The sequence below is a fragment of the Mustela putorius genome, unplaced genomic scaffold, assembly GCF_011764305.1.
Source record: "Mustela putorius furo isolate JIRA1106 unplaced genomic scaffold, ASM1176430v1.1 tig00003913_pilon_pilon_pilon, whole genome shotgun sequence".
Lineage (NCBI taxonomy): Eukaryota > Metazoa > Chordata > Mammalia > Carnivora > Mustelidae > Mustela > Mustela putorius.
Window position 1 is genome coordinate 9920501 of NW_025422060.1, and position 116865 is coordinate 10037365.

At 38.0% G+C, this 116865-nt stretch overlaps 4 protein-coding genes, 1 long non-coding RNA gene and 1 pseudogene across 16 annotated transcripts; 4 read left to right on the forward strand and 2 right to left on the reverse strand.

Annotated features, from left to right (window-relative positions):
- Window positions 1-18536: 18536 nt before the first annotated feature.
- LOC101671819 lies at window positions 18537-18895 on the forward strand (annotated as a pseudogene).
- Window positions 18896-24212: 5317 nt separating this feature from the next.
- Window positions 24213-47233, reverse strand: CDNF (cerebral dopamine neurotrophic factor). Its single transcript, XM_004774862.3, has 4 exons — window positions 46995-47233; window positions 32812-32939; window positions 31374-31515; window positions 24213-26163 (listed from the first exon to the last, which is right to left on the reverse strand). Exons 1-4 carry the CDS (start codon window positions 47107-47109, stop codon window positions 25985-25987), a joined length of 564 nt encoding a protein of 187 aa, XP_004774919.1. The 5' UTR covers window positions 47110-47233; the 3' UTR covers window positions 24213-25984.
- A 249-nt stretch (window positions 47234-47482) lies between these two features.
- HSPA14 (heat shock protein family A (Hsp70) member 14) lies at window positions 47483-86891 on the forward strand. 2 transcript variants are annotated; one of them, XR_006603356.1, is made up of 14 exons: window positions 47483-47668; window positions 48978-49058; window positions 49132-49214; window positions 57506-57554; window positions 57690-57795; window positions 58608-58698; window positions 59888-59992; window positions 61045-61206; window positions 62972-63127; window positions 64671-64773; window positions 80554-80766; window positions 81619-81743; window positions 84311-84381; window positions 85230-86891. XR_006603356.1 is itself a non-coding variant. In XM_045069179.1 (14 exons), the coding sequence occupies exons 1-14, from the start codon at window positions 47612-47614 to the stop codon at window positions 85306-85308; spliced, it is 1530 nt and encodes a 509-aa protein (XP_044925114.1). In that variant the 5' UTR covers window positions 47489-47611; the 3' UTR covers window positions 85309-86891. The 2 variants fall into 2 exon arrangements, 1 of the variants encoding a protein (XP_044925114.1); XM_045069179.1 differs by having other exon boundaries at window positions 47489-47668; window positions 81570-81743.
- On the forward strand, window positions 51252-55831 carry LOC106003946 (zinc finger and SCAN domain-containing protein 20). The gene is made up of 2 exons (XM_013047026.2): window positions 51252-51933; window positions 52450-55831. The coding sequence occupies exons 1-2, from the start codon at window positions 51372-51374 to the stop codon at window positions 52971-52973; spliced, it is 1086 nt and encodes a 361-aa protein (XP_012902480.1). The 5' UTR covers window positions 51252-51371; the 3' UTR covers window positions 52974-55831.
- On the reverse strand, window positions 81588-92337 carry LOC123388850. Its single transcript, XR_006603358.1, has 3 exons — window positions 92229-92337; window positions 82609-82762; window positions 81588-81714 (listed from the first exon to the last, which is right to left on the reverse strand). It is a non-coding gene; the product is annotated as an uncharacterized LOC123388850 (long non-coding RNA).
- SUV39H2 (SUV39H2 histone lysine methyltransferase) lies at window positions 91815-116225 on the forward strand. Of its 11 annotated transcripts, XR_006603357.1 has the most exons (7): window positions 92890-92944; window positions 94690-94835; window positions 107861-108532; window positions 110602-110748; window positions 112125-112254; window positions 113042-114386; window positions 115967-116225. XR_006603357.1 is itself a non-coding variant. In XM_004774853.3 (6 exons), exons 1-6 carry the CDS (start codon window positions 92011-92013, stop codon window positions 113146-113148), a joined length of 1233 nt encoding a protein of 410 aa, XP_004774910.1. In that variant the 5' UTR covers window positions 91815-92010; the 3' UTR covers window positions 113149-116225. The 11 variants fall into 11 exon arrangements, 10 of the variants coding, with proteins under 10 accessions (XP_004774910.1, XP_004774916.1, XP_044925116.1 ...); XM_004774853.3 differs by lacking the exon at window positions 92890-92944 and adding an exon at window positions 91815-92041 and having other exon boundaries at window positions 113042-116225; XM_004774859.3 differs by lacking the exon at window positions 92890-92944 and adding an exon at window positions 91815-92041 and having other exon boundaries at window positions 107861-107992; window positions 113042-116225.
- The last annotated feature ends 640 nt before the right edge of the window (window positions 116226-116865 follow it).

The following is a 116865-nucleotide window of genomic DNA, read 5'->3' on the forward strand; positions in this document are numbered from 1 at the left end:
CTACAAATGGCTTAAAGGTGAGAGAGATGAGAAATAAATGGTGTACAGATGAAGTTGGTCTTTTGTCACACTGAAAATATGAGCCTTATCCTGAAGGCTCTAGGGAAGCACTGAATAAATAAGGACAGCTTCAAACATAGTGTCATGAAAACTGAGCCCAGAGAAATGTGAAATGAAGAACAGGCAGCCCTATCATCTAGTCTAATGGTTGTGATGGTTTAAGGTTAAAGTAGACATGTAAGTGCCTAGTCCTGAGAACTGTTTTCCCCAGTCACTTTCCAGTTAACTACTTCTATAAGGGTCACCAAATCCTAGACTACTACTTGAATATTTTTAAATTGCTGTAATAGGATAACTGACTCTCTGCTTGACTTACTTCACTCAGCATAATCTCTTCCAGTCCTGATCAACAGTGTAAGAGGGTTCCCCTTTCTCCACATCTTCTCCAGCACTTGTTTACTGCCTTATTAATTTTGGCCATTCTAACTGGTGTAAGGTGGTATCTCAATTTGGTTTTGATTTGAATCTCCCTGATGGCTAATGAAGATGAACATTTTTTCATGTGTCTGTTAGCCATGTGTATGTCTTCTTTGGAGAAGTGTCTGTTTCTGTCTTCTGCCCATTTTTTGACATGACTATCTGTTTTGTGTGTGTTGAGTTTGAGGAGTTCTTTATAGATCTTGTATATCAGCCCTTTGTCTATACTATCATTTTTGAATGTCTTCTCCCATTCCGTGGGTTGCCTCTTTGTTTTGTTGACTGTTTCCTTTGCTGCGCAGAAGATTTGATCTGGATGAAGTACCAGAAGTTCATTTTCGCTTTTGTTTCCTTTGCCTTTGGAGACATATCTTGTGTGGCTGATGTCGAAGATATTACTGCCTCTAGGATTTTGATAGATTCCTGCCTCACAATGAGGTCTCTTATCCATTTCAAGTAAACCACGAGAGACTCTGGACTCTGGGAAACAAACTGAGGGTTTTGGAGGAGAGGGGGTTGAGGGGTTGGGAGAGCCTGGTGGTGGGTATTGCATGGAGCACTGGGTGTGATGCATAAACAATTAATTATAGAATGTTGAAAAAAAATAAAAATTTAAAAAATTGCTGTAATAGGAGTAATAGTAATAAACAGAAGACTTTGATCTGTGCCAAATAAGGATCCCCATGTGACAAGTAGGAATCAACCATCTGATTTCATTTTCTCACACACACACACACACACACACATTATTCAATGTATCATCCAAACAGTGACAGCGTTTTAAAATCAGATTTCTTGAGTTACAAATTATATACCATAAAATTTGCTAACTTCAAGTATTCATTTTGTTGAGTGATGATAAATGGCACCATAGTCAAGACATAAACTTTTACCAGTGTCCCTAAAACTTCCCTATATCCCTTTTCAGTGAATGTCCTCATCCTGTCCTTCAAGACCGACAACCCTAGATCTTCTCTCTATCACAATAATCTGGACTTTTCTAGAATTTCATATAAACAGAATCATCTAAATATAGTCTTTTGTGTTTGGCCTCTTTTGCCTAGCTTTTAAGATTCATCAATATTGTTAATTTCTGTAGTTTCTTTTAATTGGTGAGTAATATTTCATTGTTTGGAAATACCACCAGTTAATGTTTATTTTTCCACATGGATAACTAACTGTGCTATCATGGTTTTTCATAAAGACTGCTTTTTCTCCATTGAACTATTTCAGTCCTTTGTGGAAAATCTGTTAATTAGGCATGGTTGGGTCTATTTCTGGACCCAGTTCTGTTCCATGGATCTATATGTCTAAATTTATGCCAATACCACACTCTTCTGTTTACAACTTTATAGTAAGTCTTAGAATAAGGTGATTCTAAGTGAATCAGTGACTTGTCCAACTTTGTTCTTTATTTTCAAAATTGTTTTGTCTATTTTAGCTCCTTCACAATTACATATAAATTTATAATCAGTTTGTCCATTTCTACCAAAAAATTCTACTGATTGGAATTGCACTGAATCCCATAGATAGACTTGGGAAATATAGTAGACTAAATAATGACAATGGGCAATGACCCAAAAATGTCATGTCCTGATCTCTGGAACCTGTGAATGTTGGCTTTCATGGCAAAGACTGCATGTGGTTAAGGATCTTGAGATGGAGAGATTATCCTGCATTATCTTAGTGGGCCCTAAAAGTGATCAGGTGTATCTTTATAAGAGGGACACAAGGGGAGACTGTAGACAGAAGAAAAGAAAGGCTATGTGACCAGAGAGGCAGAGATTAGAGTGATGGAACCACAAACCCAGAGATAACAGCAGCAACCAGAACCTGTAAGGAGCAAATAATGATCTTCCCTGGAGCTTCTGGAAGAAGTGTGACCCTGACAACACCTTGCTTTCATCCCCAGGAAATGGATTTCAGGCTTACGGCCTCCAGAACTGTGAGAGAATAAACTTCTCTTGTTTTATGCCACCAAGTTGTTATAGCAGCTATAGAAAACTAATATACAGAAAATTAACATCTTTTTTTAAAGATTTTCTTTTATTTATTTGACAGAGAGAGAGATCACAAATAGGCAGAGAGGCAGGCAGAGAGAGGGGGGGGAAGAAGGCTCCCCGCTGAGCAGAGGGCCCAATGAGGGCCTCGATTCCAGGACCCTGAGATCATGACCTAAGATCATTCACCTAAGCTGAAGGCAGAGGCTTAACCCACTGAGCCACCCAAGGACCCTGGGGGAAAAACAACGTCTCAATAAAATTGAGCTTTCTGATCCATGAGGGTGAAATATTTAAGTCTTCTTTCATTTATTTACGTCTTCTTTCATTTCTTTCAACTTCTTTCATTTCTTTCAATTTAAATTTTCAAAAAAAAATTAAAATAGTTTTACATGCACCAATCTTGCACATATTCTGTTAAATTTATCCCAATATTTCCATGTTTTTTTAGGCTACTGTAAATATTTTTAAAAAAACAACTTGCAAGTGTTTATTTCCAGCCCATAGCAATATCATTTTTGCCTATTAACCTTGTACCTTGTGACCTTGATAAACATATGTATTAGTTCTGATAGATTTTTTTTTTTTGCTGATTCCTTAGAGTTTTATACTTAAATAAGCATGTCATCTGTGAATAAAAAAATTTTATTTCTTTGTATCCAATTGCTATGCCTTTTCCTGCCCCTCACTCCTTATTGATTTGGCCAGGAACTGTAGTATAACATAGTATAACACTAAATGGAAGTGTCAAAATGGATATTCTCGTCCTGTTACTGATCTCAGGGGAGTGTGCATCCAGACCTGTACTATATTGTATCATGTTAGCTGCAAGCTTTCTATTGATGCTTCTATTAGGATGAGAAAGTTCCCTTCTATTCATAGTTTTCTCAGAGTTTTTGTTGTCTGTGTTGAATTTTGTCAAATCTTTTTTTTCCTGCATGTATTGAAATGATCTAATCATCCTTTTCTACTCTATTAATATGGTGGATAATGATTTTTGAATGGGAAATTAACCCTGCATTCCTGGAATAAATCCCAAGTGGTTAAGATGTATTATCCATTTTATAATCTGTTAAATCTGACATGCTAAAATTTTTCCAGGGTTTTTTGTCTCTGTTTATGAAGGCTATGGGCCTATGATCTCTTTTTCTTGTAATGTTTACCAGGCTTTACAAGAAGACTTAAGCTTTTTATAAAGATTTTATAGAGACTTAAGATTTTTGTCTCTTGGCCAATACTCGAATTAAATATTTTTAATAAGAATTAAGTATTTTTAAATTAAATATTTTTTATTTAATTAAATGTTTTTAAAAATATTATGGAGCATCATATACATACAGAAAATGTATATATCTTAAATGTACAGTTTAATCTATTTTTTTAAATTGTAACTAGCATCCAGATCAAAAAAATATTACTGCGGGCACCTGGGTGGCTCAGTGGGTTAAAGCCTCTGCCCAGGGTCCTGGGATCGAGCCCCGAATTAGGCTTTCTGCTCAGCAGAGAGCCCGTTTCCTCCTCTCTCTCTACCTGTTTCTCTGCCTGCTTGTGATCTCTGTCTGTCAAATAAATAAATAAAATCTTTAGGAAAACAAAACAAAAGAAAAAATATTACTAATGTCCCAGAAGATCTCTTTGTGTCCCTTCTTTTTAATACCTCCTCAAAGATAAACACTGTTTTACTTCCAACAGCATAAGAATGCTATTTTTTTTTTAACTTAATGTTAAGTGTAAGTGAATAGTCTGGTTTATTTCACTCAACATTATGCTGTTGGATTCATCCATCTTGTTGTGTGTAACTATAGGTTGATCATTTTCACTAACATGTAATGAGTACCCCATGGTGTCAATATGATAAAATATCTGTTCTACTGGGAATCTGGGTAGCTCCCAGTTTGGGTTTTTACAAATAGTTGTGCTATGAACATTCTAATTCATGTAGACATTTCTGCTGGGCATAGCCAAACATTGCATTATGTTATAAATTGTCACTAATGTAAAAAAAAAATGAGCATAAATGTTAAAGTTAAAAATTTAAAACAACTAAAAAATGAAAGAAAAATTAACCAACTTCCTTTAAATACTAAGTAAATCAAAATGCTACCCATTGTTTCTTTACTACCTCTTTCATAATATAATGATGCCTCCCACCAAACGCTTCTACCTGTGCTGCCCTGTCTCCTCAAACTTATCACTCCATCCATGTTCCCTTCACCCTTCCACTGTCCTCTCCTCTCACCCTCCACTGGCCATTTCCTACCACCATTTAAAAGCTCTCAAGTTGGGGCACTTGGGTGGCTCAGTCAATGAAGAATCTGACTCTTTGCATCAACTCAGGTCCTAATCTCAGGGTTGTGAGTTCAGGCCCTGCACTGGGCTCCATGCTTGGCATGAAGCCTGCTTAAAGAAAAGAAAAGAGAAGAGAAGAGAAAAGAAGAGAAGAAAAGTTCTCAAGATATTCCCAAAGTGAATGAACTCAAAATCTTAACCTAAAAGGGCCTAAATATCTAGTGGGAACCCAGGATTTAAATATACAATTTTTGTGTCTAAAACTCACTCATAGAGTGTTCCATTAGTTTAGTCTTTTTAGATCTTGGTCATCATCTTACATCTTACATCTAGGTTAGAGTAATTTATCTGTGCTCACACATTAACAGACCTAATTTCAGATGTTACCTATTGTGACCAAGAGAAGGGAAAGAATAATCAAGTCAAAGGAAGGCTGGCAACTCCCAGTTTAATTTTCATCCATGATAAGAAACTGTACTAAAAACACAAAAAAATCTTAAACTCTTTAGAGGTTAATGTGAAGAAGCAGCACTGTGTTCTTTGATCCTGAAACACTAAACTATTTTTTTAATATTTTATTTATTTATTTATTTATTTGAAAGAGAGATGAAGAGTGAGTGCTTGAGCAGGCAAGAGAGAGCATGAAAAGAGGGAGGGCAGAGGGAGAAGCAGACTTCCTGCTCAGTGGGAAGAATTAGTTATTTCTAATAAATTTTTATGTTACTGATTATGTATTTAATGTTATACAGTCTCAGAAAATAGATATTGAAAGCTTTTAGATCTGACCACCCTAAGACTAATATAATGTCTAGTCTTTTTATTTGAATATGTTTTCCTATATCATAGACTCTATATCATTTAATAATACTATTTTCTTCACTTTTTTATAGCATATGTATTTCATACTGCCAAGAAGTCTTCATGTCTTATTTCCAGTAGCTATCTCTTCTATGTTGAATGACTACTTTCTGTTTTTCACTAAAATAAACATACTAGGAGAATTTTCATGAATACAGCCTTTTCTCTATATTTTAGATTTTCCTACTAAAAGAAGAGCACAAATAATATAAATATTTTCATGGTTCTTGAAATTGTTAAATCTTCTCCTAAAGGATGAATTTTATTTCTTCTTAATAGTAGACACATTACTCCCTAGCTAAGACAGAAGTAAGCAGAAGGTTGCATGCATACATATAAAAAGAATATTAACAGAACTAAAGGGAGAACAGCACTACAATAATAGTAGGAGACTTTAATATCCCTTTTATATCAATTGATAGATCATCCAGACAGAAAATAATAAGGAAATATTGGCCTTACATGACACATTAGATCAGATGGACTTAACAGGAATATACAAAACATTCCATCCAAAAACAACAGAATACACATACTTCTCAAATGAACATGGGATATTTTCCAGGATAGGTCATGTGTTAGGCTAAGTCTTTATACATTTAAAAGAATTGAAATCATATTAAGCATCTTTTCCAGCATAAATTTATGAAAGTAGAAACTAATTATTTGAAGCAAACTGGAAAGTTAACAAATATGTGGAGATTAAACAATGGGTTGCTGACCAACCAATGGATTAAAGAAGAAATCAAAAAGAGAAAATTTTAAAATACCTTGAGAAAAACGTAAATACATATGTAACATACCACAATTTGTGGGATGCAGCAAAAGTAGTTCTAGGATGGAAGTTCATAGGGATAAATGCCTACCTCAGAAAACAAGAAAAGTCTCAAATAAACAACCTAATGTTAAAGGGATAGAAAATGAAGAGACAGCAAAGTCCAAAGTTAGTAGAAGGAAGGAAATAAAATCAGAATAGAAATAAATGAAATAAGAGACTAAAAGGATGATACAGAAGATCAATGAAACTCAGAGCTGGTTCATTGGAAAAATAAATGAAATTGGTAAGCCTTTAGTTAGACTCACTAAAAAAATAAGACTCATAGAAATAAAATTAGAAATAAAAAATGCAATGTTAACTGATACCATAAAAATACAAAGTATCATAAGAGACAAATAGAAATAATTATATGCCAATAAAATAGACAATGTAGAAGAAATAGATAAATTCCTAGAGACATACAACCTACATAGAATGAATTATGATGAAATAGAAAACCTGAACATATCAATACTAGTAAGGAGATTGAATCTATAATCAAAAACTTTCGGGGTGCCTGGGTGGCTCAGTGGGTTAAGCCTCTGCCTTCAGCTCAGGTCATGATCTCAGGGTCCTGGGATCGAGTCCCTCATTGGGCTCTCTGCTCAGCGGGGAGCCTGCTTCCTCCTCTCTCTCTTCCTGCCTCTCTGCCTACTTGTGATCTCTCTCTGTCAAATAAATAAATAAAATCTTAAAAAAAAAAAAAACTCCCAACAAACAAAAGTCCAAGACCAGACAGCTTCACTGGTGAATTTTACCAAACTTTCAAAGAAAAATTAATACCAATCCTTCTCAATCACTTCCAAAAGAAGAAGGAGAAGGTGAAGGAAGAAGGAAAAAGAAGAAGGAAGAAGAAGAAGTAGAAGAAGAAGAAGAGGAGGAGGAGGAGGAAGAGGAGGAAGAAGAAGAAGGAACTCTTCCAAAATTATTTTATGAGATTAGCATTACCCGGATACCAAAACCAGACAAGAATGCCAGAAGAAATAAATTATAGGCCAATATCCTTGATGAACATAAACTCAAAAATCATTGACAAAATGTTAAGAAACTGAATTCAACAATATATTAAAAGCATCACACAGTATGATCAAGTGGTATTTATCCCAGGGATGCAAGGATGGATGGTTCAAAGATCTGCAAATCACCCAGTGTGATCTATCATACTAACCAAATGAAGGATAAAAATCATATGTACATCTCAATAGATGCAGGAAAAGCATTTAACAAAATTCAACATCCATTTATAATAAAAACTAGACAAATTGAGTGTAGAGGGAATATACCTCATCATAATAAAGGCCATATATGACAAGCCCAGAGCCAAAATCATACTCAGTGGTGGAAGCCGGAAGTATTTCCTTTAAAGACAGGAATTAGACAAGGATACCTTTTCAACATAGTAATAAAAAAAATTAAAGAAGACACAAATAAATAAGAAGACATTCTATGCTCATATATTGGAAAAATAATATTGTTAAAATGTCATACTACCCAAATCAATCTACAGGGTCAGTGCAATCCCTATCTAAATTCCAGTGGCATTTTTCAAAGAAATAGAGCAAATAATTCTAAAATTTGTATGGATACACACACATACACACAATCCAAACACCGAAGTAATTTTGAGAAAGAACAAAGCTGGAGACATAATACTCCCTGATTTCAAACTATATTACAAACCTATAGTAATTAAAACACTATAACATTGGCATTAAAAGACATATAGATCAGTAGAAAGAATAGAGAGACTACAAATAAACCCACACATCTATGGTTAATTAACATACAACAAAGGAGCCAGGAATATGTAGTGGGGAAAGGCTAGTCTTTTCAATAAATAGTGTTGAGAAAACTGAACAGCCACATGCAAAAGAATGAAACTTGACTTGTGTTTTATACCATACACAAAAATTAATTAAAAATGGATTAAATACTTGAAAGTAAGACCTGAGACTCCTAAGAGAACGCATAGGCAGTAAGCTCTTTGGCATAGGTCTTGGCAATTATTTTTTATTCTGACACCAAAAGGAAAAGCAACAAAAGCAAAAACAAATAAATGAACTACATCATACTAAAAAGCTTCACAGCAGAGGAAACTACCAACAAAATGAAAAGGCAGTATACTGAGTTAGAGAATATTTTGCATACCATGTATCTGATAACATACTTATATCCCAAATATATAAAGAATTCATATAATTTCACTTATGTGTGGACTCTTAAAACAAAACAGAAACAGACTCATAAATACAAGAGAAAAAACTGGTGCCTGTCAGAGGAAATGATTGAGGGGGATGGGCAAAATAATTAACAGGCAAAACCCACCAAAATAAATAAATAATAAAATAAAATGGACTAAAAATTACAAGGAATAAAGCCCTAGGAATTAATCCAGCAAAAGCTATGCAAAAAATAATAAAATTAAATTTTAAAAAAGCTGTGCTAGGACACCTGGGTGGCTCTGATGGTTAAGCATCTGCCTTCAGCTCAGGTCATGATCCCAGGGTCCTGGGATTTAGTTCCACTTTGGGCTCCCTGCTTAGTGGGGAGCCTGCTTCTCCCTCTCCCTCTCCTGCTCCCTCTGCTTGTGCTCTTTCACACTCTCGCTCTCTCTCTCAAATAAATAAATAAAACCTGTTTGAAAAGAAGCTGTGCAAAACATTTAGGCAGAATATTAACAAACTATTAAGTGACATAAAAGAAGACCTAAACAAATGGAGAAATGTAATGTTACTATAGAAAAGTCAACAGCAATATGCTAATTCTTCCCATATAATCTATAAATCACTGCAATTCAAGTAGAACTTCCAATTGCTTTTTTCCATGAAACTTAATGAGGAGATCCTTAAGTTCATATAGAATGGAAAAGTACAAAGAAAAGCCATGTAAATATTTTTTAAAGTAACAGTGATAACACTAAGTATATTTTCATATCAGATGTTGTGATTGGACAATAGCAATTATAAAATAGTAGGATTTCACCCATGGAAGAAAATAGAAGCCTAAAAATTGACCCAGACAGTTGTATATCATAAAGGAACATTATAAATTAGTAGAGAAAGAAAAAACTGTCCAGAAAATAATGGAGAAAAGTATAAAAATTAAATCCCTACCTCACATCATCAAAAATTAGGGCTTATTAAGTAATTTTAAGTAAAAAGAAAATTTTAATTCTTTAAGAATAATAGGAGAATATTTGTATGATATTAGATCAGGAACGAATTTTTTTAACATGATAGGAAATGCATAAATCTTTAAGGAAAACATTGCTAAATGTGATTACATTGAGAGGAAAATTTTTCTGTATAGCAAAAGGCTGCACAAAGACAAAAGCAATGCTACAGATCTGGGAAAAAAATACCTGCGATGTATACAACTGACAAATAAATAAATTTTCAATTATGTAAAGAACTCTTCAAATCACTAAGGAAATGAAAAAACAGGAAAAGAGACAAAAGGTAAAATCAAGAAATTCACAGAATAGGACACATAACAGTAAGATATTTAGCTTAGTAGAAAATACAAATTAATAATAATAGTCTATAACACATTCAATCATACTGAAAAAAATTTTCAAGTCCAAAAAAATCTAGTGTTGGTGAATAATGATTTACACAGCTATGGACTTAAATAAAAAGATTTTAGCAACTAGGAGTCCGTGATTAAAACCCCATGGGCATAGAATGGTATCCTGGTCCATATGAGGCAGGAGACTAGCCCTGAGACTAGCTTGAAAAGAGTGTCCTCTATGAGACCCAGAATAATTCCTCTCACAGGCCTACAAAATCAAAAGAGAATCATCACTGCCAAGAATTCTGGGTGAGGATAAAATCCAATCCTGTACCACATTTTGGTTTGGACACAAACCTAAATTTTATATACAAACCTTGTATATTTATTATTAGGGTACAAAACTCCGAGTAAATGCACAAAAACTCCTGTACAAAGGGAAGGAAAAATAAAATAAGATGAAACAGAGAGGGAAGCAAACCATAAGAGACTCTTTACTATAGGAAATAAACTGAGGGTTGCTGGAGGGGAGGTTCGTGGGGAGATGGAGTACTTGGGTGATGGGCATTAAGGAAGGCACTTGATGTAATGAGGTCTAGGTGTTATATGCAACTGATGAATCACTAAATTCTATCCCTGAAACTAATATACTATATGTTAACTAAATTGAATTTAAATAAAAGATTTTTTAGGGAGTACGTACTCCTCGGTACCTGGCTGCCGCTGGACCTTGAGCCCTGGGAGAAGCGAGATTGCTGGAGTGCGATTTCAGAAGAGAAGCATGGTCTACTTATTGATGCCATCAGATATAAAATTAAGAGAAAGAAAGGTTCTACAAGTGAACAGGAAAGAAGATGTATATGTTGAGGCAACTATGGAACTCTTATTTCTTAACTCAAGCAAAAGACCTGTTAGCCATCCCCTGATGGAAACCAGCAAGACCACCCCTCAAGCAATCATGACTACTCTGAGGAAGAGCTCTGGAGGTCCCGATCACCCGGGGCAGTTTGTGCTCAACCCCCAACTCACACCTGCTCCGCAGGTCCCTGGAGTGACTCATGGAGTGCCCAGGACTTACCTTTATCTCATTATAATCCTAAAATCTCTACCCAGGAGGAGCACAAGCCTCATGCAGGTACAGGCATGTTTCCTTAAGATGCTTGCACCACTGATGTCTGCCTCTGTATATGAATGACCAGGCTTCCTGTTCTAAATATCCATCCTACTCCTAAATAAAAGGAACCCATTCACAGGGAATCTTGGCTTTTGAAGTTATTCCTTGTGATCTCCTTACCTGCTACAGATAACCTTTGCTTTGTGTAACAGTCCCACCTACCATAGTTTCTGTGACTCACCAAGGAGCAAACTCATGTTCATTCAGTGACACCAGCAACGTCAGAGAATCATCCCCCCTCCTGGGCCTGGCCTGCTCCTTCAAACCTCTTCTCCTCCCAGAGTTATAAATCTTTTAAATTGTTTTAAATGTAAACAAACAAATAAATAGATAAATAAAAAATAAAAGATTTTTAAAAATCCAGTACACAGATGTTCATAGCAGCATTCTTCATGAGAGACTAAAGATTGTAACAACACAAATGTACTCAGGTCACGAATGGATTAAAAGTGGTATGTCTATAGAGTGGAATATTACAAAAGGAATTAAGTACTTATTCATGTTACAACATAAATATACATTGAAAACATTATGTCAAATGACAGAAGTCATACCAAAGGCCATGTATGGTGTGAATCCATTTGTAGGAAATTTCCAGAATAGACAATCCTTAGAGACAGAGATGAAACTAGTGTTAGCTAGGGTTGGTAGTCAAGGGGAAGGAAAATGACTACTAACGGGTACAGGGTTTCTTTTGGGGGGAAGAAAATGTTTTAAGATGAGGTGGTGGTGATGATAATCTAATTCCATGATATATTAAAGGCACCAAATTGTATAATTTAACAGGTTATATTTGTGAGATGAGTTATATCTCAGTAAGGCCATTATTTAAATATATAGTTTTTACAATTTGAAAACATAATTGATAGATCAAACAACTTAACAGGTAGGTTAGATATAGTTGAGGAAAGAAAGAATGTACTGAAAGACAGAGCTTTGGGAAATTATCCAAAACTCACTACAGAGAAATACAAAGAAATACAGTGTGAAATGTAGGTTATGAGAAGTGGAGACCAGAAAGCAAATTCCAACACAATGTTAAGACTTACAGAATAAAGAACAAAGAGATGTAGAAAAGACATATTTTAAAATGTAATGTTTTTGTGAATTAATTTTTATCAAAATAAAGCCTATGCACAATCTTCACTTGTATAACTCTCCAATGTACATTTTCCTTATCCTTTTGTATTTCTTCAATGACTCGTTGCTTCTAAAGTGATGTGTTTTGCAATTATTGCGTATTTAAAAATACAGTATGTATCACCAGTCTAATTTACATATACAATAAGTACCACCAGCATATACTTATATCGTCACTCAGAAAAGTGAATTATTATCTACTCAATGTGAATGATTTTTTTAGGAACGGTATCTATCTTCTTTTTCAGTTCCATACTAATTGTTTTGGTTCCATTTGTAACCTCTTAACAAGAACTAATTTTGCTTGTTATCAAAAAGTATCAAACACACAATTTCTTGAACTTAGTCCTTCTGTAGATGGTTTCATAAAATTTCACTCTATCAGGAATAGTTCCTGCTACTCTCTTCTCAGGGTTTGCCATGGCGCTTGGGGCTGGCTCCTGTGAGGGTGTGAAGGTAGATCCAAGAATTCGTGTCTTAGAGTTTGCTTACGCAGAGTAAAAGCCAAAGAACCATGAGAGCCTTTTTCACATTCATCCTCTGGATCAGAGGCCTATCCATTTCCTCAGAAATTACCATCAACTGTTACAGGATTCCCAAAATGTGCCATTCCTCCCAGAACTACTCCTTCAACAGATATCGTGAATGCTGTTAATACGAAATGTCATGATTGAGCCCATTCCTCTGAGTGTCAAAAAAGAAAATAAAAAGGAAAAGAAACGAGCTATATCCAGATGCTCGCTAAATGATGAAACCAGCAAACTCCTCAAACATACTGACATGATACTTGGCTCTAGGATCTCCTAGGTCCGTTGTTACCATCCCCCGTGGTATGTTCCTCTCCCTCTTCCCTCACAGAACTTGTATCAACTAACACATGGCAGCGCATCACTGAAACAGCTCAGGGGTTATTTATGTTTTATTATTTTTTTAAGATTTTATTTATTTGAGAGAGAGAGAGAGCAAGCTTGAGAGGGGAAAGATTATTTATGTTTTAATCAGACACTTCCTTTCTGGTGAATAAAATCTTCCAGACAAAAAGGGCTCAGATCTCTAAGGGTAAAATTCCAAACCACTGTAGGAAGTGAGGAACAAAGTTTGGGTGGAATACCTAGCATATATGAATATGTGTATTAAATGACAGAAAAATATTAAGATGGCGGTGCCAGAACAGCACCAGTGAGTCGTTAGCGGAAGTACTCAAAAGTTCCATAGAGCCATCTTGAACTCGGACTAGTATCCTTTCATTGGTTACGTGATAAAATTTCTGAGGGGGGGTGGGGAAGCTAACTTTTACATATTCTTCTTCCTCCCATTTATCCCTAGGCACAAACATAGTGTTATGTAATGTCTGAGGAAATGTTTATAAAATGGCCAGCATATGGTCAGAGGATCAGCCAGATAAGCTGACACCAACATCAAAGGAAGGGCAGGAGGGGTGGGAAGGTTATGAGTCAGTGTGTGCACATCTCCCGGTGAGATGATCCCCCACGTCCTCTGAATCTATTCTAGAGCCACATTTGTTCTCCCAAACACCTCAGCCCAGAGAGCCTGCAAGGGAGTAGCACTTGAATAGAAAATGCTTGCCCTGCTGTTTCCCCCAGAACCTGGACTGCAGCCAGCATCCGCAGTAGAGAAGTCATTATGATGAAAGAGTGAGGGAACCTGTTCCTTGGCCTTCTGCACCTGGGAAGGAAGAAGAACTTCATCTGAGGACGCTGTCACCACCAGGAGGTGCCTAGTGCACTGTCCACAGAGGCACGCACGGACCCAGGCCTGCTTGCCCTCTGCTTTATGGAGTACTGTACTGCTGGGTCCAGTCAGCAAGAGGCTCGGGGGAATTAGGAATTGGTACCTGGAGAGAATCTGGTCCTCATCTCATGTAGGGAGAAAGGAAGGGAAGGGAAGGGAAAAGAAAAGTGAAGGGAAAATGGAAGGGGAAGGAAAACTCCATGTTAGTGACTTAGACATGCCTAGAAGTAAGACTGGGGGGACCCATCCCCAAATGTAAACAGTTGTTAATCTTTGCCTGATGGAATTGTCGGTGATAGCAGTTACTTTATTTTTGCTTACATGAATTTTAAAAAATTTTCTACACTGAATATGTATTATTTTTAGAAGAGGGCAGGAGGTGGAAAATGTTCTCTAAATGTCTCCCACTTCACACACTGGAGAATATTAGCTCAGCTGACCTTTACACAACAATACTCTAAAGTAGGTTAGCACACATCACCATCTTAAGTTCGCAAATAAACTGAAGCCTGAACTTCATCATTCTTTACTGGGCTATACTGATCTCAAGTGAGCTGATGTCATAGGCAAGTCCTTTTTTTTTTTTTTTTTTCTTTTTTTGATGGCTGATACAACCACCCACTCTCCTGCAGCCCTCTAACTCTCTCAACCCCACCCCCTGTGGCCTGCTGAAGGTTGCTGCTCATTCTACGATCACTGGCTACTTGACCAGAGAAGGGGGCACCTTTTATTCTGAGACTCAGGATCTATATCCAGTGACCAAGAAGTAGAAGGGTGGCTTGTTTTCTCCTGTTTATGACCTCGCTTTGAAGACCGGAATCTTAGAGACTAGAAGAGGTTAACTAGTTTGCCCAAGATCACACAGCTAGCAAATGACATAGCTACGATGTAGACCTGACATTCTGACTATGGAGACCTCACACTTAATCACTTGATTATAGCCCCTCAATAAAATAGTCAAGATTCATTCAAAACAATATAGATGTGGAACTCTCCATGGGCATACCACCCGAGCTGGGGGTAATCTCTTTGCTCTTGTGAGTCGGAAGAACTTGAGATAAGAAGACAGCATAAATGGGAGATTGGTCACATGCAAATGAATTAATCACATACATTAAAGATAATGGAAGCCAGTCTTCTCACTGTTGAAGAAGGGAGGTGCAAACATGGAGAAGGCAAGACTCATGTGATATTGGATTGTAATCAGGGGCATTGGCTTGAACACAGGCCATCTAAACTATAGAGAGCTATGGCTACCAATGTAGACAGCATATAACTACCCACTGAGAGGACCCAGCCAGAATTGATGCCACTCTGGTAGCACTGAGCACCTTTAATGCTTAAACCTCAATTTCTAGATAATATTCTCAACTAAAAGGATCTAAAGGCTCCTTGTAGACATAGCTGACTCCAGGGCTAGGGCAGGGAAAGTATCAGATCAGCCTGAATCTCTTACGGCAGAAAAAAGGAAGTTCTCTAAGAATCATGGTAACTGTCAAAAGTCACAGGACCTTGAAAAGGCCCTCACGGGCTAAATCTGTGCCAGCTTGAGCATCGTAGTAAATAATGCTAGTAATGGATTATAACTCATTCAATAAAACAGGAGTCCGTGGATTCAGACCGATATAAATAAATAGGAAGAGGAAACTCTACCTTATGCCAGCAAACATGTGTAGAAGAAATGGTAACATTATGTAATTACTTATCCACCTTGTTAACAGTAACTGGGTCAGGAATAGCTTCTGTGGATGCCACAAATAATGGGTAAAGTTTTAATAAGGAATCAGGTACTAATATAGTTTTGAAGTATCTCCCCACAAAAAACTTATTAACATCTCAATGAATATTTATCAATACTTATTAATATCCCATCACAAAGTACTCATTAATTAACAGTACTGTGGAGAAACCTGACAGACAGCATTTTAACCAAATGAAAAAAGTCAGTCTCACCAGTAAGAGGTTAAATCAACATCATATATCTTCTCAGTGTATATACACTGAGAATATACACTGAGAAGATAATATACACTGAGAAGAGCATGTGGTTATTTCTCAAGATACACTTGAATCTAATTATGACAAAACATGAGACAAATCCAAATGAGGGACATTCTTCAAAGTAACTGACTTAGACACTTCAAAAACATCAAGATCATGAAAGATAAAGACTAGTTTGTTCCAGATTGGAGACAACTGATGAGACATGCTAACTATGTGCAGTGTGAGATTCTGGAAGTATAAACACTGGGATAGTCAGGGAAATTTGAGCAGGGATCTGTAGAGTAGAAGAGTAGTAGAATGTCAATTTCCTGATTTTGATGGGCCTCCTGGGACTATGTAGGGAATGTTCTTGTTTTAAGGAAATGCACACTAAAGCATTTAGAGGTAATGGAACATAATTTCAAATGGTTGAGAAAAAATATGTGTATAGAGAGAGAGATGAAAAATATAGTTGAATATAAATAATTGGTGAATCTGGGGAAGGATATATAAGACTTCTGAGTTCTGCTCTTGAAATTGAAAATTTTCTGTAGGTTTAAATTTATTTCAAAGTAAAAGTTCCCCCAAAAAGTATATGATAAAACTCAATACCAACTTTTAGGTTAGCAAAATAAACAAATAATACACATCTAGAGAGAGAGACAGAACAAGGCATGCTGAGAGACAGACTCAGAGAGATGGGGGAAGGGAGAAAAAGCCATTATCTGAGACAGTTTTTAATATTTATACATAGATAGGGGCTTTGTTGCTGTTTTTAAAAATAGGATCATACTGTACAAATACAACTTTCTTTTTTCACTTAAAAATATAACTTAGAGGGGAGCCTGGGTGGCTCAGTGGATTAAGCCACTGCCTTCGGCTCAGGTCATGATCTCAGGGTCCTGGGATCGAGTCCCGCATCGGGCTCTCTGCTCATCGAGTCCCGCATACTGTGATCTCTGTCTCTGCTCAGGGGCAGGCTCAGTGGGTTAAGCCACTGCCTTCGGCTCAGGTCATGATCTCAGGGTCCTGGGATCGAGTCCCGCATCGGGCTCTCTGCTCAGCAGGGAGCCTGCTTCCTCCTCTCTCTCTCTGCCTCTCTGTCTACTGTGATCTCTGTCAAATAAATAAATAAAATCTTTAAAAATATATATATATATATAACTTAGAAATCTTTACAGATCAGTAAGCTAAATCTACCTCAATCTTTTTAATTACTGCATAGAATTTACTTACATTGCTAGTCCATCATTTTTTTTTTTTAAACAGAGAGCGAGATGGATCACAAGTAGGCAGAGAGGCAGGCAGAGAGAGTAGGGGAAGTAGGCTCCCCGCTGAGCAGAGAGCCCGATGTGGGGCTTGATCCCAGGACCCTGAGATCATGACCTGAGCCAAAGGCAGAGGCTTTAACCCACTGAGCCACCCAGGTGCCCCGTAACCAATTCCCCATCAGAAGATATTTAAGTTGCTACCTAATATCCTCTAAAAACATTTATTTTCAATTTATAGTTTTACTACCAAATCATATGGTTAAAGTCAGCATGTGAACTGCTGCATGTCACAGAGGGGGGAAAAAATCCTCAGACTTGGGTCACACAAATATCCAAAAGTAATGATAAGTTCAAGGCAAGGTTAGTGTCAATGGTAAAATCAATAAGATTCTTCAGCCGGGCCTAAATTTCTCACATGCCCACTGTCTAGTAGTGCAACTGGCAAATTTTCAAGGGTCTCTTCATCTTTTTTTCTATTAGTCTACTTGCTTTTAGAACTCTATTTTATTTTGATTTAGGAGGCCTCTTTGTCAGACTACTTAGGAATAACATTGCAATTTCTACCCTTATCCTACAGCTATAAGCATTTTCCAGAATGCCTGCACATGTGAAATTATTCAGGCACATTGATAATCAGCAAAAACAGAATCAGAGGAAACCATTTTGTCCTCTGTGTTTGTTGCTAAAGAACCCTTCTCCCTTGATGTACTCATTGGGGTGACAGAGTTTCTGGGCACACATCATTATTCTGTAATGAGAATAGGGAAGTGGAAGGGGCATCCATGAAAGAATGTAAACTTCCCAAAGCAAGATGAGGCTGGATCAGAGGTATCTACAGCACCACCACCCTGGCAACATCCCGGGGGGACCTTAAGTACAGTAGAAGCAGAGGTTGGCCTCGAACAAACATTTGAAGACTTGCACAATTCTCTTGCAAAGCTGACCCCCAAAACACTGAGGAATTGCTAGAAATACAAGGTACAATTTCTGTGCAGAAACAGAAAATAAGTTTGTGTGTAGTTATTTTTGTGAGGCTTTAGATTTTGTTCAGTGGGGACAGTGAAGCTAAAAGAAAGGGTATTCTAGGAGTCCTTCCTGCTTTCTTCCATTTCCTAAGAAGTGACGTGGTCACCAAAGACTCAAGATCTGCCTCTTTGAGGAAGATGCAGTCGCAGCTACAGAGGTTCTGTACAGAGTGCTGATCCTGACTCATCACTGTTTGCTCTCACCCAGGAACAAGTCGGTCAGGAAGCCTTGCCACAACCATGGCTTTTAAAGACACTGGGGAGACATCGTGGGACCAGAGGCGGTGTTTCACAGAACTAGAAATATTCTCACCAGCTGCAGTGTAAAATCTTTAAAGAAGGTACATGTTGACTTGATCAGAGGCACAAAGGAAAAGAATCTCAAAGTGAAAGGACCAGTTCGGATGCCTACCAAGACTCTGAAAATCACTACAAGAAAAACTCCTTGAGGTGAAGGTTCTAAGACTTGGGATCATTTTTGGATGAGGCTCCAAAAGCATCTCATCAACTGGCACTGTTCTTGTGAGATTCCTAAATAGATTACTTCCATCAGTATTGTGCCAGGAGTTGAGGCTGAAGTCACCATTGCAGATGCTTAATCAATCTTTTTAATAAATTATCAATTGTTAAAAAAAAAAAAAAAGAACTCAAGATGTTAGGAGTGAATAGTTTATAAAAAGCCATGGCCACAATCACCCTTCCACATAAACCACACATAATAGTCACTTTAAAAATATCAAATTTTCAATTCATCATCATTTTTACAGCCCCCAGGGAGGGGGAGGAATCCATTTGAGTTAACTACAATGATTAATAAAAGCATTTAAGTGTCCTTTGTCTTTTTAAATATGTATTTACTCATGAAGGTCTAGGTTTAAAATTAAGGAACAAGTAGATTTTTAACCAAAGCACATTCATAGATATTCATTGATTTCCCCAAGCACTATATTACCTATTTCCCCCACCCCCAGAAGAGAGTTACATGAATTAGAGTGTTTTATGATAAGCATAGGTTAGATGAAAATAATTGATACTACTATGAAGACAGAAAAAGAAAATCAACCTTATATTTTCTAACAATTGATACAAGTGAGAAGGAACTTTTCAAAACAGAACAATAAAGTATCAGATTATAGTATATTGTGTTTTTTTGTCTGATAGAAAAGGGAAGACAGGAAAATTACAATAGTCAAACTAGTATAAATAAAGCACAATTCAAAAGTGCTTCGTCTGAGACTGTGGAGTTTCAAGAGTTTTAAAGGCATTCCAGAGACATGCTGATGAGTACATGTCTCAAGCATTTCCAGACAACTGGTATATGAGGTTGCAATAAAAAGATGCAGGAACATACTCATCATGCTTTTTGTCATTGGACAAGACAGTTGACCTAAATTCTGCATTTCACATGAAGCAATAGCATTATGGAGATGTGTAGAATTACAGGATGCTCCAGAAATATCGAGTCACCCCACATAAAAAAGCCCATTACCGAGCACAGGTGACCTTCTAGAACACATTATGGTCATGATTTACCAAGTTCTAATCACTTCGGGTTACTGCTATTTGACTATTTATTGCAATGTCTTTAAAACCCCAAACTATGTCATGTGAATGTGCCTACTTCCTAAAGATCATTTTAAAGTCTTGGTCTCCAAATCATAAAACTCACCCCTGAATTTCTCAGCCTAAAATTTACTTCCAGAAATCAAGTGACCTAAATTCATTTCCTGACCTCAGTGGGCAAGTCACTAAATGTTTCCTTTGTCTTACTTCCTCATCAATAAAATGGGCCAGTGATCATCATACCTTCATGTAGAACACGGTGACAGTAAATGAACTCTTGAGAAGAAAATGCCATTCAGCTTCAATTTTTATCTATTGAGGTGTCCACCCTGAGCTGGGCACTCTGTTAGGTATTTTACTTCTATTCTTCCATTTAATGAAATAGTCCAATTAGGTAGACGTTATTAACTACGACCTAAGACAAAAAAGTGAGGGCCAGAAAAGGTGAATTAATTTTCTCAGCACAACTAGCCATAGGCAAACACAGGATTTAAATTTCAATCTAATGTTCTTTCCCTCTTCTTATTTCTACTTCTATCATTGTATAGTCAAGATGCTATTGCAGTAATAAGATTTTCCAGTAGAATGAAGTTTTTAGGAACCACCAATAAACTACTAGAGAAAGCAAAGAAGACTCCAAAGATCATTGGTAAACTTTAGGTCAGACTCTTGAAAACATTCTTCCCGAGGTCAAGGAGCTATGACACTGAACTTTTTGGGGAAAGTTTATATATATATATACACACACACACATATACATACATACACACACACACACACACACACACACACACACATATACACATACAAATGTATATATATACACATATAAATATAATCTGAAAAGGAGAAAACTCCAGACTTTTTTAGGAAAGAAACAAGGAATTATTAATTTAGGATTGAGGAAGAATAGAAGTATGTGAGAAGTAAATATTTGACTAGCAATGGAAGACTCAGAAATGAGGGGGGCACCTGAATTCCTGGGATAGTCATTTTTAGATAGTACCCAGCAGGTGAGCAAATTTGCTGCCTGCTAGAAACTGCACAGCCCAAGATCCCTTGGAATGTATTTATAGCTGCTCCGTCACTAAGGCTCCAACATTTGATCTGTTCTTTCCAAAATAGGTTTTAAAAAATTCAAAAGGAAAAAGGCAAGAGCCCTGTAAACAACGTCTTCTGCAGCCGTTTGTAAACACTGCCACCAGAGAGAACAACAGACAGTTGTTTCTGAAGTCTGAACAGACCTTCAGTCTGATGAGAGAGAAGGCTTGAGGGCGGGGGCTGCCGAAAGAAGAGCAGCTCCTCCTTTCGGCTTCTTGGCTCTCATGACCTGAGGAGAAACCACAGCTGACCCACCTGTTTAGAAGGAAGACAACACGGTGAGCAAATTTCCTCAATGGGTATCTAATGCAGACCCTGTGCCATGCTTCGGAAAGGCGTGTGGCCAAAAGAAAGAAGTGAGGGGCCCGGAGTCCTAATTTTCTGAGACTCTCAGGTGCTTCTCAACCTTTCTAGGAGAACAAGTTCTGTCTATGAGAGACTAGTCTATGGGAGCTAGAGGTTTTATCAAAGAAGACCCAGAGTCTTAATTAATGATTGATAATGCCTAGATTGGAGTCGCCACAGAATTACAGTACCACAGTCTCTCATCCAAGATTCAAAAATGCAAAGTGCTGTGAAAATAAAAGGTTATTTTTTTGTAATTCATCTGATAAGCAAAACCTGATCCAGCTTCTTCTGATGACCAAACCTGACCTGGACTTAAGAGAGAGTGTTAGAAGGTGCTGCCCCAAGCCCTTAGGTGATTATGAAATATTTAGTGTATGCACCATACTGTCTTTCCAAAATCTGAAACATTGTGAATTCCAAGAATACCTACCTCCAGGAGTTTTGGTAGTGGATTGTGGACCTGTGTTATGTATCTTTAGGTGTTCTTTTGTCATTTTCTTCTAAATGCATTTTAAGTCATCTCTCACACAGTATAAGCAACTAGTCCACAGTATTTTAATAAGCAGCTACACATTCCCAGAAAATGCACAGTTTGCCAGACCATGTATGTTAGCTTGCAAGGTCAGCCACCAGACTTTGGAAGAGCCCACAAGGTGAGCTTTCCACACCAAGGAAACTACCACAGCTGGGAAGGAACTGCCAGGATTATATGTAAACTATGACAGCCTCACACACAAAGAAATCACCTGAGAAACTTTAAAAAATACTACCCTAAAATGTATCCACTTCAGTGACGACTAACAACCTTACCTCTATGAATTCTCACATTTAAAGTTTTAATTTATCAGTCTCACACATTATCATTTTCATTTAAATCTGTGTGAGTTTTAGAATCTCGGCACCAGGTATACCTGCACAATCCCAAATTCTGAAAATTTTTATCAGTGAAAAGAAACCCCCAAACAAACAAAAACCTTAATATATACTGCTCATTCCCCCTTTCCACATTATATTTGGTGGAATCATTCTATTTCAAACACACAGTGAAAGAATAGGCACTTGGCAATCATTACTTCTGGATGAGTCTGGAAGGTAGGAACTCAGCTATCTGCTTAGAAAAAACACTTATTAAGAGCTCAAGCCCACAGGTGGAGTCTCTGGGATCACAAAATGCTCTGTTTGTTATTTAAGGATTCAAATATTTTCTTGTCCTATATGCCAAGCTCATTTGTTCCAAATGTAACACTTTTTAGTGGAATGTGGATGACAAATAGCCATACTCAAGACTAGTATGTTATATCTGGTCTCCCATATGTATTTGGGCACCAGATTAAAGCATCGCTTTGACTTTTTTTTTTTTATTAATTAATTTATTTTCAGAAAAGTAGTATTCATTATTTTTTCACCACACCCAGTGCTCCATGCAATCCATACCCTCTACGCTTTGACTTTTTGAAATATAAAATAGATCGGGAATAATGTCTTCCCCAGCTGCTGCTGTTTAAATGAAGGTGTTTGGCCCAGAGTTCTCTCATGTCTGTCAGAATGCCTGAATTGTAAATTTTGTGTGCGTATGGATTTTGGGTAAAAATACAACAAAAATTACATATGTTCGTGTGTGCACACACACACACAATGAGAGAGGAGGCATTTAAAATGAAAATTAAATAAGGGGCATGTGGGTGGCTCAGTTGTTAAGCATCTGCCTTTGGCTCAGGTCATGATCCCAAGGTCCCGGGATTGAGCCCCGTATGGGACTCCCTGCTCAGAAGAGAGCCTGCTTCTCCCTCTCCCACTCCCCCTGCTCTGTTCCCCGCCCCCCTCTGTCAAACAAAATCTTAAAAGAAAAGAAAATAGGAAAACAGTAGTTACTTCTTGTCAAACCAAAAAAAAAAGAAAGACATAATTGCCTACATTTACAAAAGAAGCAAATAATAAGGAGGAAGAAGAGTTATTTAGGGTAAAATAACCAGGAATTATAACTAAGATTCATGGGAATAAGATTCATTGTGTGGCAGATATGACTTGTGGCCACAAACTATTTCTCCATTCTTCCCCAGTAAAAAACATATATAAATAATCCCGGTTTTATCGGCAGCAATGAACTCAACAAAAAGATGTTCTTTCCCAAACTCCCTTGCAGCTAGGTTTGGCATGGGATTAAGTTCTGATCGATAATCTGTAAGCAGAGTGTGGGGGAAGGGTAAGTAGAAGAGAAAGGGGAAAGGCTGCCCTAAAGCAGTGGGCTCTGTTTTCCATGCCTTGTTCCTTCTGCAATAAGGAGCTCCAGAGTCAACTTGGACCATGAGATAAGAATGGAGCAAGTCCCTGATGTAAATAAAGCAAAAAGATGAGAACTCAGTTCCTAATAACTTTGTGGAGCTGTTGTATTTATTCTGGACTGGCTCTCTCTGGACTTCTTTTACATGACAGAAGCAACTCGTCTGTGTTTATTGTTGTTTGTTTTTATTGTTTTTGTTACGGTTACATTCAGCTCTATCAAAAACCTGAGACGGACAATTGGAGAAAATAAATCAACTGCGGGATCCAGGACTCCAAGGCCCTCCCTTGCCACTCCAGGTGTGGAACCTGCAAGAGCCGCACGGGCCTCACTCAGGGGCTTGCTAGAAAAGCAGTCTCAGGCCCCACCCAGGCCTCCTGAATCAAAAGCCAAACTTTAACAAGATTCATGGGTGACCTGTGGGTATGGTTTAAAAAGTTTCAGTGGCGAAGGAAAAAATGAAACAAGATGGGATCGGGAGGGACACAAACCACAAGAGACTCTTAATCTCACGAAACAAACTGAGGGTTGCTGGGGGGTAAGAGGGGGAAGGAGAAGATGGTTGGGTTATGGACATGGGGAAGGGTATGTGCTATGGTGAGTGCTATGAAGTGTGTAAGCCTGATGATTCTCAGACCTGTACCCCGGGGCAAATAATACATTGTATGTTAATAAAAATTATTTTTTAAAAAGTTTCAGTGGCAGTAACAGAGTGAAAGCTCTATGAAAATCCAAACCAAACATCATGGATTTGAATGAACTGCTGGGCAGTGCTCTTATGACCTAGATTTCTATCCTGAGGAAAAACAACAACAACACTGAGAAAATATGACCTGATTTTGAGGTCAGACATCAAACATACTATGTTCAAATGTTAGTTCCTCAACAGGTTCAAAATGCACTAAAAGAAAACAAACACAAAGGTTATAAAAAAATAATAAAAACAATTAAACTAAATATAGACTTCTAAAGATATAATTTGTAATAAACTAGAGTGCTTTACACACAATGATCAAGCTTCTCAAATCCAGAAACAATAACCCTTTCGGTCATTTATTATGCCAAAGCTTTTTTATTCTCATTTTTATGTTACTAACCACCAATTCTCTGATAAGTTCAGTAACATCTCAACTGCCTAACTAAAAATTAATTTACCTCCATAGTGTTTAAATGGGAAAATTGTACTTTCAGTGTATACATTCAATCTGGAAATTTTCTCCTCCACTCCCCAAAAGGACTCCCAATCAGCAAATGTAACTCTCTACATGAACAAGATGTTTTGAATCAATGAAGTTCAGTTAATTTCCAAATAATTTTTCTATAGCAGTATTTTAAATAAAATGTATATTTAAAAAATTACTGGATCTTAACTGTACTGCTGATGAGTTTCACAATCCTATCCAACCCTGTAACCACCACCCCAATCAAGGTACAAGGCATTCCTATCCCCCTAGAAAGTCCCCTTGAGCTGCTCTGCAAGCCTTTCCCACCTCTGCCTCCTCACCAGAGGCAGCCACTTGTGGGGGTGGGGGTTCTCACCCTGATGTGGCCAGAAAATGGAGCCAAGAACGATTCTACAATTTAAGGCAGATAAAATAGCATTAAGAACCGTAGAGCTTTTTCTTGCCTGCAGGTGCTCTTACCATGTTTTAATCTTCAAAAAACGCTTGTCTAATGTGTGGTAGCAAGGAATACAGAACACCTTGAGCTTAGTTCAGTCAACAGTGTGAGTGCTGATACAATTTGCTAAAACACAGGGTCTCCTTAAGTGGATTCTTGATCTGTTTTAAGTAGGTATAAATAGGTTTTAAATAGGTATTCCTTCTTTGGGAAAATCCTAATTTCAAATAGTGCCTCCTGCCCTCCCATATCAGATGCCAAAAAGAGCCAGAACATAGAGTGATTTGCAGTTGAAAGTACAAAGTTTACTTTTTAAAACCTTTGATTATGCCATGTTATTGTTTTGGATTGAAGGTGGGAGTCACGTAGACAAAACATTGTCTCTTTTTTCCTAAACCAATATATTTAATTAAAAATTAGTGCACAGAGAGGGGCCTCTGAGCACTGTCTTCCATCTTTGAATCGACTTACTCCGTCAATTTCTCAGTACTTCACATTTCTCAATTTTAAGGACATGGATAAAGACAATATATGTGATCCTTACAAAAATAATGAGAAAGGCACTGTTAGGTTTGGGTACACTGCAAATGTAAGACACCACTAATAATCAGCAGTTTTCATTGTAAATCCAAGTAATCAATTCTTGGTTGTTTTTTTTCTTAAAGCAAAAATAATAAGACCACATTCAATGCAACTCCCAGTTACTCTTAACCAACAAGTCATTTCCCTGGAGAGTCACTGTGTCTTTCATTAATGGCGCACCAGCATTGGAGGGTCAGAGCTCTGTTTTGGGGTCTGCTGCTGCATACTTGGGTGCCAATTCAGTGATGAGATTCACGTAGTCGGTTTTCTCCGCACAGGCTCTGCACTCCTCTCCCCAGTTGTGCAATATCTGTTTCAGCTCTGCTACTCTCATCTTTGACAGGTCCACTGATGCCAGGTCCAATTTCTTTTCTAAACAACGAAAAGGGAAGGCACCATTTAAAAAAAAAAACAAAGAACAAAAACAAAAACAAAAAACCTGTGAAACACTTAGAAAGGCCAGTGGTGTTTCTTATCTTGGTGCCAACTACCTTGTGTTCCAAAGTGGGGAACAGTTGCAATTTCTATGGAAACCAAGACATACCTAAGAAAAATGTGTTATGTACAAAGCTATTGGGGTCATTAGTGTTCTATTCAATTTGCTTTCCATGGAATTATACTTGCTTCAAAACAGGAGCCTGGGTAGCTTTACAGGATTTTGTGACCACTCCATGGCTTCTCAAGACCGTAATGACTAAAATGACTGCACTGCATCTTAATTGCTGCTCCTAAGATACAGAGAAGAGTATTGATAAATGGCAGTGCCTTGGGATGGCCTTGAGGTGGCCAGCTGAAAGCCCTAGATTGTAATTAACTAGAAAGTAATGGTTCGAGTTCTGTAAGAACACATGTCTGCATTAAAACAGATGGGCATACCTATTACGAGGCCCTATGGAGTTTTTAAATAACAAATGTAAAGACACCAAACACATGAATGAAATTAAGAGCATTCTCATTGGTCCTTAATTGTGTGGGATCTCTGCCTGAACTCACCTGATCCTCTGTCCCTACTGGGATTACAAAATCATCACAGCATTCATTGGTAGTCCTTTGGGATATATCCACTCCTCTAATGCTAGCGCTTTGGTGCCAGCCAATCTGGCTCCTAACCTTCTCGCCAATAACACTTGTTATTAACATCCAACTCCTCTAGAAAGATTACTGTTTCCATTTACTATCTGCAGACAATGTAGAGAACGCAGCTACTTCTCCATCCTTGACCCCAGAAACAGGAAAAACAAACAAAGTTCATCTATAACATACTCATGATTGTAATTTCCCTGTCAGAAAGGGGAAATTCTTTTCATTCCCCCACCGGCAGGACCAGTTGTGTGTTTGAACATGGATACAACATTGAAGTTTGCTTATTTAATAATGAGTAGCAGGCCAGGACTTTTGCAGCTTGATTTCTCTCGAGGAGCCCTTTCCTTTTTTCCCCTGAATGATAGAACACAGCATTTAAAAGTCTCTTAACAGGCGCTGGGGTTGCTCAGTGGTTTAAAGCCTCTGCCTTCAGCTCAGGTCATGATCCTGGAGTCCTAGGATCAAGCCCCACATCAAGCTCTCTGCTCCATGGGGAGCCCGCTTCCTCCTCTCTCTCTCCCTGCTTCTCTGCCTACTTGTAATCTCTGTCAAATAAATAAATAAAATCCTTAAAAAAAAAAAAAGTCTCTTAACAACCATAGCATGGTCATCAAGTGACTTTTTAAAAACTTCCAGTACGTGTGCTCAAATCTAAAAGTTGGATTTTATACTTTTAGGAATAAATGTAACCAAGGAAGTGAACGATCTATATACTGAAAACCACCACACTTTGATGAAATAAACTGAAGAGATCACAAATGGAAAAGCATCCTGTGTTCGTGGACTGGAAGATTAATACTGCTAAAACACCCACCCTACCTGAAGCCATCTACAGCTTTAATGCAATCCCCATCAAAACTCAAATGGCATTTTCACCAAAAAAAAAAAAAAAAAAAAGAAAGAAAGAAAAAATAACCCCAATTTGTATGGAACCACTAAAGACCCTGAATAGAGGGGCGCCTGGGTGGCTCAGTGGGTTAAAGCCTCTGCCTTCAGCTCAGATCATGATCCCAGGGTCCTGGGATTGAGCCCCAAATCGGGCTCTCTGCTCAGCGGGGAACCTACTTCCCCCTCTCTCTCTGCCTGCCTCTCTGCCTACTTGTGATCTCTGTCTGTCAAATAAAGAAATAAAATCTTAAAAAAAAAAAAAAAGAAAGAAAGACCTGAATAGCCAAAGCAATCCTCAGAAAGAACAAAGCTGGAAGCATTGCACTTCCTGATTTCAAACTGTACTACAAAGCTATAATAAAACAGTGTGGTACTGACATAAAAACAGACACATATACTAATGGGGTAGAATCAAAAGCCCAGAACTTAACCCTTGCATATAAGGTCAACTAATATAACAAAGGTACACAGAATATACAATGGGGAAAAAACAGTCTCTTCAATAAGTGGTGTTTGGAAAACTGGATAATCACATGCAGAAAAAATAAAACTGGACCCCTATCTTATATTGCTTAGGAAAATTAACTTGAAATGGATTAAAAGTTAAACATAAAACCTGAAATCATAAAAATTCAAGAAGAAGACAAAGGGAAAGGCTCCTTGACATTGGTCCTGGTAATGATTTTTTGGATATGACACCAAAGCACAACAAAACCAAAAACAAATAAATGGAGCTATATCAAACTAAAAAGTTTCTTCACAACACAGAAGCCATCAACAAAATAAATGGCAAGTTATGGGATGTGAGAAAGTATTTGAAACTTATATATCTAATAGGAGGTTGATATCCAAAATATATAAAGAACTCATACAACCCAAGAGCAAAAATATCTCAAACAATCTGACTAAAAAAAATAGGGAGAGGAACTGAATAGATATCCTCACAAAGAAGACATACAAATGGCCAACCTTGATAAGGTACTCAGCCTCACTAATCATAAGGGAAATGCAAAACAGCCTTACAATGAAGTATCACCTCACATTTCTTAGAATGGCTGTCATCAAAAACTTAAGAGATAACAAGCGTTGGAAACAATTTAGAAAAAAATCACTCTTGCTGGCAGTGTAAGTTATTACAGCCACTATGGAAAAGAGTATCGAAGCTCTTTTAAAAATTAAAAGTAGAACTACCAAATGATCTAGCAGTCCCACTTCTGGGTATATATTGAAAGGAAATGAAAATAGGATATCAAAGAGATACCTGCATTTCCATGTCCACTGCAGCATTATTCACAATAGGCAAGATATGAAAACAACCTAAGTATCTAGCAACAGATGAATGGACAAAGATGTGATGTTTGTGTGTGTGCACACGTGTGTGTGACACACATGTATACACACACAATGGAATGTTATTAAGCTATGAGAAAGGAAATCTTGCCACTTGCAACAAAAAGAATGGACCAAGTGAAATAAGTCAGAGAAAGGTAAATACTGTATGATATCACTTATACATGGAATCTAAAAAAGCCAAACTAATAGAAACAGAGCATAGGATGGTGTTATCAGGGGCTGGTGGATAGAGAAGTTAAGAAGATGTTGGCAAAAGGGTACAAACTTCCAGTTACAAAACAAGTTCTGGGAATTTAATGTATGCTGTGGTAGTTATGGTTAATACTGTATAATATACTTGAATATTCCTATGAGAGTAGATCTTAAATGTTCTCATCACAGAAACGATATGGTAATTATAAAACATGATGGAGGTGTTAACCAACACAATGGTGGTAATATTGCAATAGATAAGTGTATCAAGCCAACATGTCATACACCTTAAACTTACACAATGTTTTATGTCAATTATATCTTAATAAATCTGGAAAAAATAAAAGTTATATTTTAAACCCTTTTTGTTATTTGGACAGTCAGCTACACCCTGTGCTCAGGGGACCCTTTAATTTTTATGGTGATTTCCATCCTTTAAAAAAAAATAGATGTAGCAAAAACGTACTTTCAGGTCAAAAACCAAATGACACCTTCTTAATTGAAAACATAATCCATCTCTACACTTACTTTGTTTGTTAATTTCATGGCTGACTTAGCAAAATACCTTTAAACATAAATGCTTTGATAGCTCAAATTATTAATATCCCACCAGTCGAAGACCCTGTTCGATCTCAACTTTACTGCCAACCATAAGCAGGGAAGGAGAAATTAGAACTATTGGTCTATTCAAGATATATGCTTAAAGGAAAAAAAAAGCCACTTTTTTTGCAAGTTTCAGTAGTGTCTTTGAGTTTTTTCTAGAGAACTTGGAATCTGGCTTTAATTTTAAAACAGGAAAAACTCTGTAACCCAAAAACTGTAAGGAAAACGTTGATCCCAAAATTAAAACTGGTTCATGGCTCCCCAAGGGCCTCTAGTGGCCAGCATTGCCAAAACATTAGTAACTCCACATTTCTTTTCAATAATATCTGAATAATTTTTCTATTATTCAAGGATCCAAGTAGGATCCCTTGTATATAGCAGATGTTATTCCAAATACATCTGTCAAATAAAAGAATCAAGACAGGCTTGTTCCTTTTATGAATATTGTTTATATAAACTCAATGATTCCTGCCTCTTCTTCACTGCTTGGAAGCCAATAAAAACAGATGCTTTCCCCATAATCACTACCTTGGAGATTAGGGCCTGCCCTTGGCAAATTAAGAAATAGATTTGTCTTTGGTATCTTCTGACTTTAAACCTATTTAAAGCCAGCTTTGTTACTATGGTGCATAGGCATATTACACAGCTATGTTGGAAAATAAGACTAAAATAATTCAGAGTTGGGTGCTAATTACTTAAGTAGTTTATAATGCTACAGTGTGTCTGTAACATAAAACAATGACTTAAGCAAAAGAAATGAGTCTTTCCTGGTAAAATCTCAGGTATTAAGGACAGGCTAAGGGAGGGATGCCCCAGGCTTTCCACCCACCTCTTCAGTCTACCCAAAAGACTGGCCCAGATGCAAATCATCTGTACTATATAGGTGAAATTCATAAGGCCAAGGATAATGTTTTAAATAGGACAGCTCCTCACTTTCCTCACTGTTTATTTTAGGCACCCTCGGTAAACTTACTTCATCAAGCAAAACCTGACTTGATGTGAATAACCTATTTTCTAAATTTTAAAACTGGCAGGATGGTAGACAAATCTAGGGGGGAAAGGTATAGTCCATCTTTAAAACTTCAAAGTCCCAGCATCGCCTTTGAATAGATGCAACTTTTGTCTTAATAGGTCACCAAGACCTAAATCACCATGAATAGCTGCTCCCTTTACATTTGGATTTTTTCCTTGACATACATTGTCGACATTGCCTTGGTGATTTAACAGTTTAAATGTGGCTATCTGGGTTGGCAGATTTACCAAATGCTGATTGTGTCAGTATTCATTTCTCTTCCCCCAGAGGAGCTCAGATGGTATGAGGCACCAGTCAGCAGCCCCGGAACCTCCTGGTGAGTGGAGATTTTCTTCCCTTCTCACACCAACATTTTAGAAACAGGGACCTCAGTTTAGAGAATTGACAATGCTCTGGACATATTGGAAAATTACATCTGTCTCCATTATACCATATTTCAATTCACAGATCTGGCTGTCCATCTTCTTGAGCTTCTCGCAAATCTTTGCCACGGGCATGTGCACACTCATCGGGCGAGCGACCTCACTGAGGATCTTCGTGGCTGCGTCCTTCGTTGCACCTAGATAATAGCACTGAAGGAGTACAAAGGGAATTTAGTGTCCTGGGTGATGAAAAAACGTAGTTAGTATAGTTTGGAAAAGTGAGAAAGAGGTTAACCTAATTTTCATGGCCCAGCTATTAAATTTTAACTCCTGCTGACTAAGACACCAGGAAACAAATTGTTCCATCCCCGTGATCATGTTAATTAGAAGCGCCCTACACTTCACAAGATGCTCAAAGACTTTTAAGAGCCAACACTTGCTAAGTGTTTTCTCTGTGCCAGGCACTGCTCTCGGGGCTTTAAAGGTCTTAACTTACTGAACTCTCACAACAGTCCTGTGAAGTAAGTACTGTAATTAGCCCCATTTTACACCCAAGTCAACCGAAGGTCACCAGTTGGTAAGCAGAAGAGATGGAATTTAAAAATCTAGTATTTTGGCTCTAGAGTCCGTGTCCTTCTCCATCATGCTATGCTGTCTTTCCAGCTGCCTAGCTGAGGCAATTTACACTTAAAAATAGGAAACTTCGTGGCACAAATGAATGTTGAGACTTTTACAGTGTGTCAGTGAACAGTCTACAATGCAGATTTAACTGACAAACTGAACATCGAAATTTTAGGCAGAATGAATTGGCCGGCAATTATCTGTAGTGAATTAAAACACTATATTGAGGGGCGCCTGGGTGGCTCAGTGGGTTAAAGCCTCTGCCTTCGGCTCAGGTCATGATCCCAGGGTCCTGGGATCGAGCCCTGCATCGGGGTCTCTGCTTAGCAGGGAGTCTGCTTCCTCTTCCCTCTCTCTCTGCCTGCCTCTCTGCCTACTTGTGATCTCTGTCAAATAAATAAAATCTTCAAAAAAAAAACACAAAACACTATATTGAAAAGTCATCTGTGTAAACCCAGGAAACACTATTATAACACTATTATAAATACTTCATTAGTTATGTAGAAATGACTTGATAAAAATGTTTTGACGGGTTTGACTAATAGTCTTGGTAACAAATAGAGAGTCTACCCACACTTAACCCAGGACAGAAAATGCTCATTAGGAATCTGTGTAACTTTACTTAAAACATGGAATTGCTTGTCTATTCAGAAAACAAAATGAACCCAGATACATTCTTCTTCTTTTTTTTTAATCCAGATACATTCTAAATGAAAATACATCGGACTACATTTCACTGGAAGATCAATTTCTGCTTGCTATCTGCAATGAACATGCTTGAAGCAAGCATTTGAACAGGAGAACATTAAGACAAAGATGAGAAATGAAACTATTAACAAGTTCTTCAAGCATAAGGGAAAAATGAACAGGGAAAATTTACCATACCAAGCGGTTTTCTTTTCCTTTGACATCCAAGCAAAAGCTGACCAATTCCTTTTCTATGGTGTCCAGGGAAAAGTTGACTCCTCTGGCTATCAAGGAATTATAGAATCGGTTCAAGAATTCTTTACAAACTAAAAGGATCAAAGAAATCGTGTAGTTAGGTACAGTATAACCCGGACCACAATGTGTATGCCCCACTCACCAAGTAAAAAAGTTAAATATGATTCAACACATTGTGACACTGAATTCAAATTATAAGTAAGAATGGTTTGGGGTCTATAGCAATTTGCTTAGTGGGTCCTGAATAATATGAATTTATCAAATCAATCAATCAACCTAAAATGAGAATTCTCCTATAAAAGTTAATCTTAAAAGAGAATATACCTTTATATAGGATATGATGCTTGGGACAGCTTTGTTTAAAGCACAGAGAAAAACCTGAATACATATCTTAAATGAAACCCCTTGATAGTCTGCCTATGTCTGTATGTTCTATCATCACAAACTTAAGTGAAACTCCAAATTTGAATAATCATATTCAATTCCAGCATCCAGAGTCAGAAAAGAGGCAGAGGAGCTATGAAGTGGTTCAGGCAATAACCAGAGTCAGCATTTGTTGGGTGCTTACAGGTACTGGCACCATTGTGTTATTAACTCATTCAAGTCTCAGAACAAAGTGATGCTGTAGACGCTTACCATCCCTATTTTACAGATGAGGTAACTGAGTCAAAGAGAGTCCAGTTAACTTTCCTAATAAGTGCTGGAGAGGGAATTAGATCCCTGGCCATCTGACCCTGGCCCTACACACTTATCCCTTAGGTACTTCTGCAGTAGGAGGATCCTGCTTTCCCATGTTGCTTTCCCAGATGGGGCAAGTGTGCGGAAGAAGGAACTGGAGACCAGAAGTTTAAACTGGAACACAGTGGCACTAGTATTAGAGAGAGAATTCTAGAGAAACATACAAGGAAGAGTGGAGAGTGCTCTGGCCCTTGGTTCTATCCCTACTCTTGATTTATGGTATTAACTAAAACCACATAATGCGCTCCCATCCCCAATGTTCAAGTGTCTTATCGGTTTGTCTGGTAAATGAGGCAAGGTCTAGTGATAACCCTAATACACAAACTAGACACCTGCTGTAGTTTAAACTGTGTTCATCTGATTAAAATAGTTTATTTAATAAACATTTATTGGGCACTTCCTATGCATATAACACCTTAGGAGATACTACTAACAGATAAACTTCAGGAAGGAGGCAAGATCCAGAAAGGAGAATCAGGTTGCAAGAAGTAATGTGAGAAGAAAAAATTGCAAGTGGGAGAAAATCTAAATCCAAGATAATTGTGTAAACAATAATAATAAACATGTAGGGGTATAAGCATAAGGTAAAAACCCAAAAACAAGACAATCCTAACATATAAGGTGGGAAATATAGGAGAATTCACTTGAAACTTCCTAAGATCCTTTATCATCCAGAAGAGAGTGGAGAAACATTATTGTTAAGTTATAATAATTTTTAGCCAATTCTCAAGTTAACAATGTAAGGGTAATAACTAAAAAATATGAACAGGTTACTTTCAGATCTGTATTGGTGCTAGGCATGGGGAGGGATTGTTCAAATATTATCAGTCTGCTGGAAGACAGAAAAGTTTTAGAAGAAGAAGAAAAAGAAAAAGAAAGAAAGAAAGAGGGGTGCCTGGGTGGCTCAGTGGGTTAATCTGCTGCCTTCGGCTCAGGTCATGATCCCAGGGTCCTGGGGTCAAGCCCCGCATCGGGCTCTCTGCTCAGCAGGGAGACTGCTTCCTCCTCTCTCTCTGCCTCTCTGCCTGCTTGTCATCTCTCTGTCAAATAAATAAATAAATAATCTTAAAAAAAAAAAAAGAAAGAAAGAAAAAAGCACAATACATTTTTTTAAAAAACACAAAATTGAGTGGGAAAAAGAAACCCAAATATATCATTAATAACAATAAGCATGAATGTATTAAACTTGCAATTATAGAACAGAAATTTTCAGAGAACTATCAAATATTCAATTGTATGCTGTTTATAAGAGTCACATAAAAAGTATGAGACTACAGCAAAAGGCTGAAAAAAACAACAAAACTGAGATTTTAAAAATAAAAAATTATGCCTAGAAAATGCTAACCAAAATCTGCTTAAGTTCTGAAAAACATTTTTGACAATAACAACAGTTGCTACTAACCATAAAATGAACCATTTACCAGAAATACCAAAATAAATGTTGTAAACTAATGCATAGCCAATAGCATAGCTTAATAATATAGAAAATCCTGATAGAATTATAAGAAGAAATCAACAAATTCACAATAACCATAGATGGCTGAACACCCTCACAGCAATTATTTGATCAAATTGACCAAAAGTTAATAAGGACATTAAACATTTGAGCAGTATTCACAAGTTATTACCTGTGGAACCCTTCTCCCCCAAATTAGAGAACCCACATTTTTTTGAAGAAACTATGGAATATTTACATTAATATACCAGGTCATAGGCCAAAAAGCAGTTCTCAACAAGCACCAGAAAACCTGCATTAAGCAGGCCACATTCCCAGAATATAATTAGAAATGAGTAACAAAAATAATATGATTCAACTCAGTGTCTGCCCTCCTTGTGCCTGGAAATTTTTAAAATATACACTTCTATCTAAGAAAAAGTAGTAACAGAAATGTACAGGTTTTAGTACTCAATTCCAGTAAAAATGCTATACATAAAACTTAAGGACTACAGTTAAGCAGTACTTACAAAGAAATTAATCACATTAAGTATGTATTTTTCAAAAGAAAAAATGGAAAATAAATAAGTATTCAACTTAAGCTTTTAAAAGTATAACTATATAAACCAGAAGAATATAGAAACTATCAGATAATAAAATCACATAAAGTAAGTAGAAAAAATAAGGATATATGAAAATAATAGCCAATAAGGAAAGACAATTTCTTCGCAAGGAAAAAAGTGATAAAGAATTTTTTAAGTGATAAATAATATTCAGACAACCAAATAACAAGTAAGAACCCTTGGTAATTAAAAATATGATTGAAAATTAAAGGAGAAAGTGAACAAGATTTACTTAGGGAATTAGGTTGGGGGGTGGGAATCACCAGGAAATGGACCAAAAAACAAAGAGATTGAAAATGATTAATAAAATTTAAGAAATTTGGGAAGACAAATACCTAAGTAATGAGCTTCAAGAAAATAGAATAGGGAATTGTCAAAGAACCAATATAGGGAATATTCTTTTTAGCGGAAGATATAAATATCTGGATTGACAAATCCACAAAATTGGAAAATATCTATATCAAAACACAAAAATCAAGAAACTTTAGAACACCAGTAAAAAAGAAAAGATTCTATAATTCTGCTGAAATCTAAAATAACTCTAACAACAATTATGAAATAGGGTGTCATTAGATTTCCTAACACTGGAAACGATAAGAAAATGGCTTAATGTCATCAAAATTCTAGAGAAAAAATGGTTTTGACCTGGAATTCTATAAGTAGTCAAGCTATTAATTAAAATGCCAAAGTAAATAAAGTTATTTTCAACATTCAAGATCTCAAAATTATATTATCATGTGATGTTTTTCAGGACAGAAGTCTTCACCAAAACAGAGTGAACCAATCAAAGGAATGCCTTGGGTCCCAGGAAACAAAGGCTCAAACACAGCAGAGACCAAGGAAATTCCCAGGAGAGGAGGGAGTTCTAGGACAACAAGCTGGAGAGATGAGTATCCAGGCTAGAGCAGGACCCAGGAATTAGGCCACCAAGCAGAAAATCAAACTAATAGACTACCTGATGTGGTCAGATTGTTCAGAGATGATTTTCAGTTTTGCCAGAAAAAATAAAATAAAAAAAAATAGAAATAAAAAAATATATATGATATAAATTAATGATTAGAACAAAAACTGATCAAAGAAAAATTGAGGCAAGTTTAATTCAAGGGAAGAAAGATGTACATGAAAGATGAAATCTTGGTGCACTAAGTAACTCACCTTTGAATAATATTTACATGGCACAACAATATAAACCTTGAGATTTATTTTTACCTCAAATGGTGATGTAAAGGTATGTTAAATGAGAGAATGGGTGTGCAGGAAACAGATGTGGGTGGGTGTATAGATCTAAAAATTCATTTTCCAAAGATAATAAAAGTGAAAAACTGAAAAAGAGCATTTTAATCAGTTTATTTAGATTAATAAAGATATGTGTCAGATGAAGCAGCTGAACTACTTAGAAGTAGCTGAAGAGTAAAGCACTATCTAGAGAAGAATGGGTAAGAGTCTAACATTTTTCAATATAGGCCCAGGGGAAAAAATTTACAATTTAAATTTATGCATATACATAACTATTTGATAAAAAATATAAGCTATAAAACATTGATTAAAAAAAAAAGAAGGCATACCTAGAGAGAGAATAGAGACTCTAAAATCATAAGAAAACACCATAAGAAAGCTTTATTTCAATAAATTTGAAAACAGCATAGACAACATCACAGAAAAGTTTAACAAAAATAACTTACATAGAAATAAGAACCTGAACAGAGCTAAACCATTTTAAAAAATTGAAGCAGTAATTAAAAATCCACCAGGGAAAAAAAGAAACCCACTACCAGAACTATTTTATATAAACTGTCACAGAGACAAGGATAGCAAAGGAAAAGAAAGAAAGGAAAGAAAAGCTCCCGAACTTTAATGAGATTGGCCAGACCTTGACATCAAAACCAGGCAAGGACAATATGAGACAAAAATTATTGGCCAATTTCACGTTTTGAAAATAAAATGCACATTAAAAAATTATAATCAAAAAAGAATCACATCAGTGACCAAGATGATTTAAAATCAGAAAAGCTGGGTGGCTCAGTGGTTAAGCTGCTGCCTTCGGCTCAGGTCATGATTTCAGGGTCCTGGGATGGAGTCCCGAATCCGTCTCTCTGCTCAGCAGGGAGCCTGCTTCCTCCTCTCTCTCTCTCTGCCTGCCTCTCTGCCTACTTGTGATTTCTCTCTGTCAAATAAATAAATAAAATCTTTAAAAATAAATAAATAAAAATAAAAAATAAAATAAAATCAGAAAAGCTATTAATGCAATTTATCATACGATCATCTCAGTAGATGTATACATATTTAATAAAATCAAATTTCTGTTCATGATTAAAGCAAGCATCCATATGCACACACTTAGCAAACTCAAACTAGAAAAGAACTGCATTGACTTAATAAAGGATATCTAAGAAAGCTCTACAGCAAATGTCTGACATTAGCAGTAAAATGATCCTTTGTCACCACTTATATTCAATACAGAACTGGATGTGTTAGCTAATAAAACAAATGTTTATCAGAAAGGAAAAAGTGTGGCTCAGTAGGTTTAGCCTCCAAATCTTGATTTCGGGTTCAGGTCATGAGATCAAGCCCCACATCAGGCTCCAGGGAGCCTGCTTAAAATTCTCTCCCTCTCCCTTTGCCCTTCCCAACCCCAGCTCACACTCACTCTCTCCATCTCAAAAAAACAAAACAAAACAAAGCAAAACGGGAAGGAAAAAGCAAAATTTTTATCATTTGCAGATTATATGATTGTCTAGGTAGTAAAACATTCTTAATAAGGAGAGCATTATGCAAAATTGCAGACTATCAGATTAATACAAAGAAATAATGAGGAAACTGCAAATTTAAAATAAGAAATCATTTACAGTCATGACAAAAATTCTAGTATAACCAGGAATAAATTTAATGAACTATATCAAGACTTTGGAAGAAGAAATTACAAAACTTGATCAAAAGACCTTAAAGTAGACCTCAGAAATGAAAAGATAAACTATGTTCATGGATGGGAAGTTTTAATATTATGGATAATTATTTTTAAATAAACTTATAGATTTAATGTTACTCCAGGGGCACCTAGATGGCTCAGTTGGTTAAGCTCTGCCATGATCTCAGATCATGATCCTGGGCTCCCTGCTCAGTGGAGAGTCAGCTTCTCCCCTGGCCTCTCCTCCTGCCTTGTGCTCAATCTCTCTCTCTCTCTCAAATAAATAATGTGATTCTAATCAAAATTCAAATAGGACTTTTATAGATTTTATGACCTGATCCAAAAATACATATGAAGAAACAAGAGCAAATGAAAGCCAAGAAATGTTTGAAGAAGAAGGAAAAAAAGAAAAAGGAGTTTGAGGAATAGACATTATCAGATATCAAGATTTGGTTCTGGAGCTATAGCATTGAAAACACTGTGGGAATGGCACAGAATAGACCAGGAGAATTAGTCTAGAAACAAATGCACAAATAGAGTCTAAAAACAAATGCACAAATCTAGAGGAGGTTGGTAAAGGATAGAAGTGATGCTAAAAATCAATGGAGGATAAAAATTTACTAGGCAATAAGTGGTATTAAGACAACTTAACCACAGAAAGAGATAATCTTAGATCTCTATCTAAAACTAATGCAAACATAAATCCCTGGTGAAGATTTATATGGGAAGACCATCACTACTAAATTTTTAGAATAAAACCCAGGAAAGCATCTTCATGATGTCAGGATAGAGAAAAAAGATTTCGTAAAGAAGGTACAAAATAGGGGCGCCTGGGTGGCTCAGTGGGTTAAGCCGCTGCCTTCGGCTCAGGTCATGATCTCAGGGTCCTGGGATCGAGTCCCACATTGGGCTCTCTGCTCAGCAGGGAGCCTGCTTCCCTCTCTCTCTCTCTCTCTGCCTGCCTCTCCATCTACTTGTGATTTCTCTCTGTCAAATAAATAAATAAAATCTTTGAAAAAAAAAAAGAAGGTACAAAATACAGATCATATGTTTGATTACAGCAAAATTAAACACTTTTATAATGCCAAAGAAATCATAAACAAAAGATAAGACAAGCCGTAGACTGGAGGAAGATATTTACAACTTATATAACTGACTAAAGATTAATATCTAGAACACATGAGAAATTGTTGTGGTCATACCCTTCGGTCCAATCATTACCAATGATCATAATCTCTCTATAATTTCAGTTGAAATCCCATTGTTTGACCATCACCTCCTATCTCTCCAGCTCACATCCTCTAACACCCAACGGTCCAAGTTTCTCCCAACCCCACCAGGTTGTACAATCCATTGATTTTCCCACCTTTTAACCAAGCTTCCTTGTCCAGTTTAGATTCCATGTTATACACTATAGTCATTTCTTTGCATAAACTCAACTTTCTTGCATCTTCCTCCCTTGTTGTATGCACCTGGAAAAACCCTAACCCTAATTAAAGCCAACTCCCCACCCAGTTTGTACCTATACTCGCTGAGCACAACTGGAGGAAGTAACACAGTGGGGCTCACTGGTCTCACTTCAAATTCATGGCCATGAATTTCCAGTGAGCTATCAGGGCTGCTTGACAACCCTAGTCCTTTCGCCATACTCCCACTATATCCATCTTCCCAAATGACAATTGCAAAACTGCTCTCTCCTCAAACCTAGTCTAACACCTCCCCCTCATTCTCACTCTCACCTCATGATCCTGCATCCTATTTCTCTGAGGGGAAAAAAGCAACAGGAGAGAATTTTCCCCTGGTCCCGCCACCTTTATCTACCACACCTGTACCTGCATGTTCTTCCTTTCTTCTATGAATGAACTTTGACAACCCTTACACTTGCTAAGGAGAGCCTATCAACTCCCTGCTCCTCCACTTCTACGCTCTCCCTCCTGTCTCATTCCCCATTAGCCTGCAACATGCATGTATTACTTCTCACATCTTAGAAGCAATAGAAAGATCTCTCAAGACCACATTCCTGCCCCTCTCCACCAAATACGACCCCATTTCCCCATTTCTCTTCAAGAAAAAAAAAAAAAACTCAAAGAATTTTTATGCTGTGGTTTCTAATCTCCCTCCTCTTCCTCTCCCTCACTCCCCCACACCTAATTTAAAGCCAGCGAGTTATAAAAGTTTTGTTGTGAAAAACAGAGTCCTTTGCCTCCTCTTGTTACTTGATTATTTGTTTCTTTTGTCTACTTCCTTATTTTGTCCTGCATGATAGTCATTTGAAATGTATTTGTGGAGATTATTTGAAGCCTAAAATAATGATGCCTTATTTCCATAAAGGATTTGTGTCTGTATGTATCAGGCTTAGGAGCTACTAGCCAGGGAATACTTTAAACTAAATTGAGAGCTTGATATTATCTTGGACCCCTGATGTGAAATTTAGCTGCAAATCCAAGTGAGGACATCTTGTGGTTATAGTCGCTCAGAAATGTATTTATTCCTTCCTTCTATTCTGCACAGTGGCAAGGAAATTTTCCTTAGAGACCTCTGTGTGTAGGGATGGGTTAAGTTTATTGCTCATTCAACCATGCTCTCAGGGAGTATTTGGGATTTGGGAATCCCAGATTAACAAAGAAGAGTGTCCTAGTAGACTCCTTACTTAAAACAAGTCTTTGGCTTTGCCTTCCATCTCCCTCACACAGAAGATCATCTTTACTTTGGCCAGTGTCATCTGGGCAAAAATGAGTGTAAATTCAGTTTACCATTCAGGATTGCTCCTTCCCCTTCCAATTTTGGACCAATAAATTTTTCTATCTTGTCAGCTCTATGTTCCTTTATGATGTTTTCATATCTTCTTCAGCAGCATTAGGATTTCTTGATCAGAGGATTGCTATAATCTGACCCACTAAGTTCCCAACATCCTAACCAGATTCTTTGAAAATGAAAGTCAGATTACGCTACTTCATCTGCTCAACAGCCTCCTGTGACTTTCCATATCACTCAGAGTCTAATGCAGTCTCTAGATTGTCCCAAAGTCCCTGATGACTTGACTCTTCACTGCCTCTCATGCTTCAGTCTCTGTCACCTCTCCCACTTAAGCTACATTGCTCTGTCCTCACTGAGGAGCCTAGACTGGATGTGACATATGTATTTTTTGGCTGAATAAAAGAGCTTCTGCATATCTGTAAGAAAACCGCAGTCCAACAGGGAAAAGTTAAGTTGAAAACACATATAATGGATCACCCAGAGATTCTTGCTCTATGACCTAGAGAAATCATTACCCATGTGCTCCAGTTTATGTAACTATGTAAAGTTCTTCCCACTTCTCCAAGAAAGAATAGTTACATAAACTGTATTTCCCTCAGAAAGTAGAATTCTGTAGTGAATTAAAACACTATATTGAGGGGCGCCTGGTGGCTCAGTGGGTTAAGCTGCTGCCTTTGGCTCAGGTCATGATCTCAGGGCCCTGGGATCGAGCCCTGCCTCTGGCTCTTTGCTCATCAGAGAGCCTGCTTCCTCCTCCTCTCTCTCTCTCTGCCTGCCTCTCTGCCTACTTGTGATCTTTGTCTGTCAAATAAATAAAGTATTTTTTAAAAAAGAGCAAAACCAAATGCTGGTAAGAAATATTCTGAAGGAACTAGGCCGTGGAATTACCTGGCTCTTCTTAAAAAAAAAAAAAAAAAAAAAAAAAAAAAAAAAAAAAACTACATCTGTAGTTATCAATGTACATAAGTGCCCTAATATCATGTTGAATGAAAAGGTTGCAAATGAATATGTACAATGTACAATTATATAGAACTAAGATAAAAAAAATACATAGGTTATTTGTGATACACACATTTATAGTAAGAGTTCTTTAAAAATGGAAAAGAAGGGGCAACTGGGTGGCTCAGTGGGTTAAGCCTCTGGCTTCAGCTCAGGTCATGATCTCAGGGTTCTGGGATCAAGCCCTGCATTGGGCTCTCTGCTCAGCAGGGAGCCTGCTTTCCCCTCTCTCTCTGCCTGCCTCTCTGCCTACTAGTGATCTCTTTCTCTCTGTCAATTAAATAAATAAAACCTTTAAAAATGGAAAAGAAGAACACATTAACTTTAGAACAGACTAACAGACTAACTTTCTCCTGGAAAGGGAGAGAAAACAGTGGCTGCAAGTGTGTTATTTTATTTTTTAAAGAGAGAATGGTAGCAAAAATAGCAAAATATTAACAATGAATCTAGATGCTAGGTATAGGTCATATAAAAAATTTTCCTGTTTGAAGTCCTAATTGATGTTAAAAACTCACCACAATATCTTTGACTGTCACAGAAATCCCCGATAAGCTCAAAATATTTGGTAATTGTTAGGTCCGCGATCAAAGGAGCAAGACTGATAGAAAACGAAGGTCAAGCAAAGCTTTATTTGGAACCAAGCATCGAGAATCAAACCAACGGGTCAGGGCCGCCTCTTACAGAGAGGGCGACCACCCCCAGCCTCACAGAATAACTTTTTATAAATTATAGAGCAAAGGCCATGTGGTTGAGCCTGGCCACACACAGGTGGCCAATGAGATTGCAACACACAGAGAAAGCTGCACAGTCATGCTGGGTCACACACGGGTGGTCAATTGAATTATAATTTACTGATAGTAGATATTTGAACTAGCCTATCACCTTGGTCAGAATTGGCGCCCAAAAGGCAGAACCCACACTCCTTGGTAGCTAGGGAGATAGTATGTGCACTCCACTGATTGGATGTCTCCACTTGGCCTGACCCACCCTTGTATCTGGGCTCTGTTCCCTGGGACTGGTCGACCATATTTTACTAGTTTCCCAGACTTGTTTGAAGTAAGTCCAGGTGCAGGGGGTGGAGTGGGTGTCAGTTTAAATTTTATTGCATAAACAGCAAAATGGCTGTTCAAAGGAGATGGAGCCGCTCTGGCTAAATAGGCCCTTACAGTAATGTTAATGAAATTGAATTTAAAAGTTTAAGGTGAAATCACAGATCAATTAAGCAATTATTAGCCAAAGCCCGAAAGGGCAAAATAGTATTTGGGAAATATAAGAATGCCACCTGCAGGAAAAGAGCTACAAGTTTTTCAAAAAGATAATGATAAATGCTTAAAATTAGGTTAGTGGAATAATTAAACTGGCAATGGGCTAGTTCCATCCACACCTTCTAAAACTGCAGTCATTCCCACATTATCTGCTTGATTTTGGAGGAAAAATTTTAAAAAGACACCAATCGTGGTGATACAGGGACTAGGGGAGAATTGCTACGTAAGAATAGAACACAAGTTATAAGGAGTTAGGAGTTAAAGAGTAGCCAGAACTTCTTGAATAATTTGTATACTACTTCATTCTTCTGATTTTTAAAAATATTTTCTTGAATAATTTAGTCCCCAACACTATACTCAGAAAGCAGTATAAGCAGTAATTCAGTGATTAGGCTCTGAAGCCAGACTTTCTGGGCTGCAATGCCAGCTTTACTGATTACTACCTGTATGATTTTGGGTCTTTCACTGTTGAATCATCTGAAAGTCTAACTCTAAAGTTAGACTTAAACACAGGGCTGTGTTTAAGATTTTCTCTTTTTTTCTTCTTCTTTCTCTCTAGTGATTCATTCTTGACAATTTCTTCAATCTTCTTAGTTACTAATTGTTTCATCAGCTGTATCTCATCTGCTGCTAATTCCGTTAATTTCTATTTGTAGTCCTTTAATCTGGTTCTTTTCCAAATATGGTTGGACATTTTTAAGAGGCTTTTGCCCTCTATATTTTCATTCCCTTCCTTTATTTCTTAGAACATAATAAATGTATTTTCTATTCTGTGCCTGGTAATTCCAGTACCTGACGTTTCCACTAGTCTCTGCCACCAGTCTCAACTGGCTGTCACTTATGGTGCCCGGCTTCCCCATGGATGCAAGACTTTTCTGAATGTAACCTTTATTTTTTAGACCTTAACCGTGAGAACTATTTGCAGGCTGGGCTAAAGGTGGATTCCTACAGTAAGATCACCATTTGCTGATGCCTAAAACCCCTTTAAACTAAAATTTCAGTTTGAGATGCTTGGGACAATCCAGGTTGTGTGCATTTGGGCCTCAATGCATATGTGGACTATCTTGTGATCAGGAGTTATCTGGAGACAGTTTTGTTTTCCCTTTCAGTACAAAATTCAAATACTACTATTGCTTTCAGTCTCTAAAGACAGGGATAGAGTTGTGGTTATTTCCAGGTCACGGAGGTCTAGCTCTTTAGGGTTTCAAATTAATTGGGGGAAGACCTCATATTACACTCCTAACTTGGGAAGGTCCTGAGCTTTGTGTTTATTCTTTTTTTTTACCAAAGCCATGAAAATCTAAATTCAGATTGCTTGAGTAACAAGTGCCCTCAAGGCAAAAGCTACCTTCCCTATTCCTTTTACCTGTTTCGGTCCACTATCACCTTGATTTTTGGCCTCTGGTTGTGCCTTACTAACTTACTCTTAAAATTATTTTTAGGAGTGCCTGGGTTGCTCATTGGTTGAGCATGACACTTGATTTTGGCTTAGGTGATGATCTCAGGTGTCCTAAGATGGAGCCCTGAGGCGGGCTCCTCACTCAGGGGAGAGTTTGCTTGTCTCCCTGGGCCCCTCCGCCACCCTCCCAAGCACACGCACCCACACACACTCTCTCAAATAAATAAATAAATCTTTAAAAATATTTTTACATTTTTATTTTATCCAGTGTTTTTAGCTGTTTTCAGCTAGAGGACCAGTCATGTAGTCTTTTAGCGCTCCAAGTTCCATTCTTTCCTAATGCTATTAATAGGAACAGAGTATTAAATACAACAGCCCGTCATTTGTGTTTTTAATAAATATTGATTGAGCAATTAGTAAGTACCAGGCAGTGTTCTAGGCTGTTGAGAAACAAAGTCCATTCCCTCAAGGATTACATGTTAGGAAATAAATAAAAGTATCTTATGGCTGTGAAGAAAAAGAAACATGATAATGGGGGTAGAAAGTGACAAGGTAAATACTATTATTCTAAAAGGAGTGGTCAAGGAAAACCTCTTGGATAAAGTGGTATTTGAGCAGAAACCTTAAGAAAGGGAGAAGACTGTAAGTGGACTACTTGGGGGTAGAACTCTCAAGGCAAAGGGAAGAAATGCAAAGGCTCTAATCCAGGAGTCCAAAAACAGGGTAATGGGAGCAGAGTGAGCAAGAGGAGGGAAGACAGTAAAAAATGAAACACACAATAATTACAATATGCTGTAATAGATCTAGGCAAGATGGCATAAGCTTCACATTAAATGTGAAGCTTATGCCATCTTGATTTAATGAATCGAGGGGCTCTGGCTTTTCTGAACTGTTTTCAGGTAGACACTCCAGAAATTAAATTACTAATGAGTAATCAAATCTATTGCTTATGTCTCACAAGTTCTGCTTTAAATGCATAGATGCAGTTGTAAGATTCTTTAACTTAAGAGGAACAAATATAACTATAGAAAGTTTAAAAATGATATTTTAAAATGATATCAGGTAGATATTTCAAATTTCTGGAGAGAAGTTTAATTATTGCAGGGCTGGTAGAAAACTGGACTCCAATTCTTAACACTTCATCAAGTTATTATACAAACTACACTCATCCAATTATTCAATGTGTACTGTGAATCTACAATTTCCTGTTAAGCAGGGATAGAGTCCCAAGGTCACATAAGGGTGAGAAGGATATACACTTACATAAATTATTTTGGTCTATGAAAAATGGTTGTTACAGCAGTCCAGGAGGAAGGGGCTAGCATAGCCAATTTTCTTCTTTAACCTTGGTAACAGCCCGCTGAAGTAGGTACTATCACGCTGATTTTGTAAGGAAGGGGCATGGGGGCTCAGAGCACAAGGGTTGGTGGAACCTAGCCCCACGTGTTTTGATTTCAAGTGCATAGCTCAGGTTCTGCGAACAGAAAAGGAATCATTCCCGGGTATTCCTCCAAAGGAGTTAATGTACTCCTTTGTAAAGCAACTTTACTCTGTAAGTCCTAACAAACATTACTTTCGTTCTCCGGTTTAAACCACCTCAACTCAATTACAGACAACTTGTTTTATTTTTCTTTTGGGAGTCAAACGAATTTAAATTTGAAAGACCTCGCCTGGGCTGGGAGGGCCAGACTCGCCCATTCACAGTAGCAGCATAGATGGAGCACTAGGGTCCTCCGAAGCTAGTCGCGTCTACACAACATCTAATCCAAATCCAAACTCCCCGGCTTGGATCACAGCCGTTTAATATACAAGACGGCCTCAAGGTGTCACTGGACGCGGACCGAACTTCCCAGGCTTGGGAGAAGGCGGTGGGAAACCAGGGACGGGGGCCTGCATTTCCTGAGTTAAATATTATTTATAGCCAGCGCCGGGAGAAGCCAAAGCCGACAACAGCTGCGCTGCAGCGCGGTGCCACGGCCATGCAAGCGGGTCTCACACCGCTCACCTTCACAGTCGGCCCCTGGCCGTTCCCCGGCCTCCTGGCCCATCGCCGTCCTCGGGTTAGACACCCAAAGTCCGGCACAAAAGGCTACCACCGCGGCTGGGCCCATGCACCACATGATGAGCCAGCCGCTCCAGACGCCTGCCACCCGCGTCCACCAAAACAGCCAACGCAGCTATCGCCCGGGGCTGTTACAGGACGCGGAGGGGCAGACCTAGGGGTTAGCGGGCGGCGGAATCTGCCGGGAGTTGCTGGGCCAAATGACGCAATTCAATCACGAGTTTCCATTGGCTTTCACGTAAGGAACTAGGAGGGGGCGGAACCGAGACGTCCCTTCCAGTCCCTCCCCGACTGGCGCATGCGCAAGATCGCACACGCGCTGCGATTCTGGCAGGGCTGGGGTGGGAGGACGCAGTAAAGCTATTCGCCCGCAGTCGGAAAGGAAAGGCGAAACCTTCACGCTGATTGGTGGCGACGCGGGAGGCCGCGGCGGATGGACCGGACGCAGTGGGCGGGCGGGAACGTGAAGTTTCCGCGGTGCCTGATGGGGCTGTTCCGAGGCCCGAAGCTGTTGCCACAGGGAGACCACTCGTTACTGCTGCCGCCTTCTCTGCCGCCTCATGGCGGCCATCGGAGTTCACCTTGGCTGCACATCAGCCTGCGTGGCCGTCTATAAGGTGAGGCACTGAGGGAGCTGGGCTCCAGCCTGATGGCCCCCCAGTTCTCCGGGTGCGGGGCAGGTCCTTTGGTCTCTTGTGGGGTTGTGAGCAGCGTGTCGCCGGCCTAGGAATGTCTTGCGGAAAGACATTATAGCAGGGAATCTGGAGCTGAAGGACCGGGCGGACCCGGCCTGGTCCTCCGCAGCTCCTCCGAAAAGGCTGCTGCGCCCTGGCAGAGGTCGTGAGGACGCGGGCGCGCGGGGTCCGGGAACGTCCGGGCCGTAGGGGGCCTACAGGGGGGCGGTCCCGGAACGTCAGGGCCTCTGGAGGCCCAGAGGGATCTCGGGGACGTCGTGGGCACTGGAGGCTCGGAGTCGGGCGGGCCCGGGGACGTCAGGGCAGCAGGAGGCCTGGAGGGTCTCGGGGACTTGAGGGCCGCGGGAGGCCGGGAGAGGGGCGGTTCTGGGGACGTCAGGGCCTCAGGAGGCCGGGAGGGGTCTCGAGGACCTCGTGGGCGCTGGACGCCGGAAGAGGGGCGGTCCGGGGAAATGTCTGGGCAGCAGGGGGCCTGGGAGGTCTTGGGGATGTCAGAGCGGCAGGAGGCCCCGGAGGGAGATGGTCCCCGGGGACGGCAGGGCTGCTGCTGGCCGGGAGGTGGACCTGAACATCCCGACCCGGAGGTTTACAAAGGTTTGCCAGGAAGGGACCTGCTTGCTGGTCGAGATCTGGAACAGGAATTGATGATCCCGCGAAGCTCGTGAAGCGAGTTGGTGGTGCATGCTCTACTGACTTGACCTTTCTTCAATGAGGGGGCTTAACAAGGAATTGTAGTCCGCTTCTCATCAGTAGGGAGGTGGGAGGAACAATAATAATGAACTCCCCTGATATTAGTCTTGCATTTAAATGTCAAGTGATTTGGAAGGAAAAACCAAAGGGATTTAGTGTGCTACCTCATCATACGTAGAAAAAGGAAGAAAAATGTATTTGTCAGGAAAGAAAGGAAACTGGAAAGGGTGATATAATAAATCTTATTATTGTATACAGGAAAGTTATGTTTGATCCAATTATTGACTAGAGCAGATTGAAAAAATGAGGCAGTTGTTTGTGAAATGTTGACCTTATATAAAATCTAGGAAATTAATATTGGCAATTAAATCTGCAAGTTTAAAGTATTGATACAGTGATTTTTTTCCTACAGGTATGGCAATGTAAAACTGACACGCATATGTCTGATGAGACTCTTTGTGTGTATGTCCATGTGTCTCTGTCTGTGTGTCTATATCCACCCCCCAAAAAGATCTAATAGAGTTGTGTATTTTTTTTTCAGGATGGCCGGGCTGATGTGGTTGCAAATGATGCAGGTGACAGAGTTACTCCAGCTGTTGTTGCTTACACAGAAAATGAAGAGGTACTATTCCCCTCATGTTTGTATTTGGAAATAAGTAAAATTACATGCATTGTAATATGCTGTTCTTTTTCAGGTTGTTGGATTGGCAGCAAAACAGAGTAGAATAAGAAATATTTCAAATACAGTAATGAAAGTAAAGCAGATCCTTGGCAGAAGGTATGGAATAAAATAATACTTTTCCATATGGAAATAAAATGTGTTCATACATTCTCAGCATAATGTGATATGAAACTAGAAACATCAGTTTGATTTTTTGTTGCTTTTTATGATTGAATCATTTCAGAGATTATCCCAGTAGGCTCTTTCTTTTGATGATTAGTGTTGTGTTTTCTCAGGGATGGGATTCACTCAGATACTTGTTTTTTGCTCAGAGATCTGTTTTTACTGATAAATTCCAACATTTGTATAGTTGGGTAATGTTTCATTTAGAAGTGGTAATTTGGACTTTTCATCTTTTTACACGACAGAGGGAACTTGAAAGATTTTGTGGGAATTTGAAGTCTTTTCTGCACTGTAGCTGACTTTTGCAAAATTTGTTACAATTGGTCGTAATTTATATAGAAACTATTGATTTTCTTTCTCGGGTCCTTTTGTGACACTTTCTGGGGACTAACTTTTCCAGTTGGCTTACAAATTTAATCATTAGAGAAACAGCTTAATTAACATCTTAAGTAAGAATCAGGTTAATCATCTGTTGTATCTTTAATTAAAAGATTAAAGAGGCTTGCTTCTCCAGACTTCTGTCTCCTCAAATTATAGATTACCATAATAATTAGGGGTTTTCATTTTCACTGGAGTAGGAATACTTGATTCAGTGTTTTTAAATTTTCAAAGTGCTTTCACATCTATTATTTAATCCTCTCAAATCCCTAAAAGATTGGTAAGGCAGGTTTTATTCCTCCCCATTTGTAGATGAGAAAATCAAGACACACAGAAGTTATGGAATTGCTTGGTTAGTTAGGGAGGTGAGCTAGATAGGACTGCAGTTCAGGACTTCTAACTCTTAGCCCCAAGTTCATCTTCCCTTTCTGCTTTGTTCATTTGAGAAGTATAAAAGCCCCATGTTGATCTTGGGATTTGGGGGTTATAGATAAATCTAATATTTATTTCTTTTATACATACAGATATTTTTTGTTATCCCTTACCTATATTTAGTTATATTGAACTTGATTTATTTTTCTCCTTAGGGTATTTTGGACAGAATTTAAATTTTTGTGATGATAAATATACTCCCCTCTCCGTTTATGTGTTGACAAAACTGAGTATTGTATGTATTGAAAATAAATCAATTGGTGTCAAAATTTGCAGGTTATAAAATCTCTAAAAAGCTCTAGACGGCTTTGAAGCTATATTCACTAAAAGAAGCCGACAGTATGGATTTTTTTCAATTGAACTTTTTATTTTGAGATCATTGCAAATTTACATACTGTTGTAAGAAATAATACAGAGAGACCCAATGTATTACTGGATTTACCTCTTGGAAAACTAGAGTACAGTATCACAACCACGATACTGATATTGATACAGTCAAAATACAGAATATTTCTGTAGATCTAGTTCCTGGTGGCCCTGTTGGATTTTGCTATTTTAGGGCAGATGATCAGAGTAATGATATGGTTGTGTTCTGCCATACCATGCAAAATCTTTGTATTATCAGGAAGAAATTAAGCTTACTTTTCTGGCCCCAAAAGTTATCTTTTAACAAAGTGCCACGGTGACGGTCAGATGTAATATGTAACCACAACAGGCTGCTGAGGCCAAGGCTGGTAAAGGATGAGTGCTCTTCCAACCTGTTCCACCATGGTCTTGCTGGCACTTCTCTAGAGCGAACTGTCTCTTGGCCCAGGTATTCCCACCTTAGCCTACTTACAAGACAGTGGTGATTTTTACAGATAGACACGTTGTACCAGGTCTCAGCCTCAGAAGCACTCTCTCTTTTGTGGAGGAGTCAGTCCCCTTTTACCAAGGCAGTAATGTCCTTTAGAGCTCTTGGTCCAGTACCTGTCCTGGGCAAACCTTCACAGTTGGGCTTTCTCGGTCTTGGCCTCCTCCCTGTTTGCACCCTACTCACAGGTAGCACCACCTAACTTGCTGCCACAGTTATCCTTACGCCCTCCCTGTAACTCTCATTCCCCTATGGCCTTCCAGCCAGAAATGCGGTCCTTGGACCTGGCTTCTCAACAATTAGCCCTGAGAGGGAAGAATCGGCTGGCTCCTGGAAGTACACTGAGAGCACACAGAGCTTCCCCACACCTTCACCTTCACCTTGCAGCCCAGGAGCTTCCTGCAGCTAGCCTTCCTTCCCGGTCCACTATGGCCAGTTCCAATAGCAGTGCGGGCATCCGGTGGTCCCGGCAGGAGACGCGAACTCTTCTCTCCATACTAGGCGAGGCAGAGTATATCCAGCGCCTCCAGACTGTGCATCATAATGCGGATGTCTATCAGGCTGTGTCTAAGCGAATGCAGCAGGAAGGCTTCCGCCGCACCGAACGTCAGTGCCGCTCCAAGTTTAAAGTTCTGAAGGCGTTGTATTTAAAGGCGTACGTTGCCCATGCCACGAGTGTGGGTGATCCGCCGCACTGTCCGTTTTATGATACGTTGGATCAGCTTCTCCGAAATCAGATAGTGACTGACCCAGACAACTTAATGGAGGATGCTGCTTGGGCCAAGCACTGTGATCAGAACCTAGTGGCCTCTGACCCCCCAGGGGAGGAGGGCACCAGCCTTCTCAGAGCAAAAAGGACTCAGGCAGCAGATCATCAGCCTATCTTGAAAACAGTTAAGGAATCAGATGAGGATTGTCAACTGAGAATCAGTGACCAGATGCGAGAAACCAGTGACCTCGAGGACTCCTGGGATGAATCCTCGGGTGCAGGTAACTCCCAAGCATGTGAAGGATTGGGGTACCAGAGTCACTTGGTTCTAAACCGCAGTATATATTTGGATGGTGTTCTCTTCAACTTTGTCTCCATTTCTGACCCAGGCCCTCTGTTTTTTTAAGCCTTCTTGTAAGGTCAGGGGCTCCAGGTCTTCAAAAGCAATGACCCTAAGTATATAAGGTATTAGATTTTGAAATGTGGAAAAAGTACTCTTTAGAACCAGACTCATTTTGGCATTATTTATAGTGGGTGCATAGGAACGTGAGAATTGAGATTGGGTTGGCTGGCTATGTGGAAAGGGGTTCGAGAAGGCAGCGGGGAGGTTTGGAGGGAAGATAACGGTTGGCAGACGTGTCCAGACCAAGGCATTGAAATTTTCCCAACCCCTTGTGGAAAGAGGCCTTTCCAGGAACTACCACAGTGTTGTAATTGTCTCTCAGCTTCCACTGCTGGCTCCAAGCATTCCCTTCGCAGGAATGTCCTCTTTGCAACATTGTTGCTTTGTTTTTCAGGGTGCTCTCAAGGGACCCCCAGCTACAGCAGTTCCCACCACCTTTTCAGAGGTGCAGTTGCTCCCTGTCAGAGCAGCCCCATGACCAGACTGGGTGTGTCCAGTGAGCCCAGTCCCTGCGCCAGTACCAGCCGGAACACTCCTGGGGTGGCCTCCACACAGCGGCCTCCGGTCGTCTCCTCCAGAGTTCCTTTTGTTTCTGGTGGGGATAGGCCTTTGACCAGTGAGCCCCCTCCAAGGTGGGCGAGGCGAAGAAGGCGGTCAGTGGCCAGGACTATTGCAGCTGAGTTGGCAGAAAACAGGAGGTTGGCACGAGAACTTTCAAAGCGTGAGGAAGAAAAATTGGACAGGCTGATTGCTATTGGTGAGGAGGCCAGTGCTCAGCAAGACACTGCCAACGAGCTCCGCAGGGATGCCGTGATCGCAGTCAGACGCTTGGCAACGGCAGTGGAAGAGGCCACCGGTGCTTTTCAGCTAGGGCTTGAAAAATTGCTTCAGAGGTTAATTTCAAATACCAAAAGTTAGGAGTTGATTGCAAAAGAGTCTCTTTCCTAAAGTGGTAGAAGCCCAGGTCCAACACCTGCCTTTTGATACCTTGGCTCCTTTTACAGGTCCTTCGGGAAAAAGAGCGGATGAACCATTAATACGCAGGGTGGCAGGAAGATCCACGCTAGTTGCTTTCCCCAAGCTTCTCCACTAATTGAAAGACCTCTCGGATGTGTGAGGAGTGGTCTCCTAGGAAACAGATGGAGCCGAGTCCAGAGAGCTAGTTAGCTGTGGCTTTCCCTCTGACGTGAGGCAGTTTCGTTTACCTCTACATCAGTTTCCTCATCTGTAAAATGGGGGCTAGGTAATAACTCCTGACCTGCCTACCTCACAGGGTTGTTGTGAGGATCAAATGGCTAATAGATGTGAAAGAGTTTGAAAGTTTAAAAGCACTACACACTATATACATGTAAGTTATTAATGCATCTGACCTTGGCCGAGGTAAGGCTAGGGTGAGGCACATTAGTTGACAAGATACAGAATTACGGTGTATACCATGACCTCATTGCTTGAATCTTTACTGGTTTAACCTGACTGATTCTTGTAAGATCTTCATTTTTTAAATTCCTCTGTGTAGCTTATTAGGCTAATATAGATATATGTATTTGTACCTTTATCTCTTACGTTTTCACTGCTGTGTTTGTGACATACCTACTAGTAAGCACTCAGTGGTCAAACCATCATTCCCTCCGTTTTACTAGTTCTTAGTGTCTTATCACTATAAGGATATAATTCAGAATGGACAGGGAGCCACAGTTGTGTGTTACAATTCATATTGATAATCTCTAATGAGGTATTGGCTGTTTTATAAAACATTAAATGTAAGTAAATTCTTTGCATTCCATATCCTTTGGATCCCTTTATATGCATAATTACGTGTCTTTAGGTTGGGTATCATTTGAACAACACGTGGAAACAATTTAAATCTGTTTTCCAAATGCTTTTAGCTAATTTTCATTCTTTTCTGTTAGCCTTTTTTCTGTCTCACATGTTACAGAAAGCAAGCCCTGGAAAACTGTCCTTCTAGGGAGCTTTGCAAAATCACTTTTTCTCATACTGTGTAAACAGACGTTCACCTTGTTGATGGCATATGGTGGAAGAGGACAGCTTTGGGAACAATTGATGATGGTGTGGATAAAGACTACCTGCAGAGTTAACTGCTTTTAAGCACAAAGCCCTCAACAGACACATCCCCTTCCCTCCCAAAACATACATACTTCTCTAGGAGATACAAAGGTGTTGAACCATACTCCAGTTTACTTTAGAAGGAATGCAGTTACTGGCCATCATCAAACTAACTTAAAGCGTTTAAGTGGTTTAGTTAGTACTTTAAGGAGATACAAATAGGAGCCTTGGAATTTAAAAAAGCTTTCCTTCAGTCTACAGGCTAAGAATAAATAAATACACAAAACAAGTGTAGGCATGTTTGAAGAGATTTTGTTTTATATTTTGTAGGCTTGGGTGCTTACCTCAAAGCTGGCAATACAGATCCATAGAGAAATAGTCAAAACAATAGTGGGAATATGCCTGGAACCATGAACAGAGGGCAAGCAAGCAAGCTGTTCTGATGAGTGGGAGATGAATGTAGAAGGCGGCTGGTGTGGTAGAACACACTGGACTCCAGTTAGAACTGCGTTCTAACGCTGTTACAGTTTGTTACATCGGGCAGATGACTTGTCCTGTTTGTGCCTCAGTTTCTCTAAAAGGAGAGATTTGTACTAGATGACTTTTCTAGTACCTTCCAGTTCTAAAAAAAATTGTCATAAGTGGCATAACAAAAAAAGGCGAAGTGAAATTTTAATTGCTGTGTTTTCAACTACGGCCACATATTGTGTGTTTGAATTATTGGTAACAATTGTATTTTAAGGAAGCATTCTGTGATCCTAGTATTTATTAATATACTCAGCTTAAATAAGCATCACACATAGGACACAAGGAACATAGGTTCCTTGCTTTAAAGAAGCATATACCAAGGCAGTGAAATGGGTATATATCTATACATGTGCATTTTCTCAAATTATTTTATGCCTTTATATGGAGGGATGTGTGTAATTTATAACTGGATAACACTAATGTAGATATGTAGACTTTCTGGAAAAACAGGGCAGTACTTGAAGGAGAGTTAGGCCTGTACTATATTAATCTATTAATGGTAGCAAGGTACGTAGGCAGGGATTTATTTGAGATAAGAGAAGTGCTAAAGAACAAAAGTGGAGTAAAACTCGGAAGGTAGTATCATGAAAATCTTTTGGGCGAAATAACCTTCAGGTGAAAATAAAACTAAAGTGAAAATTCTTAATGAAATAAACAAAAAAAAGAGGCGAAATATTGTTAAGGGGAGGCCCCATGAGTGAGAACAAGCTCAGAAATCCTGCCTAAGCTCTAAGCTCTAGGCCCAGCCATTCGTATCTGCCCGTCTTTTGGCAGATCAATGTACCATTCTGTGACTCAGGTTCCTCACCCACAGAGGGAGAAACAAATCACCCTCCTACCTACCTCACAGGAATGTCGTGAGGGCCAATTGAACAGATGAATGTAAAAACACTTTCAGACACGGAAGGCGCCGTGTTGTGATGGTAATGGGGAAGAAGACCTTGGGGCACATTAGTGCTGCGTCTACCAGGTCCATGACGGTGCAAGAGACATTTAAGGAAGGACGAGGAAGAGAAAGTGGCGTTGCTTGTAGAGGTGGTGATACAGTGGTGGGATTAACACTCGGCCACCTAAAGACCATGATGTAAATGAGGTACTGTGTATGCCAACTTCCCACCGTCCTTTGTGTTTCTGTTAAGTGATTTAATCCTGGTGTGGACAAATAAAGTTTTCACTTGTATGTACTTGTGGGTCAGTCCGCTACTTTCTGGCGATATCCATGACCATGTGTTGTCACGTCCACGCTCTGCTTTCTTTTTCTTTACCAGCTAATCCCCAGGGTCTCGCCTGTATCTGGTTCTAAGAGCTTTCTGTGCTTCCTGTCCTCACATGAGAAGGACCCTCTTTGCAGGGCAGTTGAGAAGTAATTTTCCATTTCTAGAAGTTCTTTAAATTCCATAATATAGGCGTTCCTGGCAAATTACCTTGTCTAAGATAGCTCACAGATAGTTTGCAGGTAACAGGGTAAATTGTCCTGGTTGACTAAAATTCTCTTCTGAAGAAAACAGCTGTTAAGTGTCATGCTGAAATTACATTGGTGCAAAAAGATTACAATGGGTAGACTTCATCTTTTTTTCTTAAAATAGTTGTCCAGGATATAGTCTAAATACTGGATTATTGGATTTAGAGGAAGGAAGGGAGGGAGGACTGAGGTGAAAAGAATACCAGACTTCGTATTAAAGATCTGGATTCCAGTCCCTTCTGCCATGAATTAACCCTGTGACTTAGGGCAAGCTACTTACCTGTTTTCCTCTCTATCAATTTTTAGGTAATAGAGAAGTATGAGGGATCGTCAAGTGTTGTAGACAGATTTCTGAGCTGCATGAGTCCATCAGAAACCCCTTTTGTCTTCCTCTTGTTTACAGGTTAGGGTCCTCGGGTGTTCAGTAACTGCAGCAGATCATCCCTATTCATTTCCAACTCCTCTTACTAAAACTGATCCCTGGACGGAATAGCTATGCCTTGGAAGAAGGGTTAACTGGAAGGGTTTACTTTCATTTCTAGATGAAATTAAGCAAAGATGAGAGACTCCTATCACTGCTCAAAAGGGCAGAGTACTTAAGTCATTTACCTTCTTACTGGGAGGCAGTTGGTAAAGTGCAAACAGCAGAAGACTAACTAGAGAAGACCCCTTACTAGCTTAGAAGTCACTGATTCCCTAAGGACCTCTTTTCTCTAAAATAATACCTGCCGAATTAACCCCACTTAAGTGTTGTGAAGATCAAGTGAGGTAATAATAGGTAAGAACATTTTTGTAGTCTGCACAAATTGGTATTTTGAGCAACATTACACCCATTGTTACTTTTTTCATTTCCATACATGTTTATTTACTACTTAATTTGTATAGGACATTATAGATCTATGTACCTGCAGTATATTGCACCTTTCCATTTACAATGTGTACTTTTGCTCAATTTTTTTGACGTTGCATGTTGATTTTTCTTCAGAAGCCAAGAAACAAAGATGGTGCTAGGTGTTCTGGTTTGCCCTTACTTTGAAATATTTTCTTGCCCTTTTCACTCAGGGATTGGGTCTTCAAGATCATAGGTGAGAGAGTATGTGACATAAAATCACTGATATTATGAATTACCCCAAATGTATAGCATCTGTTAATAGCAAGATCAGAACAAATAAGATCTATTTACTTTTAGATGTAAAGATTAACACTTTAATAGAATCACTAACCATTATAAATACTATATCCATTTAATCCTATTCTCTATATCATGATTTGTTAATATTAGGTAGCTTAATAATTGCTTGTATTTTTATATTTGTTTAGTGGTATTGAAAAATATAATCTTTAAATATTACACATCAATACTGATTTTAATATTTATCTTTATCTTTATGGACAGCTCTGATGATCCACAGGCTCAGAAATACATCAAGGAAAGTAAATGTTTAGTGAGTATGGTTCTATTATTACCTCTCTATTACACAAAGTAATCGCCAAAGTCATAACCTATAATATTATTTTGAAATTTTGTATTTTTATTACAATTATTCCTCATCTAACACACTTAACAATTTCCTTGATAGGTCATTGAAAAAAATGGAAAGTTACGATACGAAGTAGATACCAGAGAAGGAACAAAGTTTGTTAACCCAGAAGATGTTGCCAGACTGATATTTAGTAAGATGAAAGGTATTGAGCAAAAGATCTTCTAAAGGTTGACCTTTAAAAAAAGTTAGAGGTGTTTCTTGATCTGGAGGGAAGCAGGGTGTTGGAACAGATGAAGACCTAATACTAGATCTGTCTGGGCTACTACCCAGCCATGTGACCTTGATCAACTGACTTCCTTCCCCGACTTTGGTTGTCTTAGAAGTAACATTATGGGGGGGGCGAGGTTAGCATTTTCATAGCTTCTTAAAATGAAGTGACCAAATAAGCTTGGTGAAGAATGAACATTTTATCTCAAGATTTAGCTCAACATATAGATTAACAATGCTCCTCGAACAGTTATTTAGGCAGATGAAGCAGGTCTGGCTTACCACCACTTCTGACGAAGGCTCGAAGCTGAGTGGCATGCTGTGGAACAGTTTGGAAAATTCTGGAGTAGAGTATTTATAAGGCTCACTTCAGCTCTGGAATTATGTTATAAATTTTTGGGATGGAAGGCAGCTTTTTAATGTGTTGAACTAATACGCTGCTTGTCTTCACACTCATGGATTAGCAGCTCATTCTTAATGGAACCAGGCTAATTTGGGAGATAGTTGCGATTTTGAAGCCTAACAGGCTTTTTGGAAAGTACCTAGTTCCATGTCCACAAACTTCCAAAACCACAGAAAGTTCTGCACGATTTAAGAGAGCGAGGGAAGAAAATGAGTGGGGTGGGCAATCAGGTGAATTGGAAAATCTTTACAGTGAGAAGGTCTTTGGCACAAATTAGTAAACTGCAAAGTGTCGTGATTTTTTTTTTGTCATTGGAATTTATTTTTATATTTTTTTATACACAGAAACAGCACATTCTGTACTGGGCTCAGATGCAAATGATGTAGTTATTACTGTTCCATTTGATTTTGGAGAAAAGCAAAAAAATGCTCTTGGGTAAGTTTATCTTATTTACTTAAAGGAAATATAGATTTCATATCATAATGTAGTCAAAGGTAAAATTGTATTTGAAAATACCTTTGGCGATAAAATTGTATTTATAAACAGATGATTGTAGTTACATATATAAATACTATGGTAGAAGGTCTAGTAATGATCATTAATATTTCCTGTCTTTTATGAAATGCCAAAAGAACATAAAATTAGATGTACCTTATTAATTGTTTCAACTGGAAATGTTTTTAATTACCAGGTTAAGTGGTTTACGTGGAAATTATATAAAAATACACAGTTTTTTGCAATGAAAATATTTGCAATAATTTCTTCACCTTAGATCTTTACATCTAAGTTGGGGGGGCACCTGGGTAGCTCAGTCAGTTAAATATCTGCCTTTGGCTCAGGTCATGATCCCGAGGTCCTAGGATTGAGCGCCACATTGGGCTCCCTGTTCCGCAAGGAATTTGCTTCTCCCTGTCCCGCTGCTCCTTTTGCTTACTCTCTCTCTGTGTCCAAAAAAAAAAAAAATCTTAAAAAAAAAGAAAAGTTGGGTTTAGTTTTTAGTTTTTATGGGTCATTATTCAGGTATAATTGGCAACCATGCATGCCTTTGCCTTGAGGATAGAGTCTCATGTGGGACTTCGGCAAGCATCTGAGTTGCTTCTGGGATAAATAATTGCATTATTTACTTAAACTTGTGGAATGTTAAAACTGTGACCCCAAGGGCACCTGGGTGGCTCAGTGGGTTAAGCCTCTACCTTCGGCTCAGGTCATGATCTCAGGGTCCTGGGATCGAGTCCCGCATCGGGCTCTCTGCTCAGCAGGGAGCCTGTTCCCTCTCTCTCTCTCTGCCTGCCTCTCCGTCTACTTGTGATTTCTCTCTGTCAAATAAATAAATAAAATCTTTAAAAAAAAAAAAAAACTGTGACCCCAAGTTAAAGAAACTGGAGAGTTCCAAAATGTATTATAAATTTGTTTATTAATTTATGTATCTTTATTAAGTTATAATTAATTACATTATTAAATTTGTTTAATATTAATCTCTAAAGTTTATAAGCAAGGGCATTTTTGAGAGCTTTCCTTTTCCTTCATATATGCACACTTTATTTTCTTTGTTAAGAAAATATTTCAACATGTTGTATTGATGAACATGTTGATATTAAATTTATTGAATGCAAATCATCCACAGGGAAGCAGCCAGAGCTGCTGGGTTTAATGTTTTGCGGTTAATCCATGAACCATCTGCAGCTCTTTTGGCTTATGGAATTGGACAAGACTGCCCCACTGGAAAAAGGTAAAAACCGTATTTGCAGCTTTAAAGTTTTCAGTGCAGAAAATATTTTAGTTTACTATATTTATATCAGTAGGGATTATTATATAAAAAGGTCCTGAAACTGCATTGAAGCTTTTCAAATAGATGAGAAAGACGTCCTAGGAGAGCTGAGAAAGGACATAACGAGAGGGAAGACTGAGCTTTCCTATCCTTTTCTTATCACTCATGTTATCTTTATTGGAGAAAGATTTGAAATTTACAAGCCCGACCAAATTCTAGCTCAGGCTAGGGCACTGTTAATTTTTCTATCAATTCCAATTATTGAACATGTTTAGAAACAGTACTTTTACATACATTTTTCATGGCAGGAGATGGGGAGAGTCCAGCATAGGATTTGAGATGTCTTTTAGTAATAAAATAGTAAGACATACTCTTAATTTAGTTGTCAAAACTTATCTTAATAGAACGGACATGGGTACCTTTAGGGGCGGAGATTAATACAGATGTGCCAATTTTCCCTCGTTGTTTGACCTTACTCCTATTTCACAGCTAGAAAAACATATGTTTAAATCCGTAGGAAAACAGTTTTAGGTGAACTAGATAATCCTAGAATATCGGAAGTTAGCTTGTGGTTTTATGTATGTTTGATTTTTATAGAACATGTTACTATAGTAGTTACTTGGTCAATATTAGCACATAAAATTTCTATATTTAATTCTCTTATGACTTGTAATTGCAAACTCTGCTTGGAAAGGTTAGTATCTTGCACTGTATGTTAATTATACTGGAATTTTTAAAAAAAAGTATCTTGAACTCTGGTTACTCAGAAAAATCAAATTTTAATAGTACAACAAAGTAAAAATGAACTTTGACTTTGAATCAGAAGATATGGGTAATGGGTTCTAGGTTTAATTCAGCACTAAGTGATGACCATGGACAACTCAGTTGACTCGTGTGAGATTTTCAGTTTTCTTATTATGATTAGGGATTAAACTAAGTTAACTTCTAATGTCCAACCTACTTTAAAACGGTGTGATTCTCTCATAACTTACTCATGTTATTTTTCTTTTAAGCAATATTTTGGTTTTTAAACTTGGGGGAACATCCTTATCTGTCAGTATCATGGAAGTGAACAGTGGAATATACCGTGTTCTTTCAACGAACACTGATGATAACATTGGAGGTACACATTTCACAGAAACCTTAGCACAGTACCTAGCTTCGGAGTTTCAGAGGTGAGTATTAATGGACTTGATGGTGGGTTTTTTTGTTGTTTTTTTGTTGTTGTTGTTAAGACTTTATCTATTTGACAGATAGATATCACAAGTAGGCAGAGAGGCAGGCAGAAAGAGACAGAGAAGCAAGCTCCCTGCTGAGCAGAGAGCCTGATGCGGGACTCGATCCCAGGATCATGACCTGATCCGAAGGCAGAGGTTTTAACCCACTGAGCCACCCAGGTGCCCTTGATGATGTTTTGATTGAAGTTTCTCTTCAGGGTTTTTGTTTTGTTGTTTTGTTTTGTTTTGTTTTGTTTTGTTTTAAATTGCACTGCTTCGAAGGAGGATCTATTTTTTGTTTTTATTTTCCAGTGCTTTGGCTATTTTCATGTCGCTGTTATCCTGTGCTCTCCCAGCATTTACAGGGAAGCAGAGGCCAAGTTGCGCAGCACAGTGTGCTGACTTTTCACTTAGTGCAAGGGCCCACCAGATATTGAACGGTGTGAACTTGGGTCTCCAAGTTCAAATTCTTAATTCCTCAGGTGCTGCTGTTATGTCTAGATAAAGGAGGGTACAGGCACTGAGGGCTCACTACCTTCTAAACAAATTTGAAAAGGTTAGAGCTGATAAAGATTACATTACGTTATGGTCACATCCTAGTGAATTAGTGTCTTTGGAGTGTTTATTTAATTACTAGCCTGCTGTCACAAGGAATATTTTAGTTTGGGTCCTGGGTATAATTATTCCATTCAAAATCATGAGCCAAATAAATAAAGCTTATATTTTAGACATTGCCACTCTTAAAAAAAATTTTGGGGGGGGTCACAAAATAGTATTTTCATCAGTTTGACTAAACTGACTGGGTAAAAAAACATCTTGAAAAAGAAGTAGGTTCTCACTTGTTTCGTAAAGACCTATACGGCTTTCTGTTATGAAGGTGCTTCAACTCAAGGATAAGACGTTGTTCATTTGACTACCAGTTGCAGTTACTATACATGTTTAGAGACAGAGCCAAGTAATTTTAATAATTAACTTGTGTTAGAGATAGAGAAATGATAATTTTACATATTTTATATGTGTCAAATTTCTTTAAAGAAGCCCTTTTAGGGGCACCTGGGTGGTTCAATCAGTTAAGTGTCTGCCTTCAGCTCAGGTTGTGATCCCAGAATCCTGGGATCGAACCCCATGTCAAGCTACCTCATTGGTGGGGAAGCCTGCTTCTCTCTCACTCTCCCTGCTGGTGCACTCTGACTCGTGCTCTCTCTCTATCGAAATAAATAAATAAAATCTTAGGGGGAAAAAAACCCTTTTAGTTTTTTTGTTTTTTTTTTTAGTGCTGGACCGATCATTTTATACCATTAAACTGTGATTGTGCTGCATTTATAAACCGAGAGAGATAGGAGACTTGACCTGGTCATAATAATCTCCATCACCTTCTTGTTTAATGCTCCTGCCAAAAGATGGTAGCTACTCTACTTCTTCAAAGGACAGTCTGTTATTATGGTCACAGAATTTAGCAATTCCAAGTATCAGAAATACTCATTTCTTTTTCTTGAGGAGACTCTTAATTGCAAAGAATTTAGATATTTTGAAGATATTTTGAAGGGTTTTAAAGCTAGTTACTAAAACCTGATATTAATATGAATTTATTATATTGTTATCCTAGTAAGCATTATCTAGATTTGAGTTTTTATAAATTCTAATGTATAGAATCTAATAATTAGAATTTATATATGAATGGCCTAGGAATTTTTAAGCTCCAAAGACTGTATTTTTGATTTAGATCCTTCAAACATGACGTGAGAGGGAATGCCCGAGCCATGATGAAGTTGATGAACAGTGCTGACATTGCAAAGCATTCTTTGTCAACCTTGGGAAGTGCCAATTGTTTCCTTGACTCACTGTATGAAGGTCAAGATTTTGACTGCAATGTGTCCAGGTAAAACTGAAATTCAAAAAACCTAAAAAATTCCAAAGACTTTTTTTTAGGTGTAATTTTCTCACTTAGGGCTTTTTGTTTGTTTGTTTGTTTGAGATTTATTAGCCATCATAAAGGGAGAGCTTTCTTGTCTTTATTCCAAGGTCGAGTTCTTGTTAGACTAAGTAACTGCTCCAAAACTACTGACCTCAATTGTGATTGCTTGCCCTGTTACCGACAGCTACGAAGAACAGTGTGTGAAAAAGGAATCCTAGATCTTTGAAAGAAAGGCTTGTTGTTGGTTAAGTTCATGTGAGCTGCACGTGTTTCAACGGTACTTAGTCAAACTAAATACAGAGAATCCAAAGGGAGGACATTGCCCTATCATTTTGCCTTGCATATTATTAACGCTAATAATAGCTACCAGTGGTTTGCTGTTTAAACCTCCCAACAACCTAACAGGTAACTTGGAAACGTAATAATAATTTTCAGAATTACAGTATTATTTTTAGGATTCTACTGACTATATTTGGTTAAATTTAGTCTTCATTTGGTCCTTATAGTTTAGCTTCCTTATTTCCAGGGCTTTCCTGAAGACTCTAGCTCTGTGTCCCCAATACAATATACACTAGCCACCTATGGCTATTTAAATTGTAATTAATTAGAAATAGATAACATAAAAGATTCAGTTCCTCAGCACTAGCCACAGTTCAAGTGCTCAATAGTCTCAGAAGCCTGGTGGCTCACAGAAAATTCTATTAGCACTGCTAGCTCTTTTAAGAGAGATTTCAAACTATGACCCAAAAGATTGAAAGGTGTTAAATTGAAATCTCTTTGTGGGCAGAGTGTTGTGTATTTTTTCTGTTTCTAGAATTCCTAATTTAATGGTGAGTATGTCCAAGTACTCAGTATATGCTTGCGTATTATTGCTTGGTTATCAGGAATGAAATATAATTTGTAATATTTCATTAAGGAAATTTTGTCTTTATCACAAAGAGTTCAACTATAAGGTATGTATAGATAGTACAAATAATTTTAAAAATCAGTCATCTGCATTTAAGTTTAGTGTGAAGTTAGGGAATACATTTTTCATAATCATAGATCTTAAAATTATGTGTTAGCATTTAGTTCTCAGAGTAAGAGAACTAAACATGTACAGCATAGTCTCAGATTATAAAGAAAAAATGATGAGAAATAATTTTTGAAACCGTTAATGTATAAAAATAGCGAAAGCTTCCAAATGGAGTTTGAATTTGAGTCTATGGCTTTGCTGGAAATATCATACACTGAGTATTTATTTTTAGGTTTTTTGAAAGCTTTTACAAGTAAGCCATGAGTAAGAATCTTCTGAATTTGACATTGAATGTCTTCATACATTTGTAGGTGAATAACTTAGGTGTCCTCTCCCCACCATGGTATTACACTGTTAGGTGTTTAATATCTTGTTCTGATCATAAACCTATCTTTAAGAGAACCATTATACTAGGTTTGGGCATTACTCTTAAGAAAAATTGTCTTAATTGTACTAAGCCTTTTCTCTATGTCTTTTTCTATGTGTGTCCAGAGCAAGATTTGAACTTCTCTGTTCTCCACTTTTTAATAAATGTATAGAAGCAATCAGAGGACTCTTAGAACAAACTGGATTTACAGCAGATGATATCAACAAGGTAATACTTCTATATATTTTATTTTAGGAGTAGTATCAGTCTTGGAATTCAGCCCCTTGAATTGAAATAATATTTTTATTAATTTAAATATTTTCTGAGATTGTGTTAAAGAATAAGGAAAATTGAATTTTTTAATACTGGCTCCAGTTTCCTAGCAAAAAAGAATAGTTTCATTCCAGTATATTTTTTGAGATGTGAACAAAAGCTGATGGATGCTTACATGTTTACTATGTGCAAAGCACTGTAAAATACTGTAAGTATTTTATATGAATTAACCCATTGAATACTCACCAACAACTCTATGAGGCAGGTGCTTTTATCTATCCCCATTTTATGAGTGTACACACGAAGGTACAGAAAAATGAGTAATTTCCTGGGAATCGTGTGGTTATTAGCAGTAGAGGCAGGATTTAACTCCCTGTAGGTCCCAAATCTGCTCTTAACGGGTACACCATTCTGCTTGTCTTTGTTCATGTAGCAAAGTATTTTGAGACTTTTCAAGAATATTCAAATTATTAATGTTTTCCTTTCCCCTCCCCAAGATTATTTCTACTCCTTTAAACTGTATATTTTTTTTCATTGCTACAATAATAATAAGTAGTCATGAAAGAAAATTCAGGAAAAACCAAAAGGCAAGCACTTTACAAAATACAAATCAGTATTTTGTAACATTTCTAACTGATCCAATCTGTACATATAATTTTGAATTGTATTTTTTATATAATATTATAACCAGTTCCTTTCCCCATATTACTGTATAATGTTCTTAAACACAATTTAAAATACATTCTTAGTGTCCTAGGAAAGGAAAGCCACCACAGATTATTTCATTCTGTTGTGTTCTATTGGGGACACTAAGTTGGGTTTCTCTCTCTACTAAACAGTGAAGCCCATCTTTGGACATCAGTTTTTACCATATTTGGGATGGATTCCCATTGTAGAATTATTGATTTGAAGAGTATAAATAGTATTAGACTATTTTTACCTTCAATTACTTTTTTTCTTTTTTTAAGATTTAATTTATTTATTTGACAGAGACAGTGAGAGAGGGAACACAAGAAGTGGGATGGAAGAGGGAGAACCAGGCTTCTGCTGAACAGGGAGCCCAATGTGGGGCTCAATCCCAGGACCCTCTGATCATGACCTGACTCAAAGACAGACGCTTAATGACTGAGCCACCCAGATGCCCCCTCTTCAATTCCTTTCTAAAAAGAGCCTTTTTAGAAAGCCTAATACTATATCAGCAATACCTAAAGATATGCATTTTACCTTGCCAACTCTGAGTCTTATCATTCAAAGATAAATTTTCCATTAAATTGTTAAAAATTGATATTTTTGAATTTTATTGGTAGAGGATTAGCTCTTAAATATTTATTTAATCTTGTATTTCCTTCTGTGTAACTAATTATTTCATATTCTTTGACTAATGATTTACATCTTAGTATTTAAAAATTTTTTTTTGTATAGATGTTTTACATAATCAGTATGTTAACTGTAATTTACAGCATTCTTCTAAGGCATGTAGTTTACTGTTTAGTTTTGGTCCTCTCAGGAAAGGGGAGGGTACTTGACATACAGAAATTTCCTTTATTTATTTAAATCTATTGGTCTGTCACTCTGATTTCTTCAGCTGCTTCTAAGTTTATAAATTCCATCTCTGTTCAGATGTATGACAGACATTTAATGCTGTTTTCTTTTAAATTATCTATGGTTTGAAAGTTTTTATATTTTAACTATTTTGGTGTACACGATACAGTGGAAATTGGGGAATTTTTGTTTTTGGGTGGTTTTCTTTGCAGGTTTGTTCAAAAAGTTTTGTTTTTTGTTTTTTGAGTTTTTTTGAACATGTATAATAGGCCAGGCTTTGTGCTCAGTGCTTGAGGACTGGGGGTGGATCATGGAGAATGAGATATGGTATAATGGTAGCGAGGCTGTGGTGGGAAGTGAATGGCTTTGGAGACAGACCCACCTGAACTGGAAGGCTCATGGCCAGTAGTTCCAGAGTAGACTTAATTCCAAATCACTTAATTTCCTGAGCCTTCCCTAACTCTTCTTATTAGGAGGGTGAAAATACTTACCTTGTAAGTGAGTATGGTAACTTATTCTACACGGTTCTTAGTTACAAGGATGAAGTGAAATGTCATGTGTGGCACAAGTAAGTTCTCTTCCTTCATTAACTGGTCATAGAGCCCTGACATTTAGATATCACAAGTGGTAAAATTCTCAGTTGCTTGAATTTAGGTCAAATATATTCTTAGGATTAAGAATGTTGTTAAAGATTCACTCCCCAGATATTTCTAAAGTGTAGACTTTTGAGAACTTAAAAACAGAGTCGTCTTTGTAGTTTGTTGACCTTCTTACAGTAACAAGCCCCAGATCTCAGTGGTTTTCTCCAGCAGACTATCTTTTCTCATTTTTCATGTGCGCTGCTGAAGGTGGCTGTAGGCCTGTTGGCTCTGGCTCTCTTCTCCCTGCTTCCCCTTTTAGGGCCCAGGCTAAAGGAGCAGCTCTCTGGGACATGCATTTCTTGTGGCAGAGGGGAAAGGAAGAGAGAGCTTGCAAGAACATGCGTGGCTTTAAAAAGCTTCTGCCTTGATACAATGTGCTTCAATGCACGTACACGCCATTGGCCAAAACTAGACACAGGGCCAGGCCTGACAGTGGGGCCGGGGAGTCTGCTGAATCTCAGAGAGGCACAATCGGGCCAGTGGCCATGGGTGGGGATGTGTAATCCTCTTGCAGGGAAGGAGGAGGGAATAACTGGACTTTTACTTGCCTTAAAACGTTTAATCCACGCAACAGCACCGTGAGGTATGCACCATGATTTCCATCTTCAGGTGAGGAAACGAAGAGGTTTCCAAAGAAGGGAAGCGCATTAGCGGGGGAGCTGGGGCTGGCGCTTGGGCAGTCTTGCCTCCGCAAGCCAGGCTCTCTCTTCATCATGGCTGTGCTCACTGCCTTTCTCACCTTAACATCTGGACTTGTTTTTTTCCAGAAAAATCCTCTGATCTCTTGCTCAAGACGGACACGTCTGGTTTCTGGCCTTCAGAGAGCAGGAGCGTCACCATTCCTATTCCTTAATATGCGCACTTGCCCTTATTCCCCCTGCTTTCAGCACCATGCCTGCTCTTGCCGGTGCTGTAGTGTCGTGCCCACATCCCATAACGGGTCCAGACCTCCAGCCCTGAGTGTGGGAGAAGGTGCTGGTAGCCCCCTGTCTGGGTGAGGGGAGGGCTTTGGGGAGTCCAGTCACTCCTTGTATCCTGTCAGTCACCCTGCTTTCATGTCTCTGCTTTAGCCTCTTGTCTGTGAGCCTTGGTGCTTCCAAGGCCTGGGCCACACTGGGATTCTGTACGTCAGACCGCCTTGCTTCCTCCTTGGTTATCTCCGACTTCATCTGCTTTAAGACAGTTACCTCTCTTTCCCAACTTCCAGAATTGTTGAAATCTCAAACTCAAGACCTCATTCCCATTTATTTTGCCCTAGTGCACTTATGTCTTAAATTTCTTTACTGTCATTTTAGTGGGCTTTTGGAAGAACACATAGATAAGTTGATGTGATTAATCCCTCCATTTTAACCAAGCTTCCAGGCTCTACAGCTGCAATTTTAATAGCTGCATGGTATTTGATTGTATTGACATACCATAATTAATAAAACCAATTCTTTATTTTAGTTGGAGAAATTATTTTGGTTTTATAAAAAGAAGTCTTTGAGGCTTTGTGAACATCCTTAACTTCCTTAGAATAAAATTTAGGAGTAAATCCCAAATTTTAAAACTTTTAATATTAATTATTAAGTAATTATTAATATTTATTGCCATATTGCTCACCAGAAAACAATTTACTTTCTGAATAGGTATTATTCAGGTAATCATTATTAGCAATTTAAAAAAATTCTCTTTATTCATACTTCTTTTTCAAGAGAGCTTTAGAATTATTTTTCAGCTTCCTATATAAAATCCTATTATAATTTTGTTAGTTTCATTAAGACTGTAGAATAATTTGGGATGGTGTAGGAACTTTACAGTATATTGTTTTCCTGACCAAGAAGTTGGTATCTCTCTGTTCAGATATTCTCTAGTGCTTTCAGTTACATGTTTTCTTAGTAGTTACATTAAATTATTGCTATATTTGCTATCAGATTTATGGCTATTGTGAATGAGATGTTATTTATACTTTTATTTTCCAGTTTGTTTCCACTGATCAATGGAATACTTACTGGATTTTGCTTATTTATCTAATATGTTGCCACTTTTTAAAAAGATTTTCTTTATTTATCTGACAGAGAGCATGAGCAGGGTGAGGGGCAGAGAGAGGAAGAAGCAGACTCCATGCCAACCAGGGAGCCTGATGCAGGGCTCAAACCCAACACCCTGGGACCCTGGGTTAAGGCAGACACTTGACCAACTGGGCCACCCAGGCACCCCTATATTTTTGCCATTTCATGAATTCTTGCTATTAATAAGTTTTCATGGAGTCTTCTGAATTTCCTAGAAATGCATTCAAATTAATTTACTCATCAATCCACAACTCATTACTGAGCACGCCCATTCTGTGTAAGTAGGTTCTAGGCACTTGGGATACAACACTAAATGTAACGAAGTCTTTGTCTTCATAGAACTTACATTCTAGTAGAAATATTCAGGTAATGTATAAAGGAACATGCAAAGAAAATAATGCCCAGTTAAGATAACTGTTATAAAGAACAATGAAGCAGGATAGGGCATAGCTACTGACAAAGGGTGATTTTTCAGATAAGAGACCCATAGAAGGAGATGGCTTTTGATGAGACCTGAATGAAGTGGCGGAACCAGCTGTGTGCCTATCTGCCAGTTTCCCAGACATAGGGAACAGCAATGTGCCAGAAGCTTGTTGTGTGAGGGGCAGCAGTGAGGGTAGTGGGTGGAACTGAGTGGACCAGGGAGAGAGTGGTAAGGGAGTTAGGGACTGAATCAGAACACAGCATGGATGCCTCTGGCTGCAGGGGCAGGAGGACAGTGTGGCCGGATGTGAGTCCACATTTTAGGAGAGAGTTCTGAGCTGGAGATCTACCTTCGCCAGTGCCTTTGTGCCGCTTAGAGCTGTGCCTGCGTGAAATAGAGCCACAACAGAGAAGAGACCTCCGGACAGGATCCAGGGCCTCTGGACATTCACACACCACAAGGGGATGTAGCATGGGATTTAGGACTAGCTAGTGAGGAGCCATGAAAACCAGGAGACCAGTAAAATTGTCCACATTAGAGAGGGAAAGATCACCTGCCCTGTGCCGCTAGAGGCCCAGCAGGTGAGGCCCGAGGACTGACCACTGAGCTTACCTGGTTGGTGTTAATGGAGTAATGGAGAGAAACACGCTACTGGAGTGAGTTAAATATAAATAGAAGGTAGGATTGTGGACACAACGAGTACAAAGAACTCTCTTGAGAAGTTTTGCTGTAAGAGCAGCGGGAAAATGGAGTGGTAATTAGGGCAGGCTGTGAGTTCTGGGAGATGGTTATATGTGAGTGGTGATACTTCTCTCTCAAATATGTATCCCTCCCTTTTTTATATATATTCGGTTGTGTTGGTCAGAACTTCGTTCTTTTTTTCTCTTTTTTAGAGGAATATTTTATTAGCCTTTTAACAAAAAATGTGATTACTGATAATTGGGAAGAAATAGTTCGGGCGCCTGGGTGGTTCAGTCAGCTAAGCATCTACCTTTGTCTCAGGTCATGATTCCAGGGTTCTAGGATCGAGTCCCACATTGCATTGAGCAGGGAGCACTCTGCCTGCTCCTCTCTGCTTGTGCTTGCTCTAACAAGTAAATGAATAGAATCTTGAGGAAAAAAAAAAAAAGAAAGAAAGAAATAGATTTTCTTTCTCATATTGAGCATTCTCTTTTTCCTAACATTTCCTGTATTAATACGAAATAGGTGGTGAGTCTTTACAAATGTATTTTCTGGACACCTCCAAGGCAGGCTTATGGTTTCCTTTATATTTGTCTTTAAGTTGTGTGATAAATTATTGATACTTTCCTAATGTGGAACAGTATTCCTGAGATAGATCTCACTTCGTTATGAAGAATTATTCTTTTAGTATATTAATTTTCTGTGATAATTTATTATTTTCACCTTATTTATGCTTAGCGGGAAAGAGTAAATGGTCTATTTCGGGGTTCTCTACCTTAACCCGAAAAAAGTAACCCGTTTTGATATCAGATACTTTAAAGGAGAATGGTTCTGCATTTTGGTTTCATTGGTCTAAGAAGTGCCTTAGAGGGACACCTGAGTGACTCAATTAAATATCTGCCTTTGGCTCAGGTCATGATCTCAGGGTCCTGGGATCGAGCCCCATGTCTGGCTCCCTGCCCATTGGGTGGTCTCCTCCCTCTTCCTCTCCCATTGCCTTCTCCCCTGCTCTTTTCTCTTTCTCTGTCTCAAATAAATAAATAAAATCTTTAAAAAGAATGATAGAAGTGCCTTAGCTACTGGCCTCCCAGCTCATTCTCTCTTCCTCACATGATGACTTGTCTGTGGCACCTCCTGAACCATTGTTTATCAGTAGGGCCTCAAGGCTTCTGTCTAGGGACAGGGTGAGGAGTGTGGGTGAGTCTCAAGCATTGTTCAGATAAGAAGCATATTATAAGGTAGAGGCACGGCTTGGTCCTTTTCTCATCTTTCTTGCTCCTACCTCTCTTCTTTTTGAGTCCAGCAGCATGACCTGCTCCTTCCTTAATGGTCTACCTTGTCCGAGGTTGTAATTTCATAAGCAGAGGCTACTTCTCTCTTTGTCTTTAAAAAAAAAACAAAAACAAAAACAAAAAAAAACCTCCTGAGACACACTCAAAGAAATAAGAACATTATTCCTTTTTTGTCTTAAATGCTTGAACTTAGATGACAAAAGTAGCACAATATATCTGATTCATTTATCCAGAATAATACCTTCTAAACCAAAACTTCCAGTACTTTAACTCTACTTTATTTCACGGTAATGTAATCATACACAGTGTTCCTCGGAAAGAGATTAATATTACCTTCCTTTCTTCATAGCTGGAGGCACCATGTGGGAGAGGTTACACGCTTTAGCAGTTAGTTGTAGGGGACAGCCGTGAATGTGAATGAAGTTGTCAGGTATAGGAAAACACAGCTGCCAGAAAATACCCATCTGAACTCAATATAAAAATGCAGATTCCTGATTTGGAGGTTACATTTTAAATTCCAGCTTGAAAAAAATAGCAAATTGAAAAATAGAAATATTGAGTAATTAATGTTTCTTTCACAGCTAATTTCTCCAGATTTGGAACCTGAAACCCCTTTTCTTCTGTTCCACCATGTCAGTGTCCGATCTTACATTTTGGGTTATGTTTGGTATAGAATTCAACCTTAAATCCTTTAGAGGGGCACCTGGGTGGCTCAGTCAGTTAAGCATCTGCCTTCAGCTCAGGTCATGATCCCAGGGTTCTGGGATCAAGCCCCGAGTTGGTCTCCTGACTCAGAAGGTCTGCTTCTCCCTCTGCCCCTCCCCTACTCATGCTTGCTCTCTCTCTCAAATAAATAAATAAAATCTTTAAAAAAAAATTTTTTAAGACCCTTTAACTAGAAGTAATATTTTGGGGGGTTTTTTTTTTTTTTTTTTTTTTTTCATTTTCATCATGAAAAGTATCCACTCACAAAATTTCTGTAGGGGTGCCTGGATGGCTTGGTCGGTTAAGCATCTGACTTTGGCTCAGGACATGATTTCAGTGTCCTGGGATTAAGCCCATGCTCAGCAGGGATCTACTTGTCCCTCCCTTTCCCTGTCCCCCTGCCGCTCCCCTAAATTGTGCACATGTGCATTCTGTGTGTGTGTGTGTGTGTGTGTGTGTCAAATAAATAAGATCTTTAAAAAAATATGTTTCTTTAACCAAGGACGGAACCTTTTATGGTGGTTTTTAAATATATATTCAGTATAACTCCTCCTAAGATATATGTAGAATTCTAAAGTGAGCGTTTAACCATATAATATGGGAATGTGATTTTAGGTATGATTTACATATCTGTAAATTAAGTTCAGCATAAGAAAGTGTGCCAGATCCCCTTGTCAAGTAGAGACTTAATCCACTGAGCCACCTAGGCGCCCCATATATACCACATCTTCTTTATCCATTCATCTGTTGATGGACATCTAGGTTCTTTCCATAGTTTTGACTATTGTGGACATTGCTGCTATAACATTTCGTGGGCATGTGCCCCTTCAGATCACTACATTTGTATCTTTAGGGTAAATTTTTGATTTAAAGAAAAATTTTTTTTTGTTTTAGGCTAATTCTTTATTTTATTTATTTAAAAAAAATGTTTAATTTCTTTAATTTTTTAAATTAACATATAAATATAGTATTTGCCCCAGGGCTACAGGTCTATGAATCGTCAGGCTTACACACTTCACAGCACTCACCATAGCACATACCCTTCCCAGGGTCCATAACTCAGCCACACTATCCCTACCCCCCACGCCCCAGCAACCCTCAGTTTATTTCATGAGATTAAGAGTCTTTTATGGTTTGTCTCCCTCCCAATCCCAATTTGTTTCATTTTTTCCTTCCCTAGCCCCCATGATTCCCCACCCTGTCTCTCAAGTTCCTCGTATCAGAGAGCTCATATGATAATTGTCTTTCTCTGATTGACTTCTTTTGCTCAGCACAATACCCTCTAGTTTCATCCATGTCACTGCAAATGGCAAGATTTTGTTTCTTTTGATGGCTGCATAGTATTCTGGTGTGTGTGTGTGTGTGTGTGTGTGTGTGCATATATATATGCATTTGTGCATATAGTTTCCTTTTCCTTTGCTACGCTTGACAGGCTTTTTTGTTTGTTTTTTATTTTTTGGCTCTAACTCCTGCCACTACTACCCCCAAAAAACTTCAGATTTTTTTTAAGTCTTTTTTTTTTCTTTTCTAATTGATTTATTTCTGATTTTCTCCTTATTTCTTCCAGTCTTTCCAGGACACTTTTGTTATTTTTCTAAATCCTTATATTAAATGCCAATTTATTTTTTCACTTTTTTCTATAGTAAAAAAATTAGCTACAGTTTCATTTCTTAATAGTTTTGGTTTTATTCAGTAAGCTTTGATAGATTTTATTATTTTCTGTATTTCTAGAATAATCTGTAATATATTTTTCCTTTTTTGTTGTTTAGATTCATGTTTTTAATACTCAGGTAGTTAAGATGGTTTGATTTTTTTAACAGCAGTTTTATGAAATTACTGTGAAAGTTATATTTGAAAATCCTTTAGTATGTTATTTATGTTTAGCATGTTATTTAGTAAGTTATTTATGTTCAATATATGTATATCCTATTAAATTTTATTCATTCATTTATTTATTTATTTTTAAAGATTTTATTTATTTATTTGACAGACAGAGATGACAAGTAGGCAGAGAGGCAGGCAGAGAGAGAGGAGGAAGCAGGCTCCTTGGTGAGCAGAGAGCCCGATGTGGGGCTCGATCCCAGGACCCTGAGACGTGACCTGAGCCGAAGGCAGAGGCTTTAACCCACTGAGCCACCCAGGCGCCCCTATTCTATTAAATTTTAAATCACAAAAGAAATCTTATAGTACAGACTAGATCTTTAAAGAATTTATTTAAATTAAAACTTGGTGGTTACTGTCAGCATTAATGGTAATACATTGTTATTTTTTTCACTTTTTTAAATGAAAATTCCAAAAGCCAAGACTTTTTAGTTTTTTGTTTTGTTGGGTTTTTTTTTTGTTTTTTGGGTTTTTTTGCATAGCATCACTTAATTGCTTCTTGATAAAGCTTTGTGATGTTGACTGTGAGAAATTTGAGGGGCGTATTCTACATTCTTATCCTCATGGTATTTACATGGGATCATAAAATTTTAAAATCTTTTTATTTTATTTATTTATTTGAGAGACAGTGAGAAAAAGCATGAGTGAGGAGAAGGTCAGAGGGAGAAGCAGACTCCCCATGGAGCTGGGCGCCTGATGCGGGATTTGATCCCGGGACTCCGGGATCATGACCTGAGCCGAAGGCAGTCGTCCAACCAGCTGAGCCACCCAGGCGTCCCGGGATCATAAAATTTTAGAGAAGGTTTTTATTTTTACTTACCTCCAAAACAGACCATTTAGGGAGGTCTTAGGGAACTTTGCCAGGGCAAACCTGCTTTTCCTTTTTTCTTTTTCACTCAGCTGATGTTCCTCATGCCCTCACCTGAAGATCAGTACGGTATTACTCCTCATTTCACACCTAATGTTAGAGAGGCCTGGTTTTCATCAGTTGGTCATTTTCTCTAACACATTGAGCTTTGAGAATATCCATAAAAAGACTGTGAAATAAGAAGTGAATATTGGGGGCACCTGGGTGGCTCAGTGGGTTAAAGCCTCTGCCTTCAGCTCAGGTCACGATCTCAGGGTCCTGGGATCGAGCCCCACATCGGACTCTCTGCTCAGCGGGGAGCCTGCTTCCTCCTCTCTCTCTGCCTGTGATCTCTGTCTGTCAAATAAGTAAATAAAATCTTTAAAAAAAAAAAAAAAAAGAAGTGATTATTGATGGTTTCCCTTCTTGGGCTACCTATTTATTCAATATCCTGTGTACCTATGGAGATGTAAGTGCTAAATGTATAAATGAAGAAATTCAGGTCTTTATAAAGGAGCAGTTTTATTCCACTTTATTGAATTATAATTGACAAATAAAATTGTAAAGTATTTATAGTTACAGGTAGGATTAGATACACATATACATTGTGATAGGGTTCCCACCATGGAGTTAATTAACACATCTGTTACCCTGTATTTTTACCTTTTTGGGTCAGAGGTGAAAACACTTAAGCTTGCTTTCTTAGCAAATCTCAATTGCACAGTACAATATTATCAACTATAATCACCATGTTATATAATAGATCCTCAGATCTTATTCACGTACAACTGAAACTTTTTACCGTTTTATCAACCTCTCCCTATTTCCCTCACCACGTAGCTCCAGCCACTTTTCTACCTTCTGTTTCTATGAGTTTGACATTTTTTCTTTTTTTAGATTCCACATATAAGTGACACTATGCCATATTTGTCTTTCTCTGTCTAGCTTATTTCACCTTGCATAATGCCTTCGAGATTCATGCATATTGTGGCAAATGACAGGATTTCTTTCTTTTTTAAGACTGAATAATATTGCATTGTGTCTATATGCATATGCCACATCTTCATCCATTCATCCATCAACAGACACTTAGGATATTTTCATATGTTGGGTATTGTGAATAATGCTATAATGAACATGAGCATACACATACCTCTTTGAGATAGTGACTTCATTTCTTTTGAATATATACTCAGAAATGGGATTGCTGGATCATATGGCAATTCTATTTTTAATGTCTTGACGAATTTCCGTACTGTTTTCCATAGTGGCTCTATTATTTCACATTCCCAGCAGTGTACAAGGGTTCCCTTTCGTCTATATTTTTGCCAATATGTGTTCTCTTTTGTGTTTTTGATGAGAGCCACCCTAACAAGGGTGAGGTGACATCTCATTGTGGTTTTGATTTGCATTTGCCTTATGATGAGTGATGTTGAGCATCTTTGCATGTGTCTGTTAGCCACCTGTATATCTTCTTCAGAAAAATGTCTATTTAAGTCCTTTACCCACTTTTTAATTAGGTTGTTCGGTTTTTTTGCTTTTGAGTTTATGACTTCCTTGTATATTTTGCATATTAACCCCTTTTCAGATATGTGGTTTGAAAATATTTTTTCCCCTTTTCCAGGTTGCCTTTCCACGTTGGTGATGGTTTCCTTTGTTGTTCAGTAACTTTTTAGTTTACTGTTATTTATCTTTGGTTTTATTGTTTTTGCTTTGGGCGTCAAATGCAAAAAAATTCACTACTAAGACTAATAATGTCAAGGAGCTTTACCCCCTGTTTTGTTCTAGGAGTTTTATAGTTTTGGGTCTTAATTCAAGTCTTCAGTTTGAGTTAATTTGTGTATATGGTATAACATAAGGATACAGTTTTATTCTTTTGCCTGTGGATATCCACTTTCGCCCACACCACTTACTAAGGAGATTGTCCTTATATGATCTCAGGGTCATGTTGTATATTCTTGGTTCCTTCATTGAAAGTTAATTGACCATTTAAGCATGGGCTTTTTTCTGGGCTCTCCGTTCTGTTGATCTTTGTGTCTGCTTCTGTGCCAGTACCATTCTGTTCTGATTACTATAGCTTTGTAATACGTTTTGAAATCGGTAAGCATGATGCTCCAACTTTGTTCTTTCTAATGATTGCTTGGCTGTTTGGGTCTTTTGTGGTTCAATATAGATTTTAGGATTGTCTTTCCTGTTTCTGTGAGAAATGCTATTGGAATTTTGATAGGATTGCATTGAATCTCTAGATCACTTTGGGTAGTATGGGCATTTCAACAAAATTAATTTTTCCATTCCAAGAACATGGAATATCTTTCAACTTACTCATGTCTTCTTCAATTTCTTTCATCAATATCTTTATAGCTTTTAGTGTATAAATCATTCACCTCCTTGGTTAAATTTATTCCTAAGTCTTTTATTCTTTTTTTGCTGTTGTGAATAGGATTGTCTTCTTAATTTCTCTTTCCAATAATTTGTTGTTAGGGTACAAAAAATAATTTTTGATTAGCATAAACTTACTCTAACCATTTTGCTAATTTTCGGTTTTATAGTTCATGTGCTCCTTTATTCCTTCTTCCTTTGTGATTTGTTGATTTTTTTGCATAGTAATGTGCTTTGATATCTTTCTTTTTATCTTTTGTTGTATCTATTATTGGTTTTTGCTTTTTGGTTACCATGAAGCTTATATAAAACATCTTATAATAGCCTATTTGAAACCGATACAGCTTAACTTTGAACACATACCAAAGCTCTACATTTTTACACTCCTCTTTTTCACATTTTGTTTTTGATGTCACAATTTATGTCTTTTGTTTTGTGTATCCATTAATTAATTATTGTAGTTATATCATTTTTAATGTTTTTTTTCTTTTAGCCTTTATGTTAGAGTGCTCACCCCCACTATTACAATATTAGAGTATTCTGAATTCAACTACAGTTGACCTGTGAACAACACAGGTTGAATTGCACAGATCTGCTCATAAATGGATTTTTTCTTCAATAAATACAGTAAAGTACTTTAAATGGATTTTCTTTTCTTTATGGTTTTCTTGACATTTTATTCTCTAGCTTACTTTATTGTAAGAATACAGTATATATTACATATAACATATAAAATATGTGTTTATTGACTGTGTTATTGATAAGGCTTCTGGTCAACAGTAGGCTATTAATAGTTAAGTTTTGGGGTAGTCAGACATTATACATGGATTTTCAACTATGCAGGGAATAAGTGTCCTTGACCTTTGAATTATTCAAGGGTCAACTGTATATATTTACCTTTACCAGTGAGTTTTACAGTTTCATATGTTTTCAAGTTACTAATTAGCATCCTTGAAGAACTCCATTGAACATTGCTCAGTCTGGTAAACTCCATCAGCTTTCATTGGTGTGTAAAACACATCTCTCCATCAGTTCTGCAGGATAGCTTTGAGTAGAGTATTCTTGGCTGACAGGTTTTTTCTTTCAGCAGTTAGGATAGCTCACATCTAGTTTGTAAGATTTCTGTTGGAATATCTGCTTATCATCTTACGAGAGGGTCACTTGTATGTAACAAGTTGCTTTTCTCTTGCAGTCTTTGAGATTCTGTCTTTAACTTTTGATGCTTTTTTTTTTTTTTTTTAAGAGGGGAGCAGGTGGGTGGGCATAGGGAAAGGGAGAGAATTTTTTTTTAAAGATTTTATTTATTTATTTGACAGACAAGAGATCACACGTAGGCAGAGAAGCAGGCAGAGAGAGAGAAAAGGAAGCAGGCTCCCCGCTGAGCAGAGAGCCCGATGCGGGGCTTGATCCCAGGACCCTGGGATCATGACCTGAGCCGAAGGCAGAGGCTTTAACCCACTGAGCCACCCACTGAGCCACCCAGGTGCCCCGAGAGAGAGCATCTTAAGTAGGCTCCATGCCCAGCCGTGAGGCTGATGCCGGGCTCAGTCTCATGATCCTGAGATCATGACCTGAGCTGAAATCGAGAAGGATGCTTAACCAACTGATCCACCCACGTGACCCATTAACACTGTAATTACAATGTTTCTCAGTGTAGGTCTCTTTATACATCTTACTTGGTAATTTTGGGGCTTACTGGATCTGGATATCTGTTTGTTTCCCCAGGTTAGGTAATTTTTAACCATTATTTCTTTTAATATGCATTCTGCCCCTTTTTTTCTCTTCTCTTTCTGGGACTTCTATAGTATGTGCATTAGTATACTTACTACTGTCCCATAAGTTCCTTAAGCCATCTTAATTCTTTTTCATTCTTTTTTCTTTTTACACCTATCTTTAGATGAATTCCTCTGTCCTGTCCTGAGTTTATGAACCTTTCTTTTCCTTCATGAAATGTGCTGTTTAACCTCTCTACTGAATTTTTCAGTTCAGTTATTATATTCTTCAGTTCTGTGATTTGGGTTTTTTTTTTTTTTAATATTTTCTATATCTCTGTTGAGATTCTCTTTATTCACACATTACTCTGCTGACTCCAGCAAGCAGCCTTATTGTTATAAACTGTACTGGGAAAATCACTTACCTTTGCCTCATTAAGATCAGTTTTTGAGAAGTTATTTTGTTTGGAATATATATGTTGACTCTCCATGTTGGTTTCTGTGCATTACATATAACTACCACATCTTCCAGTCTTGACACACTGGTCTGACATAAGAAATTAACTTTATCAATCACCCCAGCCCCAAGCTTCTGGTTGCCTCTCAAATCTGTATGCCTAAGCTGCCATCTTTGTTCTTAGTGGCTCTCAGTAGCTGAGAGTATGCCAAGACCATCAGTGTCCCAAAGAGGAGGATTGAAGAAACAAGCTGATTGGAAGCCAGACTCTCAGGCAGCAGCTGGGAAAGTATGCAGTCAAATCTCCTCCAGGGATAAACTGGGAGATGGGCATTTTTGCCTGGCTCCCTCTCTGCTGAGCCCAGGCATATAGGTATATAGCCACTGGGCAGGGGGTGCTCCTTAACCATTTAAAAACTGCCTCATTGTGATAGTCCTGTGGAACTCATGAATGCCAGTACTTTTAACTATCAGAGCTAGGTGATTTGGAGCCCCAGTCCCTCAGGCGGCAGCTGTAAAAGCTGGGGCACTTGTGTGGATAAGCTAGTAAAGGAGTAGTTTTATATGAAATTCTTCAGAGACAAGATATTTAACTAGATGGACCAAGAGCTTAAAATGTAGTTTTGTAAAACATCTTTTTCCTCAGAAAATTGAGTGTTCTTCCATGGTGAAGATAAAAATCTGTGGCATAGTTTTCACATAGTGAGATTGCTTATATTTGTCATAAAAATGCCATAGGATGTATGTAAACATTTCTTTTAGAAGTGTTGGAATAGTATAAAGTATTAATATATTTCCTATTCAGATGCCTGTTTATGGTTAAGCTGCATATGCCCAGTATTAATCATAAGCCACATTGTTCGTGTATTGTATTTTCTACCGTGTGGTAAGATCTCTTCATTTTAAATTTTGTTTTTATGAGTAAAGAATATGTTAAATACTTAAAATGTGTTAAATATATATATTTTATATATATGGTAAGTACAACATAAAATAATGTTACAATAGGGCTTCTTGTATTTTATCATTACATGGGTAAAGATGGCCGAACTTTTAATACTTGATTTTGAGAAACAGCCATTGTTCTAAAAGTAAAAAACTGAAAATTATTTTTATTTTCTAGGTTGTTCTTTGTGGAGGGTCTTCTCGAATGCCAAGGCTACAACAACTGATTAAAGATCTCTTCCCAACGGTTGAGCTTCTGAATTCTATCCCTCCTGATGAGGTCATCCCTATTGGTGCAGCTATTGAAGCAGGGATTCTTATTGGGAAAGAAAATCTTTTAGTGGAAGACTCACTTAAGATAGAGTGTTCAGCCAAAGATATTTTAGTTAAGGTAGGTTTAGCTTTTCTTTACTTTTCCATAAAAGTAGCATAAACTTATTGTCATAAGTTTTTTTTTTTAAGATTTTTTTTTTTTTTATTTGACAGAGAGAGATCACAAGTAGGCAGAGAGGCAGGCAGAGAGAGAGAGGAGGAAGCAGGCTCCCTGCTGAGCAGAGAGCCCGATGTGGGGCTCGATCCCAGGACCCTGAGATCATGACCTGAGCCGAAGGCAGCGGCTTAACCCACTGAGCCACCCAGGCGCCCTTGTCATAAGTTTTTATACATACCATGGTTTTACAATGAAAATTTGTATATTGGTAAAAATTTTAAATTGAGATTTATAATTTTGCGTTTAATGAGTCTCTTGTTTTCTTTCAGTTAATATTTATCTAACATATTAATTTCTTATAATTTTAATCATAAGGGCACCTGGGTGGCTCAGTTGTTAGGCATATGCTTAGGTCATGATCGCAGGATCAGGCTCCCTGCTCAGTGGGAAGCCTCATTTTCCCTCTCCCTCTCCCCTTGATTGTGTTCCCTCTCTCACTATGTCTCTCTCTCTGTCAAAGAAATGAATAAAATCTTTTTAAAAAAAATTTTTTTAATCATAAGCTTCAAATACAGATAGAGAGATACGTTTCAATTTATTTTTAAATGAAGTAAGTTGGGATCAAGGATCACATTTGCTTCCTTTGCCTATCTGTAGTTTCTAGATGATCAACAAGGATTAAGTATTATATTTATAATAGGAGTGACTTTATAATTGTAATGATAAATATCAGAGGATATGCATATTATTTTTCTGCTTATTAGGGAGTCGATGAATCAGGAGCCAACAGTTTCACAGTATTATTCCCATCAGGGACTCCTTTGCCAGCTCGAAGACAACACACATTACAGGCCCCTGGAAGATTATCTTCAGTATGCCTTGAACTCTATGAGTCTGAGGGAAAAAACTCTGCAAAAGAGGAAGACAAGTTCGCACAGGTGAATACATAATTTGGGCAATTTATTAGTCATGTGAGACTGTTTAGCTTTTCTTTCTTCATTAGACTCAGTTTAATATCAATATAAAATGTTTATAAGATACCTATTTAACACATTTGTATGAATGGATTACTTCTAACTTATAAAAGAAGGAATAAGCAATTTTAAAGGTTTTTTTTTTTTTTAAAGATTCTATTTATTTATCAGAGAGAGAGAGGGGGAGAGAGCAAGCACAGGCAGACAGAATGGCAAGCAGAGGCAGAGGGAGAAGCAGGCTCCCTGCTGAGCAAGGAGCCCGATGTGGGACTCGATCCCAGGGCGCTGGGATCATGACCTGAGCTGAAGGCAGCTGCTTAACCAACTGAGCCACCCAGGCGTCCCAGGAATAAGCAATTTTAATTTGAAAGAGTTACAGGAAAGCAAAAACAAAAGACAATGTGGGTTTTGTTTTTGTTTTTGTTTTTGTTTTTTTTTCTGTTTGTCTTGTGCTCTTGACTCTCCTTGGTAAAATGTAAGTAGCAGGGGAAATGACAGTTTTTGGTTTGCTAATGCCAGGAGCTAAACCAGGCAACTTACAAAGGCATCAGAGTGCCATGAGGTAGACGTTATTATGACCATTTCATAGATGATTAAAAAACAGGCTCATGGGGGCACCTGGGTGGCTCAGTGGGTTAAGCCACTGCCTTCGGCTCAGGTCATGATCTCAGGGTCCTGGGATCAAGTCCCGTGTCGGGCTCTCTGCTCAGCAGGGAGCCTGCTTCTTCCTCTCTCTCTGCCTGCCTCTCTGCCTACTTGTGATCTCTCTCTGTCAAATAAATAAATAAAATCTTTAAAAAAAAAAAAACAGGCTCATGGCAGTAAGTACCTTATTTTCCTTGTTGAGGTAAGATTTATCCTCAGTTGGTTTTACTTCTGGGCTCTTGCTCTTGCCATTACACCATGTTGTCTCTCAAAAAGGATACCTTTACTTTTTCAAAATACCACATTTCTATTTCATATTGTAGAGTCCTCTGCATCCTCTAAAAGAAATGAAGTGGAGCCACTTGATTTGCTTAGAAACATGCCCAAGAAATATAATTACATTAAAACACATATACAGGGACTATAGAGCCATATTTACAGTATGATGTCATTTGTGTTTATATAAAAAGTTTGAGAGCTTGGGTGTGTGTGAGGGAGGTGGTGTTTTGGTAGGTGTGGGTATGTAAATATCCATGCATAGATACAGAAAATATCTGTAGGTATTAGAAATATATTGGGGTGCCTGGGTGGCTCAGTGGGTTAAGCCTCTACCTTCCGCTCAGGTCATGATCTGAGGGTCCTGGGATCAAGCCCCGCATCGGGCTCTGTGCTCGGCAGGGAGCCTGCTTCCTGCCCCCCCCACCTCTCTGCCTGCCTCTCTGCCTCCTTGTGATCCCTTTCCCTCTGTCAAATAAATAAATAAAATCTTTAAAAATATATATATATATTTAGGATACTTAACACTGGGTAGATTTGAAGGTACCAAAAGGATGTTTGTTTTTTACTTTTTAACACTTTGTACTGAAGTTTTAACAAATAGCATAGGACATGAGCATGAAATACTTTTACAGTGAAAATAAAACAAATGTAGGTAAGCAAAGGGAATCCATAGTATCTTTAGCTTTGTATCTGTTTTCTTATTCAACAAAAGGATAATGAAAACACACATACAAAACCTATCTGGACTCTACCTCAAACATCTTAGAATCTAGGGGAATAGGGCCCCTTCAACTAGTAAAGTTTTTACAAGCTCCTCCAGATGTTTCTGTCGTGGATTACTATATAAGCACTTTTCTGTGTACTGTATTTCTAAACTCACTTGGCTGTCTTAGTATTCCCTTAGCTTCTCTCTCTTGTACATTTATTACCTTTTCTCCTCATACACTGCTCCAAGACTCTGCTGCAGCTACTGTCCCTATATCCTAAGTTACAGATGCCAAAAGGAGAAGAGTTAGTCAACTAATACTGAATTTGGGAGCTACTCTTGTAAAGATCCCACCTATTCTAATCTCTGTGTTTTACAAATGAGTAAACCAAGGTACTTAGTGCTTCCCTAGAGTCATAGACTTGATACTAGAAAAATCTGAAAAGTCACTTCCAAACTTGGTTTATTGGTATACTTTTCTTTAGGAAACTAAATAATTTTTTGGTAAATTCATTAATATTTCTTATGTACAAATATAATCTTAGTTGTTCAAAAGTATTTGTCATGTGTTTCCTTAAATTGGTTTTCCAAGGTATATGTTACTGGTAATGGCTTAATTACCAAAAAGAAAAGCAATCTTTATTTTCTGAGACAGAGTATACTTCATAACCTAGGATATGATGTTTAAGAGGAACAAATCTATTACTTATATGCTCTCCTTCTAGAGGCAAAGTTTCATAGTTAAGAAAGCTTAATCCTATTCTCTGATTCTGGTCATTGAAAACTGCCCTATTTTAAAAAGTTTCAGTAAGTAAGATTTGGTCCATTGGAATAACTAGTGCATCAGTCTACTAATATATCAAAGTACTGAACCATCTTTATATTATTTTTGCATAAACAGGTTGTACTCCAGGATCTAGATAAAAAAGAAAATGGATTACGCGATATATTAGCTGTTCTTACAATGAAAAGGTATAAAATTAAACTATTCCTGATGTTCCAAAAATTCACCGTGAGACTTGACCTTTTTTGTTAGTTTATTGATTTCTTCACACATTGCTATTCTAGGAAAACCTGATATTAAAGCTTGTAAAGGTTTTGTCAGTGAATTACATTTTTTGTTCTATAAAATTGCTATATTTTACAAAGAAAGTGTATCTCAAATTATTTGCATTCTTCATTTTTTATGAACTCTAATTATTTTGGTGTGGTCAGTGTAAAAAACTGGTCCATGAAGTTTGAGATACAATTTTTATCAGTCTTAAATATAATCTTCTAAGGTTTATGTTGATATTATTTATCCTGTGAAAGGATAAGTTTATTTTGGTATTGCTACAGAAAAGCTCTAGGATATATGTTACTAATTAAATCCAGCTATTAACACTGTATTAACAACTGGCCATCCAGAAGACTGTGTCTTGCAAGTAAATCATTTCCAAATTAACTTTAGAGACCATTCATTCTATAACCATACTTAGCAAGAATGTCAAATTCATTAGCGTGGGTTTGCCTTGGCCTAGGCTTAAAGATGGCATGATTCATGTTCAGAGTGCATAAAGTCTTAAACTTGAGATCTTCATCCTGGTTTTCAAGGAATACAACTTCTGTGTCAGTGGTCTAGAAAGAAATTTTTAAGATCAGCTATGTAATTACAGCATGTGACACAAAGTTAGACACTGAAATTGTGTTTCTTCTTTATCTTAATACTCTTCTTTGAAAAATTAAAATCATCTCGTTTATGCTAAGTCTTTGAATTATTTCTTAAGAACTTTTTGCTTTTATGAAATGAGCTGATGAAATGTTATACTTTGTTTGTTTAGGGATGGATCTTTACATGTGACATGCACAGATCAAGAGACTGGAAAATGTGAAGCAATCTCTATTGAAGTGACATCTTAGTGCTCTAGAGAAACCCGGAGTTTTTTTTAGAACTAGACTATCAATATTCTTTGGTTTTGTTTACAAGTTATGTTTATATTAAAATACTTTTTGAATGAATTGTATATGTTTCTATTAAAATACAATATATTAGTAAGTGCTGCAACCTTTTTTTGTTTTCCATTTAAGATGGGAAGTACAAGGTCCTTTATTAGTGGGAAATATAAGGAACTTTTTCTGTCATGAAGCTATTTAGAATTAAATTGAGTGAATCGAAGGAAATTTTACTGGAAATTTAACAATGTTTTTTAAATTTTGTTCTATAACTTTAAATTTGAAGAAGTCTCATTAATTCTTACTAGATAATGAACTAGGAACAATTTACAAGTGTTTGATATTAAATAAAATTGGAGAGTCATGTGCAAAGTAAGAAACAATTTTTGCTTTAAAAGAAAAAAAATTCACAAACTCAACAACTGTGCATAGATATGTGTGTGACAAGCATAGAAAACAAAAGTCTAGAGGGCTGCCCACCAAACTTGTAACAGTGGCCTTTTTATGGACAGAAATATTTTAGGGTGGCACTTTCACTTTTCCTTTTTACAATTTTGTTTAGTGTGACTTTTTCTCTCTAACAAATACATTTTATCTTTTGAAATGAAATGATCTTTTTTTATTTTGAAGAGAAGGCTAGCCACATTCTGTTTATCAGAGAACACTCATTAGTGCATTGAGATACTCTGTGGATTACTAATGAAACGCTTAGTCATTAAAACAAGACAACTAATCTGTATATATTGAAAAGAGAGTGAGCAGTGCACATGAGATTCTATTATCAAGAGAGAATTTTCCATTCATTTCTCTCCTTGGTTCCCAGGAGACTTGAGAAGAGGAAGTATCTTTACCCAGTGGTAAAATTAAAACTTGTGCTGTTTTTATCTTGTTTAGGCTTTGTGGGTGTGCTTTATTCATTATAGTTTATTTTTATGGAGCTTTGTGGCAGTAATATTCTATTTCTAAAGATACAGAAACCAAACTTAAATTTTTTCATGATTATTCTGTATCAGATTACTGACAGAATCGAAAAGAATTCAGGTATGATTCTGAGTCCACAAAGCAGACTCAAAGGCATACCCTTTTGATTAAGGCTGAGTACTTAGTTATTTTTTAGGATCTTTTCCAGTTATTGAAAACTTTTAGACCAAATAAATAAATAAATGCAAATTAAATGTTTTTAGGAAATAGGAAAGTAACATCTCAACTAGTTGAACAGCTTTCAGTTATGCTTTAGAAAGTGCTTTTGGATTTTATTTCATAGTTACTGTTAGCTCTTTAAACTAGATGAGGCACTGGCCATCGCCAGTGTGTCAGTCGTATGCCATTCCTACTTTTGTAAATAAAATTTTATGAGAATATCACCAGGCCTACTGGTATCTGTATTGTTTGTGGCTGCTTTCACACTGTAAAGGCAGTGAGTAGTTGCAACAGAGACTCTGTGGCCCACAAACTTTAAAATATTTACTGTCTGGCTCTTTACAGAAAAGGTTTGCCAACCCCTGAAGTAGATTAATGAAACCTGTAGAATAAAATATCATAAGGATTTATTCAAGAGTTTTCTTTCCTTCCATGTCTGTGTAATAATTTACTTAACTTGACTGCTATCTCCACTAGATTAGTGAGTATTGTGAGAGCAGAGACACTCTTAATGTCCCAGGTCCCAGAACACATAACCTCATCATAGGTGTTCAGTCAGTGTCTATCTAATAAGTGCATTATATGGAAGAAAAAATAAGTCCTCTTTGTATTCTACAGGACAATGGCCAGTAAGTACATCTTTTGCATATTTTATGATTCCTTTAGAAACGCAATAAAGGAAGAAAGGAATACCTCTGCTTCTGGCTTTATTAGTCAGCTTTGCATGATTTTTTTCCCCCAACATAGCAAATTTGAAACTGTCACCGAATGTGCTCTGTTGCCTAATGTACTCCAAATTGTCCTGCATCCTCATCTGACAAGGTTTTTTTCTTCTGAATGTGGGGAAGTTTTGCCAATTAACTTTTTATATGTGTTTTACTTTTTCAAGGTAAAAATAGCTTCAACATTCTTCTAATTATAAAATGATACACATTCATTATAAAATTAAAGAGTTGTTGCAATATGCAGAGAGTAAGCTAGCCTCTATTATTTGTGTTCTACATGTACAAAGAGAAACAGATTGAGAGAAGTTAATTTATCCAAGAACTGACAGTAAATGTGAATTTTGAACTAATACCCGTGCTTTTTTTTAAACAATTTTCCTAGTTGCTTATTATTCTAAACACTTTCTGTGCATTATTTCACTTAAATTCACATTGTCCATTCTATTCCCAAAAAACATTCAAATGAAAGAGGGGACACTCCATGGATCTCCAGAAACCATGTTTGCATGGGTCTTTGTGGGAAAAAACTGGGGGGTGGAGGCATACTTCTGTATGTTTCCCTTGAGGCCAGTGATATATGTGTCTGGCTTTGATTTCCCTCTCCATTTATAGCCAGGATTTACCAAGATCCTCAAACATTTTAGTCTCAGGACCCTTTTACATTCTTAAAAATTATTGGGAATCTAAAGAGCTTTTATTTATATTGGTTTTATTTTTGTTTAAAGATCTTATTTATTTGAGATAGAGCGAGACTGAGAGAGAGCATGAGCGGGGATGGGGAAAGGCAGAGGGAGAGGGAGAGGCAGCCTCTCCAATGGCAGGGAACCCAGTGTAAGGCTTGATCCGTGGACCCTGGGATCATGACCTGAGCTAAAGGCAGATGCTTAACTGACCGAGCCACCCAGGTACCCCTATATTAGTTCAATATATATATATGTATGTGTCTCTGATTTCCCCATCACTCCTGCACCTCCTTGTCTGCTGAACCAGCCTCCTTCCTTTTTTAACTTGTAGGTCCTTTGACTCGTATTTTCCCTTCCTCTTTCCTATGTGAACTTTTGCTATGATTCTGAGCTTTTTTTTGCTGGGCATGTTGGGAGATACAACGATAACTTTGGGGGCCAAGGGTCTGGCATGGCTCTGGTTTTTCAGGGAAAATCAGAACCATCCTCAGAAGCCAGGCCATGGAGAAGATTGGAGAGAACTTTCTAGAACTAACCTTCCTGAGTTACAGCTGTGGATTACAGTAGTACGTTTCCCCCTCATCTCCTGAATGTTATGAAAAATGTTACCCTCCATTGGGTTAGTCCTAAAACCCAGAGATTTTCAAAATCACTCATTTTTTTAAATAAAAAAATTACATGTTAAGTAACATTTTTATGAAAGGTAACTTTTCAAAAACAAAGATTTAGTATTAAGTGTGGAATGTTTAATGTTTTTCAAATCTCTTTAATGTCTGCCTTGAGAAGATAGCTGTGTTCTGTTTCTTTAAATTTGTTGTAATATCCAACTTGTGTATCCTCTGAAAAACTTCACTCTATACTTGCAAGAGGAAAGTAAAGAAGTCAGAAAATATTTTGGTATTATTATGAAAAGTTTTGAACTTATGAAGGGTCTTGGGTCTCCATACCATACTTTGAGAGTTGCTGCTTCACTTAGTTACACAGTAGTACCTGTTGAAGAGACAAGGTCTTATCTGTCCCCTGGAATTAGTGGGGTTAAAGACGAAAGACAAAACAGTTGATCTACAAAAGAGTCCAATTTATTCTGTAAATTTTTGCTGAAACTGATCAAGACCCAAAAAAACAGACAAGATAACTGCAAATGTTGGGAAGTGCATTTGGTGCCAAGGAGAAAGAATGGAAGACTAGAAGTACCTATGTTAGGGTGACCCGGAGAGGCCTCTGAAGAAATGGAACAAGTGGAGACTCAAGCACTTCTCCACGAAGTAATTTAGAGTTGCCTTAAGATATTTATTTACTTGCTTATAATCTGCTCCTCCTACTAGGACATAAGCCCTCTGCACACAGGGTCTTTTTCTTTCCTGTATACTTTAAGCACCTCATACATTGTCTGGCACATAGGAGATACACCATAAAAGATTCTGAATGGGTGGAAAAGAGCCTAGAGAAGAGTGAGTACAGAGGAGAGTGGCACAAAGTCAGGTCAGGGCGTTAGGGTTCCAATCACTTAAGGCCTAGGAAGCTAGCAGAAGGTTTGGATTTTATTCTATGTACTCCAGGAAGTATTTAAAGCAGGAGAAGGACATGCCCCACTTTATGTTTAAGGTGACTCTTTGAGCTGCATGGAAAATGGATTGGAGGAGAAGCAATAGTGGAAGTGAAGCCAGGCAGACTTTTGTAGGACTGCAGGTTAGAAATGGTGCCTCTACTAAGGGCATAGCAGCAGCAATGGAGAAAGGAGGCGGTAGGAAGGTATATTTTGGACATAGCATTGACACAAATTGCTAATGAAATTATGGGATGAGGAGAGAGGAAATCAAGATGACACCTAGATTTCCTTCTTGGACCCCTGAGTTGATGGTTGTGCCAGTGTAGTGAAATGAGAGAGTGTGGGGATACCTGCAGTGGAGAGGACCAGGCAGGTCTGCAGGTAAAAATGAAGGGCACTCTTACGAGTGTGATCAGTTTGAGATGTTTGTGCAACACCTAAGAGAATATGTCAGCTAGGCACTGTGGATATTCAGATCTGGAATTCAAGGAAGAGGTCAAGGCTGGAGACAAAATGTTTGGAAGCTTTAGCATAAAAATGATATATAAACCCATGGGAACTGAGGCAGTCCCTTAGGGAGAGAGCCTAAGAGAGATGTCTTGGGGGCCAAGTCCTGAGGAACCTCAGCCTTTAGGCTACATAAAGGGAGTGAAGAGAAGTCAGTGTAGAGGTGAGGTGTAGAGCTCAATAAGGTAAAAGAAAAACCAACAAAGAAGCTAAGGATAGGGGTGCCTGGGTGGGTCAGTGGGTTAAAGCCTATCTTCGGCTCAGGTCATGATCTCAGGGTCCTGGGATTGAGCTCCGCATCAGGCTTTTTGCTCAGCTTCCCTTCCTCTCTCTCTGCCTGCCTCCCCGCCTACTTGCGATCTCTGTCAAATAAATAAGTAAAATATATTTTTTTAAAGTTAAAGATAGATATTCCTGGGTTGTTCTAAGAACATATAGGACTGGCAGTGAATACACTTGGGGAGGGGAGGAAGGCAGTGAAGCTGCATCTAAGTCTTAAAGGGTATCTAGGAGTAGTCCTGGCAAAGATGGGGCAAAGTAGGCATTTTCTAGCAGCAAGAGCAGAATTGAAGAAGTCCTGGGAACACGGAGCAGGGAATATTTGAGGAACTCACAAATTAAGAAGGAACAATGATGAGCAGTGAGGCCTGAGATGTGGACAGGAACCACTATGCCACAATAGGGCTTCCAGACAATAGGGTTGGATAGGATTTTTTATTCCTTATTGCCAAGGTAATAAGATGCTCACTATAGAAAATGGTTAAATATGTAAAGAGAAATCAAAAAGGAAATCACCCCCCAAAGATTTTACATTTATCTTCCTATGCCTTTTTATGTAGTTGAAACTTTTATAGGTTTTTGTTGTTGCTTTTTTGCTTAACATGTTAAACATTCCCCCATGAAACTAAAGGCTTCATAAACATCTTTTTAAGTGGCTAGACAGTATTTCACAATGGAATCAAACTAATTTCTTCAATGTTCTGTGTTTACAGTGCTCCAAATTTATACATGATGTTTTGAAAGATTTTTGTAATTTTTGTCCAAAATATTACCAAAATCCTTGGTCAATGTCAAACGGCTTTCTACACAGGGTTTCCCAATTGATTCTTCTAAGATTTCTGGGTTAGACTGTTTAGAACAATCACCATGGAAGCGGTGTGAAGAGTGGATGGGGGCGGGGCGGTGGGGGGTGGGGAGACTGTTAGGAGTTTAGGCAGTTGTCCAGCAGAGACCCGGCGTCCTGCAGCCTTGCTAGCAAACTTCCCTTCCGCTGGACCCTGCCCTCCCCCCAGCCCCCACCAAAAAGCATCAGGCGAAGAGTTAGTGAGAAACGGCAGAACCTCAGATCCCAGCCCAGACCTACCTAAATTGAATCTGCATTTTAACAAGATCCCCAGATGATTCCTATGGCCATTCAAGTGTGAAAAGCACAGATGGAGACTGGTGGTTTCAAACTGCTGCATACTACAATCACCTGGGGAGCTCTAAAAAATTCCAAAGCTCATGTCACACCCCATACCAATTAAATCAATATCAGCGAGTGGGACCAAAAAACAACCTTTCCAAGTGATCCCAACATGCAACCAATTTTGAGAACCTTTGATCTAGGGGCTCAGGTGGCTGAAGAACAGGCATGGGAGGTAAATCTACTCTGCACCATACAGCTCCGCTCTACATTTTGGATTTTTGTATGACGTGGAAGAACTACAAAGCGTGGGAAGGCCTGATGCATATGTACACTCCCGAATTAGGAGTTACACCACCGGATCGAGGTAGGCTGGCTGCTAACTCAGATTGCGCCGCTTGGCCGGGACTGCGGGCGCGCCCCACCCCCCCAACCCCCGCATGCGGCTCCCTAGCCCTCCCGCGCGTAGGGATGGGGCTTGGGGCGCATGCGCGCTCGCCGCTGCGGCCGGGGTCGGTCTCCGGTGACGTCAGGACGCGTCGCAGATTCCAGCCCCCAGCCCCGGCCCCCCGACTCCCGCGCAGGTCGGGCAGGGGCGGGGCGTCAAGCCAGCTGAGCTATCCCGTCAGACCGCGCCAGTTTGAATGAAAGCTCTTCAAGATGGCGGCGGCCGGGGCCGAGGCGCGAGGAGGTGAGGGCTGGAGAGCGGCACTCCTCAATATCCCCCGTTCTCCAGGCAAACTCCCAAGGCCCAGGAAGCGGGGCCGGGATCCGTGGGGCCGCCAGAGCGCGACGCGGCGAAACGCCGCCTTCCACTCGGCTGACACCTTGGTCCCTAAAGGCGCCCCGCGGGCTTCACCCTTCCCCCGGTCCCTGACCCTTCTCACGGCACGGCCCGCTCGCTCCCCGCAGTCTCCTCCTGCGCCTGGCTTCGGCGGGGCCCGGTCCGCGCGCCCTGCTCTGAGGTCGGCTGTCTCTCGCTCCGCGGAGGTCCTGTGGCCCGGCCCCCGCTGCCCGTTGGGCCGGAGGCCCCTCCCCGCCTGGTCGCCGTGTGGAGGTATTCGGGCGGCCGCCGCTGCTCCTGGTAATCCCCGGGGGGGTGCTCGAGGGCCTGTGGGCACGCGTGTGGTTTACTCCTTTGTGGTGGTTTGGGCGGGACGTTTTGTGTTCGCGCTGGCTTTTTAACCGGGGAGCGGGAAGGACCCGGTGGTGTAAATGTGACCTCAGTATCAGAGGAAGAAAGAAATTGGGGCTGAAGTGTGAACCCTCAGGAAATAAGTGAGCATACGCCTCAGTATGGACGCACTAGAAGGGTAAATTCCCCGTCGGAGAATATCCCAGTAAGTGGGTGTTTGAAGACGTAGCCTCTGGCTTAAGGTAATTTTTATACCCACCGGGAACTTGGGTGTTACTTATGCGGACGCCAGAGAATTAGATACCTAGCGTGTAGTGCTTGTGTGTGCGCTCCTGCCTGCCGCGCGCACCCCCTGAAAGACTGGAATTTTCAAGGCATTCTAGAATTTAAAGTGTTTGCTTGCACTGCTCTCCACCTAGATTATGAGCTCGTTATCCCCAAACTTTTCTTCCGCTAGAGGTTAGTGGGAACCTAGTGTAAGGTTTTTGTAGTGGTAATGAAATGTTTAATCTTCCAAATGAATTATCTTATACATCATTATAGATCATCGGAATTGTTAACCAAGGGTTTGTGGTTTTTTATGTTACAGTCTTTTTCTCAAAAATAGCGTTTCTGTTCAGGCTTGTCTTGAACCTCAGGTTAAACTGGATAAAATGGTAGCGACAACAAGACATACACAGCTTGGGTGATATCCAAAAGGAACCTCTTTTGCCCGAGATCAGCATAGTGAGGGTAACTTTACACAAAGCATCCCGAAGTTTTTTTAAATGGAAGGCATTTTAAGTGGTCATTTCTGTTACACCACTCTCCTACACCCAAACCACTCACTACTCCACAGTAAGCAGTCACTCCCCCCAATGTTTTTTTTTTTTTTGAGAAAATACCTTTCATTTTTGTAGTCTAGAATTATGAATCTTTTGTGGAAAGCGAGGTGGTGGAAATCGTGCTTCAAGGTTTCTGACAATGAAGCCCCAGTATGAGTTGGGAAGGGTGAGGGAAGGATATAGTAAGCTGCCGTGTGTTCCCTCTTCCTTCGAAATTTACCTCAAAACAAAAGGTTATCAGAGCTACCTTGGAGAGCTACCAAGTAAAGCTTGAATTTACTGGTAGATTTTGTTTGTTTAATTCCACTTAACTCCCACCCATACATTTTTTCAGTGAATCCGAAATCTGGAAAGATGGAAATATCACTAACGTCAGGTAGGCAGATAGCAAAGGCTGGGGCAGAGGACCCTTGATTCTCTGGAGTGCTTACCATAACACTAGCAATAAAACCAACTTTATTACATATTTCTAAACATCAGTTTGCGGTAACATATTTTATATGCCATATGGTAGCATATTGTTTACAGAAATTTGTAAGTAAAAATCTTCAGCATATTTAGTTACTGGCTCCTCTAAGGTTAAGTATGAGTGTGTCTGATTTTTTTTTTTAATTGGGTATATGGATTATGTAAATTGATTACTCTGTTTTATAAATCTTGGCTTTAAAAACAATACAGGAAATGAGTATTATGAAAATAAATTCTTCATTATTTGTTATAATTCTTGGGCTCATTTACCTTGATAATAATACAGCATAGGCAAAATAATAAAGTTAAAATTTCCTTCATTCTGGAATGGGAAAAGTAGGGCATGTGATGTAAAACTATGATACTATAGAGTTATATTTCAATTAGATTTCATTTCTTATTGACCAACTAAGAGAAAGGGAGAAAGTTGTTTTTAATAACTTGTAAGGATGTTTTAAAATATATTTATTTTTAATAAGTTTGCCTTAGAGATCTACATTTTATTAAAACCAATTATATTCTTTGTATTCTATGCAGAATATAATGGAAAAGGTAAAAACCTTATCTCTGTTGACCTTTGCATCTATATGTAATTTTAAGAAAGCTTACAGACCTGAAACTTTTTGTTCAGGTGGTTTAGTAGAAATTAATTTACATTAAGCATAGTAGGATAGAGACCTATGGAAAAAAATCCAAGAAGATCAGTTTACCAAAATAGTTGTTGCTTAATGCTTAACTTTTTCTTGAAGGCACGTAAATGGTTTCTTGTCATATGAATTTTCAGTCCTATAAAATTGCCAGTTGAAGGGTGGGATATAGAGGTCTTAAGTTTTTCCTTTTTTTTTTTTTTTTTTTTTTTGCTTTAATTGAGTAGCTACTTCATTAGTAAAGAATTCTATTTTCTTATTGTAGCTTGGTGTGTGCCTTGCCTAGTTTCACTTGATACTCTTCAGGAATTATGTAGAAAAGAAAAACTCACATGTAAATCGATTGGAATCACCAAAAGGAATCTAAACAATTATGAGGTGGAATACTTGTGTGACTACAAGGTAGTAAAGGTAAGGCAAATATCTAGCCCCTTAAAAGAGACCTAATCAGACTTCAATTCAGTATTTCATATTTCTGTAACCTAAAAAGAACCTTAAAAGTAAGCAAAAGCTCTTAATGTTAAAAATTCTAAGCCATAATAAATTTATATGTCCTAGCATCTATATTGCCAAGTAACACTGAGAGGATTTTGAAGCATTAAATGTTCTCACATTAGAATATTTTAAGGTGCTTATATCATTCTACATCCAACTCTTGATTATCTCCATGTGGGTTACCAGAGCAAATGTTTTACCTCATATTGGCTTCTCCTGTCATTCATTTTGTTCCTGAATCATATTTCCCCACTATCATCTGAAATAAACCTAGAAATTCAAACCCAATTTTTTAGTGCCATTGAATCTCCTCGGGAAGCATTACCATTTATATGTCCTGTATCATGTCAAACTCCAGATATTAGGGAGGTTCTGTGATGCAGTAGGATGGCTTGGAGTTTGAAATCATTTTTGATCTTCGGTTGGTACTTTGAGACTTTATCAAAGTCATTTAACTTCTCTGGGCCTCACTTGATTCCTGTTTCTCTTTAAAATGACAAGTTTGGGGCACCTGGGTGGCTCAGTGGGTTAAAGCCTCTGCCTTGGCTCAGAGCCTCAGGCTCTCTGCTCCTTGGGGAGCCTGCTTCTTCCTCTCTCTCTGCCTTCTCTCCTGCCTCTCTCTCTACTTGGGATCTCTCTCTTTCTGTCAAATAAATAAATAAAATCTTAAAAAAAAAAATGACAGGTTTATTTTCCTAAGAACCTTCCTCAATCTAAACCTTATGATATATTTTTGAGTAATTCATCATCTTTCTTTTGCCTGTTCCTCTCCAAGAACTCTTTTTTGGTCATTTAGTTGTCATTTCTTTCAGACATATGAATTAGAAATTCTCCTCCTTTGTCTTTCATATTTATTCAGTCATTAAATCCAGTTCTTCCTTTGAAACATCCATCATCTTTTCATTTAATTACCTTTCCCACTCAATGGGATTTTATGATCAAGCATTTCACTAGACTCTTCAGCAACCTTCAACCCCAAAACAGCCCAGTCACCTGGCATCTCAGTGTATAAACTGGCCTGACCAGTCTAGCCAAAAATATCCTATAATCACACATACTCACACCATTAAAGTTTATTTCTAATCTCACTCCACTTAGTTCTACATAAGGTTTTTATCTGTTGCTTTCTTTTCCTTTTCTTGTCAGTAACTTTTCTAACTTCTATTACTTTTTTGGACTTCTTACTCTATCCTTCATCTTTATATTCAGCCACAGACAGGGAAGTATTTACTTCCCTTTCTTCTATTTCTGTGAAAAATGGGTTCCTTCAAGTATGAACTCTCAATTTACTTTTACACCAGTTAGCTCTATCTTTGCTGTCCCTGTTTTTCGGTTTTCTTCCTCCATCCCCGTTAGGATTTTTCTTAATCCCTGATGCTTTTGTGTGTGTGTGTGTGTGTGTGTGTGTGTGTGTGTGTTTCCACTGACTTCTCTCAGTAAAACCTATTCAGGTTTCCCCCAGTCTTTCTTCGACCTTATCTCCGTGCTCAAGCATTCCTGTCTTCTGCTTCGTTTCCAACTATCTTTTTAAAACAGCTTTGTCCAGATGTATTTTACATACCGTACACTAATTTAAATTAAGGTGTACAATTCAGAGCTTTTAGCATGCTCTCAGAGTTATTTGAAAGTTGCCTATGGTGATGGTTGCACATTTTCATTACACCAAAAAGAAACTCTACACCACTCAGCCACCACTCCCCAAACCTCCCCACTCTTTCCCCATTGGCCCTACCCAACCTGTAATCTACTTTCTGTTTCTGTAGATTGCCTGTATGGACAATTCACACAAACAGAAGCTTACAATATGTATGTGGTTCTTTGTGATTGGTTTCTTTTATTTAGCATGGTGTTTTCAAGGTTTGTCTATGTTGCAGCATGTATTAATACATCATTCCTTTTTATTGCCAACTATTTCATTATAGGGATATGGCATATATAATTTACTCTGTACTTGGACATTTGTGTTATTTCTGTTTGGGGGATATTATAAATAATGCTGTTATAAACATTCATGTAGAGTATTTTGACGGACATGTTTTCACGTCTCTTGGATATATACCTAAGAGTTGAATTGCAGGTTCATACAGTTTGTGTTTAACCATTTGAGGAAATGCCAAACTTTTCCAAAGGAATACTCCCACTAGCAGTGTTACAAGTGTTTCAATTTCTCTACCTCCTTACCAACACGTGTTATTATCTGACTCTTTGATTATAGCTCTCCTAGTGGGTGTGGAGTAGTACCTCCTTGTGGTTTTGATTTGCATTTCTCTGATGGTTAATGATGCCAAGCATCTTTTCATGTGCTTTTCAGCCATTTGTGTATCTTTGGAGAACTGTCCATTCCAAGCCTTTGCCCAATTTTTAAAATTGGGGTTGTTTTAAAATTAAATAATTGTAATAGTTCTTTATATGTGCCAAATAGTCCCTCATGAGATACACAGTTTATAAAAATTTTCTACTGGGGTTTGTCTCTTCACTTCTCATGAAATTTTTAACTCACTTTATAATGATTTATGCCTCTCTCTGTGAACTCCTAATTCCAAATATGAGGACCTCAAATCTTACTCTCCTTAGCAATGTCTGACACTGTTGGCCTCTCTTTTCTTTGATATACTCTTGTCCAAGGAGAGACTGCCTATGCTCATACTCCATATCTACCATCTATTAGTTGTGTGGCTTTTAGCAAATTACTTAGCCTCTCTATTTCATCACTTATAAGATGAGGATACTTGTAGTATCCATCTATAGGGTTATGATTAGCATTAAATGAGTTGATGTAGATAAATGCTTACAACAGAGACTGACCTGTGATAGTCATATTGTAGAAGTGTTGTCTATCATTGTTACTTATCTCTAGCTCCCTCCTTTTTCTACCTATTTTTCTTACTATTCTTTCTGAATCTCCTTTTTTATCTCTTGGCTGTCCTTCCTCTGAAAGTAAATAACCTCCACAGCGCTGCCCTTGGCCCTCTTCTCACCTTGAAGTGACTCTGTAGATGACCTCTTTCCCCATGGTTTCTACTTCTATCTGTTTGACTTATGATTGTCAAATCTTTTTTTAAATTTTTTTTTATTTTTTATAAACATATATTTTTATCCCTGATTGTCAAATCTTTGTGAGGCATAGACCTCTTTATGAACTTCATTTCAAACTGGACACTGTACAGGTTCCCATATTCAGCATATTCAAAACTGTACCTGTTTTCCTCCCTCAAATCTGCATCCTGATGTAGTAGTGCTCCATATCTAAGCTAACAAAACCGTAATACCTCCATTTACATAACATTTTAAGATCAGACATTTTCAGTTCTTCCTTTCTACCTACCATCTAATAGGATAGAGGCTACCCTCTACCTCCCCTCTCTTTGTGTTTTCCTGTTCATTCTTGCTGTACTTGAACAGTTAGTTACATCAGGGTCCATGCCTACATTGAACGCGCTACTTTTATTCTTATACAGGATTCTGACTACTGTGGTTAGGTTTTAGATAGCTTTTGCTCTTTTGCTCCTTTGTTCTTCTCATCAGTCCTTTTGGCTTCTGTTTTGGAATAAGCACCCTTACTTGCACATTTCGGTCCCTCATTTCTTCTTGTTTCTAGCACAGATTACTTTATAAGCTGGTATTATTTCAATATACCGCTCCCTTTTTTCTTTCTTCCCTCTCACACTCAGGGCACATACCCCTCCATTCAGCTCTTAAGAGACATTGTTTCAATACCATATTCCTCAAAGCCATTACAGATGTTTCTAAAACAGTTCTGATTGCTTTAGGGCCTTGCTATAGACCTTTTAATGGCTACCAATCTAAGCTTGCTTTAGACCTTTTAATGTCTACCAATCTAAGCTGAGATCTTTTGTACTGAAGTTCTTTATTATCTGGCCATCAGCTATCTTTCCAGCTTCATCTCCTACTTTTTTTTTTTCCATCTCCTACTTTATACGGAAATACGTATAAATTCTTTTATTTAGCTAACATTTAATGAGCACCTACTATGAGCTAGGCACCCTTGTACCCTTTTGCTGTTCTCATCCAGTTCCCACTTTGGAATACTGTAGTTCCCTTTCTTTCCTTGACAGAATTCTCTTTGGCCTGGAAAGTTGAGCTGAAAGGTTACCTATTTTTGAAGCTTCTTCCCTCTCCCATTTCCCTAAAATTAATTGCTTTATAGTCAGAACTTAATGAACACTGTTCTTACTATTCTAGAACTTGACACATTTTATAGCTTGGTTTCATACCTTCTCTGCTAAATTGGCAACCATGTAGGGCTAGGACTCTGTCTTACTGTAGTTTCTAGTACATAAGGGGTATTTAGTTAATGCTTAATGAATTGAATTGGCTTTTGCATCAGTGATTTTCCAATCCTCACAATCACCAGTAGACTAGATCTTCTTAGCTTCATATTTAGATTACAGAGGCAATCTATCGACTAATAGCTCCTATATCATCTTTCTATCATTTCAATAAACATTTGATTTCTTTTGTGTGTCTGGTACGACATTAGATTCTGGGAAAAATAAAGATTAATCAGAAACTCTCACCTTAAGGAACTCACAGCCTGCTAGAAAGATGGACAAGTAAACCATCCACTACAGTATAGTATAATAAACGCAGTAGCAGACTTCATTATATATCTGTGGGAGGTGCACCAGGGCCAGGTCACAGAAAGCTTCCCAGAAGAGGGGATATCGCACTGAGGCCTAAAAAAAGACAGGTACACTGTCACTCAGAGTTTTTCTACAGAGAATGGAGTACTAGAATGTGGGAGTGGGAAAGAATGAGAGATAAATGAAGGAACTTTCACAGCATTCTCCAGTAAGGGGGAATCACTTGCCCAGTTATCTGGGCAAGAAATTATAATGTTTAAATTAAAGGAGATAAAGAGAAATAAGTAAATTTTTTAAAAATTATCATGCTTATAAAATGTACAATTCTATGATTTAGTGGTTAGGATTGGGTAGAAATCCAGCAGTGAGGGAATCCACATGTATGAAAACATGGGCTTCTGACTTGTAGTGGTTTAGATAATACTGCCTACCAAGACCCAGCAATATAGGAGGATTAACATAGAAGGACCGTGTTGGGTTTGGAAGTGAAGGTTGAGAACATTTAAGTGTAAGATGATTGGTACATGGTTGAGAATGTGGCTTTAGGTCAGAATGAGAACTGGAAACAGATTTTGAAGTAATTGGCAAAAAGATAGCAGTTGAAGCTTTGAGAATGGATACAGTTACCCATTAATTAACATATTTATTGCCATCTGCCATGTCAGATACTAGGGATCTCAGCAATTAATGACAGCGGTATGGCCCTTGATACATGGAGTTGATCTTCTAATGAGGATAGAAAACCTTAAATGTAATTGTACAGCGTACTTAGAGTTGAGGTAAGTGCTAATGTAACAGCAGGTTGTAACATCTAGAGAAACTAGGCAGCCGTTCCTAAGAAATGTTGTTTAAACTCAGTCCCAAAGGATGGGACGAGAAGTAGGGAAGGGGTCTTAAGGCAGAAGAGAACCTGAAATCTTCAAGGAGTAGAAAGTGTGAGTGGAACATAGTCAGCAAGAGGGATCGAAAGGATCCCTAGAATGATGTGGAGGACCCAGAGAGCACAGCTCCCTACACTCCAAGAAAAGAATTTGGACTTTATTTTAAAAGCAGTAGGGAAACATTTAGTGGTTTTGACCAGGGGAATGACATAATGAGATGGATGTGTTGAAGTTGGTGTTCTGGCTCTTGGGCCATGAATGGTTTGAAAATGGTTAGAGGCTACTGTAGTATCAAGCAAAGAAAATGTGAGAAGAGAACCCTTAGACTGATGAGTAGTAGGGGGGGAATGGGGGGAGGGGTTCTCATGGGAAGAACTATAAAAGCAATGGAGACAAACTGGCAAGAAAGGTAGGAAGAAAACCAGAAGAATCAATCATGAGACCTGAGGGAAAGGTAGTGTCAGCACAAGAGGGAAGAAGCCAATGGGTCACAGAAGAACCAGGAGAGACCTGTTAGATTGAACAATGGAAGGGTCATTGATGCTGTTAGAGCTATATATATTTATATATATATATATATTTGTGCATGGATAGAAGTCAAAATAGAATGAATTAAAGAATAAATTAGAGGGGAAGGATTCCTGGGTGGCTCAGTCAGTTGGGTGACTGCCTTCGGCTCAGGTCATGATTCCAGGGTTCCTGGCATGGAATCTAGGCATCAGGTCCTGGCATGGAATCCTGCATCAGGTTCCTTGCTTGGTGGGGAGCCTGCATCTTCCTCTGCCTACCACTGCTCTTGCTTGTGCACTCTCGCTCTCTCTCTCTCTCTGACAAATAAAATCTTAGAAAGGAAGGGAGGGTGGAAGGGATGAAGGAAGGAGAAAGAAAAAAAGAAGAGGAAAGAAAAGTAAGAAATTAGAGGTGAAAGTAGAGTCAAGTAGTATGGACCATGCTTTGAAGAATTCTAGCTTTGAAGAAAGGGAGAAAGGACTATGCAAGTTTTAAAGGTGTTTATAATTATATATTTAAAAATCTGCAAAGGCAGTCTATGTATGTGATTTTAGAAATCTAATGTTTTAGAAAGCGAACTTACACTGAAAAGAAATCTTCACCCCTGTGACCTTTAGTCTCCCATCTCTCAACTTTTAGTAATTAATCCTATCTTTTTGAAATTCCTTACATATTCCAGCATTTATATCTCAAAGGTGGTTTGGTTTAATATTGCTTTTAAAAAATGAGGGAGACTTAAAGGGCACCTGCCTTCAGCTCAGGTCATGATCCCAGGGTCTGGGGATCGAGCCCCGCATCAGGCTCTCTGCTCAGTGGGGAGCCTGCTTCCTCCTCTCTCTCTGCCTGCCTCTCTGCCTACTTGCGATTACTGGCTGTCAAATTTTAAAAAAAAAAAAAAAAAAAACCTTTAAAAAAAAAAATGAGGGAGGCTAAAAAAAAAAAAAATCAGGGAGGTTTAAATGCTGGTGAGAACAAGTAGGGAGAACCTCTAAAGACAGAGGTGGGATAATTGATGAAGTACATCTCTTATATCTGCATCCACCTTTTCCCTAGTTACATGTCCATGGAAGGGTGGAAATTAAGGGAGTTTCTCTTTTCTCTCTGCATTAGGAACAGAGGTCTAGTGAGACCGAAAATAACAGGGGAGGTAGTGGGATTGTGGCCTTAAACAAAATGGAGGAGTTCTGAAATAGCCAGTTTGGGAAATGGAATGAACGCTCACTGGAGGAACAGCAAGGCTCTTACTATTGTGAGTTCATGTTGGGGTCCACTTGAACAATTTGTGGTAGTGTCAGTCCTATATGGTTTTTCTGCACCATGTTCTTGCCATGTTCACCTTTCATATGGAAACATTTCTGACAAAACTCTCAATTCTCTTTATTAACATACTTAGCTCATCAGTGAAGAACGAGAACCCCCATGCACATTGGTAAGGCTTCTCCCTTAACAAGCATATATTAAGAAAGAAATACTTGGGATGCCTGATGGCTCAGTTGGTTAAGCCACTGCCTTCGGCTCAGGTCATGATCCCAGCGTCCTGGGATGGAGTCCCACATCGGGCTCCTTGCTCAGGAGGAAGCCTGCTTCTCCCTCTGCCTCTGCCTGCCTCTCTGTCTGCCTGTGCTCACTCTCTCTGATGGAAAAAAAAAAAGAAAGAAAGAAAGAAAGAAATACTACCAAAGCTTTGACTTCATAAATTATCCAGGTAGTTCTGTGTCTCTAGAACCACCACAGAGCATGGCTCATACTGGGAGAATTGTCCACATCTAATGTAGATTAATATTCCTGAAAGACTGATTGCACTCAGAGGGGTTTGTTAAGAACTAGAATAACATAGAAATCATTTGACTAAAATCCATATTTTAGGCATCAGGAAAAGAAAGGGCTTTTCTAGGGTCATGTTGCTCAGTTGTGTCAGTCTTAGGCCACTAGCCCAATTCTCAGAATTGCTACTTGGTTAGTTTACTGGCCTGAAAATCCAGTGACTTTCCATGGAACACTAGTGTTTTCATAATTAGATTCAGGTTGTTCTACCACTAATACTGAAAAAGATGATTTCAAAACTTGATGGAAAAATCAGCTAACAGGAAGATAGTTTTTGTTTTATTGTTCTCTTTTTTTGTTTGTTTTTTTTTTTTGGTTCATATATATATTAGGGTTTTGTGCTTGCTGCCACTTACTGGCTGTAGACCGCTGATGAAAGAATAAATACTGAAAAAAACACAAGTTAATATCCGGATCAAACTTAACCGGTTGTATTTCTTTTAAAGATCCATATGGTTACTCTAGTGATTTTTTTTTTTTTTTTTTTTTATTGCATACATGTTGGTAGTCGTATTTTTTGTTTTGCATTCAGAAACATTTAGTCAAAGCGTAGGATATAGTAGGCTATTGTGCTTGGTTTGGGGGCTATGAAGAATAAGATTTCGTCACTCTTGGTCTCTGGTTAAGTTTAGAAATGGGAACAAGAGGATTGGCAGTAGGCAGTTCTTCCTGGGTGAGAGAGGCAGGAAAGACTTCACAGGGTAGGTGACATTTTGAACTGACTTCTGAAGATGAATAGGTTTTCCATACATAAAAAATGAGACCAAAATAAGTTCATTATGGAAATGTAAGAGGCCATTTTAATTAGAACTTTGTAAAGAAAGGGGTGAAAAGGCCTGGCATGTTCAAATATTAGCAGCCATGATTCAGGATGGCCTCAGTATGGCTAGAGAGGGTTATGTGAATGGGGCCATGCCGGAAGACTGTGTTAGGCATCAAGGACCCAATCAAGAATGATCTTTGTTATAACAGGAAGTTTGAACTTCATTCTTTAGGCAGTGGGGGAGCCATTAAAATTCTTAAGCAAAAAAGTTACAGAATGACTGGTGCTATGGATTTCTTATTTTTGTAAGAAAACTTAAAGATAAATTAGGGTGTCGTCAGTTTGGAGGTAGGGAAACAAATTAGAAGATTAATTTAGTAATCCCAGCAAGAATTGAAGGCCTGAAATAACTAGAGCTGTGGTAGTAAAGATGGACAGTAACAAGTATCCAGAGAAACTTGGTGACGGTTTGAGAAGGAGAGTCTATATTGAGCTCCTAGTTTGTGACTCATGTGACTGGGTAGATGATGGGTAAGATTACCCTTGATAGGGAACAGTGGGGGAAATCCATTTAGGAAGGACAGTGGTGAGTTCCATGGAGATAGATGGATATGAGAACCTGCTGGACATCCAGTAGGCTATTGGATGCATGGATGTGCTGATAAAGTTTTGGAAATCTTCAGTATGTAATTGACACCTCTGGAGCATTTAGAGAGCATTTAGAGCAAGGATTCTTAACCTCTGGAATCCAAATATTCTCCATTATCCAAATTAGTATATATGTGACTTTTGTTAGGGGAAGGTCCATAGCTTTCTTCAGATTCTCAAAAGTGATAAATACTTGATGTGGGAAGGGGCCTAGGACAGGGCCCCAAGTATCTTCATTAAGTGATGGCAGTGATAGTGAGTAGTCTCAGCAAAGAAGGCAGTAAAGGAACAATAGTAAAGAGAGAAATGTGATGTCAAAGCCCAAGTCAAGTAACATGTAGACCGAAGAGTCATTGGCTTGGCAATTAGAAAACTTGTAAATTGTTTCTAATAAACAAGATGGAATCGGATGTATTTGTATGTAATGAAGCTTCCCACAGAACCCCCATGGCTTTCTAAGAATTATAAAAACCATTGGCCTACAAAAAAGTTCAATGCCTCTGTCGAGTGTTCAGGGCTAAAATTTGCTCTTGCCTTGCTGTTACAGTTTAACCTCTCCCTTCAGTATTCTGAACTAGCCAAAGCGATCTCTTCACTGTTTTCTGGATACTTCATACAAATCTTAGCCCCACGCTTTTGCTGGTGTTTTTCATCCTGCCTGCCCTGTTCCCTGCCCAACAAATCCTAGCAGTCTTTCACAGTTTAGTTTGTTCTGCTTTCTCTGTGCTCCTTTCTGACTATATTGATTTTCTCCTTTATATCAGTGGTAATTACTGTCTTGTTTTGTCATTTAAAATTGTACCGCCTTGCATTGCTACTTACTTTATATGTTATTGCCACCTTTTCCCAGTGAAGTTTACTCCTGAAGACTAGCAGTACCTTGCATCTCATCACACCCCCTAGTGGCTTGAGCTTTCACATACTTATTTTAAATACTAAAATATTTGAACGAATTTAACCTGAGCCAAATATAGTGGGGGAAAATGTGTTTAAGAAAAAATTCTTGTGATGCATTCTAAATGATACAGGAGTGATTGACGGGTCATTTTACAACTGTACTCCATTTCTGTGGGTAATCAAGAGTTGATTGCGTATCAGAATAAAATACTGATAATGTGAGGCTTATGAACGTCTGGGCTTTTATTTGGAATTTTTAATGAATTAATTAAATTTGTTAGGCCAAACTAATTTTTCTGTGTAAAATAACTAATTTTTTTCAAGATGGAAATATCTTTTTTTGGATTTAAAGTAAAATGCACTTACTAAAATAAGTCTACAAGTAGAAATAAAATATTACTAGTATTTCTATACAAACATCCAAAGGCACTCACATTTTATAAACATCTTTACCATCTGTAAATTAAGTAGGTACTGATGGGGTTAACATACAAAACTTATTGACATACAATGCAGCTGGCTCATTACTAAACAATATGCATGGAACCTGATTTCAGTGTCATGGTGTTACTGGTTTTGCTGAATGATAATTTAGCTTAATCTGATTTGAAGCCAGTGTTTGTCTTTCTTCCATTATTTGCTGGAAACTTTTGGCATAATCCAGGGTTATGGTAGGAAACTGTAGCAAAAAAGGGGGGTGGGCAGAGTTGCATTGCTTTATTCCAGAGTCAAAAAAATTAAAAACTTTTAGTTAAGAAGTAGAATAAATACGTTAGATACTCCTATGTGGGTCACATTGTTGTTGAGCAGATATCTACTAACATAAATCCTAAATTGTAGTAGTTACCTGACAGGAGCCTGTGTAACAGTAAGCCAGTTTGACTAACATTTCAATATGTTTAAGCTTTTCCTTTTTTTCCCTGAAATCAGAATATGTATTTTCAAAAGAGTACAGTTTTTGTGCATATCCTCACACCTTAATTTAACCACAGTTTTTAAACCGGTAAAGCATATTTTGACCATTTTCATAAAGAAGGAAGTTCCTTTAATTCACAAGCAGTATTGCTTATTGAGTAGAATATACTAAAACATAGAGACAGATCAGTGGGAAGAAAATAAACTAACTCAGTGGCTGAGTGACTTGCTTCAGCATAGCTGCCCGGGGGCTCCTTTACCCCAGTTTGTGGCTCAGCAGCATTTCCTAAATGTTCCAGGTTATTTGGCCTGAGTAAATTATGAATAGTAAAACAAGTGTTCTATGTATCCTTTATAATAAAAACTTAATAAAAATTAAAATTTTTTAATAAAAATTTCAGGGAAAAGCAGGTGTATCCCAATTAAGTTTTTAATCCACATCCATGATTTAAAATAACTAAAAACTGTAGAATATACAGTTTAATCCCTTTCATATTTTAGAATGTGGATATATGTGAGTTATTCTGGCAGACAAAGAAAAAAATTGAAGGACTTTAGAGTTTTATTATACACACTTAACTACCTTTTTAAAGAGAAACTTAACATGGCATTCCCTGATTTTAAGGGAAGAGAACCTAGTCAAGTCGCTGGGGTAGGAAGGCAAAATTCTAGGGACCAACAGCAGTGTGAGAGCTAAATCAAAATGTTTGCTCTTTGATGGGTTGAGTGCCTGCTACCTTCTCCATTCACGGGTGAGTCTAAATAAGGTAAGAATTCTCTGGATTCATGATGTCCAGTAAAATAATATAAGCTACATAAATATAACTTTAAATTTTTAGTAATCACATTAAACAAGTGAAATGAAACAGGTGAGACTGCTTTTAGTAATAAATTAATTGGGGGCTTCTGGTTGGCTCAGTCGGTAGAGTGTGTGTGACTGTTGATCTTGGGTTGTGAGTTTGAGCCTCATGTTGGGCACAGAGAGTTTAAATCATTCTAATCTTTAAAAAAAAAATAACGTAGGGGCACCTGGGTGGCTCAGTGGGTTAAAGCCTCTGCCTTCGGCTCAGGTCATGATCCCAGAGTCCTGGGATCGAGCCCCGCATCGGGCTGTCTGCTCCGCGGGGAGCCTGCTTCCCCCTCTCTCTCTGCCTGCCTCTCTGCCTACTTGTGATCTCTGTCTGTCAAATAAATAAATAAAATCTTTAAAAAAAAATAATGTATTTAATCCAGTAAAAGCAATATTTTTCAGTATGCAATCAGTATTTTTCAAATGTTAAGAAATATTCTAGTTTTTTGTGTGTTTAGTGTTTGTAATTCAGTGTTTATTGCGTTTAAAGCACTCCTCAATTTGGGCTAGTCACATTTCAGGTGCTTGATAGCTGCATGCTGCTAGGAATGACTGTATCGGACATTGTCTCTCTAGAACATCTAAGGGATGTGTGCCCATGATATTGAGAAATAGAACTTGCCTTATATCCAATGTAAAATATTAAAATTCCCTACCTTAGAGGATGCCTCCATCTGTGCTGTGAAGCACTAACGCAGGTCACAGATTGTTAGTTTTGAGAATACCTGTTTCCAGGATCGAGATAAATAAGAAATACGACTTTAACAGTGACTGGCAACATATTTGTGAATTTCAGTACTCTTATCTTCATGTGCAGTTCTTTCACCTGTGCTTTCAAACATATGATGCCACAACTAAATTCTGTACATAATTTATGTAACATAAAGAAAAATGTTTTACGTTTTGTATTTCATCCACTAGAAACCTCTGACTCTATATTCTGAGCTTTATTAAGAAGAATGATAACAGCTACCTTACTCTTTAAGATACTAAATTATTTTAAGGAATTAGGACTGTCATCTGATTTCAATTTTCTTTTATATTTTAAGGATATGGAATATTATCTTGTAAAATGGAAAGGATGGCCAGATTCTACAAATACTTGGGAACCTTTGCAAAATCTCAAGTGCCCATTACTACTACAGCAGTTCTCTAATGACAAGCATAATTATTTATCTCAGGTAAACAAAGGCAAAGCAATATCTCTAAAAGACAATAACAAAGCTTTGAAACCTGCCATTGCTGAGTACATTGTAAAGAAGGCTAAACAAAGGATAGCTCTGCAGAGATGGCAAGATGAACTCAACAGAAGAAAGAATCATAAAGGAATGATTTTTGTTGAAAACACTGTTGACTTAGAGGGCCCACCTTCAGACTTCTACTACATTAATGAATACAAACCAGCTCCTGGAATCAGCTTAGTCAATGAAGCGACCTTTGGTTGTTCATGTACAGATTGCTTCTTTGAGAAATGTTGTCCCGCTGAAGCTGGAGTTCTTTTGGCTTATAATAAAAACCAGCAAATCAAAATCCCACCTGGTACCCCCATTTATGAATGCAACTCAAGGTGTCAGTGTGGACCTGATTGTCCCAATAGGATTGTACAAAAAGGCACCCAGTATTCACTTTGCATCTTTCGAACTAGCAATGGTTGTGGCTGGGGTGTAAAAACCCTTGTGAAGATTAAAAGGATGAGTTTTGTCATGGAATATGTTGGAGAGGTATGTTCACCTTATAACAAACAATGCAAGATTTATGCTTTTTTTTGTACATCAGTAACAAATATTGGTACGTTTTTATATTACCATTTGCAAGTATGTAAAAATTTCAGGTTTGAGAGAAGGGTTCACTGGCATAGTTAGAAATACAAACTTGTATATAAACAACAACAAAAACAACAAAAAAAATATATATATATAATGACAAAATTGTCTTCTTTCAGAACCATCCATTAATAGTCATTGAAACTGGAATTTGTAAAATATGACAATCAATTTTACATAAAAGCCCTAAGAAGAAAATCAGATCTAAATATCTGCTGACTTTGAAAACTTTTAGATTATAATTTATCCACTTGACTAAATATGGTTAAGTGTAGTTGGCAAAACTAAACATTATATCAATGTGAGAGACCCCGTAGACAAATGCTCTCTGAGCAAGTGTTGTAAAATAAACTTAAAAGCATTTATTGCATCCACCAGAAAATCCAAATTCCTTGTAGCTCAGCAAGAGACTCTTCTCTAAATTGCCAAAGACTGAACTGATATTCTTGTATATATAATGTAAATTTAGAAAAAAATAGTATTTGTATGTACAAAATATACTATTTTGAGCACCTTGTGTTTTAACTCGTTAATCCTTTAAATAACTGGGAGGTAGCAGTGTTACCTCCATTATTATAGATGAGGAAACAGGCACAGAGAAGTTGAGCAACTTGCACAAGGTCACGTTGTAGTGAAGAAGAGCCAGGATTCAAAACCAAGTCTCTAAGATGAGTGTGCTTTGCCCCTGAGCTACACTTCCTCAAACTGGGTGAAGGATTAAGTCATGACTAGAATACAAGTGTAACTAACGTATCTCAGGTTGTCACATGTGACATTTTAAAAGTGGAATTAGGTCATGTATAATTATCTGTATTCATCTAGAATACTGAGATTAAATTGGAACCCTACTTCGATCCTTCAATTTTTAGACAACAGCAGATGATTGTAAATCACTATTTGAGATCTTGTATACCAGATCTTGTATAATCAAATTCTTTTTGTATAATCAGATTCTCCCATTTTGGCTTACTGACTGCAGTGGTTAAGTCTGGTTGACACCAAGAATCACTTTAGACATTTTTGGTTTCCTAAGCTGAGCATCTGGTAAAGCTGTGTTCTTAGAACTGTAGATGATGGTTTTGAGCTACAGAATTTGATGAAAACGGCTGATTCAGCAAAACTAAACTTTGTCCATACAGTTGACTGCAAATTTAGCATGCCTTCTTTCCTGTAGTAACAAATTTCCATTTGTAACTGCACAGATTAGTTCCAGGAATAATAACATTTTAGAGTATCTTTACTTTTTTTTTAATTAACATATAATGTATTACCGGTTCAGAGGTACACGTCTATGATTCTTCAGTCTGTGTAATACCCAGTGTTCATCTCTATCACATGCCCTCCTTAATGTCCAGCAGCCAGCTACCTCATCCCTCTACACCTCCCCCCCACCCCCAGCAACCCTCAGTTTGTTTCCTCTGATTAAGAGTCTCTTAAGGTTTGTTCCCAACTGGTTTGATCTTGTTTTATTTTTTCCTCTCTTACCCCTATGATCCTCTGTTTTGTTTCTTAAATTCTACATATCAGTGAGATCATACAATAATTGTCTTTCTCTGATTGACTTATTTCGCTAAGCACAATACCCTCTAGTTCCATCTGTGTCGTTTAAATGAGTATCTTTACTTGTAAATTTAGTCCTTTACATTCCCTTATGTCCTGCAGAAAGCTATAATTGGGTAGCGTTTTGAACATCTGAATACATTGGAATGAAAGTAGTACTGTCTTAATTGTGGGTTGTCCTAATACCTGTCCTAAACAGCCTTGATTCTTTTGCAGTCATTTCCACCCTTAGTTTTCCCACATATTTTCATCCAGCTCTTCTAGAGTAGTTTGTGTGAATATTTGTCTTGATGACACTCTAATTTCTTTTTAAACCTTTGTAGGCATTAGTATGGTAATAATTTATGGGCGAGTGTTTCTTCAGTTCAACAATAGCTATATAATATACTATAGTTTTTTCTTTTTAGGTAATCACAAGTGAAGAAGCAGAAAGACGGGGGCAGTTATATGACAACAAGGGAATCACATATCTCTTTGATCTGGATTATGAATCTGATGAATTCACAGTGGATGCAGCCCGATATGGAAATGTCTCTCATTTTGTGAATCACAGTGTAAGTGACACTTAAAGAGTAGACAGGACTAATCAACTTAGCAGTGTTTTTAATGATTTTCCATAGTTGAGGAATAATTATCTTTAGATTACTTACCCTTTTAATATTTCCAGAGTATTTTAATACAAAGACCTCTTAGGTTAGGTTATGGTATTATTGCTGTATTAGGAAAATTCACTACGGTACCTACCAAATACCATGCATTTTGCAGAGTTTTCATGTATGCGGCTTCATTTAATCATTCCATAACTTCGTAAGTTAGGTTTTGTCTTAATGTAGAGGATGAAGTTATTGGAGGAATTAGGCAGGTAGAAAGGTTAGAAATCACATGCAGCTGGAGGGGTTAACATGTAACATGTTAATACATATATAAAATTTAAGAACTTGTAGAGTACTTAAGTATTTAGGGCTGTTTTTCTAAATTATAAGTTAGTATTTTTAATTCATGTTTGAAACAAACTTAGAATACACCTGGAACTCTAACTGTAGGATTTTATAAACTATTTGTAAAAATAAGGGAGATGAATAGTTACTGGGTACTTACTAAGTGCCCACAGATAAGGGTAGGTTATGTAGCTGCCCATCTAAGGAAGTAGGCCATGCTAAACTTTCCTTGGATTTTATACCAAGAAACTAGCTTATGTTTAAATAGGGAAATGTCAGAGACCTTCTGACTCTTTTATTAGCTTTTTTGATTGACTTAAACTTTTGCTTTAATTTTTTTTCCTAATGATAAATTTGAGATACTCTCAAAATAAATGTATTCTAAACAGGTAAACACTTAACTTTGATTTCTTAGGATGATTCACTAGATGTTCTTGCATTATCCAGAATTTAATGTAGAATTTTCAAAATATTAAAGAATAACCCAAATAGAAGTTAAAGTAATGAAACTGCATGCAGTATGAAATTTGAGTTGTATAATGCTGACTTGATTTTTTTATACTTGATTTTTTAAATAGTTATCAGTAAGGCGTAAAGGAATAGAATATAACTATAACTATTTTATTCCTTTACACCTTATTGAAATGAACTAAATACAGGTGAAATGATAATGTTATCTAGGATTTGTATGACAAGTCCTCAGAGAAGTTAAAAAGTTGAGACTGGATGAAACAGGATTGGTAAAAATGTTAATTGTTAAAGCTGCAGGGTGAATATATGTGGAATATTTTTACTAGTGTTGTGTATGTCTGAGATTTTCTATAAGTGAAAACAGTATTTTTTAATTTGCGTGCCTCAAAGACTGCTGAACAATAATGTAATTTCTAATAGAACTTAAAGTAATAGTCAAGAAATTAAATATTTTATATGGCATGTAGAAGAGCCTATTCATGTCATTTTTTACATAAATGGATTCTAATGTTCCTTTTTAGTGTGACCCAAATCTTCAGGTTTTCAATGTTTTCATCGACAACCTTGACACCCGTCTTCCCCGAATAGCATTATTTTCCACAAGAACCATATATGCTGGAGAAGAGCTCACTTTTGATTATCAAATGAAAGGTACGGTTTTCAAGTACAGTTTGATTGGTGTCCAGTTGTTTCAGTTATGAAGAAGCAGAGTAGTAAAAGACCTGAACCAAAAGATCTGAACCAAGCAAGTATTAAAGAAGAGAAAAAAACGAGGTCACAAAGCTAATCTGACAGAGGTAGAACTAGAATCCAGGTCTGCCTGACCTTAAGCTGAGTAATGCTCTTTTCTCTGTATCACGTTGCCACCTGCTTTTTTTCATAAGTTCCATTATGAGAGTTTATTATACATCTTTTCTCAATATTACTTGTATTTTAAAATTGTAATGCACTTCTGAATATTGACTAAGATGTATATTCAAAAGATTGAAAATACAACTTAAATCACAAGTGAACTTAATCCATTCCTACTTGGATTTGGCTTTTTTCAAAAAAAAAAAAAAAGAAAAATGATATTTTGTTTCCTTTATTTTAACAATATGTTTTTCTTTCCTTTTTTTTTCTAAGTATTAATTTTTTCTAAGTATTTTCTAAGCAATCAATGTTTTTCCTTTGTTTTGGCCGCACTTTATGGCTCTTAAGTCATGTATGAAACTAAATGCATATCAGATTTTCCCATTAATTCCCATCATTTCTGAAAGCTATTCTTAGAAATATGGGCTAATAGCATATGCTTTTATCTCTTACTAGCCCACACCATCTTTTGAAGATAATTCAGTGATTTGTTTCTGAATATACACATTTACTTAAAACTGTGATAGAAAATTTGAACTTCCTTCTGAATTGTCTTATTTCCGTATTTCTTTTTCTATGTAATCAGGTTCTGGAGATATATCTTCAGATTCTGTTGACCACAGCCCAGCCAAAAAGAGGGTCAGAACTGTGTGCAAGTGTGGAGCTGTGACTTGCAGAGGTTACCTCAACTGAATTTTCAGGAAATAGAGCTGATGATTGTAGTTTTGGTTTTTTCTAATGTTGACATTTCAAAAAAGTATTTGGGACTCTTTTCATATTATCAAGACTATATGCTTTGTTAATTTACAGTTCATGTTTCAAACTATTGGCCAAATGTATTACTGATGCTTCTGAAGAGAAGAACACAGGGTCATAGACTAATTTGAAATACACATATTTAGTAATGAGATACCAACATGAAAACTATTTACAGATGAGCATATACATACATACAAAGTCTGTGGGAATAAAGAAATGCCTCCTTTAGTGTTTAAGCATTGAACTGATAGTGAACAGTCACTCAGATCAAATATTCAACCTGCGTACACTTTGAATTTAGACAAAGGTAATCCAGTTTGGGTAAATATATACAAGTGTTATTTCTGTTCTGTTGTCATTCCTATTATTACTTACTGTACTTGTATTTGAGACAAACAGATGATACTGAATTATACTATTTTCCTACTTTCATGAAAATATTGGGTCTTACTGATATAGAAATTTAAGGTTAAAATTAAATATAAAAGAATTTAATTACAGCTCAGTTTCATATTTTGAAGCTGTTATATGAAGCATGTATGTCTGAACCAATAATTCTTCAAGACTTTTATTCCCTTAAAAGAAAAATTTCCAAAAAGCTCTCAAATTGTAGCATGGCTGACCATTATGCTGCTTTGAAAGGATGGGGTAGTGGGACCACGGGAAGGTTTTTTGGAGTGCCAGGTAGAGGAAAGGGAGCACTTAAAGGGCCCTTCTTAGTGACATGAATTAAGAGATCCATGTAGAGTACCTCTGGTCTAAACATAAAGAGTAAAACGAGCTACCCCTGCGTGTAGCTGCCCCTAACAATAATGTTTCAGAATACAATACATTCATGTTACATCTTCTGAATTTCAGGCAGTATTAACATTTCCACCAAATTTAATTATTTTTGTATTTTGTACAGGCCCTTCTTAAAATAATCTATATTTTGAACTGATACTTATTTTTTATACATGAATTTTTTAAATGTGATAAAGCTAAACTTGGCTTGGCCAAAGTATGTACCTAAATAATGAGAGCTTTTTTTACTTGAACCATGAAGACTAAAATGGAATATATTCCTTGTTTGGTTTTTGTTTTTATTTTCCTGCATAGTAAAACCTCAGTCGGGAAAAAATGTGTTTTCACCTCTCATTGCGGCATTTGTAATCATGGTGTCCAACGTAAAGGTAAGCGCAGCAAGTAAATCTGGCTTTCAGTATTCCTAATTAAATTATACCTAAGCTCATTGCCCCATTGCTTTAATGACCTACAATAAGTTTGGGTAAAATCGAACTGACTTCAAGAATGCAGCCCTTCAAATATCTTCTTAATCTTGAGCCTCTTTTTTGGGAGAATGCATCTTTATTATGCATTATACTGCTACCACATGACTTTGCTCTTTCATAATATAGGGTAAATTTTTACATGTTTGGAGTCTCAGTGTATTAACCAAAATCTGCAGGTGGCAAGGATAAATACATTTTGGGTGCCATTTCTTGGTTTTCTTTATGAGAAAATAGTCACATGGTGTGTGTGGTAAGAAAGCATCACAGATTTACAGGTGCTTCAATGGCCAACCTTACTCTGAATTATAATTCTCACGGGTTTAAAGGTGTAATTTTAATATTTTAATATTTTTTTCTTAAAAAGTCTGTGTTTTACTGTCTAGTTATTCTTGTCTACTTCTTGTGGTAAAAACAAATGTAAAACAGGAGGGCAAAGGGAATGGCTATTTTCAGTAAATTTGTTTCATTTTGTCCATTTGTTAATGGGTCTTTGAGAGTTTAATTACCTGTTACTTACTTTATTAAAAAGCTAGACCTAATCAGTAAAATAGAAACTCCCTACATGAAGCTATTAAAAGCCTTTAACCATTTTAAGTCAACATTTAGCTTCTTTAGTTTCCCAAGTTGTCAGAATTTGTTCTCTCAGAATAAATATAGCCAATATTCAAGGGTAATATTTAGATTGAGTTAAAACTGTAAATCCACTGTGTGAGTTGTATTGATACTGTTTTCAGTACCTACATGAGGATCGTGATAAACAGTTGGTAATCTCAGGGTCTTCTCCCCCTCTGTGCAAAATCTAGACTGCACTTATTTTTCTTACAGTTCATTTTTCTTCAGCAAAATAAATTTAGTTTGGCATTTGATTTTCTATTTATCGTGGCTTAGCTTTGTTTCTATTTTACTGTCATTTCCAGTAAGGCTTTGTACGAAAGGGTCAAAAAACTTTGGTGCATTCCGGACTACTTGCTTTTGAGATTAGCCAAAGGTTTTTACACCGTTCCTTTTGAAGTTTATCATGGTCATGGTTGATCCATTTGAATATTAAAGTAGAATTTTACATAGCCTAAAATGGATATGGATGGATACTTGTAAAATGTCTTGAGCATTATTAGTCACCAGGTTACTTAAACACATTGTGCTAAATAAAAACTGCCTGGAACTGTAAGGGAATCTTCAATTAAAGCTCCTATTCTTTGAGCTCCTCATAAACTGGTGAGGCTGGTGCTCTCCACCCTGGACCACAGCAGAGGGAAGGGAGTCTAGACTAGTTCGGTAACAGTAGTGTGCCCAAGATCACCCGGCTCCAGGCCAGTAAACTACCTGACTAAAAGGTCCTCAATTCTGTACCGTTTGTTTAAACAAACATGTAACTCTTGGATTCCTCTGTAAGGCAAATGTGGCTAGCCACAGCACTGTTTCTAGGACTATCTTGGCATTTTGAAACTTTTTTTTTTCACATTGTTTTTTCTACTTTACAGTTCTTAAAGTAAAAATCAAATAGCCACTATACTGAGTCCTGCCCGGTCCTGTGCTCTCTCCGAGAGGCATTACTACCCAGCGGCTGAGTGCGCAGACTCTGAGCTCGGACAGCCTGCGTTTTCAGTCCCGGCTTTCCCCCTTCCCAGCTGTGTGAACTAACCTCTCTGTGCCTTAGCCTCCTCATTTATGAATGGGGAGAATAAATTTATCTACCTCAAAGGGTGTTGGTGAGGAATAAAGGAGTTGATATCCAGCGTATAAGAGAACGGAGCATCATCCCAGAGCAAGCGCCGTACGTAAGTGTCTGCTAGTTATTCCGTACTGCGAGCTTGTACTTTAAAATCTTGGGTGAGCACAACAAGGTGATGGTGGTGGTGGTTTTTCAGTTTGTTTGAGTGCTCCTAGCCCTTAAATTCCTTCAGCTGACATTTATTATGCCAGGTTGACCTAGAAAACAGAACATGGCACTGTGTAATGTAAACTGGCGATGTGATTATAAAGTGCTAAAAACTTCAGCAGAATGTCCAGGCGTGTGGTGAGTTCCCACCTTGGGTTATAAACTAGACTGTTAAGATGAGGTCTTTGGTGTCAGTGAACATATAGTTACATTCGATTATATGATTTGTAATAATGAAGTGTAACGAATTTTTAGAGCTGTAAATAAAAAATGAAGTCTCTGGGTTCTTGCATTAGACCTGTTGTAGTTATGAGGTGATATTCAACCAATGATCTGCAACCTCTACTGGTCTCTAGTGATTTTATTATTCATTGGCATTTAGGTAATAGTACTCATAGGAGAGACGGGCAAAATGGGATCCACGTTATTTTTACTTCAGTCATATGGAGTCTGTGGAATGTGTTTCATCAACAGCTGGGAGTAGCTGCTGAGCTAGGAAAA

What these genes read in the sequence shown, in the direction of transcription:
- CDNF (XM_004774862.3), bottom strand. Translation starts at nt 47,109, where the DNA reads ATGTGGTGCATGGGCCCAGCCGCGGTGGTAGCCTTTTGTGCCGGACTT. An exon ending in AAGGAAAAGAAAACCGCTTG is followed by an intron (nt 31,516 to 32,811) that starts GTATGGTAAATT and finishes GTACTCCTTCAG; the next exon opens with TGCTATTATCTAGGTGCAAC. An exon ending in GATCTGTGAATTGAAATATG is followed by an intron (nt 26,164 to 31,373) that starts GTATAATGGAGA and finishes TTCGTTGTTTAG; the next exon opens with AAAAGAAATTGGACCTGGCA.
- SUV39H2 (XM_045069180.1), top strand. Translation starts at nt 92,908, where the DNA reads ATGAGCTCGTTATCCCCAAACTTTTCTTCCGCTAGAG. An exon ending in GTGACTACAAGGTAGTAAAG is followed by an intron (nt 94,836 to 107,860) that starts GTAAGGCAAATA and finishes TTATATTTTAAG; the next exon opens with GATATGGAATATTATCTTGT. An exon ending in CTCATTTTGTGAATCACAGT is followed by an intron (nt 110,749 to 112,124) that starts GTAAGTGACACT and finishes GTTCCTTTTTAG; the next exon opens with TGTGACCCAAATCTTCAGGT.
- HSPA14 (XM_045069179.1), top strand. Translation starts at nt 47,612, where the DNA reads ATGGCGGCCATCGGAGTTCACCTTGGCTGCACATCAGCCTGCGTGGCC. An exon ending in TTTGACTGCAATGTGTCCAG is followed by an intron (nt 63,128 to 64,670) that starts GTAAAACTGAAA and finishes ATGTGTGTCCAG; the next exon opens with AGCAAGATTTGAACTTCTCT. An exon ending in CAGCAGATGATATCAACAAG is followed by an intron (nt 64,774 to 80,553) that starts GTAATACTTCTA and finishes TTTATTTTCTAG; the next exon opens with GTTGTTCTTTGTGGAGGGTC.
- LOC106003946 (XM_013047026.2), top strand. Translation starts at nt 51,372, where the DNA reads ATGGCCAGTTCCAATAGCAGTGCGGGCATCCGGTGGTCCCGGCAGGAG. An exon ending in GGATGAATCCTCGGGTGCAG is followed by an intron (nt 51,934 to 52,449) that starts GTAACTCCCAAG and finishes TTTGTTTTTCAG; the next exon opens with GGTGCTCTCAAGGGACCCCC.